Source organism: Leuciscus leuciscus (genome assembly GCF_965113295.1).
Source record: "Leuciscus leuciscus genome assembly, chromosome: 3".
NCBI classification, from domain to species: domain Eukaryota; kingdom Metazoa; phylum Chordata; class Actinopteri; order Cypriniformes; family Leuciscidae; genus Leuciscus; species Leuciscus leuciscus.
In genome coordinates, this window is record NC_138727.1 from 38,228,916 (window position 1) to 38,349,438 (window position 120,523).

General features: G+C 41.0%; 1 protein-coding gene and 2 long non-coding RNA genes across 4 annotated transcripts; 2 read left to right on the top strand and 1 right to left on the bottom strand.

Moving 5' to 3' along the window:
• The first annotated feature begins 13,305 nt into the window (after positions 1-13,305).
• Positions 13,306-14,886, top strand: LOC309495964. The gene is made up of 3 exons (XR_014204910.1): positions 13,306-13,369; positions 14,357-14,377; positions 14,753-14,886. It is a non-coding gene; the product is annotated as an uncharacterized lncRNA (long non-coding RNA).
• A 9,115-nt stretch (positions 14,887-24,001) lies between these two features.
• On the top strand, positions 24,002-90,166 carry LOC309493578 (uncharacterized protein). Of its 2 annotated transcripts, XM_082162709.1 has the most exons (8): positions 24,002-24,098; positions 37,094-37,128; positions 88,198-88,361; positions 88,477-88,598; positions 88,717-88,778; positions 88,899-89,002; positions 89,109-89,272; positions 89,434-90,166. In XM_082162709.1, coding segments are annotated over exons 2-8 (714 nt in total). In that variant the 5' UTR covers positions 24,002-24,098; positions 37,094-37,126; the 3' UTR covers positions 89,530-90,166. The 2 variants fall into 2 exon arrangements, with proteins under 2 accessions (XP_082018835.1, XP_082018834.1); XM_082162708.1 differs by lacking the exons at positions 24,002-24,098; positions 37,094-37,128 and adding an exon at positions 81,966-88,065.
• Positions 90,167-106,778: 16,612 nt separating this feature from the next.
• LOC309494278 lies at positions 106,779-107,702 on the bottom strand. The gene is made up of 2 exons (XR_014204280.1): positions 107,573-107,702; positions 106,779-107,487 (listed from the first exon to the last, which is right to left on the bottom strand). It is a non-coding gene; the product is annotated as an uncharacterized lncRNA (long non-coding RNA).
• Positions 107,703-120,523: the final 12,821 nt, after the last annotated feature.

Genomic DNA, 120,523 nt, shown 5'->3' on the forward strand with positions numbered 1-120,523 from the left:
CTGTGATTTTACCTGGCCTACTACTTCGTGGCTGAGTTGCTGATGTTTCCAATTGCTTCCACTTTGTTATAATACCAATAAAAGTTCATCGTGGAATATTTAGTAGTGAGGAAATTTCACGAAAAAAATTCGGGGGAGGGGGAATTATCAATAAATCAATAAAACGTTCCCAAATGAGCCAAGAAATTATGCTGAATAATTTTTATCATGTGCCATCAAAATGTATGCAGTAGAGGGTTAAAGGGTTAGGTCACCCAGAAATAAAAATTCTGTCATTTACTCACCCTCATGTTGTTCCAAACCTGTACAAGTTTCTTTCTTCTGTTGAACACAAAATAAGATATTTTGAAGAATGTTGGTAACCCGACAGTTGATAGTAGCCTTTGACTTCCATTCTACTATGATTCTACTTAATTTTTGGGTGAACTATTCCTTTAAAGAATAGCAGAGTTCACACCACAGCTAGAACAATAAGGGCACAGAGAAACGACAGGTTTATCATTGAAATCCCTTTCAAACCGATTTTATCCAGCTGATGAACGATAAAAACTTCGACAGCCAATCAGAATCCATTCTGCTGTAACAAGCTCAAGCATTTAAAGCGGCAGATGGCAAAACTGTAGCAGGTGATCGAATAAACAGAACAATGTCGTCCGCTGGAGTGGACGCTATCGATACGGTTCACTCGTACTCTGTCGCTAGACGCATTGGGAAAACTCCTTTTTCTCCAATTTACTGAAGCTTATAGAATCACGCAGTGTAATTGCATGAGTCAAAGGTCGTGCCGTGAAGTTGGACGAACCAATTGATGAACAACATAGCTGCACGAACCTATGATGTGTTAAAGCCTGCCAGAGCCCGCCAGAATGGGTGGGGCTACCCCTCTTTACAATGCGGGAATTCTGCCATAGGAACTCATATTATTTCTTTTTGCACTGCAAAAGCGAGCAATGCGCTGACAGCTCTGCAACTTCGAATAATGTTTCACCCCTGTGACTATAGGGTGTGACTCATAGAGCATATCTCTCTCTGAAGAGCATCTTTTCACCAACGGTTGTTTTACATCCCTGCACCAATAAGTGCATCGGTTGGGGTCGCGCCCACGAAAGCCTCGTTCATCAAAGATGGATGCTCGCGCTGCTCCCGCGTTCCACGGCTCAGCAGCAACCCAGGTGTTCAAGGTAGAGGCTTACGCACTTTCACGAAGTGCATGGACACGGATCTCTCCCCCTGAGACAGAAGGGAGTATGCATCCTCAATTTTCTCGATGACTGGCTCATACTGTCCCAGTTGGAGACCGAGCTGGACGCTCACAGATCCTTGCTCCTATGCCATTTGAAATGCCTGGGACTCAGGATCAACATTACCAGGAGCTCACTGTCACTGGATTTCTTTCCTGGGAGCAGTCCTCGCTTTAGCCCAAAAGCTGGCCACGCTCACACCAGAGCGAGCCTTGATGATTCAACAGCTCTATGCTGGCAGTCTTTCTGGCCCTCAGAACCTTCCTACCAGACCTGAGAGGGCACCACATCTTAGTCCGCTCAGACAACATGGCAGTGGTGGGCTCAGACCGAGGCCTCCATACAAGTTAGCCAGACGCCTCCTCTTATAGGCACAACCTGTGCTCACTGAGAGCAGCAGAAGTGCCAGACAAACAGAATCAGGGGGCAGACATGCTGTTCAGGGGGAACGTCTCCTCAGAAGAGTTGACGCTCCATCCCCAGATAGTTCATATGATCTGGAGGGTTTTCAGCAAGGCAGAGGTCGACCTCTTCGCCTCAGAAGACAGCTCTCACTGCCTAATATAGTTCTCGAAGGACAAGGATGCACTGGCCCACAAATGGCCCAGTCTTCCCCTATACATCTTCCCTCCTGTCGCGCTGCTCCCAAAGGTCATCAGATGGATTTGGGAGGACAGACATGCATTCCTTCTGGTGGCCCCCTTTTTGCAAAACCAGTTATGGTTCCCAGAGTTGACACAACTGCTCTCAACAGCCCCGTGGCCAATTCCCCTGAGGAAGGACCTCATTTTCCAAGCGAAAGGAATGATCTGGCACCCCCAACCAGAGTTGTGGGCCCTTCACCTCTGGCCCCTAGACGGGAGTTTATGGACCTCTCAAAAGTGTGCTATACACTATTTCTGAGGCTAGAGCCCCGTCCACTAGACGCCTCTATGCCCTTAAGTGGTCTGTTTTCTCTGGCTGGTGGACAGCCGGAGTGAAAACCCGACGTCCTGTGACATTTCACTGGTACTGTCTTTCTTTCAAGAGCTGCTGGAAAAGGGTCGCAACCCCTTTCTGAGAGCTTCTTGAGTTTGGGCCTAACAGCTGCAAAGTTGTCCTCAAACCAAGACATGGCTATGTTCATAGGCGCTCTCTACTCAGTTCAGAACACAGGTCCTCACTCTCTCTGCTCTTACCCCCTCTGAGGGCAAGCAGGAGTTGCAATTACTCTTCCCTGTTCAAGCCTACTGAGTATATATTGACCGCTCTGCCCAATTCAGGCAGTCGGAGCAGTGCTACGTGTGCTTCAGAGGCTGCACCAAAGGGCATCCAGTCACGAAGAAAAGACTTTCCCACTGGATAGTGGATGCAATCCACTTCCGGTGGTGCTGCTCTGCTGGCGACCCGGACTTGTGTGCTCGTGTGCTGCTGCTTCTGCTTTTTACTTTACTTGTTTGTTTGTTGTTTTACTCGTCTTTAGAAGAGCACCATGGCGTTATTTGCTCAAGGACTATTACTAGTACTGACTGTATCACAGCTTTTAAGGATGTGCCAAACTTTTCCACACGTGGAGGGCGGGCTACCACTTATCTACTCCAGAGACACGCTGTTGTCTCTTCATTACACAAGAACAACAACATCGCCGCCCGCGGATTTATTCAACCTACCCGAGGCATTTAAAATCCTGCCGTTTCGCAGAAAACTATGGAAGAGAGGTCGACGTAAGGGTACCCGACAGCGTCTCCGCGGGAGAGGCAGCAGACCTCCACTGCCCGGCATGATCCTGAGCAACGTTCGCTCTCTTAAAAACAAAATGGAGGAGCTCCGTATCAACATGAGGGTATGTTTTGAATACCGCGAGGCGGGTTTGCTGGTGTTAACTGAGACCTGGCTCCACGAAGACATCCCCAACTCCTTGATTGAGCTGGAGGGTTTCTCCCTTGTCCATGCAGACAGGGATATAACTTCGGGGAAAAGTCGAGGAGGAGGTATCTGTGTGTTTGTGAGTGACAGCTGGTGCAGGAACTATTCTGTGAGAGAGACGGTGTGCAGCCCTGATATTGAACTGCTGTGCATTTCTCTAAGACCCTTTTACCTCCCGAGGGAATTTGGCAATATTATAATTTGCTTAGCGTATGTGCCACCCAGCGGGAATGCGGCCCGAGCTGCAGCTCGTGTTGCAGACTGTGTTCACCACCAACTGCAACGCACTCCGGAAGCCCCGGTTTTTATTCTTGGAGATTTTAACCACTGTAAATTGGAACTCTGGATTCGAACAATATGTCAAGTGTGGCACCCGAGACAATAGAGTGTTGGACAAATGTTACGGTAATATAAAACATGCATACAGGGCCAGTCCAAAGCCACCTTTGTCAAACTCTGACCATAATACACTCCATCTAATACCTACATATAAGACTGTTTTGAAGAGCAGCAAACCAGTAACCAAGACAGTGACTGTATGGTCTAATGACAGTATTGAGACACTGAAGGGCTCATTTCTCTGTACAGACAGGAACATTTTCCACGGTTTGGGTATTGATGAGGCCACTGACACTATTACGGATTATATTAAATTCTGTGAGGATTGTGTGGCCACCAAGAAGGTTATTACAATCTACCCTAACAATAAGCCATACATCACCAGAGAGTTAAAGGCTTTAAGGAATCGTGATAGGTTGGGGTTGAAATCAGTTCAAAGGGAGCTTAATCAGTCGTTAAGGGATGCAAGAAGGAAACATAGGGATGTTATAGAACAGAATTTTGCCTCTATGGACTATAAAAAACTTTGGGTCTCCATGAAATCTGTTACAAATATGACAACACAAAGAAAGGGCCTTACACCATATGATGAGCAGAATAAAGCAGATGAACTTAATGATTTCTTTCTGAGGTTTGATACACAGGATTACTCTTTGGAATGTAATAATGTTCTACAGTCATTTACAACTGACCCCTGTTCTAGGTTAGTGGTTGATCCCTTCAAAATTCAGTCACTTTTCAGCCATGTATGTAAAAAGAAATCTGCAGGCCCGGATGGCATCTCTGCTTTTCTCCTTAAAACCTTTGCTGCAGAGCTAACCCCTGCATGGTGCCCTGTGTTTCAGAGGTCTGTAGATTCCCATCTGGTCCCTGCCCTCTGGAAAAAATCGACCATTATTCCCATTCCAAAGAAACCCTGTCCTACAGAAAACAATGATTATAGACCGGTGGCTTTAACTTCTGTTGTCATGAAATGTTTTGAAAAATACATGGTATCCATATTGAAATCTGAAGTCAACACTGCACTAGATCCACTCCAGTTTGCTTATTGGCAGGGGAGGAGTACAGACGATGCAATTAATAGCATCACCCACCTAATTCTTAAGCACCTGGAGGATCCCAAGGCCTATGCACACCTTTTGTTTATTGATTTTAGTTCTGCTTTTAATACTTTACGGCCTCATCTGCTCTTACAGAAAATGACTAAGATGAATGTTAATCCTTCTATTATTAAATGGTTTTATTCTTTTTTAACAGATAGAACCCAAAATGTTAGGATTAACGATTCACTTTCTGAATCAAAATGCATCAGTACGGGTGCACCTCAGGGTTGTGTAAGTTCACCGGTTCTGTTCACTCTTTATACTAATGACTGTACTAACAGTCTCCCGGGCAACCTGGTTTTTAAATTCTCTGACGACACTGCCATTCTTAGTCTGCTTCACCAGAACTCAGACCCATCACTGTATTTCTCAGAGGTTAAACAATTTGTTGTGTGGTGTGACAAGAACTATCTCACCATTAACATAAAAAAAACGGAGGAGATGGTGTTTGATCCTCGGTTGGTGGGGGATCATACCCTCTTGTCCATTCATAGGGAGGAGATCAAACAGGTCACTTCATACAGGTATCTGGGTATCCACCTGGATAATCTCTTAAGTTGGAGTGACCATGTAGATTATGTATGTTCCCGTTTACAGCAAAGACTGTATTTTTTACGCAGACTAAGAGTGTTTGGCGTCAGCCAGAACATCATGTTTTTATTTGATCAGGCAGTGATGGAGAGTATTATTAGGTATGGGATGACGGCGTGGTTCGGCAATCTCTCCACACAGTCCAAGTCAAAGTTGCAGCGCCTGGTACAGACTGCTATGAAGGTGATGGGGAGAATTGAAAAGCTCTCCCTTCAGTCCATCTATGAGCAATCTGTACTTAGGCAGGCGCGGAGAGAATTGTTGGACCCGTCCCACATCCTTCAAATGGAATATGAGCTCTTGCCTTCTGGCAGAAGGTACAGAATCCCTAAAACTAAATTGAACCGTTTTAAATACTCCTTCGTACCAGTCTCCATCAAAATCCTAAATCAAAATTTTAAATAGATTTGTACGATTTGTAATAGATAGGCCTGAGAAGTGTGCAATAACTCTGTGTTCTCGTTTTTTTATTATTATAATTTTTTTTTTATAATTTTTATTTATTTATTATTATTTTAGCTGTTATTTGTATTTTTTTATGTGTATTTATTGTCTGTAATTGCAGATGCTTCTATGCACTACGCACTTTTGAGTCCATGACAAATTTCCCCTAGGGGACAATAAAGTATATTCTATTCTATTCTATAATCCATGCAATTCGACTAGATGCAGCCGAATTGACCTGAGCTCCTATGGCAGAATGCCCACATTATATAGAGTGGTAGTCCCGCCCATTCTGGTAGGCTCTGATGGGCTTTCACACCATAGGTTCGCGCAGCCATTGGTTCGTCCAACTCCACGGCACGACCATTGGCTCATGCAGTTACACTGCGTGATTCTATGAGTTTCAGTAAATTGGAGAAAAAGGAGTTTCCCAAATGCGTCTAGCGACACAGTACTCGTTCCCATTATCTCACTGAACTGAGGTTATGTTAGTAACAGAGTACGTTATTGTTATAGTTATCGTTATCATTCTTGGTGTGAATGGGCCTTTAGTCTTATATTTAATACACAATATGACTTCAATCCACTTTATCTTTTGTTAGGTGCTGCTGATAATTTAAGGAGTGCTTCAAACAGGAACTTTTTTAATCTCCTTACTTATGCTACTCGTAAGAGCATTTTTTCTGGTGGATCTCTGATAAACCGCCAACAGTGTCATAAAGTGATGTTTGATTTTCTTTAATTTGATGTTACGATTTCATCTACACATTAAGTATAATTTCAATTGGTTACATATTTCTCATTCTTTAGACAGTTGTTGGAGGAGCAAGATGGTGTTGGAGGTGTTTGATGTTTTGTCAGATGAACCAGTCAGTACCAGTCATGTCAGTCCTCAACAGTACACAAAAGTTAAGGGAGTCTCAATCCTCTAATAGTGCAGTACCAGCCGTCATGCAATTGCTACACATAGTTGATCTCACCCAGTCTGCAAAAACATTTACAGTGAGCTCACAGTCACACACATGACATGGTCTGTCTCTGTATTGTTCTGCCTGTGTAGTTGAAGTAATACCGTCTAATATGTATTGAATGTAAACTGCGGCTGAACCCTAGTATGCTGCTGTTCTTGAATTCATACAAGTTATTTTCTTAGCTTCAACACTAGTCTGTTTTTTTCCCCCTCCGGTCTCGACTTGGTCTCGGTCTTGGTCTCGACTTGGTCTTGGTCTTGACTTGGTCTGTCTTGGTCTTGGTCTTGGTCTTGGTCTTGTCTTGGTCTCGATACCCTCTGGTCTTGGTAGTGTCTTGGTCTCGGTTTAGGCGGTCTTGACTACAAGTCTAGTAGGTAGGTAGATAGACTTTATTAAAGTTTTTCTCGATTGCTTAAACACATTTCTTGAAACTATGCCTCGTATTCTCAAAACAAGTAAACACAAATCCATAACGTATCACCCAATTCCCCTAATTTTCAGGTCAAAATTAAGCTCTACACTCAAAACCATTCACTCTTGCTGAAAAACAGAACTTTGCCCTCAGACATCACACACAAGCCCTCACAAACACACATTTACAACATAGTCCTACAGACTGGTGCAATCAATTTGGTAAGTTTTGTTGCTTGTGGTTTCCCCACTCAAAAACCTTTTCACATGATGAACACAAAAGACACAATAAATAAATACATTGGCACATTTTTATTCATTCATTTTATTCCACCTCAGCATCCCATCTGGGTTAGGGTCAGGCCAGAGAATCTGGTCAGCATCACAGTCTATATTGGCCCTAGCCAGGCAGCGGGGGTGAAATCCTCTTGCATGCCTGTTCCCCGCTGCCATTATTTTGCAAGAAATGTCAAGATGGCGGCGCGTGCACACGCAGCGGCTCAGCTCTCCACGTATTGGCATGTTTTGAGTTGTTTATTGATAGTTTGTTTTTTACTAAGTACCACAAATGCACAGGCATATATTAAGTACAGTCGCCACAAACTTCTCGTCATCAGTTTGATGCCCGGGGGCTGTATTTTCAACCAGGAAGATCCCAGACACAACATACCGTTTGAGCTCGTCAGACCACCGGGGTCTCTGTTGACGCTTCCAGCCGAGAAGCGACAGAGGCGGCGCGGAGAGAGAAAGCAGAAGCGAGGCTGCAGAGCCGGGATACGAGCTAGGCTAGGCAGAGACTCACACAAGCCTCCACTGCCGAGCCTCTTCGTCACAAACGCAAGATCACTTCCCAATAAAATCGAGGAGCTGGAACTTATTACATCTATGCAGAAAACCATCAAGGACTGCTGTGCCATGGTAATTACGGAGACTTGGCTCAACCCAGTGATCCCAACGGAGGCTATTCAGCGGGCCGCGTAGCGCACCGTGCCGACAGGACTGCTGACTCCGGTAAGAAAAGAGGAGGGGGGCTTTGTGTTTACACCAACGATAACTGATGCACAAACACTGTAATAACTGACACTTATTGCTCCCCGGACCTGGAGTATTTAACAATAAAAATTCGCACCTTCTATCTGCCGCGAGAATTTTCAGTTGTTGTGATCACTGCTGTTTACATACCTCCAGATGCTAACACCAAAACAGCGTTGGCCAATCTGCTAACTGCCATTAGCAAACAACAGCGGGCTCATCCAGAAGGAGTCTTTGTCATAGCAGGTGATTTCAACAAAGCCAGTCTAAAAACTGTTCTCCCAAAACTTTATCAGCATGTAAAGTGCCATACAAGAGGAAACAGCACACTTGACCATGTTTATAGCAACATCAAGCATGGATATAAGGCATCACCTCTTCCCCATCTAGGACTGTCCGACCATATCTCACTGCTTCTGACTCCAGCATACAGACCACTTATCAACAGGATTTAACAAACTACTAGAACAATACAAATATGGCCAGAGGGAGCGACTGAGCAGCTGCAGGACTGCTTCAGTCGCACTGACTGGAATGTATTTGAGGATGACAAAATTGACATCTATACATCCTCTGTGCTATTTTATATAAAATGCTGCATCGAAAATGTCACCACCACGAAACGGGTTTTCATGTTTCCTAACAACAAGCCGTGGATGACCAAGAACGTTAAACACCGGTTGAAGGCCCGTAATTCTGCTTTTCAGTCTGGTGACATGCAGCATTACAGCACAGCCAGGAAGAATCTGAAGAAGGGCATCAGGGATGCTAAGGCAGCCTATAGGCAGAGGATTGAGAACCAATTCAGTAACTCTGACCCACGCCGGGCATGGCAGGGGATTCGGCACATCACCGGGCAGAATAACACCAGGAGCCTGTCCAACAGCAGTGCCTCACTGGCAGAGCAGCTTAATCAGTTCTTTAGCCTCTTTGAGGTGGACAAAACTGGGACTACCATCAATCCAGTTCCAGACACAAATTGCCAGACACTCATCTTTCAGCCTGCTGAGGTGATATGCACTTTACGTAAAATCAACACACGGAAAGCACCTGCTCCAGATAGCATTCCAGGGCGCGCCCTCAGAGATTGGGCAGCAGAGTTGGGTGAGGTACTCACAAACATCTTTAACCTTTCTCTGTTGCAGTGCACTGTTCCAACCTGCCTGAAGACGTCCACAATAGTGCCGGTGCCAAAGCAGACTGCTATAACATCCCTCAATGATTATAGGCCCATTGCACTAACACCGGTAATTATGAAATGCATGGAGAGGCTGGTTCTGTATCACATCAAGGCTGCTCTGCCATCCACCATGGACCCCCACCAGTACGAATACAGGGCCAATATGTCGACAGACGATGCCGTTACTACTGCCCTCCACACTGTACTATGCCACCTAGAACATCAAGGGACGTATGCACGGCTGCTATTCATCGACTACAGTTCTGCTTTCAATTCCATCTTACCAAGCAGGCTGTTCTACAAGATGTCTGACCTAGGCATACAGCATAACATCTGCCTATGGATTAAGGACTTCTTAACGAAACGGCCACAGTCAGTGAGGATGGGCCCGCATCATTCCCCCACTCTGATAATCAGTACGGGAGCCACAAGGCTGTGTGCTGAGCCCGTTTCTTTACTCTCTGTATGACTGCATACCATCTTATGACACTAACAGCATTATTAAATTAGCTGATGACACGACTGTGCTGGGGCTGATCACCAAAGGAGAGGAGTATGTCTACAGAGAGGAGGTGCAGAGGCTGACGATGTTGTGCACAGATAATAATCTTACTCTAAACAATAATAAAACAAAATAACTCATCATTGATTTTAGGAAGAAACAGATTGTTCACACGCCATTGTATATCAACGGGGAGATAGTGGAGAGAGTGTCTAGCTTTACATTTTTTGGCACACACATCTCTGATGACCTTTCTTGGACTACAAACACCACAGCGTTAGTCAAGAAGGCACAAAAGTGGCTGTATTTCTTAAGAATGTTTAGGAGAATAAACCTGTCACAACGGCTATTGGTGTCATTCTATCGCTGTTCCGTTGAAAGTGTCCTCACATATGGAATGCTGGTGTGGTATGGAGGAAGCTCGGCAGCAGATAAAAAGGCCTTGGAGAGAGTATTAAAGACCGCACAGAACATCACAAAACAAACACTACCTGCCCTGGATGACATTTTTACCTCTCGTTGTCTGCAGAAAACGCACAGCATTCTGAAGGATCCTTATCACCCAGCCCATCACTTATTTGAACTACAACCATCCGGAAAACGCTACAGGTCTATCAAATCACGCACAACAAGATTCATGAACAGCTTCTATCCTAAAGCTATCACGATATTGAACCATGAAATGAAAGCTTTAGCATTAAGTTCTGCCAGGAAGACTTAATTGTTACGTCACTCTACCTTTTCATCTATCCAATCACATTCCAACACTTGTGGTATAAAAGTTCGGTACTTACTCATGTTTGAGTTCGCAGATGCTGACGCTTCAATTCAGTTCGCAGAAACCGACACCGGCGTTCACTCACTCGCGTTTCGATTCCAATCATATCAGCACAAGTCATATCGTTGATTTGATCTCAGCAACTTTCGCGGGGCGCGAGTGTGACACGTTTGTGTAGGAAACAAGGACGTGGCGGCTTTAAATCTCATGAGAGACGATCTCATCACAGGGTTTTTCAAGTTCAAGTTCCACTTCAAGGCTTTTACGTTGGTAGGCGCTTCCAGCGGCCACTGTTTACATGTCCCCATTTACTATGATTAAACTTTATTCAGGTAAGTATAAACTTGCTCTTCTGCTCCCTTCATCAGCGGTAAAGATCAAATGGTGACTGTGGCGAAGTGGTAGTTTTCTTAAATCTGCCGATGTACAGTAGTCTGCAACGCAACATACTGTAACGCTTTAAAAAGTAGGGCTGGATAGCTCGCTGAATGGTTGTTGCAAGTGTAAACCAATATTAACGTAACTGATATCCACAGCGCAGTGCTAATCTATTTTCAGCGTCGTCGATCCCACGCACTCATGGTAAGTTACAAAATACGAACAACTGGGCTGCTGAATAGATTTAAAAATAAGCTTAAGAGCAACTAAGTTATTAAATCGGCTTATGCCATTCACAGTTCGCGCTCCTCATCTGCTCACTCACCACGTGAGAGTGCCTTCCATCTTAAAGGAGCAGTAAGTTACCTATTCAACTTGTTTTACGCCCTTCTCTGATTTGTTATTGCTTCGGCATTTATTGAGATGTTTTTTCCAAATCTCTTCCCGACCGCCGGGAAAGTTATAAATTTAAAAAGGGTTGTACAAATTTTTAAATGATACATGTAAATATGTCCTTATCATAAAGAAGAAGCTGACCTTTAAGAAAGCAAGTTGGTCATTGGATGTTATGCGTATGCCAGGAGACATGGTTATGAAGGGTAGGACTTATATGGGTATATGTTGCAGGAGTATTTAATACAAAGGAAGTAAATGATACATTTACAGTGCTGATAATTCTCTCCAAACTGTTCTACACTATATATCTATATACATTATTTTTTATTTATTTTTTCATATCAAGATATTTTAATACTTGCATTTAAATTCTTAACTAACATAAATATGGTACAATCACTGTAATACAAAATTTCTTGGCGTCTACTTAATCCACCGATATGTGTCATAGAATTATTTACATTATAGGTATTCGATATTAAATGTACAAAGGCAGACTAAGGATGCTCAGGTTAAAGGTCACAGACTTTGCCAAAACTGCTTAACACAGTAAAACTAACAGTTATAAGTTTAGACCATATAATTCAAACCAATCACAGACAAATCACAGTCAAGAAGACTCGAGTGACATTATATTTACTCATCTGTATGATTAAATGTTCACTTATTTTTCTATTCAAGGGACTCCCTTGGTTGCCATGGCCAGTGATCTCTCGGCTGTGAATAAAACTTCACTCATGAGCAACTCGAGAGTAATGTCAGGCGTGCGCTGCGCAGCTGAGAAATAGATTCTACACTCAAGTCAACAACAGAATATCAAGTGTGATTGAGGTTGTATCTTATACCTGCCGTCACCTTACTTCAGGTAAGTATCGTACTAAGATGTAAAAAAACAACAACAAAAAAAACAAAAAAACCTACGTTTATCTCTCGTCTGTTATCACTGGCCCACTCAGTGCTAATTAAGCGATCCGATCAGCTAGACGAAGGGCGCATATCCGTTCAGATTTTGGACATTTGGAACAGCAAAGGTCAGATGAATTACCGAGCCTGCTCAGGCTTCGTTCTTTCGCGCTTCACAGAAATTATCCTATAGCAGCAGTTTACATCCTTTGGGTTCAAAGTGGTGGCAACATTTATGTTGTATGTGCTAACGAAGCTCAGTTGCATCACTAAGGTCTTCTTGTTAGATGATCATGCTATTTGTCTGAAGTTTAAAATCATTGGTTACCCGTAAGCCAATCATATAACATTTGGTTATGACGTGTGTTATGCGCAGGCTCAGCCGCATCTAATTTCCACCGTAAACCCATACATGGCCCATGTGTCCTATCAAAAGATGGCCTGTGGCCCATGTGTCCTATCAAAAGATGGCCTGTGGCCCATGTGTCCTATCAAAAGATGGCCTGTGGCCCATGTGTCCTATCAAAAGATGGTCTGTGGCCCATGTGTCTTATCAAAAGATGGCCCGTGGCCATGTGCCAGTTCCAAAGATGGCCTGTGGCCCACGTGTCAGTATCAAGAGATGGCATGTGGTCCATGTGTTATATCATAAGATAGCCGTGGTCCCCATATTAAAAATATTAAAAAGATATATATATAAAAAAAAAGAACACAAGTTATAATATATTTTTTCTCTCTCTATGTTCACGAACTCTGATTTACGCTTTTCACCTAATTTCTTTACACTTTTTCTCAAGCACTCTAAGAGTGATTCTGAAGGTTTTGGTGTTACACTAACAATTTCAAAAATTAACAACAATTTCTGCCCCTTCTCATCTATGCTTAAATTTCTTAAAATTCGCCAGAGATTTTCAGAACTTTCCCCTCTATTTATCCTACTTAACGGAGCACCCCTTTCTAAAGCCTGGTTTAGGAATCACCTAGTTTCCGTCCTTTAAAGCTGCAGCCTATCTCCCTCCCAGTATACTGGGCATTCCTTCAGAATCGGGGCAGCCACTACAGCAGCTGATCGTGGCATATCCACTGCAGCCATCAAGATCCTGGGCAGATGGTATTCCTCTGCATTTGAGTCATATATAAGACCTGATCCAAGAATCATCCTCGAAGCTCAGCAAGCTCTCCAATAATGGTCCAGGTAAATTCCTACACAACTACTGGTGGTGGGTTTTATAATGATAATAAAAAATAAAAAATAAATGCTTTTTTATGTGGTCTTTCAGTCTGTGTGGCCCTGCGGCCTTGTCTCTGTGGTCTAACAGACCGTGTGGCCCTGCGGCCTTGTCTCTGTGGTCTAGTAGGCCATATGGCCCTGTGGTCTAGCAGACCCGTGTGGCCCTGCGGCCTTGTCTTTGTGGTCTAGTAGGCCATGCGGCCCTTACCTTGTCTTCGTGGTTTAGCAGGCTGCGTGGCCCCGTGGCCTTGTCTCTGTGGTCTAGCAGACCGTGTGGCCCTGCGGCCTTGTCTCTGTGGTCTTTCAGTCTGTGTGGCCCTGCGGCCTTGTCTCTGTGGTCTTTCAGTCTGTGTGGCCCTGAGGCCTTGTCTCTGTGGTCTAGCAGACCGTGTGGCCCTGCAGCCTTGTCTCTGTGGTCTAAAAGGCCGTGTGGCCCTGCGGCCTTATCTCTGTGGTCTTTCAGTCTTTGTGGCCCTGCGGCCTTGTCTCTGAGGTCTAGCAGACCGTGTGGCCCTGCGGCCTTGTCTCTGTGGTCTAAAAGGCCGTGTGGCCCTGCGGCCTTGTCTCTGTGGTCTAGCAGACTGTGTGGCCCTGCGGCCTTGTCTCTGTGGTCTAGCAGACTGTGTGGCCCTGCGGCCTTGTCTCTGTGGTCTAGCGATCGTGTGGCCCTGCGGCCTTGTCTCTGTGGTCTAGCAGACTGTGTGGCCCTGCGGCCTTGTCTCTGTGGTCTAGCAGATCGTGTGGCCCTGCGGCCTTGTCTATGTTTTTAAAAATAAGTAAATAAACAAATAAATAAATCCATTAGCAGTATTATATGCTCAGCGTATTACACATCTACAGATTATATCTCCAGGTTCTGTTCTAATCATGAAGTGGCCTTTCTTAGCTATCAGCCACGTGGCGTTCCATGTTCACGCTTTTCACGTTAACTCTTGTTCTTCTACTTTCTAGGAACTTCAGGACACAAGACTGGTGGGTATACTTTATTTTCTGTTTTGGGGGTTGGGTAGGCTCCGTCCAGGTGGAAGCATTCTTCCACTTATTCTTTGGGGGTCGGCTGCGCCCCTGCCTTGATCTTCAGGCAGGATATGCAGAGTCCGGACCCTCAGATTGCGAGCTACGGACGGGGCCTACGCCAAAGAACTTTATTGCTGGCTGGGTTGCTAATAAATGGATAATTGTCACAGTATTTATTCTCCCGAGTCTTTCTGGTAGAAATGAAAGCTTTAGCATTAAGTTCTGCCAGGAAGACTTAATTGTTACGTCACTCTACCTTTTCATCTATCCAATCACATTCCAACACTTGTGGAATAAAAGTTCGGTACTTACTCATGTTTGAGTTCGCAGATGCTGACGCTTCAATTCACCACCATCCTCCCCACCTCCTCCAAATTGAATCCTTCCCTCCATCCTCCTCACCACCACCACCAGGATGGTCCCTTCCATACCTCACGGGGGTCGGCTGCGCCCCTGCCTTGATCTTCAGGCAGGATATGCAGAGTCCGGACCCTCAGAGTGCGAGCTACGGACGGGGCCTACACCAAAGAACTTTATTGCTTGCTGGGTTGCTAATAAATGGATAATTGTCACAGTATTTATTCTCCCGAGTCTTTCTGGTAGAACTGAAAATACATCCCCAAACTATCATCATTACAAGACATTCTTGACACACAAGATAACTTATGTGAAGCACTACGAGCACTTTATTTATTTATGAGAAATACGGCCTTGTTTGTAATATGTATTTAACTACTCTTACCTGTATGTTGGAGAGTCTAAAAATGTCGTTGTATGTTGTACAATGACAAATAAAGAAATCTAATCTAATCAACTTAAGTATTTGTCAGGCTTCTTCCATTTCATCGTCTCTGTGTCCTAGAAAAATAGAAGTACTGATTACTGTAACACATCTTACAACACATCACTGTAACTGTAACACACTTAAAACTTTAAGTTTTTACAGAAAGAGTGATTTATTCGACAAATTGGTTTAGGCTATGATAATATGGTACAGAAAATGGGGTTTAGTGTTTTAGCAATTCAGAAAAACTGTAAAGTTCATTGTTGTATTTTACTGTATTTGCACCCTTCCATCTGTACAAATTGGTGTAGTTATGAGATTGTGTTTTTAGTTGTGAGAAAATTGTGCATTCTTTCATGTGTTTGCAATTAAGAAAAACTGTAATAACTGTGTGAAGATCATCCATTGTGAAATGAGTTCAGTCTAGCTGTAAGCAGCTCTATAGAAGACAACAGTGTCATTATTCACTATGATTTAGATCTATAGATGTTAGATGATTTAGAATAGATGTTAATTCTATTCAGATCAGCAACAGTGTCAATGTTGCAAAATACATCAATTATGGAACAAAATCAAATTAGCAAAAGCAGCTCTGCAGATGTCATCCAGCTCAATTCAATTATAGTTTCCTTCTCAACAAGCTACATATGTTTAATTTACTAATCCATTTATTCTGACTACTGTCAAGGATTAGATGAACATGAAATACAATCAATATTCAATTAATCTGTGTAGCTACTGCACCTCTTCTCCAACGTTAGACCACATTCTTACCACAATCTTCTGAAACCAATCAATGCATTTACAGTTTGTCTCGATTGCTTAAACACTACAGGCTTTTGAACTAAAATTTCAAAACCATAATGCCATTTATCAAAAAGCACACCCATTTCACTAAACTATAAACACAATTCCCTGTTTTGACACATGAGTCAGATTTGTTGAACTGTCACTGCAAAACTCTAAACACAAATCCCTTCATTTCTCATTGCCTAGACCATGTTGTCATTTAGAAAGCACTAGCATTCAATATTGTTCACTCAAGTCAGCACAGCATCAGCTAAATTACCACACAATTACCCAAGTGGAAACACTAAGAGTCAAAATTGAACACACACCAATCAGAACCTTAAATGGACAGATAAAATGGCCCAAATCAGTTTATTGAGTTTTGGAACAATTGATCCAGAAAGACATGAAGGAAGAGATTGAGGAGGGATAAGAAAGAGGAGGAGGAAGGGCAAAGGCAAGAAGACAAGCAGTCTCAGATGAAATTCAAGCCACTCTAGTTGCCCATGTCTTACATGGGGGGACACAAGCAACATAACTTACCAGTTTTGGAAATGTTGTTTTGAATTTATTGCACCAGTGTGTTAGACTATGTTGTAGTGTGTGTGATTTTGAGGGCTTGTGTGTCCTGTCTGAGGGCAAAGTTTGGTTTCATGTGCCATCATGTGAATCTGAGGTCAAGAATGTCGAACAATATAATGAGTATGACTCATGATAGAGATGATTATCTGAAAACAGGCTGAATGAAAAGGATTATCAAATAAAGAAGTTTTGTTTCAGGGCAGCATATTCATTGTTCAGGATTGACAGACACTGACATTACAAAAGATGAATAACACATTTCTAGTTTGGCATGCTTTTGTACATCAGCTTTATATGTCATGAGCTCAATGCAGGCTATTTTGCCACAATGTCAACCAGAGTTTTGTTTTGTTGTGTTTGTTGTGGGAATGACTATATGTAGGGAACACTATTAATGTTGAGAATAAACCCTAAAATGGCTTATTTGTGTGCTCTTTTAATGCTATAGTCCTGTACACTATTCTAATATAGCTGTCTATCGACTATTGTGATTGCAGCATCGAAATAGTGGTGAACAAAACTAATTATCTGATTGAAATGAATAATAAATTGACCAAGCAAATTAGGATATTGGGAGCAGAGGAGCATGTCAAGCCGCTTAAGACATGAAATCATCTATGAAACAAGCTAGATCTTCATAATAAGTAAATTGATCTCAATTTGAGCCAATTTATTCATTGCACGGTGTACAAATTACAGAACTTTACTTTTACAACTGGAACGTTCATACATAATTCATCATCAGATAATTAACTATGTAAAAGGTCACACTTTACAATAAGGTTTCATTTGTTAACATTAGTTAATGTATTCACTACATGAACTAACAATGCATACATTTGTTTTAGTATTTATTAATCTTTATTAATGTTAGTTAATAAAAATCCAGCAGTTAATTGTTTGTTCATGTTAGTTCACAGTGCATTAACTAGTGTTAACAAATACAATTTTAGATTTTTAATAATGTACTAGTAAATGTTAAAATTAAGATTAATAAATGCTGTAGAAGTATTGTTAATTTTTAGTTCATGTTAACTAAAGTAGTTAATAATGTTAACTAATTAAACCTTATTGTAAAGTGTTACCATGTAAATCAATAATTTGTCATATTTTCTGGACAACTTGCTGCACTCTCGCTTACTCGCTTTTTCCAAAGTTTTGTTCCAATGCTCATGCTGTAATTATTGATGAATCATTTACAGTAAGTTGTCATGAAATATGCCAAGCATAAGCTACACCTCTTTACTGTAAAAATCTTTGGGAACTTTTGGGATATTGTAAGTACACAACTGCAGGAAATATATCACACTGTGCAAGTGATTTCTGGATATTTTATTACAAAATTCTTACATATTGTACCTTTAAGGGAATAAAATAGTTTAATATGAAAAAAAGGGTGGAGTATCCCTTTAAGAATAACCCACCATGTTTTAAAGATATTCATCTTTTCAAAAAACTCTTTTCAAAACAGCCATAAAATGTATTCACATCAATGAGGTTTGACATAGAACGGCTATGTTATTATTTTTCACTGAATATGCTATAGCCTACCACAATGGGTGTGCCAAGTCAACTAGATGAGGTGTGTCTAATGATTTATGCACTTGCGCAATTATGTTCTTGACATTAAATGAACAATATGAGCAATTTCAAAGCAAAAGGACACTTGATGAATTTCAGAGCAGCTACAGTTATGAAAGAATACTTATTTATGGGCCAAGACAAAAGATCGTTTACAAAAAATGTTTCCATGGCAACCATTGTTTAAGCCCAAATATTGTCACTACACCTCCATCAAACTGCATGCAAAGTTTTCAGAATCAGTCATTTCGTGATTTGATTCATATTTATATTAATGTATCTACAGAACAAACATGTAGTGACAATGGTGTTTTGGTGGAAGTGGCAATTATAAGATCACATTGAATATTTTTTGAAGCGTACATCACCTACACCCCATTCCCCCTGAAAGCAAATGCAACATTAGGCATTCCTATTTACCCGTTGAACTGGTTCTTACACCTTACATTTTGTATTATTACTAATACAACTATTCCACAGACTATTCCACAGTTTTGGTGCTGTCACTGCAAACGCTCCCTCTAAGATTTAGTCTGGTCCTTGCAAATACTATAGAAATACTAATAGTAAGGTTCATCATTGCAATAGACATTAAGAAGTACAGGGACGGTCATGTGAACTTGAATTGCTGACTGATTGTTGGAAATGTGGTGTATTCTGTATTATTCTGTTGGCATGCCAGTCTAATATATAACAAATGTGGATTTACACTTTTGCAGTGTAAATTTGGCATATAGCATTTAATCAAGGATGTGATGGCTTTTTTGTTTTAATGTGATTTTCTGTATTGAGTTTTAATCCTATGTAATGTTATTACTGTATGTACAGCACATTGGTCAACAGCTGTTGTTTTAATAGTGCTTTATAAATAAAGTGACACCGACATTGACATTAATTAAAAGATGTGTCATATTGTGGTCTTAAACCATTGTTTAAAATTTATAGGATACTCTTTTGACTTTGACAAAATCATTATCGGAATAGTCGCAGAATGTGTTGACCTTTTTTAAAGATTATATATGATTATATATTCTCTACAGAAAAGCAATCAACCCAGTCAAACAAGATTAGGAGTGTTATTTTATTATTGGTTGAATAATGAGAATGGTATGCAATATGGCCAGTCCCTTGGCGTAATTTATGGTATTTTTTAAAGAAAAAGGACCTGAAAAATACCTGTTAATGCGATCAATCACTTGTTATGAGATAATTATTTGAAGTTCACATGAAGTTTACTTTTCCACCAAAAACCTTTGCAATTTGAATATTTAATCTTTATAAAAATAGGGAATACTGATGTCAGCTGACAAGAAAATAACGGGTTTTTAAAGGGTTAGTTCACCCAGAAATGAAAGAGTTGACAGTAGCCTTTGACTTCAATAACATATTTCCATACTTTGAAGTCAACTGTTTGGTTACCCATATTCTTCAAAATATCTTTTTCTGTATTCAGTAAAAGAAATAAATTCATACAGGTTCTGAACAACTTGAGGGTGAGCAAATTGTTTTTAGGTGAACTCTCCCTCTAACACTTGATATTTTAAACAATAAAACAGTTTAAAATGATCTTTCTTACCGACTCCTACAGGCTAGAATCACAATGAGTGAGATGTCTTTGGTTACTTTTTTAGTCTATGAGTCTATGTTGTGCAATAAATAACCTTGAATTACCCTCATTACTCATGACATGCTGCTTTTTCTCACTTATTCTCCACTCCCAACCTTGATCCCCTCCTTTGTTATTTTAGACCCATAGTATTCAAGTAACAAGAGAAACCTGCTTCACAACTTCACATTTAAGATTCAGAGCAACCAGTTTTACAAATATTGCTGTTATCCCTTATTATGATTAAAAGGGGAAAATTTATCAAGCTTATTTCTGGCAAACAAGTTCTTAACTTGGTATAGTTTTAAAGCAATTAACATTAAAAACACTTCACTAAATGTGTTGAAATTAATGTACCTGAAATTTGGGTTAGGAATCGTAACACACTAGCAAAAGAGTCTGGATAAGAACCTCTACGCATCCATACATTCCTGTAAGACCTCTGAAGAATGTCGGATTCCTCCAGCATCCCAATCAAGGAAAAGATTTGAGGCATTTGAAATGCAAACTGAATACAGGATAGGATGAATATACAATAGTTAAATACTTAATGCAGATTTATGTCAGCAGGCAACAGCATTAATTAAGTTTTTGTACAAGTCATATACAAATTCATACGAAGTCTCAGCTTTGTAAAATAGTTATATTTTCCCATAAAATTGGGTTGAAAATTTCAGCAAGTCATAGCTCTATTTTAAAGGCCCACTGAAGTGCCTTGAAACGTGCAGTATTATTTAATGTCTTTTGACGTTATTTCCACTGAAACAGAAAGACTCCCATTTTTTAAAGTAGCCAATAGCGTTGTGTTTATATCCCAGTCTAATAGATTCCCCATTAGGTTTAATGTGAATATGTTACTAAAGCCGTACATATTTGACGAATTGGCCAATTCGTATGAATTCATACGAATGACCTACCCCTGACCCCGCCCCTAAACCTACCCATCACGTGGGTTTAGACAAATCGTACAAATTCGTACGAGTGAGGTCGTACGAATTAGTACGAATTAGCCAACTTTTTATCATTCGTACGAATTCGTACGAATTGGTCGTGAGATAGCGTTGCTTATGCTGAGGGTGTGTAGTTTGAAAAGCACCATGGCTCTGGTGTTATCTCTTCTACTCCCTTTAAAAAAAAGAAGAAGTTTATTCAAATGTGCTATTAGTATACTTCTTTTAAACTAAAATAAGAATATACTTTTAGTCTACTTTTTATGTACTTCTCAGAAATATAGCCTACTTATAATTGCACTTAAGTATACTTGACTTATACTAATATATTTGGCCTAGTTGTACTCAATCTTTTGACCGAGATATATAGTGGGGAAAATAATTATTTGTTTAATTATTTTAATTATTTAATTATTTGTTGATCCCCTGCTGATTTTGTAAGTTTGCCCACTTACAAAGAAATGAAGGGTCAATAATTTTTATGGTAGGTTTATTTTAATGAATGGAGACAGAATATCAACCAAAAAATCCAGAAAAAACACATTATATATAGGTTATAAATTGATTTGCATTTCAGTGGTGAAGAAACCCTTGTTGGCAAACACAGAGGTAAGACGTTTCTTGTAGTTGGTCACCAGGTTTGCACACATGTCAGGAGGGATTTTGGTCCATTCCTCTTTACAGATCCTCTCTAAATCCTTAAGGTTTCTTGGCCGTCGCTTTGCAACTAGAAAGTTTCAGCTCTCTCCACAGATTTTCTATAGGATTAAGGTCTGGAGACTGGCTAGGCCACTCCAAGACCTTAATGTGCTTCTTCTCGAGCCACTCTTTTGTTGTCTTGGCGGGATGTTTTGGGTCATTGTCATGCTGGAAGACCCATCCACGACCCATCTTCAGTGTTCTGGCTAAGGGAAGGAGGTTCTCGTACAAAATTTTACGAACATGGCCCCGTCCATCAGCCCCTCAATACAGTGAAGTCGTCCTGTTCCCTTAGCAGAGAGCCCCAGAGCATAATGTTTCCATCTCCTTGCTTGACTGTAGGGATGATGTTCTTGGCACTTATTCATTGCCAAGTGCAAGGGCTCGAAGGGTGCCAAGGACAACCCTTCCAATGTAATGGCTAGATCCCAAGTCGGGACTCTTAACCTGAGCCACGAGCCTCATTCTCAGGGTACCACGAAAGAAACAAGTTACCAGATGGTGTTCCCCCCATGTTGCTTGCTGCTATAAATAAGATGCCACTCCTTAAGTGTTAAGCGTGCTGATGTGAATGTTAATAAATAATAATAATAATAATAATATTAATAATAAATGGTGTTGTATGATTTTGCTATTCATTATAAGACAATGGTACCTCTGGTAACTGCACATGATGATTATATAATTGTCACATTCTCTGCTGTGTGCAAACCCTGTAATCATGATATGGTATTTCAAAGTAGAAAGGTATTCAAGCTTAAAGTTGGTCATTACTCAATCCTTTGTGTCTGCATGCGTCATTAAAGGTGGTGTGGCTTTCGAAGCATTTCTACCTGAATTTCTCAAAAGAAAACTTGAATGACACTATTAAAAAATGACACTAGTCTATTGTCTTTTTAGAGCTGCTGAATTTACATGTGTGTGCATCATTGATCATTATTTTCCTGCTTATCACTGTAAAGCAGCTTTAAATTGTATAAAGTGCTTATTTACACGTTTCCATGAATTCAACGTTTTTTTAAATGTATAATTTACCGAGATCGTAAATCGTGAACAATCGGAATTCATAAGTAGGGGAGACCGGGGACAGTTGCAACAGGGGACGGTTGCAACATGTCATTTTTCTCCAATCAGAAACAAGCTAGAGTGATGACACTCATACTGTACATGCACAGTTAGACCCTCCACCCACCAAGAAGACAGTAGACATATTCAACATCTGCTGATGTATTTATTGAACAAAACTTGTTTTGGAGGTATAAAAGTAATTTTTTTCATGAGATATATTTTTGTCATACTGTCCTGAAATTTTGTATGATTTAATAAAAACGTACATAGTTTGAATTGTTGTTTTGTTGACTACTAAGTGACATGGTTAGCATGTGTCAAAGTCAGTGTGTCTAGCAGGCATATGATGTTCTGTCATGGCTGATAGGGTTGGGGACGGTTGCAACATGTTATAAATTGCATGTTTAATAAAAGTTTGTTGCATTGCAAATTGTTAAATTCTTCCTGTCTGACACTGAAATATGGAGAGATTTAATAGCATCTGTAACTCCTGCACACTGAATCTATGTAGGCCTATGTTCTACACATGAACAAACAAAACTCAATAACTGTTATTTGATAAATATGACTAAATAAATAAATTATAGGCTACAATAATATTATTGAAATAAATAATACTATAATATTATAGTAGGCCTAAAACAGTTAATATTTTCAGAATTCTTTGCTCATTGAGACAAAAAGCTTAAGTTAATTAATGAAATTTAAGGTATTTTTAACATGTTGCAACCGTCCCTGGGTTGTGTTGCAACTGTCCCCTGGGGCGGGGTCAGTTGCAACATCTGACTTCTTCCATTCAAATAAATAATGTGAACGATATGTCATATATAATCATCTTTAAATGGTATGGGTAATTAGCAGACAGATGCAAGTTTAATATATACAAATTTGGTTGGTCTAGTCCAAGTAGTCTCTGAGTAACTGAGAGAAATGCAAAAAGTGTTGCAACTGTCCCCGGTCTCCCCTAGGCCTAACTTAATTCTACTTAAATACTAGATCAAATGATAGCCTACTCTATGAAATTAGATACGATTAAAAGAAAAAAAGTGAAATAGGCCTAGCTGCTACTCACTGCTTAAGAGTGAGGCGCTACTTTCTGCGGATGGAAAAAGAGAATATCAGTTAGGCTATAAGCTAATCAACTTTTAGACAACGTGGACAAATGTTGCCTTTTAAATCTGTCTCTTGGTCGCTGATTTAAACACATGCGACATAACAGCCCCGTAGAACATCAGGCTATAAAGTCTCTTTATTGAAGCTCTAATTTATTTAATTTTGCGCACAAGAGCAGATTTATTCTAAGCTCATGCAGTTAAATGTCACCGACGTTAAATGGAAAATCTGTTATAACCGACTCACTTTCGTTTTTGGCTAAAACATTGTGCTATACCCTTGCTTGTTGACAGGGAGTAGCAGGGAACACCACTGGTCGTGCACGCTTCAGTGATCAGTCACAAATCACCACACCTTACAAACTAATACCATTCTAATACAATCACCTACATTTTTCTTGCCAGTCTGTTAATTTTAAGATTGAAGGACAAATCGCAGAGAGCTCTGCAAGAAGAATTACAGCGTTTTGGTGCGCATGGTTATGAATTTGAACAGCGAGGAAGGGTAGGTTACTAAAAAGCTAAAACTATTTGTAAATTGTAAGATGAAATCTAGACTGCAATCTTTAACGAGATTTTTTGTTTGTTTTTGTTTGTTCGTTGTTCTTAATCTTGTGTTGGATTAAAACGAAGTCATTTCTCTGGACCAGGCATTTCTTTGTCTGGTCCAGCGCATTTAACAATTTAATTTATATATTTAATGTGTCATTGTAATTGGGTGATGTTCGAGACATCATCAAGATTTTTTTTTAATAACATCAAACAAATAAAAACAAACAAACAAACAAACAAACAAACAAACAAACAAACAAACAAACAAACAAACAGGCTAATTAAAAGTGTTTGTCTTTATTCTCCGAATCTTGTTATTCTGCCATTAAGTGAAATACAAAATGCAAAATAACAACTTCAGTCGTTTTGAATTTCATATTTATATAAATGTATTGAGCGAATTGAGTCCTCATTTTTTTGGCAGTTTTTTTTCTTGCTCCGTGTCTTTATATTTTCATATTAATCTGATAAAAATGAAAGTTATTTAAAATCTTCCAGATTCATAAATTGTGCAGTTTTTAAGCTCACTATGGCCAACTGGTAGATGGGGTGGATAGGCTACAGAAGACAAGGACATCAGTTTACATTTTGTGCATGAAATTTTATTTAACCCCTTAACTGTTGACAATTATATTATCGAGTGAAGGGATAATCGAGTGAAGGGGACCAAAATATATTATTGGTCTTGTTTTAAAGAAGACACTCAGCAGATTATTGCATTTCGAAAAATTAAAGTATGAAAAAGTTATGGAAGTTTAAATTTACTGTAAATCAAATGTAGCCTACTGTACCAAAAATATATTTTACACACAATATGTAGCCTATTTTACTAAATATTTTTTACTCTACAATTACTATAAAATCAAAGCCACATAGCCTATCTAACCAAGTTGTGTTCCAAATTTGTTCTTATGGGATTTTTGTTTAAATGCTGTGCCAAAAATAATCAGCGGGTGTCACCCACACTCCATTGATTTTTGTTCGTTTGTTGTTGAAGCATTCTCCTAACAAATTCAACTTTTTTTTTTTTTTTTGTCCAAATATAACTTATATCACAAAATAGTCGCCAAATATGGAACCTTGAAACTCAGACCTTTCTGACCATTTGTGTATTGTCAAGATTAGAAAAGGTTTTGATTATAAAGTAGTTAAAAATACATTTTGTAATATGATACCTGACACCGCCCGGAGGCACCCGGAGGGCGGTGAACTAAACTAAAAACTACCATTTCCTTGGTAAGGCAACTCATAACCAGGTGAACACAGGTGATCAACAAACATGTTATTTTCCATATATATAAAAAAATATATATATAAAAAAAGAGCAAATACATGACAAATTGCCATATGGCTTACCTGCTAATACGATGAGGACACTGAGCAAATGCTAGTGACTTACATTAAGTATTTTTTTAATAATTAAAATAAACAAATAACTTCTAAGAAATTATTCAGGTAACAGAACAGTTGAGATTGACCTTCTCAGTTATAATTTCATAAAATATATAGAAATTAAAATGAAAGGAATTACTTTTGGTCTTCTCGTGGCCTGCATCAGATCCAGATGATGCAACTTCCTGTGTGTGCGCTCAGCTCAATATCGAACAGTGATTAAACTGACTTGGATTTATTGCACACCGTCCATCCAATTAGAATCGAATATTCAGACAGACCATAAAATAGTTTAATGTACAGACAGTAGGGGTGTGATGAGACACTTATCTCACAAGACCAGACATGAGAACGAGACAGACAAGATTTTTGCACAGGTTTTTTAGAGGGGGCTATCTTTGAGGGTAACATGACTGAGTGAAAACCTGGGGACACGACTAAAATATGGAGTCAAACAACAATGCAAAAAAAAAAAAAAAAAGATTTCTGAAAGATTTTAATGATTATATTTCATGATAAAGTGGGACGGTGTCATCAGGTTGATCATGAAGTTCTCCCTCGCCTTCCGAATAATAAACACTGCCATGGTGAGCTGCTCAAGGTCACCCTCACAGTGATCTGTCTGGTTATCCTAAAGTAGTGTACATAAAACAAACAAGCAGGTTTCATTGCCTTTTGCTATCGATCGTAACTACAAAATACACAAATATAACTTTTTCTGAAAAATAAATAAAAATATGCAGACGTTCAACTCACAAGGCACTCCTTGATGAGGTCTTCAGGATTTTCTCTCAGGAAAATAAATAGGGCCTTCAGCACACACTCTTCTCAGGAGAATGTTGATAAAGCAATTGTGATTATTTTTCTTATTTTAAAAAAATCCAAATAATCTGTAATAGGTAATCCGATTTTGCAGATATGTTATAAAGGACAGGAAAAAATTAAAATGTACAAAACTAAAATAATTTGTATTGATGACTGGACAGATTTGCAATCAAGAAATGCATCTGAACCAATCAATGGTTTCATTTATAATTTAGTCTGAAAATAAAACATACATCAACAAATCATAAATTATCTTTATACTCATAATTAATCATTCTTGATTAAAGGGATAGATCACCCAAAAACTTTAATTTGCTGGTAATTTACACACCTTCAGGCCATCCGAGATGTAGGCTAAGTGTCTTGTAATAATGTTTTTAATTCCAGTGGTACTGGTGGATTTCCGCGGGAAATTCGAGCATGTCTTTGCCGCATTACGTCACATCTGTACACATAAAGAAGGAGCCTCGGCTAGTAGGCTATGTTGCGTGTAAGGATGTTGGAGGTGGAGATTTATAGTCTTTTCTCGCAGCACTTGATATAATTAAACCAACCCGATCTCACGGGAAAACGTACAAATTTTACAAAGTGGCTAATTCGTACGAATTCATACGACCTCACTCGTACGAATTAGTACGATTTTTGCAAAATCGTACATATTTTACGAATTGGCCAATTCGTATGAATTCATACGAATGACCTACCCCTGACCCCGCCCCTAAACCTACCCATCACGTGGGTTTAGACAAATCGTACAAATTCGTACGAGTGAGGTCGTACGAATTCGTACGATTTAGCCATATTTTTATCATTCGTACGAATTTGTACGAATTGGTCGTGAGATAGCGTTGAATTAAACGTATCAATTTGATGGCGGATCCAGAAAGGTTCAAACGACAATGTGACAACTGGAGATTCACCCGTTGTAAAACGCGAAAGACTTCGGAGAAAAAAAAAGAGACTGCAACTGGGCCCATGCGAAAACAAGGATAAATATCGGAAGGGCATTAAATGTAGTCACCCAATGCTGATGTTGTTGACATTAACAATTTGAGAACAAAGTATAATTTGCACGGTTTGACGTGATATGATAAGCGATTATTTAATCAGTGCGATTTACTGCAATGCTTTTTTCCCCTTAGTTGGTCAGAACAAAAGTGGATGTTACTTGTTCAGATGACATTTTCCAGAGAAAATTCTTATGTTGGTCATACTTCCAAAAAGCAGAATCTGTAATTGCAAATGACAGTATCCACACCACCAACGCATGATTGACAGCCGCACATTCTCCTCAAAACATTGGATTCATCCGTGCTGTGCCATGCCGAGGCACAACGCACAACGCACAACGCACATAAAGTTGATAATTCCGCGAATAACTGCAATTGCAGATTTCGAACAGAGATGGCGACAAAGAGGAAAAACTGCGGACTGCAGCTTTAAATAATATGATCTGTTAACAATTATAGCAGTTTTTATAGAAATTACTTACCATGAATTGCAAAGTGTCCTCAGTCGTCAAACAACATTAAAAAAGCTTTTGGTCCTAAGGAGAAGAAAAACAATTACAGTACTTATATGTGGCCGAATTTTTTTGCTACAGGTACATTAATTAGTTATGTAAACTGTACTATTATTATCATTCATTTTTTTAAACATTAAAATTTTTCCCTGGACGAAGAAAAACACCTATAGGCAAATGCAGCTAGCGTTAAAGGGATACTCCACTTTTTTTTGGAAATAGGCTCATTTTACAACTCCCCCAGAGTTAAATAGTTGAGTCTTACCATTTTCGAATCCATTCAGCCGATCTCCGGGTCTGGCGGTACCACTTTAAGCATAGCTTAGCATAGATCATTGAATCGGACAGGACCATTAGCATCTCTCTCAAAAAAATGACCAAAGAGTTTCGATATTTTTCCTATTTAAAACTTGACTCTTCTGTAGTTACATCGTGTACTAAGACCGACGGAAAATGAAAAGTTGCGATTTTCTAGGCTGATATGGCTAGGAACTATACTCTCATTCCTGCGTAATAATCAAGAAACTTTGCTGCCGTCCAGCAGGCGTAATGATATGACGCAGCTTTAACTGAAGAACTTTACTGAAGAACAACGTTTCAAAGAACTCTTCGCCAACTGGCTAACGTTAAATAATAATAAAAATATAATAAATAAATAAAAAATCTGTTTAACTGATAGGCTCATTCACTGTTTATTCGCGAGTGTTGTGAAGAAAAAGAATAGCATCCACGCACTGTTGAAGGCTTCAGGCTCATTGTTTGTTGCGGTAATCAAATCAAAACTCTTTCAAAATGCAGCTTTTCCTGAAGTATTGGGAACTTTTATTAACTCCCCACGCTCCAACTTCTCCCTGATGCTCTGCATGGTCAACTGTCACCTAATGCATTGCATGTGTGTTGCGTGACTCGCGTAATCGCATATTGCGTTGCATTATTATAATATTATCAATATAACAATATGTCATAGCCTGCGCTCTGCATGTATATTATGGGCACGATGAAAGGAGAGAAGCTAAATGAGCCCGAGTCCGACCAAGCCCGATCTGTAAAAAAAATAAATAAAAAAAAATGTCCCGACTGCTCCCAATAAGTGACACAATAACACCAACATTTTCCTATTTACATGTTGTGATTTGTATAGTTACAGCGTGTACAAATAACAAGGTCACATGAGACACAGACATTAACCGTATACATACTGAGAACTATATTCTCAGAAGACGAAGCACTGCTACTTGGGCGGAGTGATTTGCTCGCAGCACCTGAGAAGCCCCATGGTGAGGAGCAGAGAGTTCGGTCAGAGTTGGAGTAAATCACTCAGCAGAAGTAGCAGTGCTTCGCCTTCTGAGAATATAGTTCCCAGTATGTATATGGTATATTATTAGTACACGCGGTGACTATACAAATCACAACATGTAAATAGGAAAATGTTGGCGTTATTTTGTCACTTATTGGGAGTAGTATGCTAGCTGGAGCTGTTTACCTTCAGTCTTTGTGCTAAGCTAGGCTAGCGGTGGGTGTGTCAGACAGAGTTACAGCACACACGGAGATAAAAAGGTATGTATGTATATACTCAATAATATAATGCATGAATTCACACAGCCGTTTTGTCCCGCTCCCCGCACACTTCCCGCCCACAGCATTTCAAATATCTTGCGCTGCATACACGGTAAAGGATTTATTTTTAAATTATTTTATACTCATACACCCAAGGTCTAAACTGAATACATTTATGGAAAATAAACGAGTAAATGCAACATCTTGTATAAAATATATTCAGTAATGTAGCTTGGCTAACCTGTAACGTTATAGCCTATCACAAACGGTTGCGCAAATGAAAGAATTTGATTAATTACAGCTCAAATACATAGGCTACTCTTAGTATTCATGTTCACAAACAACATTAATTAACTCTAAAACCAACCCGATCACACTAAATGCGTCTTTATAGCACGCATTGTGTTTATCGTGCAATGTATACGCCAAAATGACTTTTTACGTGCATATGATATGCATGGGTAGGTTTAGGGTAGGTTTAGTAGTGGTAGGGTACGTGCATATGATACGCATGGGTAGGATTAGTCGTGTGGGGTGCGTGTGTATTACACGCAAAAAAGTGCATATCAAATGCACGCGAAAACTGCGTATCATATGCACGTAAAAACTAATTTTTGCGTATTTATTGCACGATAAACACAATGCTTAAAATAGAGACGCATTTTCATGAGATCAGGCTAAAACACAAATTCAAACGTTGCATTATATTAATAGAAGTATATTTATTAAAACTAATTTCCAAGTTCAACCTACCTTTCATCCAAGTCCGGTGGTTGAGCGGGGAGCGATATTTGTTTCCCCAGGATGGTAGGGGAAGACTCATGAATATTCATTAGGGAAGTCATCCCTGATTGGTCTTAACCCCAGTGACGGGTAGGTTTAGGGTGGGGTTAGGGGTAGGTCATCAGACCCCCAATGGCGGGTAGGTTTAGGGGTGGGGTTGGGGTAGGTCATCAGACCAATCAGGGATGACTTCCCTAATGAATATTTATGAGTCTTCCCCTACCATCCTGGGGAAAAAAATATCGCGAGCGGGGAGCCAGAAAGTTCAAGACGCTCGTGTTGTGACGTCAGAGAAATGTCTGACGCGTTGTTCTCAAGTTCCCCCAGTGGGGAAAAATGAAGCTGACCAAAAAACAATATTGATTCAATGTTTGTCTTTTTCAACACTGAAAAGCATTGAAATATAAAAACTGATCCAATATTATTTAGCATTGAATTTTCAACCTCAACCAAAATGATGATTCTGATAGAATTTCAATATTGAATCAATGTCACCTTGCTATCTGGGTGACAGCCCATATATACAGCCATCACACGACCACCTGCTGGCAGACCACAAGCTCAGATTCTTTCATATAGGCTACCATATAGGCTTCATATATCATACCTTCTACATTTAAAATACATTTACAATGTACAAGGACTGCTATACAAAGAGTAGTGTTAAAAACATATCTTATCTAATGCAGAAGAAGCCGCCTCTTTTTCCGAGTTGCGTAGATGTCCACTATCTTCTCCTCTGATAAATTTGCAGTCAAATCGTTCTCTATGTGCAGTAGGGAAATATCTGAGAATCTGTCCTGAGCCATTGCAGATCGGAGCCAGTTTCTTATTCTTCTCATAACTGAGAAACTTCTTTCTGACGTAGCAGAGCCAACAGGCAGTGTGAGTGCAAGTTGCAGCAGATGGTAAAAGTTTGGATATCTATCCTTCCGTACTTCATCTTGAAGTTTTTTAAGGGTGATCGGCGATGCAATTGCACATTTCACAAGATCCATTTCAGCTGTCACAAGCTGAGGGTGAATCGTACTCGCCTCGCATACATGCTTAGTAAAGGACCGATGATGTTCTTGTCACAATTGAATACAAATTATGCCGTTTGCAATAACAAGGTTTTTCCTGCATTGAACTTGTTTTAGCGCCCACCAAAGCGAATTTTTGTCCCACCAAAGTCTTATTTGATCGGTGAGTAATGTAGATGAACTGCTGCGCTTGTGACAGGGCGCATGTTTAACTGAAAGAACGAGCAGAGAGAGAGACCCGGTCGCGCGCGCGCACTCTCTGTCTTCGGAGCCAGGCGAAAGTGTAAACAAGACTTCACCATCTCCAAACTAAGCGCTGTCTTGCTCTCTCTCCCTCGCACATATAAATAAAAATAAATTGACACGGTGTTAAAAGGTCGGAAGACCAAGTTTCATGTGGAGCATTCAGAGATTTTTCTTTTCTTTTCCTGAATTACCGCTGGGTGTGAATTGTGCTAAATAAGTTGCCTTATCTTCTCTGAAAAGCATTCCGGACATTCAGCTGACATAAAACAACACTTTAACACTTTAAAAAACTATCCAGTGATGAAATGTTTTCTGTGTTGACACAAATCTTGGATGTCCATGTCCTAACTGCTGGGATAATCACACAACGCACATGACACGTCCAATTTGCGAACTAATGACTGAAAAAAAAATCTCTGAATGCTCCACATGAAACTTTGGTCTTCCGACCTTTTACCACCGTGTCGATTTATTTTGATTAATATGTGCAAGGGAGAGAGAGCTTAGTTTGGAGACGGTGAAGTCTTGTTTACACTTTCGCCTGGCTCCGAAGACAGAGAGTGCGCGCGCGCGACCGGGTCTCTCTCTCTGCTCGTTCTTTCAGTTAAACATGCGCCCTGTCACAAGCGCAGCAGTTCATCTACATTACTCACCGATCAAATAAGACTTTGGCGGGACAAAAATTCGCTTTGGTGGGCGCTAAAACAAGTTCAATGCAGGAAAAACCTTGTTATTGCAAACGGCATAATTTGTCTCGTTTAGTAAAATAAAGCCAAGCTTTAGATCGCTTCTTCCTCTCCATGATTACCTCCTCTGCTCAAATCAAATAGAAATAGCTAACGTTACGATGTCCGAGGCGTCGTTCAGACAGCATGTTTTTCTCCACGTTTGCAGAGTCAGGAACAACCTGAGTATTCTGCTGCGTCTTTTTCTGCTGCTTCTCATTCAAGTTAGTAACGAAACGCGCTCTGTAGCGCTGTTTGTTCGCTGTCGGCTACGGTAGAAACATGACGTCACAATATGTCGACCTTCATAGAATGGGGGTGCCCGCGGTTATGTAGATATAAATGACTCATTCTAATGTAATAAAAACATAATGGTTCATTAAGTAAGATCTTTATACACCACTGAAAACATAGTTATGGATCTTATATTGCATTTCGGTCAATAGATCCTCAGAAATATTACACATTGCACCTTTAATTTTAATGAATGGTTAAAACAACTGATCTTTCCAACAGTGAACTCAGTAGACGTCTGAATCGGTGTATAACTAATCAGTAACACTTTACAATAAGGTTCTATTTATTACATAAATTACATAAAAAGTATAGTTTGCTTGCTTAAGCTTTAAAATAAATAAAACAACTTGTTTTTTTGAAAAGCATATGACAAAATTTTTACACACAGTGCTATCAATAATCGATAAGAGAATCGTTAATGAATCGGATCGATAAGCAGAATCGTTAGTGGCATTGATATTGATAAAATCTTAGCAATTCCCATCTCTAGTAAAGTCAGTGAATAAAAGACTAACACAATGATGAACAAGTAAAAATAACAATCGCAATAACGTGGTTTTACTGAATAAAAAGTAAATATAATTTAATATAAAATATAATATAAAGAAACCTCATTGCTTGACTTGCTACTCTCTGCTGACTCAGACGACGACATCTTCCGATCCTATGTCGTACCTTCTCCTTCGAGTTTGCAATTTGAGGGATAGGCAGTGAGTGACTGCTGTTTGCAATTCGCAAACCTCACCACTAGATGCCGCTAAAAATTACACACTGCACCTTTAACCACACCGCTGGGCCACTATTGGACAGAACACGGGCTGGGTTGGTTTGACCCAACTGCTGGGTTTTACCATTTAACCCATATTTCTAGGTCATTCATTTGACCCAACCTGTGGGTGGAATTAACCCTCTTGCTGGGTTAAGTCCTACTTATATGCTGGGCTATTTCATGTCTCATTGACTTAATAAAATTAGAAACAAATATTTGTTATGTTACGAATGTAAAATAATTATTGTCTCTGTAATACAATAAAGAGAGGGCACTGTAAATTTGATTTAAATCTCGTTTAATTGTTTTTTTGATTTTTTTAAAATAAATTTCTTTAATAATTTTTTGTATACAATTATTACAATTATACAATGTATAGCCTACTTCTAAGGTAATAAAAACATAACGTTCATTAAGTAAGGTCTTTATACCACCACATAGTTGTGTATTTGATATTGATTGAGCTACCTTTCCTGTAGCTCAACCAGTAGAGTGTTGGCGCTAGCAATGCCAAGGTCATGGGTTCGATTCCCAGGGAAAGCAAGAACAGACAAAATGTAAAATGTCTACCTTGAATGCAATGTAAGTCGCTTTGGATAAAAGTGTCTGCCAAATGCATAAATGTAAATATTGCATTTCTGTCAACAGATCCTTGTAAATATTACACAACGCACCTTTAAAAGTCATTAAGCAACTCATTTGAACTTATATGATTACGAGTTTGTTTATTAAGATGTGTTGTTTATTAAGAACAGCAACAAACATTTAAAATGCGACTAAATATCACATGGGCCTGAAACAATTGTTGTCCTCAAATTTTACAGAGGAGGACTCTTTTCCATTAATTTGATGCAAGGCATGCTGGAGAAACTCTCACGCGGGGAGACATTGCGTGTATTTAACATCAAAAACAAAAAAAGCTTTGAAACAAAGATCAACAGCCTCCAGCAAAGACTCGGTCTCGATGGCGTGGCCTGGAACAATGGCAAAGGTCTGACATGTCCCCCTCATCTCATCCTTGAGGCACAGAATATGCAGCAATGATCCAGTCATCTCATTTTGTGAATATTCAACCATGTTGGTCCCCACCTGTTGATTACACATAATCACGAGTGTTGCAATATAACTAACATGCAAATTAAGCTTTTTTTGTGGAAGTATATATAAAAAAAACATTATTACAAATATTACCAAATATGACCAAATGTGACAAACAAACAAAATGTCTATTTAAATTCAGTATTTGCAAACCGAATTATAGTAGGCCAATAAAAGAGTACTTTAGACTAATATTGTCAACATTTAGGCAATAAAAGTCAAAATATTACTGTGATGTTGATAGTGTCTTTAACATTAAAGGGTTAGTTCACCCAAAAATGAAAATTCTGTCAGTAATTACTCACCCTCATGTTGTTCCAACCCCGTAAGACCTTCGTTCATCTTCCGAACACAAATTAAGATATTTTTGATTAAATCTGAGAGCTGTCTCACTCCTCCATAGGCTTCTAAGATATTATAACTTGCTGGCCCAGAAAATGCATTAAAGACATCGTTAATATAGTCCAAGTGACTACAGTGGCTCAATCTTAAGTTTATAAAGCGACACGAATACTTTTTGTGTGCAAAAAACAACAAAAATAATGACTTTATTCCACTATTTATTTCCTTCTCTCTGGGCCTCGAGTTTTTTCACGTAGTGTAATAGCGCAGCGCAGTGTTGCCAGATTAGAAATGTCGAAGTATCGTACCAAAACCTCAAAATTATCGTTTTTTGAGAAAGATTATCGTACACGAACCAAACACATAAAATATAGCTATTTTCCAAAATTGTATTTTCCAAATAATTTTACAGCCAATTTAAACAAGCTGTGTAATACGCTCACACTAACTGGAGGAAGTCTGGCTACTTAACTTTTTTTTGCCAAAGTGCAAAAGATATGCCGACAGTCCACATTTTGAACTAGACCATAATTAAACTATGATACAGAGAGAAAAAAGTGCACAATTAACACTAGAAAGATTCAAATTCGATCTCTAAGTCGCTGTCATCATCGGATGCCACATCCACTTGTGCTGTGTTGGCAGATGTTGTTGGTTGGGGAATCCTTTTACGGTACAGATGCCGTCATGGAACTGATCTAAACTGAACTGTCTTCTTCGGCAAAACTGTAGTGTAGTGTTGACGTGTGGTCGACACCGTGTAGTGTGTGTGCTTGCGTGCAGGCCGGTGAGCCTGCGAAATGATTCAGGGTCAGAGAGAGAAGCGGTAGGATGTGTGTTTGGACGAACGACTGAAAACTCTGAAATTATCGTACATTATGGGATTTTTTTCATTATTGATCGTACATCGTACAGAGGTCAAAATTTGTCCTCGTACAAATACGATAATTATCGTACATCTGGCAACACTGGCGCAGCGCTTCAGTGTTGTACGTCACACGCATGACACACATGACCAGCGTCGGCCAATAGTGAGCCTACGTGGTGACGTGCAACACAGACGCGCTGCGCTAAAACACTACGTGAAAAAACTTGAGGCCCAGAGATAAGGAAATAAATAGTGGAATAAAGTGTTTTTTTTGCGCACAAAAACTATTCTCGTCGCTTTATAAACTTAAGATTGAGCCACTGTAGTCACTTGGACTATATTAATGATGTCTTTAATGCATTTTCTGGGCCATCAAGTTATAATGTCTTAGAAGCCTATGGGAGTGAGACAGCTCTCAGATTTAATCAAAAATATCTTAATTTGTGTTCGGAAGATGAACGAAGGTCTTACGGGGTTGGAACAACATGAGGGTGAGTAATTACTGACAGAATTTTCATTTTTGGGTGAACTAACCCTTTAAAACTCACAAACCAAATAAGCTGCTCGTTAATCTCCTGACTGGCAGCACCGGCAGCGCTGATGATTGCCACGCTTAGATAATGTTACACAATAAAATGAAAGATGAGATGCATGGTAGGGTATCATGTAAGTCAACATTTTTTCAGTTTTAAATATTGACGATCATTCTTAATAATTTTCTTCTCAAAACTGGCGCCTGTCCATTGACAATAATCCGTTACACTAGGCTACTAACCAGATCACAATGTGACGGCGCGTACTGTGATGTTATTCCTCAGTTAAAATGTTTCTGAACAATCCTGGTTCCGACAGACATTAGAGAAGACACACGCAGGAGGAGACTATGCTGGAACTTAACCCAGTCGCTTCTTCTGACGAGTATTTATACAATATGCCAGCAGACTTTCCACACAACTCACTAGCTACATTAGCCTCGAGACTAATTTCCCGGAGATTTTACATGCGAGCCCTGTGTGGGACTAAAAACATACTGCACTTGTAAGGATTTCATTCAAAACGCTTTACTCACTTTTAAATACACAACATCCACAATGAATACGATAATTACGTGATGAATTTAAACTGCATATTTCAAAAAGTCTGCTGATATAGGCCTGGCTGGTTTAAGGATTTAATGATGTGGCATTTTGCAAAAAAATCTAACCGGCTAGCTGTGGCTATTTAAGGTTTCACAGGTACATCCAAAAAAACAAAAACAACACACACATTACAACCAGTGTGAAGATGGATGGCTGGTTAGTGTTTTTCTGGAAGTCTGGAGATCTCTAGTTGGAAAACCTTGCTTCAAATATCCTATAATGCAAAAACACATACTTTAAAATCGAAACAAATCATTATTCTTTAAGCTCTGCTATATTATGGGTATATAAATTATACAAATATAAAATGAAACATGTCTTAAATCATTGAAACAAAACCTAATTTTATGTTTTTACTTTTAGGTATGATGGCGGAAGGAAAACTGTCCTCACCATATGTGAGTAAATCTATGTTAAATAATACAATGTGTTTAAAATGAAATTTAAGGAAAATATGACAGGCTTAATAATAATATAATAGACAAAATTAACCAAAATAATACAAGAATAACTGATATTTATGTGAACCAAAATTCTATTAATTAAAAAACAGCTAAGAAATAAACAACAATGAAATATGAAATGAAAATAATACGTATTTTGACAGTATATTTGTGGTGGACGGTTTACGGATGTACGAAAGGACTTAAAGAAACTACAGAATCAGTTCTAACGAATTCAGAAGTTTATACCACAACACCAGTTCAAACGACAGAAAATGAGGCTTTTAAAGTCACAGATGTGCATCAAACAACAACAACTAAAGATTTAACCTCAACACTGCTTTCTACAACCACAATGAACCCTCAAACAAAAGTGGAGGAGTCAATGACAGAAGCAAAAACTACAATTCATCTAACAAGCACAACTATGATTGAAACCACATCCACTATTGGTAAAACAGCAACTTTGGCAACCACAAGTAACCCTGCAACATCCTCAACTGTAGAACCAACATCGACAACTGATGTAGGAACCACAACTATGTCTGACACCACAACAAGTGTTGGTGAAAAAACAACAACATGGGCTACGTCGGGCACTCCTCAAATATATTCAACTGTAGCATCAACGTCAACAACTGATCCAGCAACCACAACTATGTCTGACATAACAAAAACTATTGGTGCAACAACAACAAATTTAGCAACCACAAGTAACCCTCCAATATCCTCATCTGTAGGACCAACGTCGTCAACTGATGCAGGAACCACAACTATGTCTGACACCACAATAACTTTTGATGCAACAACAATAACTTTGGTATCCCCAGGTAACCCTCCAATATCATCAACTGTAGCACCAACATCTACAACTGATGCAGGAACCACAACTATGTCTGACACCACAACAACTGTTGGTGAAACAACAACAACAACATTGGCTACGACAAGCACCCCTCAAACATCTTCAACTTTAGCACCAACTTTGACAACCGATGCAGGAACAACAACTATGTCTGACACCACAACAACTATAGGTGCAACAACATCAACTCTGGCAACTACAAGTAACCCTCCAACATCCTCAACTGTAGCACCAACATCAACAACTGTTGCAGCAACAACAACTATGTCTGACACCACAACAACTACTGGTGCTACATCAACAACTTTGGCAACCACAAGTAACCCTCCAATATCCTCAACTGTAGCACCAACGTTGACAACTGATGCAGGAACCACAACTATGTCTGACAGCACAACAACTGTTGGTGACAAAACAACAACAACATTGGCATCCACAAGTAACCCTCCAATATCCTCAACTGTAGCACCGACGTCGACAACTGGTGCAGGAACCACAACTATATCTGACACCACAACAACTGTTGGTGACAAAACAACAATAACTTTGGCATCCACAAGTAACCCTCCAATATCCTCAACTGTAGCACCGACGTCGACAACTGGTGCAGGAACCACAACTATATCTGACACCACAACAACTGTTGGTGCAACAACAATAACTTTGGCATCCAAAATTTACCCTCCAATATCCTCAACTGTGGCACCAACATCGACAACTGATGTAGGAACCACAACTATGTCTGACACCACAACAACTGTTGGTGAAACAACAACAACATTGGCTACGACAAGCACCCCTCAAACATCTTCAACTTTAGCACCAACTTTGACAACCGATGCAGGAACCACAACTATGTCTGACACCACAACAACTATTGGTGCAACAATATCAACTCTGGCAACTACAAGTAACCCTAAAATATCCTCAACTGTAGCACCAACGTTGACAACTGATGCAGGAACCACAACTATGTCTGACACCACAACAACTGTTGGTGAAAATGCAACAACAACATTGGCTACAACAAGCATCCCTCAAACATCTTCATCTGTAGCATCAACGTCGACAACTGATGCAGCAACCACAACTATGTCTGAAATCACAACAACTATTGGTGCAACAACAACAACAACTTTGGTATCCACAACTGTAGCACCAACGTCGACAACGGATGCAGGAACCACAACTATGTCTGACACCACAACAACTGTTGGTGAAACAACAACAACAACATTGGCTACGACAAGCACCCCTCAAACATCTTCAACTTTAGCACCAACTTTGACAACCGATGCAGGAACCACAACTATGTCTGACACCACAACAACTATTGGTGCAACAACAACAACTTTGGCAACCACAAGTAACCCTCCAATATCCTCAACTGTAGCACCAAAGTTGACAACTGATGCAGGAACCACAACTATGTCTGACACCACAACAACTGTTGGTGAAAATGCAACAACAACATTGGCTACAACAAGCATCCCTCAAACATCTTCATCAGTAGCATCAACGTCGACAACTGATGCAGCAACCACAACTATGTCTGAAATCACAACAACTATTGGTGCAACAACAACAACAACAACTTTGGCATCCACAACTGTAGCACCAAGGTCGACAACTGATGCAGGAACCACAACTATGTCTGACACCACAACAACTGTTGGTGCAACAACAACAACTTTGGCATCCACAAGTAACCCTCCAATATCCCCAACTGTAGCACCAACATCTACAACTGATGCAGGAACCACAACTATGTCAGACACCAAAACAACTGTTGGTGAAAATGCAACAACAACATTGGCTACAACAAGCATCCCTCAAACATCTTCATCTGTAGCATCAACGTCGACAACTGATGCAGCAACCAAAACTATGTCTGAAATCACAACAACTATTGGTGCAACAACAACAACAACAACAACTTTGGCATCCACAACTGTAGCACCAACGTCGACAACTGATGCAGGAACCACAACTATGTCTGACACCACAACAACTGTTGGTGAAACAACAACAACAACAACATTGGCTACGACAAGCACCCCTCAAACATCTTCAACTTTAGCACCAACTTTGACAACCAATGCAGGAACCACAACTATGTCTGACACCACAACAACTATTGGTGAAAATGCAACAACAACATTGGCTACAACAAGCATCCCTCAAACATCTTCATCTGTAGCATCAACGTCGACAACTGACGCAGCAACCACAACTATGTCTGAAATCACAACAACTATTGGTGCAACAACAAAAACAACAACTTTGGCATCCACAACTGTAGCACCAACGTCGACAACTGATGCAGGAACCACAACTATATCTGAACCCACAACAACTGTTGCTGATTTAACAACAAAAACATTGGCTACAACAAGCATCCCTCAAACTTCTTCATCTCTAGCACCGACGTCGACAACTGATGCAAGAACCACAACTATATCTGACACCACAACAACTGTTGGTCCAACAACAATAACTTTGGCATCAACAAGTAACCCTCCAATATCCTCAACTGTGGCACCAACATCGATATCTGATGTAGGAACATCAACTATGTCTGACACCAAAACAACTGTTGGTGAAAATGCAACAACAACATTGGCTACAACAAGCATCCCTCAAACATCTTCATCTGTAGCATCAACGTCGAAAACTGATGCAGCAACCACAACTATGTCTGAAATCACGACAACTATTGGTGCAACAAAAACAACAACTTTGGCATCCACAACTGTAGCATCAACGTCGACAACTGATGCAGGAACCACAACTATGTCTGACACCACAACAACTGTTGGTGAAACAACAACAACAACATTGGCTACGACAAGCACCCCTCAAACATCTTCAACTTTAGCACCAACTTTGACAACTGATGCAGGAACCACAACTATGTCTGACACCACAAAAACTATTGGTGCAACAACAACAACTTTGGCAACCACAAGTAACCCTCCAATATCCTCAACTGTAGCACCAACGTTGACAACTGATGCAGGAACCACAATTATGTCTGACACCACAACAACTGTTGGTGAAAATGCAACAACAACATTTGCTACAACAAGCATCCCTCAAACATCTTCATCTGTAGCATCAACGTCGACAAATGATGCAGCAACCACAACTATGTCTGAAATCACAACAACTATTGGTGCAACAACAACAACAACAACTTTGGCATCCACAACTGTAGCACCAACGTCGACAACTGATGCAGGAACCACAACAATGTCTGACACCACAACAACTGTTGGTGAATTAACAACAACAACATTGGCTACAACAAGCATCCCTCAAACATCTTCATCTGTAGCATCAACGTCGACAACTGATGCAGCAACCACAACTATGTCTGAAATCACAACAACTATTGGTGCAACAACAACAACAACTTTGGCATCCACAACTCTAGCACCAACGTCGACAACTGATGCAGGAACCACAACTATGTCTGACACCACAACAACTGTTGGTGAAACAACAACAACAACATTGGCTACGACAAGCACCCCTCAAACATCTTCAACTTTAGCACCAACTTTGACAACCGATGCAGGAACCACAACTATGTCTGACACCACAACAACTATTGGTGCAACAACAACAACTTTGGCATCCACAACTGTAGCACCAACGTCGACAACTGATGCAGGAACAACAACTATGTCTGACACCACAACAACTGTTGGTGAATTAACAACAACAACATTGGCTACAACAAGCATCCCTCAAACATCTTCATCTGTAGCATCAACGTCGACAACTGATGCAGCAACCACAACTATGTCTGAAATCACAACAACTATTGGTGCAACAACAACAACAACTTTGGCATCCACAACTCTAGCACCAACGTCGACAACTGATGCAGGAACCACAACTATGTCTGACACCACAACAACTGTTGGTGCAACAACAACAACTCTGGCAACCACAAGTAACCCTCCAATATCCTCAACTGTAGCACCGACGTCGACAACTGATGCAGGAACCACAACTATATCTGACACCACAACAACTGTTGGTGCAACAACAATAACTTTGGCATCCACAAGTAACCCTCCAATATCCTCAACTGTGGCACCAACATCGATAGCTGATGTAGGAACCACAACTATGTCTGACACCACAACAACTGTTGGTGAAAATGCAACAACAACATTGGCTACAACAAGCATCCCTCAAACATCTTCATCTGTAGCATCAACGTCGACAACTGATGCAGCAACCACAACTATGTCTGAAATCACAACAACTATTGGTGTAACAACAACAACTTTGGCATCCACAACTGTAGCACCAACGTCGACATCTGATGCAGGAACCACAACTATGTCTGACACCACAACAACTATTGGTGCAACAACAACAACAACAACTTTGGCATCCACAACTGTAGCATCAACGTCGACAACTGATGCAGGAACCACAACTATGTCTGACAACACAACAACTGTTGGTGAATTAACAACAACAACATTGGCTACAACAAGCATCCCTCAAACATCTTCATCTGTAGCATCAACGTCGACAACTGATGCAGCAACCACAACTATATCTGACAACACAACAACTATTAGTGCAACAACAACAACTTTGGCAACCACAAGTAACCCTCCAATATCCTCAACTGTAGCACCGATGTCGACAACTGATGCAGGAACCACAACTATATCTGATACCACAACAACTGTTGGTGCAACAACAATAACTTTGGCATCCACAAGCAACCCTCCAATATCCTCAACTGTGGCACCAACATCGATATCTGATGTAGGAACCACAACTATGTCTGACACCACAACAACTGTTGGTGCAACAACAACAACAACAACAACTTTGCCATCCACAACTGTAGCACCAACGTCGACAACTGATGCAGGAACCACAACTATGTCTGACACCACAACAACTGTTGGTGAATTAACAACAACAACATTGGCTACAACAAGCATCCCTCAAACATCTTCATCTGTAGCATCAACGTCGACAACTGATGCAGCAACCACAACTATGTCTGAAATCAAAACAACTATTGGTGCAACAACAACAACAACAACTTTGGCATCCACAACTGTAGCACCAACGTCGACAACTGATGCAGGAACCACAACTATGTCTGACACCACAACAACTGTTGGTGAATTAACAACAACAACATTGGCTACAACAAGCATCCCTCAAACATCTTCATCTGTAGCATCAACGTCGACAACTGATGCAGCAACAACAACTATGTCTGAAATCACAACAACTATTGGTGCAACAACAACAACAACTTTGGCATCCACAACTCTAGCACCAACGTCGACAACTGATGCAGGAACCACAACTATGTCTGACACCACAACAACTGTTGGTGCAACAACAACAACTCTGGCAACCACAAGTAACCCTCCAATATCCTCAACTGTAGCACCGACGTCGACAACTGATGCAGGAACCACAACTATATCTGACACCACAACAACTGTTGGTGAAACAACAACAACAACAATAACAATGGCTACGACAAGCACCCCTCAAACATCTTCAACTTTAGCACCAACTTTGACAACTGATGCAGGAACAACAACTATGTCTGACACCACAACAACTGTTGGTGAATTAACAACAAAATTGGCTAAAACAAACATCCCTCAAACATCTTCATCTGTAGCATCAACGTCGACAACTGATGCAGCAACCACAACTATGTCTGAAATCACAACAACTATTGGTGCAACAACAACAACTTTGGCAACCACAAGTAACCCTCCAATATCCTCAACTGTAGCACCGACGTCGACAACCGATGCAGGAACCACAACTATATCTGACACCACAACAACTGTTGGTGCAACAACAATAACTTTGGCATCCACAAGTAACCCTCCAATATCCTCAACTGTGGCACCAACATCGATACCTGATGTAGGAACCACAACTATGTCTGACACCACAACAACTGTTGGTGAAACTGCAACAACAACATTGGCTACAACAAGCATCCCTCAAACATCTTCATCTCTATCATCAACGTCGACAACTGATGCAGCAACCACAACTATGTCTGAAATCACAACAACTATTGGTGCAACAACAACAACAACTTTGGCATCCACAACTGTAGCACCAACGTCGACAACTGATGCAGGAACCACAACTATGTCTGACACCACAACAACTGTTGGTGCAACAACAACAACTTTGGCATCCACAAATAACCCTCTAATATCCTCATCTGTAGGACCAACGTCGTCAACTGATGCAGGAACTACAACTATATCTGACACCACAACAACTGTTGGTGCAACAACAATAACTTTGGCATCCACAAGTAACCCTCCAATATCCTCAACTGTGGCACCAACATCGATAGCTGATGTAGGAACCACAACTATGTCTGACACCACAACAACTGTTGGTGAAAATGCAACAAAAACATTGGCTACAACAAGCATCCCTCAAACATCTTCATCTGTAGCATCAACGTCGACAACTGATGCAGCAACCACAACTATGTCTGAAATCACAACAACTATTGGTGTAACAACAACAACTTTGGCATCCACAACTGTAGCACCAACGTCGACATCTGATGCAGGAACCACAACTATGTCTGACACCACAACAACTATTGGTGCAACAACAACAACAACAACTTTGGCATCCACAACTGTAGCACCAACGTCGACAACTGATGCAGGAACCACAACTATGTCTGACAACACAACAACTGTTGGTGAATTAACAACAAAAACATTGGCTACAACAAGCATCCCTCAAACATCTTCATCTGTAGCATCAACGTCGACAACTGATGCAGCAACCACAACTATATCTGATACCACAACAACTGTTGGTGCAACAACAAAAACTTTGACAACCACAAGTAACCCTCCAATATCCTCAACTGTAGCACCGATGTCGACAACTGATGCAGGAACCACAACTATATCTGATACCACAACAACTGTTGGTGCAACAACAATAACTTTGGCATCCACAAGCAACCCTCCAATATCCTCAACTGTGGCACCAACATCGATATCTGATGTAGGAACCACAACTATGTCTGACACCACAACAACTGTTGGTGCAACAACAACAACAACTTTGCCATCCACAACTGTAGCACCAACGTCGACAACTGATGCAGGAACCACAACTATGTCTGACACCACAACAACTGTTGGTGAATTAACAACAACAACATTGGCTACAACAAGCATCCCTCAAACATCTTCATCTGTAGCATCAACGTCGACAACTGATGCAGCAACCACAACTATGTCTGAAATCACAACAACTATTGGTGCAACAACAACAACAACAACTTTGGCATCCACAACTGTAGCACCAACGTCGACAACTGATGCCGGAACCACAACTATGTCTGACACCACAACAACTGTTGGTGAATTAACAACAACAACATTGGCTACAACAAGCATCCCTCAAACATCTTCATCTGTAGCATCAACGTCGACAACTGATGCAGCAACCACAACTATGTCTGAAATCACAACAACTATTGGTGCAACAACAACAACAACAACTTTGGCATCCACAACTGTAGCACCAACGTCGACAACTGATGCAGGAACCACAACTATGTCTGACACCACAACAACTGTTGGTGAAACAACAACAACAACATTGGCTACGACAAGCACCCCTCAAACATCTTCAACTTTAGCACCAACTTTGACAACCGATGCAGGAACCACAACTATGTCTGACACCACAACAACTATTGGTGCAACAACAACAACTTTGGCATCCACAACTGTAGCACCAACGTCGACAACTGATGCAGGAACAACAACTATGTCTGACACCACAACAACTGTTGGTGAATTAACAACAACATTGGCTAAAACAAACATCCCTCAAACATCTTCATCTGTAACATCAACGTCGACAACTGATGCAGCAACCACAACTATGTCTGAAATCACAACAACTATTGGTGCAACAACAACAACAACAACTTTGGCATCCACAACTGTAGCACCAACGTCGACAACTGATGCAGGAACCACAACTATGTCTGACACCACAACAACTGTTGGTGAAACAACAACTGTTGGTGAAACAACAACAACAACAACAACAATGGCTACGAAAAGCACCCCTCAAACATCTTCAACTTTAGCACCAACTTTGACAACTGATGCAGGAACAACAACTATGTCTGACACCACAACAACTGTTGGTGAATTAACAACAACATTGGCTAAAACAAACATCCCTCAAACATCTTCATCTGTAGCATCAACGTCGACAACTGATGCAGCAACCACAACTATGTCTGAAATCACAACAACTATTGGTGCAACAACAACAACTTTGGCAACCACAAGTAACCCTCCAATATCCTCAACTGTAGCACCGACGTCGACAACCGATGCAGGAACCACAACTATATCTGACACCACAACAACTGTTGGTGCAACAACAATAACTTTGGCATCCACAAGTAACCCTCCAATATCCCCAACTGTGGCACCAACATCGATACCTGATGTAGGAACCACAACTATGTCTGACACCACAACAACTGTTGGTGAAACTGCAACAACAACATTGGCTACAACAAGCATCCCTCAAACATCTTCATCTCTAGCATCAACGTCGACAACTGATGCAGCAACCACAACTATGTCTGAAATCACAACAACTATTGGTGCAACAACAACAACAACTTTGGCATCCACAACTGTAGCACCAACGTCGACAACTGATGCAGGAACCACAACTATGTCTGACACCACAACAACTGTTGGTGCAACAACAACAACTTTGGCATCCACAAATAACCCTCTAATATCCTCATCTGTAGGACCAACGTCGTCAACTGATGCAGGAACTACAACTATATCTGACACCACAACAACTGTTGGTGCAACAACAATAACTTTGGCATCCACAAGTAACCCTCCAATATCCTCAACTGTGGCACCAACATCGATAGCTGATGTAGGAACCACAACTATGTCTGACACCACAACAACTGTTGGTGAAAATGCAACAACAACATTGGCTACAACAAGCATCCCTCAAACATCTTCATCTGTAGCATCAACGTCGACAACTGATGCAGCAACCACAACTATGTCTGAAATCACAACAACTATTGGTGTAACAACAACAACTTTGGCATCCACAACTGTAGCACCAACGTCGACATCTGATGCAGGAACCACAACTATGTCTGACACCACAACAACTATTGGTGCAACAACAACAACAACAACTTTGGCATCCACAACTGTAGCACCAACGTCGACAACTGATGCAGGAACCACAACTATGTCTGACAACACAACAACTGTTGGTGAATTAACAACAAAAACATTGGCTACAACAAGCATCCCTCAAACATCTTCATCTGTAGCATCAACGTCGACAACTGATGCAGCAACCACAACTATATCTGATACCACAACAACTGTTGGTGCAACAACAAAAACTTTGGCAACCACAAGTAACCCTCAAATATCCTCAACTGTAGCACCAACATCGATATCTGATGTAGGAACCACAACTATGTCTGACACCACAACAACTGTTGGTGCAACAACAACAACAACTTTGCCATCCACAACTGTAGCACCAACGTCGACAACTGATGCAGGAACCACAACTATGTCTGACACCACAACAACTGTTGGTGAATTAACAACAACAACATTGGCTACAACAAGCATCCCTCAAACATCTTCATCTGTAGCATCAACGTCGACAACTGATGCAGCAACCACAACTATGTCTGAAATCACAACAACTATTGGTGCAACAACAACAACAACAACTTTGGCATCCACAACTGTAGCACCAACGTCGACAACTGATGCAGGAACCACAACTATGTCTGACACCACAACAACTGTTGGTGAAACAACAACAACAACATTGGCTACGACAAGCACCCCTCAAACATCTTCAACTTTAGCACCAACTTTGACAACCGATGCAGGAACCACAACTATGTCTGACACCACAACAACTATTGGTGCAACAACAACAACTTTGGCATCCACAACTGTAGCACCAACGTCGACAACTGATGCAGGAACAACAACTATGTCTGACACCACAACAACTGTTGGTGAATTAACAACAACATTGGCTAAAACAAACATCCCTCAAACATCTTCATCTGTAACATCAACGTCGACAACTGACTCAGCAACCACAACTATATCTGACATCACAACAACTATTAGTGCAACAACAACAACTTTGGCAACCACAAGTAACCCTCCAATATCCTCAACTGTAGCACCGACGTCGACAACTGATGCAGGAACTACAACTATATCTGACACCACAACAACTGTTGGTGCAACAACAATAACTTTGGCATCCACAAGTAACCCTCCAATATCCTCAACTGTGGCACCAACATCGATATCTGATGTAGGAACCACAACTATGTCTGACACCACAACAACTGTTGGTGAATTAACAACAACAACATCGGCTACAACAAGCATCCCTCAAACATCTTCATCTGTAGCATCAACGTCGACAACTGATGCAGCAACCACAACTATGTCTGAAATCACAACAACTATTGGTGCAACAACAACAACTTTGGCATCCACAACTGTAGCACCAACGTCGACATCTGATGCAGGAACCACAACTATGTCTGACAACACAACAACTATTAGTGCAACAACAACAACTTTGGCAACCACAAGTAACCCTCCAATATCCTCAACTGTAGCACCGATGTCGACAACTGATGCAGGAACCACAACTATATCTGATACCACAACAACTGTTGGTGCAACAACAATAACTTTGGCATCCACAAGCAACCCTCCAATATCCTCAACTGTGGCACCAACATCGATATCTGATGTAGGAACCACAACTATGTCTGACACCACAACAACTGTTGGTGCAACAACAACAACAACTTTGCCATCCACAACTGTAGCACCAACGTCGACAACTGATGCAGGAACCACAACTATGTCTGACACCGCAACAACTGTTGGTGAATTAACAACAACAACATTGGCTACAACAAGCATCCCTCAAACATCTTCATCTGTAGCATCAACGTCGACAACTGATGCAGCAACCACAACTATGTCTGAAATCACAACAACTATTGGTGCAACAACAACAACAACAACTTTGGCATCCACAACTTTAGCACCAACGTCGACAACTGATGCAGGAACCACAACTATGTCTGACACCACAACAACTGTTGGTGAATTAACAACAACAACATTGGCTACAACAAGCATCCCTCAAACATCTTCATCTGTAGCATCAACGTCGACAACTGATGCAGCAACCACAACTATGTCTGAAATCACAACAACTATTGGTGCAACAACAACAACAACAACTTTGGCATCCACAACTGTAGCACCAACGTCGACAACTGATGCAGGAACCACAACTATGTCTGACACCACAACAACTGTTGGTGAATTAACAACAACAACATTGGCTACAACAAGCATCCCTCAAACATCTTCATCTGTAGCATCAACGTCGACAACTGATGCAGCAACCACAACTATGTCTGAAATCACAACAACTATTGGTGCAACAACAACAACAACAACTTTGGCATCCACAACTGTAGCACCAACGTCGACAACTGATGCAGGAACCACAACTATGTCTGACACCACAACAACTGTTGGTGAAACAACAACAACAACAACATTGGCTACGACAAGCACCCCTCAAACATCTTCAACTTTAGCACCAACTTTGACAACCGATGCAGGAACCACAACTATGTCTGACACCACAAAAACTATTGGTGCAACAACAACAACTTTGGCATCCACAACTGTAGCACCAACGTCGACAACTGATGCAGGAACAACAACTATGTCTGACACCACAACAACTGTTGGTGAATTAACAACAACATTGGCTAAAACAAACATCCCTCAAACATCTTCATCTGTAACATCAACGTCGACAACTGACTCAGCAACCACAACTATATCTGACATCACAACAACTATTAGTGCAACAACAACAACTTTGGCAACCACAAGTAACCCTCCAATATCCTCAACTGTAGCACCGACGTCGACAACTGATGCAGGAACTACAACTATATCTGACACCACAACAACTGTTGGTGCAACAACAATAACTTTGGCATCCACAAGTAACCCTCCAATATCCTCAACTGTGGCACCAACATCGATAGCTGATGTAGGAACCACAACTATGTCTGACACCACAACAACTGTTGGTGCAACAACAACAACAACAACTTTGCCATCCACAACTGTAGCACCAAAGTCGACAACTGATGCAGGAACCACAACTATGTCTGACACCACAACAACTGTTGGTGAATTAACAACAACAACATTGGCTACAACAAGCATCCCTCAAACATCTTCATCTGTAGCATCAACGTCGACAACTGATGCAGCAACCACAACTATGTCTGAAATCACAACAACTATTGGTGCAACAACAACAACAACAACAACAACAACTTTGGCATCCACAACTTTAGCACCAACATCGACAACTGATGCAGGAACCACAACTATGTCTGAAATCACAACAACTATTGGTGCAACAACAACAACAACTTTGGCATCCACAACTCTAGCACCAACGTCGACAACTGATGCAGGAACCACAACTATGTCTGACACCACAACAACTGTTGGTGCAACAACAACAACTCTGGCAACCACAAGTAACCCTCCAATATCCTCAACTGTAGCACCGACGTCGACAACTGATGCAGGAACTACAACTATATCTGACACCACAACAACTGTTGGTGCAACAACAATAACTTTGGCATCCACAAGTAACCCTCCAATATCCTCAACTGTGGCACCAACATCGATATCTGATGTAGGAACCACAACTATGTCTGACACCACAACAACTGTTGGTGAATTAACAACAACAACATCGGCTACAACAAGCATCCCTCAAACATCTTCATCTGTAGCATCAACGTCGACAACTGATGCAGCAACCACAACTATGTCTGAAATCACAACAACTATTGGTGCAACAACAACAACTTTGGCATCCACAACTGTAGCACCAACGTCGACATCTGATGCAGGAACCACAACTATGTCTGAAAACACAACAACTGTTGGTGAATTAACAACAACAACATTGGCTACAACAAGCATCCCTCAAACAACTTCATCTGTAGCATCAACGTCGACAACTGATGCAGCAACCACAACTATATCTGACAACACAACAACTATTAGTGCAACAACAACAACTTTGGCAACCACAAGTAACCCTCCAATATCCTCAACTGTAGCACCGATGTCGACAACTGATGCAGGAACCACAACTATATCTGATACCACAACAACTGTTGGTGCAACAACAATAACTTTGGCATCCACAAGCAACCCTCCAATATCCTCAACTGTGGCACCAACATCGATATCTGATGTAGGAACCACAACTATGTCTGACACCACAACAACTGTTGGTGCAACAACAACAACAACTTTGCCATCCACAACTGTAGCACCAACGTCGACAACTGATGCAGGAACCACAACTATGTCTGACACCGCAACAACTGTTGGTGAATTAACAACAACAACATTGGCTACAACAAGCATCCCTCAAACATCTTCATCTGTAGCATCAACGTCGACAACTGATGCAGCAACCACAACTATGTCTGAAATCACAACAACTATTGGTGCAACAACAACAACAACAACTTTGGCATCCACAACTTTAGCACCAACGTCGACAACTGATGCAGGAACCACAACTATGTCTGACACCACAACAACTGTTGGTGAATTAACAACAACAACATTGGCTACAACAAGCATCCCTCAAACATCTTCATCTGTAGCATCAACGTCGACAACTGATGCAGCAACCACAACTATGTCTGAAATCACAACAACTATTGGTGCAACAACAACAACAACAACTTTGGCATCCACAACTGTAGCACCAACGTCGACAACTGATGCAGGAACCACAACTATGTCTGACACCACAACAACTGTTGGTGAATTAACAACAACAACATTGGCTACAACAAGCATCCCTCAAACATCTTCATCTGTAGCATCAACGTCGACAACTGATGCAGCAACCACAACTATGTCTGAAATCACAACAACTATTGGTGCAACAACAACAACAACAACTTTGGCATCCACAACTGTAGCATCAACGTCGACAACTGATGCAGGAACCACAACTATGTCTGACACCACAACAACTGTTGGTGAAACAACAACAACAACAACATTGGCTACGACAAGCACCCCTCAAACATCTTCAACTTTAGCACCAACTTTGACAACCGATGCAGGAACCACAACTATGTCTGACACCACAAAAACTATTGGTGCAACAACAACAACTTTGGCATCCACAACTGTAGCACCAACGTCGACAACAGATGCAGGAACAACAACTATGTCTGACACCACAACAACTGTTGGTGTATTAACAACAACATTGGCTAAAACAAACATCCCTCAAACATCTTCATCTGTAACATCAACGTCGACAACTGACTCAGCAACCACAACTATATCTGACATCACAACAACTATTAGTGCAACAACAACAACTTTGGCAACCACAAGTAACCCTCCAATATCCTCAACTGTAGCACCGACGTCGACAACTGATGCAGGAACTACAACTATATCTGACGCCACAACAACTGTTGGTGCAACAACAATAACTTTGGCATCCACAAGTAACCCTCCAATATCCTCAACTGTGGCACCAACATCGATAGCTGATGTAGGAACCACAACTATGTCTGACACCACAACAACTGTTGGTGCAACAACAACAACAACTTTGCCATCCACAACTGTAGCACCAAAGTCGACAACTGATGCAGGAACCACAACTATGTCTGACACCACAACAACTGTTGGTGAATTAACAACAACAACATTGGCTACAACAAGCATCCCTCAAAGATCTTCATCTGTAGCATCAACGTCGACAACTGATGCAGCAACCACAACTATGTCTGAAATCACAACAACTATTGGTGCAACAACAACAACAACAACAACAACTTTGGCATCCACAACTTTAGCACCAACATCGACAACTGATGCAGGAACCACAACTATGTCTGACACCACAACAACTGTTGGTGAATTAACAACAACAACATTGGCTACAACAAGCATCCCTCAAACATCTTCATCTGTAGCATCAACGTCGACAAATGATGCAGCAACCACAACTATGTCTGAAATCACAACAACTATTGGTGCAACAACAACAACAACTTTGGCATCCACAACTGTAGCACCAACGTCGACAACTGATGCAGGAACCACAACAATGTCTGACACCACAACAACTGTTGGTGAATTAACAACAACAAAATTGGCTACAACAAGCATCCCTCAAACATCTTCATCTGTAGCATCAACGTCGACAACTGATGCAGCAACCACAACTATGTCTGAAATCACAACAACTATTGGTGCAACAACAACAACAACTTTGGCATCCACAACTCTAGCACCAACGTCGACAACTGATGCAGGAACCACAACTATGTCTGACACCACAACAACTGTTGGTGAAACAACAACAACAACATTGGCTACGACAAGCACCCCTCAAACATCTTCAACTTTAGCACCAACTTTGACAACCGATGCAGGAACCACAACTATGTCTGACACCACAACAACTATTGGTGCAACAACAACAACTTTGGCATCCACAACTGTAGCACCAACGTCGACAACTGATGCAGGAACAACAACTATGTCTGACACCACAACAACTGTTGGTGAATTAACAACAACAACATTGGCTACAACAAGCATCCCTCAAACATCTTCATCTGTAGCATCAACGTCGACAACTGATGCAGCAACCACAACTATGTCTGAAATCACAACAACTATTGGTGCAACAACAACAACAACTTTGGCATCCACAACTCTAGCACCAACGTCGACAACTGATGCAGGAACCACAACTATGTCTGACACCACAACAACTGTTGGTGCAACAACAACAACTCTGGCAACCACAAGTAACCCTCCAATATCCTCAACTGTAGCACCGACGTCGACAACTGATGCAGCAACCACAACTATGTCTGAAATCACAACAACTATTGGTGCAACAACAACAACAACAACTTTGGCATCCACAACTGTAGCACCAACGTCGACAACTGATGCAGGAACCACAACTATGTCTGACACCACAACAACTGTTGGTGAAACAACAACAACAACATTGGCTACGACAAGCACCCCTCAAACATCTTCAACTTTAGCACCAACTTTGACAACCGATGCAGGAACCACAACTATGTCTGACACCACAAAAACTATTGGTGCAACAACAACAACTTTGGCATCCACAACTGTAGCACCAACGTCGACAACTGATGCAGGAACAACAACTATGTCTGACACCACAACAACTGTTGGTGAATTAACAACAACATTGGCTAAAACAAACATCCCTCAAACATCTTCATCTGTAACATCAACGTCGACAACTGACTCAGCAACCACAACTATATCTGACATCACAACAACTATTAGTGCAACAACAACAACTTTGGCAACCACAAGTAACCCTCCAATATCCTCAACTGTAGCACCGACGTCGACAACTGATGCAGGAACTACAACTATATCTGACGCCACAACAACTGTTGGTGCAACAACAATAACTTTGGCATCCACAAGTAACCCTCCAATATCCTCAACTGTGGCACCAACATCGATAGCTGATGTAGGAACCACAACTATGTCTGACACCACAACAACTGTTGGTGCAACAACAACAACAACTTTGCCATCCACAACTGTAGCACCAAAGTCGACAACTGATGCAGGAACCACAACTATGTCTGACACCACAACAACTGTTGGTGAATTAACAACAACAACATTGGCTACAACAAGCATCCCTCAAACATCTTCATCTGTAGCATCAACGTCGACAACTGATGCAGCAACCACAACTATGTCTGAAATCACAACAACTATTGGTGCAACAACAACAACAACAACAACAACTTTGGCATCCACAACTTTAGCACCAACATCGACAACTGATGCAGGAACCACAACTATGTCTGACACCACAACAACTGTTGGTGAATTAACAACAACAACATTGGCTACAACAAGCATCCCTCAAACATCTTCATCTGTAGCATCAACGTCGACAAATGATGCAGCAACCACAACTATGTCTGAAATCACAACAACTATTGGTGCAACAACAACAACAACTTTGGCATCCACAACTGTAGCACCAACGTCGACAACTGATGCAGGAACCACAACAATGTCTGACACCACAACAACTGTTGGTGAATTAACAACAACAAAATTGGCTACAACAAGCATCCCTCAAACATCTTCATCTGTAGCATCAACGTCGACAACTGATGCAGCAACCACAACTATGTCTGAAATCACAACAACTATTGGTGCAACAACAACAACAACTTTGGCATCCACAACTCTAGCACCAACGTCGACAACTGATGCAGGAACCACAACTATGTCTGACACCACAACAACTGTTGGTGAAACAACAACAACAACATTGGCTACGACAAGCACCCCTCAAACATCTTCAACTTTAGCACCAACTTTGACAACCGATGCAGGAACCACAACTATGTCTGACACCACAACAACTATTGGTGCAACAACAACAACTTTGGCATCCACAACTGTAGCACCAACGTCGACAACTGATGCAGGAACAACAACTATGTCTGACACCACAACAACTGTTGGTGAATTAACAACAACAACATTGGCTACAACAAGCATCCCTCAAACATCTTCATCTGTAGCATCAACGTCGACAACTGATGCAGCAACCACAACTATGTCTGAAATCACAACAACTATTGGTGCAACAACAACAACAACTTTGGCATCCACAACTCTAGCACCAACGTCGACAACTGATGCAGGAACCACAACTATGTCTGACACCACAACAACTGTTGGTGCAACAACAACAACTCTGGCAACCACAAGTAACCCTCCAATATCCTCAACTGTAGCACCGACGTCGACAACTGATGCAGGAACCACAACTATATCTGACACCACAACAACTGTTGGTGCAACAACAATAACTTTGGCATCCACAAGTAACCCTCCAATATCCTCAACTGTGGCACCAACATCGATAGCTGATGTAGGAACCACAACTATGTCTGACACCACAACAACTGTTGGTGAAAATGCAACAACAACATTGGCTACAACAAGCATCCCTCAAACATCTTCATCTGTAGCATCAACGTCGACAACTGATGCAGCAACCAAAACTATGTCTGAAATCACAACAACTATTGGTGTAACAACAACAACTTTGGCATCCACAACTGTAGCACCAACGTCGACATCTGATGCAGGAACCACAACTATGTCTGACACCACAACAACTATTGGTGCAACAACAACAACAACAACTTTGGCATCCACAACTGTAGCACCAACGTCGACAACTGATGCAGGAACCACAACTATGTCTGACAACACAACAACTGTTGGTGAATTAACAACAACAACATTGGCTACAACAAGCATCCCTCAAACATCTTCATCTGTAGCATCAACGTCGACAACTGATGCAGCAACCACAACTATATCTGACAACACAACAACTATTAGTGCAACAACAACAACTTTGGCAACCACAAGTAACCCTCCAATATCCTCAACTGTAGCACCGATGTCGACAACTGATGCAGGAACCACAACTATATCTGATACCACAACAACTGTTGGTGCAACAACAATAACTTTGGCATCCACAAGCAACCCTCCAATATCCTCAACTGTGGCACCAACATCGATATCTGATGTAGGAACCACAACTATGTCTGACACCACAACAACTGTTGGTGCAACAACAACAACAACAACAACAACTTTGCCATCCACAACTGTAGCACCAACGTCGACAACTGATGCAGGAACCACAACTATGTCTGACACCACAACAACTGTTGGTGAATTAACAACAACAACATTGGCTACAACAAGCATCCCTCAAACATCTTCATCTGTAGCATCAACGTCGACAACTGATGCAGCAACCACAACTATGTCTGAAATCACAACAACTATTGGTGCAACAACAACAACAACAACTTTGGCATCCACAACTTTAGCACCAACGTCGACAACTGATGCAGGAACCACAACTATGTCTGACACCACAACAACTGTTGGTGAATTAACAACAACAACATTGGCTACAACAAGCATCCCTCAAACATCTTCATCTGTAGCATCAACGTCGACAACTGATGCAGCAACCACAACTATGTCTGAAATCAAAACAACTATTGGTGCAACAACAACAACAACAACTTTGGCATCCACAACTGTAGCACCAACGTCGACAACTGATGCAGGAACCACAACTATGTCTGACACCACAACAACTGTTGGTGAATTAACAACAACAACATTGGCTACAACAAGCATCCCTCAAACATCTTCATCTGTAGCATCAACGTCGACAACTGATGCAGCAACAACAACTATGTCTGAAATCACAACAACTATTGGTGCAACAACAACAACAACTTTGGCATCCACAACTCTAGCACCAACGTCGACAACTGATGCAGGAACCACAACTATGTTTGACACCACAACAACTGTTGGTGCAACAACAACAACTCTGGCAACCACAAGTAACCCTCCAATATCCTCAACTGTAGCACCGACGTCGACAACTGATGCAGGAACCACAACTATATCTGACACCACAACAACTGTTGGTGCAACAACAATAACTTTGGCATCCACAAGTAACCCTCCAATATCCTCAACTGTGGCACCAACATCGATATCTGATGTAGGAACCACAACTATGTCTGACACCACAACAACTGTTGGTGAATTAACAACAACAACATCGGCTACAACAAGCATCCCTCAAACATCTTCATCTGTAGCATCAACGTCGACAACTGATGCAGCAACCACAACTATGTCTGAAATCACAACAACTATTGGTGCAACAACAACAACAACAACAACTTTGGCATCCACAACTGTACCACCAACGTTGACAACTGATGCAGGAACCACAACTATGTCTGACACCACAACAACTGTTGGTGAAACAACAACAACAACATTGGCTATGACAAGCACCCCTCAAACATCTTCAACTTTAGCACCAACTTTGACAACCGATGCAGGAACCACAACTATGTCTGACACCACAACAACTATTGGTGCAACAACAACAACTTTGGCAACCACAAGTAACCCTCCAATATCCTCAACTGTCGCACCAACATCAACAACTGTTGCAGCAACAACAACTATGTCTGACACCACAACAACTGTTGGTGCAACAACAAAAACTTTGGCATCCACAAGTAACCCTCTAATATCCTCATCTGTAGGACCAACGTCGTCAACTGATGCAGGAACTACAACTATGTCTGACACCACAACAACTGTTAGTGCAACAAAAACAACTTTGGCATCCACAAGCAACCTTCCAATATCCTCAACTGTAGCACCAACATCTACAACTGATGCAGGAACCACAACTATGTCTGACACCACAACAACTGTTGTTGAAAATGCATCAACAACATTGGCTACAACAAGCATCCCTCAAACATCTTCATCTGTATCATCAACATCGACAACTGATGCAGCAACCACAACTATGTCTGAAATCACAACAACTATTGGTGCAACAACAACAACAACAACTTTGGCATCCACAACTGTAGCACCAACGTCGACAACTGATGCAGGAACCACAACTATGTCTGACACCACAACAACTGTTGGTGCAACAACAACAACTTTGGCATCCACAAGTAACCCTCCAATATCCTCAACTGTAGCACCAACATCTACAACTGATGCAGGAACCACAACTATGTCTGACACCACAACAACTGTTGGTGAAACAACAACAACAACATTGGCTACGACAAGCACCACTCAAACATCTTCAACTTTAGCACCAACTTTGACAACCGATGCAGAAACCACAACTATGTCTGACACCACAACAACTATTGGTGCAACAATATCAACTCTGGCAACTACAAGCAACCCTCCAACATCCTCAACTGTAGCACCAACATCAACAACTGTTGCAGCAACAACAACTATGTCTGACACCACAACAACTACTGGTGCTACATCAACAACTTTGGCAACCACAAGTAACTCTCCAATATCCTCAACTGTAGCACCAACGTTGACAACTGATGCAGGAACCACAACTATGTCTGACACCACAACAGCTGTTGGTGAAAATGCAACAACAACATTGGCTACAACAAGCATCCCTCAAACATCTTCATCTGTAGCATCAACTTCGACAACTGATGCAGCAACCACAACTATGTCTGAAATCACAACAACTATTGGTGCAACAACAACAACAACAACTTTGGCATCCACAACTGTAGCACCAACGTCGACAACTGATGCAGGAACCACAACTATGTCTGACACCACAACAACTGTTGGTGAATTAACAACAACATTGGCTAAAACAAACATCCCTCAAACATCTTCATCTGTAGCATCAACGTCGAAAACTGATGCAGCAACCACAACTATGTCTGAAATCACAACAACTATTGGTGCAACAACAACAACTTTGGCAACCACAAGTAACCCTCCAATATCCTCAACTGTAGCACCGACGTCGACAACCGATGCAGGAACCACAACTATATCTGACACCACAACAACTGTTGGTGCAACAACAATAACTTTGGCATCCACAAGTAACCCTCCAATATCCTCAACTGTGGCACCAACATCGATACCTGATGTAGGAACCACAACTATGTCTGACACCACAACAACTGTTGGTGAAACTGCAACAACAACATTGGCTACAACAAGCATCCCTCAAACATCTTCATCTCTAGCATCAACGTCGACAACTGATGCAGCAACCACAACTATGTCTGAAATCACAACAACTATTGGTGCAACAACAACAACAACTTTGGCATCCACAACTGTAGCACCAACGTCGACAACTGATGCAGGAACCACAACTATGTCTGACACCACAACAACTGTTGGTGAATTAACAACAACAACATTGGCTACAACAAACATCCCTCAAACATCTTCATCTGTAGCATCAACGTCGACAACTGATGCAGCAACCACAACTATGTCTGAAATCACAACAACTATTGGTGCAACAACAACAACAACAACTTTGGCATCCACAACTGTAGCACCAACGTCGACAACTGATGCAGGAACCACAACTATGTCTGACACCACAACAACTGTTGGTGCAACAACAACAACTTTGGCATCCACAAATAACCCTCTAATATCCTCATCTGTAGGACCAACGTCGTCAACTGATGCAGGAACTACAATTATATCTGACACCACAACAACTGTTGGTGCAACAACAATAACTTTGGCATCCACAAGTAACCCTACAATATCCTCAACTGTGGCACCAACATCGATATCTGATGTAGGAACCACAACTATGTCTGACACCACAACAACTGTTGGTGAAACTGCAACAACAACATTGGCTACAACAAACATCCCTCAAACATCTTCATCTCTAGCATCAACGTCGACAAATGATGCAGCAACCACAACTATGTCTGAAATCACAACAACTATTGGTGCAACAACAACAACAACAACTTTGGCATCCACAACTGTAGCACCAACGTTGACAACTGATGCAGGAACCACAACTATGTCTGACACCACAACAACTGTTGGTGAAACAACAACAACAACATTGGCTATGACAAGCACCCCTCAAACATCTTCAACTTTAGCACCAACTTTGACAACCGATGCAGGAACCACAACTATGTCTGACACCACAACAACTATTGGTGCAACAACAACAACTTTGGCAACCACAAGTAACCCTCCAATATCCTCAACTGTCGCACCAACATCAACAACTGTTGCAGCAACAACAACTATGTCTGACACCACAACAACTGTTGGTGCAACAACAAAAACTTTGGCATCCACAAGTAACCCTCTAATATCCTCATCTGTAGGACCAACGTCGTCAACTGATGCAGGAACTACAACTATGTCTGACACCACAACAACTGTTAGTGCAACAAAAACAACTTTGGCATCCACAAGCAACCTTCCAATATCCTCAACTGTAGCACCAACATCTACAACTGATGCAGGAACCACAACTATGTCTGACACCACAACAACTGTTGGTGAAAATGCATCAACAACATTGGCTACAACAAGCATCCCTCAAACATCTTCATCTGTATCATCAACATCGACAACTGATGCAGCAACCACAACTATGTCTGAAATCACAACAACTATTGGTGCAACAACAACAACAACAACTTTGGCATCCACAACTGTAGCACCAACGTCGACAACTGATGCAGGAACCACAACTATGTCTGACACCACAACAACTGTTGGTGCAACAACAACAACTTTGGCATCCACAAGTAACCCTCCAATATCCTCAACTGTAGCACCAACATCTACAACTGATGCAGGAACCACAACTATGTCTGACACCACAACAACTGTTGGTGAAACAACAACAACAACATTGGCTACGACAAGCACCACTCAAACATCTTCAACTTTAGCACCAACTTTGACAACCGATGCAGAAACCACAACTATGTCTGACACCACAACAACTATTGGTGCAACAATATCAACTCTGGCAACTACAAGCAACCCTCCAACATCCTCAACTGTAGCACCAACATCAACAACTGTTGCAGCAACAACAACTATGTCTGACACCACAACAACTACTGGTGCTACATCAACAACTTTGGCAACCACAAGTAACTCTCCAATATCCTCAACTGTAGCACCAACGTTGACAACTGATGCAGGAACCACAACTATGTCTGACACCACAACAGCTGTTGGTGAAAATGCAACAACAACATTGGCTACAACAAGCATCCCTCAAACATCTTCATCTGTAGCATCAACTTCGACAACTGATGCAGCAACCACAACTATGTCTGAAATCACAACAACTATTGGTGCAACAACAACAACAACAACTTTGGCATCCACAACTGTAGCACCAACGTCGACAACTGATGCAGGAACCACAACTATGTCTGACACCACAACAACTGTTGGTGAATTAACAACAACATTGGCTAAAACAAACATCCCTCAAACATCTTCATCTGTAGCATCAACGTCGAAAACTGATGCAGCAACCACAACTATGTCTGAAATCACAACAACTATTGGTGCAACAACAACAACTTTGGCAACCACAAGTAACCCTCCAATATCCTCAACTGTAGCACCGACGTCGACAACCGATGCAGGAACCACAACTATATCTGACACCACAACAACTGTTGGTGCAACAACAATAACTTTGGCATCCACAAGTAACCCTCCAATATCCTCAACTGTGGCACCAACATCGATACCTGATGTAGGAACCACAACTATGTCTGACACCACAACAACTGTTGGTGAAACTGCAACAACAACATTGGCTACAACAAGCATCCCTCAAACATCTTCATCTCTAGCATCAACGTCGACAACTGATGCAGCAACCACAACTATGTCTGAAATCACAACAACTATTGGTGCAACAACAACAACAACTTTGGCATCCACAACTGTAGCACCAACGTCGACAACTGATGCAGGAACCACAACTATGTCTGACACCACAACAACTGTTGGTGAATTAACAACAACAACATTGGCTACAACAAACATCCCTCAAACATCTTCATCTGTAGCATCAACGTCGACAACTGATGCAGCAACCACAACTATGTCTGAAATCACAACAACTATTGGTGCAACAACAACAACAACAACTTTGGCATCCACAACTGTAGCACCAACGTCGACAACTGATGCAGGAACCACAACTATGTCTGACACCACAACAACTGTTGGTGCAACAACAACAACTTTGGCATCCACAAATAACCCTCTAATATCCTCATCTGTAGGACCAACGTCGTCAACTGATGCAGGAACTACAATTATATCTGACACCACAACAACTGTTGGTGCAACAACAATAACTTTGGCATCCACAAGTAACCCTACAATATCCTCAACTGTGGCACCAACATCGATATCTGATGTAGGAACCACAACTATGTCTGACACCACAACAACTGTTGGTGAAACTGCAACAACAACATTGGCTACAACAAACATCCCTCAAACATCTTCATCTCTAGCATCAACGTCGACAAATGATGCAGCAACCACAACTATGTCTGAAATCACAACAACTATTGGTGCAACAACAACAACAACAACTTTGGCATCCACAACTGTAGCACCAACGTTGACAACTGATGCAGGAACCACAACTATGTCTGACACCACAACAACTGTTGGTGAATTAACAACAACAACATTGGCTACAACAAGCATCCCTCAAACATCTTTATCTGTAGCATCAACGTCGACAACTGATGCAGCAACCACAACTATGTCTGAAATCACAACAACTATTGGTGCAAAAACAACAACAACAACTTTGGCATCCACAACTGTAGCACCAACGTCGACAACTCATGCAGGAACCACAACTATGTCTGACACCACAACAACTGTTGGTGCAACAACAACAACTTTGGCATCCACAAGTAACCCTCTAATATCCTCATCTGTAGAACCAACGTCGTCAACTGATGCAGGAACTACACTTATGTCTGACACCACAACAACTGTTGGTGCAACAACAACAACTTTGGCATCCACAAGTAACCCTCCAATATCCTCAACTGTAGCACCAACATCTACAACTAATGCAGGAACCACAACTATGTCTGACACCACAACAACTATTGGTGCAACAATATCAACTCTGGCAACTACAAGCAACCCTCCAACATCCTCAACTGTAGCACCAACATCAACAACTGTTGCAGCATCAACAACTATGTCTGACACCACAACAACTACTGGTGCTACATCAACAACTTTGGCAACCACAAGTAACTCTCCAATATCCTCAACTGTAGCACAAACGTTGAAAACTGATGCAGGAACCACAACTATGTCTGACACCACAACAACTGTTGGTGAAAATGCAACAACAACATTGGCTACAACAAGCATCCCTCAAACATCTTCATCTGTAGCATCAACGTCGACAACTGATGCAGCAACCACAACTATGTCTGAAATCACAACAACTATTGGTGCAACAACAACAACAACAACTTTGGCATCCACAACTGTAGCACCAACGTCGACAACTGATGCAGGAACCAGAACTATGTCTGACACCACAACAACTGTTGGTGAAACAACAACAACAACAACATTGGCTACGACAAGCACCCCTCAAACATCTTCAACTTTAGCACCAACTTTGACAACCGATGCAGGAACCACAACTATGTCTGACACCACAACAACTATTGGTGCAACAACAACAACTTTGGCATCCACAACTGTAGCACCAACGTCGACAACTGATGCAGGAACAACAACTATGTCTGACACCACAACAACTGTTGGTGAATTAACAACAACATTGGCTAAAACAAACATCCCTCAAACATCTTCATCTGTAGCATCAACGTCGACAACTGATGCAGCAACTACAACTATGTCTGAAATCACAACAACTATTGGTGCAAAAACAACAACTTTGGCATCCACAACTGTAGCACCAACGTCGACAACTGATGCAGGAACCACAACTATGTCTGACACCACAACAACTATTGGTGCAACAACAACAACAACAACTTTGGCATCCACAACTGTAGCACCAACGTCGACAACTGATGCAGGAACCACAACTATGTCTGACACCACAACAACTGTTGGTGCAACAACAACAACTTTGGCATCCACAAGTAACCCTCTAATATCCTCATCTGTAGGACCAACGTCGTCAACTCATGCAGGAACTACAACTATGTCTGACACCACAACAACTGTTGGTGCAACAAAAACAACTTTGGCATCCACAAGTAACCTTCCAATATCCTCAACTGTAGCACCAACATCTACAACTGATGCAGGAACCACAACTATGTCTGACACCACAACAACTGTTGGTGAAAATGCAACAACAACATTGGCTACAACAAGCATCCCTCAAACATCTTCATCTGTAGCATCAACATCGACAACTGATGCAGCAACCACAACTATGTCTGAAATCACAACAACTATTGGTGCAACAACAACAACAACAACAACTTTGGCATCCACAACTGTAGCACCAACGTCGACAACTGATGCAGGAACCAGAACTATGTCTGACACCACAACAACTCTTGGTGCAACAACAACAACTTTGGCATCCACAAGTAACCCTCTAATATCCTCATCTGTAGAACCAACGTCGTCAACTGATGCAGGAACTACACTTATGTCTGACACCACAACAACTGTTGGTGCAACAACAACAACTTTGGCATCCACAAGTAACCCTCCAATATCCTCAACTGTAGCACCAACATCTACAACTGATGCAGGAACCACAACTATGTCTGACACCACAACAACTGTTGGTGAAACAACAACAACAACATTGGCTACGACAAGCACCCCTCAAACATCTTCAACTTTAGCACCAACTTTGACAACCGATGCAGAAACCACAACTATGTCTGACACCACAACAACTATTGGTGCAACAATATCAACTCTGGCAACTACAAGCAACCCTCCAACATCCTCAACTGTAGCACCAACATCAACAACTGTTGCAGCAACAACAACTATGTCTGACACCACAACAACTACTGGTGCTACATCAACAACTTTGGCAACCACAAGTAACTCTCCAATATCCTCAACTGTAGCACCAACGTTGACAACTGATGCAGGAACCACAACTATGTCTGACAGCACAACAACTGTTGGTGAAAATGCAACAACAACATTGGCTACAACAAGCATCCCTCAAACATCTTCATCTGTAGCATCAACGTCGACAACTGATGCAGCAACCACAACTATGTCTGAAATCACAACAACTATTGGTGCAACAACAACAACAACAACTTTGGCATCCACAACTGTAGCACCAACGGCGACAACCGATGCAGGAACCACAACTATGTCTGACACCACAACAACTATTGGTGCAACAACAACAACTTTGGCATCCACAACTGTAGCACCAACGTCGACAACTGATGCAGGAACCACAACTATGTCTGACACCACAACAACTGTTGGTGAATTAACAACAACATTGGCTAAAACAAACATCCCTCAAACATCTTCATCTGTAGCATCAACGTCGACAACTGATGCAGCAACCACAACTATGTCTGAAATCACAACAACTATCCGTGCAACAACAACAACTTTGGCATCCACAACTGTAGCACCAACGTCGACAACTGATGCAGGAACCACAACTATGTCTGACACCACAACAACTATTGGTGCAACAACAACAACAACAACTTTGGCATCCACAACTATAGCACCAACGTCGACAACTGATGCAGGAACCACAACTATGTCTGACACCACAACAATTGTTGGTGAAACTGCAACAACAACATTGGGTACAACAAGCATCCCTCAAACATCTTCATCTCTAGCATCAACGTCGACAACTGATGCAGCAACCACAACTATGTCTGAAATCACAACAACTATTGGTGCAACAACAACAACAACTTTGGCATCCACAACTGTAGCACCAACGTCGACAACTGATGCAGGAAACACAACTATGTCTGACACCACAACAACTGTTGGTGAATTAACAACAACAACATTGGCTACAACAAGCATCCCTCAAACATCTTCATCTGTAGCATCAACGTCGACAACTGATGCAGCAACCACAACTATGTCTGAAATCACAACAACTATTGGTGCAACAACAACAACAACAACTTTGGCATCCACAACTGTAGCACCAACGTCGACAACTGATGCAGGAACCACAACTATGTCTGACACCACAACAACTGTTGGTAAATTAACAACAACAACATTGGCTACAACAAGCATCCCTCAAACATCTTCATCTGTAGCATCAACGTCGACAACTGATGCAGCAACCACAACTATATCTGACAACACAACAACTATTAGTTCAACAACAACAACTTTGGCAACCACAAGTAACCCTCCAATATCCTCAACTGTAGCACCGACGTCGACAACTGATGCAGGAACCACAACTATATCTGACACCACAACAACTGTTGGTGCAACAACAATAACTTTGGCATCCACAAGTAACCCTCCAATATCCTCAACTGTGGCACCAACATCAATATCTGATGTAGGAACCACAACTATGTCTGACACCACAACAACTGTTGGTGAAACTGCAACAACAACATTGGCTACAACAAGCATCCCTCAAACATCTTCATCTCTAGCATCAACGTCGACAACTGATGCAGCAACCACAACTATGTCTGAAATCACAACAACTATTGGTGCAACAACAACAACAACAACTTTGGCATCCACAACTGTAGCACCAACGTCGACAACTGATGCAGGAACCACAACTATGTCTGACACCACAACAACTGTTGGTGCAACAACAACAAATTTGGCATCCACAAGTAACCCTCCAATATCCTCAACTGTAGCACCAACATCTACAACTGATGCAGGAACCACAACTATGTCTGACACCACAACAACTGTTGGTGAAAATGCAACAACAACACTGGCTATAACAAGCATCCCTCATACATCTTCATCTGTAGCATCAACATCGACAACTGATGCAGCAACCACAACTATGTCTGAAATCACAACATCTATTGGTGCAACAACAACAACAACAACTTTGGCATCCACAACTGTAGCACCAACGTCGACAACTGATGCAGGAACCACAACTATGTCTGACACCACAACAACTGTTGGTGCAACAACAACAACTTTGGCATCCACAAGTAACCCTCCAATATCCTCAACTGTAGCACCAACATATACAACTAATGCAGGAACCACAACTATGTCTGACACCACAACAACTATTGGTGCAACAATATCAACTCTGGCAACTACAAGCAACCCTCCAACATCCTCAACTGTAGCACCAACATCAACAACTGTTTTAGCAACAACAACTATGTCTGACACCACAACAACTACTGGTGCTACATCAACAACTTTGGCAACCAAAAGTAACTCTCCAATATCCTCAACTGTAGCACCAACGTTGACAACTGATGCAGGAACCACAACTATGTCTGACAGCACAACAACTGTTGGTGAAAATGCAACAACAACATTGGCTACAACAAGCATCCCTCAAACATCTTCATCTGTAGCATCAACGTCGACAACTGATGCAGCAACCACAACTATGTCTGAAATCACAACAACTATTGGTGCAACAACAACAACAACAACTTTGGCATCCACAACTGTAGCACCAACGTCGACAACCGATGCAGGAACCACAACTATGTCTGAAATCACAACAACTATTGGTGCAACAACAACAACTTTGGCATCCACAACTGTAGCACCAACGTCGACAACTGATGCAGGAACCACAACTATGTCTGACACCACAACAACTATTGGTGCAACAACAACAACTTTGGCATCCACAACTGTAGCACCAACGTCGACAACTGATGCAGCAACCACAACTATGTCTGAAATCACAACAACTATTGGTGCAACAACAACAACTTTGGCATCCACAACTGTAGCACCAACGTCGACAACTGATGCAGGAACCACAACTATGTCTGACACCACAACAACTATTGGTGCAACAACAACAACAACAACTTTGGCATCCACAACTGTAGCACCAACGTCGACAACTGATGCAGGAACCACAACTATGTCTGACACCACAACAACTGTTGGTGAATTAACAACAACAACATTGGCTACAACAAGCATCCCTCAAACATCTTCATCTGTAGCATCAACGTCGACAACTGATGCAGCAAGCACAACTATATCTGACAACACAACAACTTTTAGTGCAACAACAACAACTTTGGCAACCACAAATAACCCTCCAATATCCTCAACTGTAGCATCAACGTCGACAACTGATGCAGCAACCACAACTATGTCTGACACCACAACAACTATTGGTGCAACAACAACAACAACAACTTTGGCATCCACAACTGTAGCACCAACGTCGACAACTGATGCAAGAACCACAACTATGTCTGACACCACAACAACTATTGGTGCAACAACAACAACAACAACTTTGGCATCCACAACTGTAGCACCAACGTCGACAACTGATGCAGGAACCACAACTATGTCTGACACCACAACAACTGTTGGTGCAACAACAACAACTTTGGCATCCACAAGTAACCCTCCAATATCCTCAACTGTAGCACCAACATATACAACTAATGCAGGAACCACAACTATGTCTGACACCACAACAACTATTGGTGCAACAATATCAACTCTGGCAACTACAAGCAACCCTCCAACATCCTCAATTGTAGCACCAACATCAACAACTGTTGCAGCAACAACAACTATGTCTGACACCACAACAACTACTGGTGCTACATCAACAACTTTGGCAACCACAAGTAACTCTCCAATATCCTCAACTGTAGCACCAACGTTGACAACTGATGCAGGAACCACAACTATGTCTGACAGCACAACAACTGTTGGTGAAAATGCAACAACAACATTGGCTACAACAAGCATCCCTCAAACATCTTCATCTGTAGCATCAACGTCGACAACTGATGCAGCAACCACAACTATGTCTGAAATCACAACAACTATTGGTGCAACAACAACAACAACAACTTTGGCATCCACAACTGTAGCACCAACGTTGACAACCGATGCAGGAACCACAACTATGTCTGACACCACAACAACTATTGGTGCAACAACAACAACTTTGGCATCCACAACTGTAGCACCAACGTCGACAACTGATGCAGCAACCACAACTATGTCTGAAATCACAACAACTATTGGTGCAACAACAACAACTTTGGCATCCACAACTGTAGCACCAACGTCGACAACTGATGCAGGAACCACAACTATGTCTGACACCACAACAACTATTGGTGCAACAACAACAACAACAACTTTGGCATCCACAACTGTAGCACCAACGTCGACAACTGATGCAGGAACCACAACTATGTCTGACACCACAACAACTATTGGTGCAACAACAACAACAACAACTTTGGCATACACAACTATAGCACCAACGTCGACAACTGATGCAGGAACCACAACTATGTCTGACACCACAACAATTGTTGGTGAAACTGCAACAACAACATTGGGTACAACAAGCATCCCTCAAACATCTTCATCTCTAGCATCAACGTCGACAACTGATGCAGCAACCACAACTATGTCTGAAATCACAACAACTATTGGTGCAACAACAACAACAACTTTGGCATCCACAACTGTAGCACCAACGTCGACAACTGATGCAGGAAACACAACTATGTCTGACACCACAACAACTGTTGGTGAATTAACAACAACAACATTGGCTACAACAAGCATCCCTCAAACATCTTCATCTGTAGCATCAACGTCGACAACTGATGCAGCAACCACAACTATGTCTGAAATCACAACAACTATTGGTGCAACAACAACAACAACAACTTTGGCATCCACAACTGTAGCACCAACGTCGACAACTGATGCAGGAACCACAACTATGTCTGACACCACAACAACTGTTGGTAAATTAACAACAACAACATTGGCTACAACAAGCATCCCTCAAACATCTTCATCTGTAGCATCAACGTCGACAACTGATGCAGCAACCACAACTATATCTGACAACACAACAACTATTAGTTCAACAACAACAACTTTGGCAACCACAAGTAACCCTCCAATATCCTCAACTGTAGCACCGACGTCGACAACTGATGCAGGAACCACAACTATATCTGACACCACAACAACTGTTGGTGCAACAACAATAACTTTGGCATCCACAAGTAACCCTCCAATATCCTCAACTGTGGCACCAACATCAATATCTGATGTAGGAACCACAACTATGTCTGACACCACAACAACTGTTGGTGAAACTGCAACAACAACATTGGCTACAACAAGCATCCCTCAAACATCTTCATCTCTAGCATCAACGTCGACAACTGATGCAGCAACCACAACTATGTCTGAAATCACAACAACTATTGGTGCAACAACAACAACAACAACTTTGGCATCCACAACTGTAGCACCAACGTCGACAACTGATGCAGGAACCACAACTATGTCTGACACCACAACAACTGTTGGTGCAACAACAACAAATTTGGCATCCACAAGTAACCCTCCAATATCCTCAACTGTAGCACCAACATCTACAACTGATGCAGGAACCACAACTATGTCTGACACCACAACAACTGTTGGTGAAAATGCAACAACAACACTGGCTATAACAAGCATCCCTCATACATCTTCATCTGTAGCATCAACATCGACAACTGATGCAGCAACCACAACTATGTCTGAAATCACAACATCTATTGGTGCAACAACAACAACAACAACTTTGGCATCCACAACTGTAGCACCAACGTCGACAACTGATGCAGGAACCACAACTATGTCTGACACCACAACAACTGTTGGTGCAACAACAACAACTTTGGCATCCACAAGTAACCCTCCAATATCCTCAACTGTAGCACCAACATATACAACTAATGCAGGAACCACAACTATGTCTGACACCACAACAACTATTGGTGCAACAATATCAACTCTGGCAACTACAAGCAACCCTCCAACATCCTCAACTGTAGCACCAACATCAACAACTGTTTTAGCAACAACAACTATGTCTGACACCACAACAACTACTGGTGCTACATCAACAACTTTGGCAACCAAAAGTAACTCTCCAATATCCTCAACTGTAGCACCAACGTTGACAACTGATGCAGGAACCACAACTATGTCTGACAGCACAACAACTGTTGGTGAAAATGCAACAACAACATTGGCTACAACAAGCATCCCTCAAACATCTTCATCTGTAGCATCAACGTCGACAACTGATGCAGCAACCACAACTATGTCTGAAATCACAACAACTATTGGTGCAACAACAACAACAACAACTTTGGCATCCACAACTGTAGCACCAACGTCGACAACCGATGCAGGAACCACAACTATGTCTGAAATCACAACAACTATTGGTGCAACAACAACAACATTGGCATCCACAACTGTAGCACCAACGTCGACAACTGATGCAGGAACCACAACTATGTCTGACACCACAACAACTATTGGTGCAACAACAACAACTTTGGCATCCACAACTGTAGCACCAACGTCGACAACTGATGCAGCAACCACAACTATGTCTGAAATCACAACAACTATTGGTGCAACAACAACAACTTTGGCATCCACAACTGTAGCACCAACGTCGACAACTGATGCAGGAACCACAACTATGTCTGACACCACAACAACTATTGGTGCAACAACAACAACAACAACTTTGGCATCCACAACTGTAGCACCAACGTCGACAACTGATGCAGGAACCACAACTATGTCTGACACCACAACAACTGTTGGTGAATTAACAACAACAACATTGGCTACAACAAGCATCCCTCAAACATCTTCATCTGTAGCATCAACGTCGACAACTGATGCAGCAAGCACAACTATATCTGACAACACAACAACTTTTAGTGCAACAACAACAACTTTGGCAACCACAAATAACCCTCCAATATCCTCAACTGTAGCATCAACGTCGACAACTGATGCAGCAACCACAACTATGTCTGACACCACAACAACTATTGGTGCAACAACAACAACAACAACTTTGGCATCCACAACTGTAGCACCAACGTCGACAACTGATGCAAGAACCACAACTATGTCTGACACCACAACAACTATTGGTGCAACAACAACAACAACAACTTTGGCATCCACAACTGTAGCACCAACGTCGACAACTGATGCAGGAACCACAACTATGTCTGACACCACAACAACTGTTGGTGCAACAACAACAACTTTGGCATCCACAAGTAACCCTCCAATATCCTCAACTGTAGCACCAACATATACAACTAATGCAGGAACCACAACTATGTCTGACACCACAACAACTATTGGTGCAACAATATCAACTCTGGCAACTACAAGCAACCCTCCAACATCCTCAATTGTAGCACCAACATCAACAACTGTTGCAGCAACAACAACTATGTCTGACACCACAACAACTACTGGTGCTACATCAACAACTTTGGCAACCACAAGTAACTCTCCAATATCCTCAACTGTAGCACCAACGTTGACAACTGATGCAGGAACCACAACTATGTCTGACAGCACAACAACTGTTGGTGAAAATGCAACAACAACATTGGCTACAACAAGCATCCCTCAAACATCTTCATCTGTAGCATCAACGTCGACAACTGATGCAGCAACCACAACTATGTCTGAAATCACAACAACTATTGGTGCAACAACAACAACAACAACTTTGGCATCCACAACTGTAGCACCAACGTTGACAACCGATGCAGGAACCACAACTATGTCTGACACCACAACAACTATTGGTGCAACAACAACAACTTTGGCATCCACAACTGTAGCACCAACGTCGACAACTGATGCAGCAACCACAACTATGTCTGAAATCACAACAACTATTGGTGCAACAACAACAACTTTGGCATCCACAACTGTAGCACCAACGTCGACAACTGATGCAGGAACCACAACTATGTCTGACACCACAACAACTATTGGTGCAACAACAACAACAACAAATTTGGCATCCACAACTGTAGCACCAACTTCGACAACTGATGCAGGAACAACAACTATGTCTGACACCACAACAACTGTTGGTGAAACTGCAACAACAACATTGGCTACAACAAGCATCCCTCAAACATCTTCATCTCTAGCATCAACGTCGACAACTGATGCAGCAACCACAACTATGTCTGAAATCACAACAACTATTGGTGCAACAACAACAACAACTTTGGCATCCACAACTGTAGCACCAACGTCGACAACTGATGCAGGAACCACAACTATGTCTGACACCACAACAACTGTTGGTAAATTAACAACAACAACATTGGCTACAACAAGCATCCCTCAAACATCTTCATCTGTAGCATCAACGTCGACAACTGATGCAGCAACCACAACTATATCTGACAACACAACAACTATTAGTTCAACAACAACAACTTTGGCAACCACAAGTAACCCTCCAATATCCTCAACTGTAGCACCGACGTCGACAACTGATGCAGGAACCACAACTATATCTGACACCACAACAACTGTTGGTGCAACAACAATAACTTTGGCATCCACAAGTAACCCTCCAATATCCTCACCTGTGGCACCGACATCGATATCTGATGTAGGAACCACAACTATGTCTGACACCACAACAACTGTTGGTGAAACTGCAACAACAACATTGGCTACAACAAGCATCCCTCAAACATCTTCACCTCTAGCATCAACGTCGACAACTGATGCAGCAACCACAACTATGTCTGAAATCACAACAACTATTGGTGCAACAACAACAACAACAACAACTTTGGCATCCACAACTGTAGCACCAACGTTGACAACTGATGCAGGAACCACAACTATGTCTGACACCACAACAACTATTGGTGCAACAACAACAACTTTGGCATCCACAACTGTAGCACCAACGTCGACAACTGATGCAGGAACAACAACTATGTCTGACACCACAACAACTGTTGGTGAATTAACAACAACAACATTGGCTACAACAAGCATCCCTCAAACATCTTCATCTGTAGCATCAACGTCGACAACTGATGCAGCAACCACAACTATGTCTGAAATCACAACAACTATTGGTGCAACAACAACAACAACAACAACAACTTTGGCATCCACAACTGTAGCACCAACGTCGACAACTGATGCAGGAACCACAACTATGTCTGACACCACAACAACTGTTGGTGCAACAACAACAACTTTGGCATCCACAAGTAACCCTCTAATATCCTCATCTGTAGGACCAACGTCGTCAACTGATGCAACTCTGGCAACTATGTCTGACACCACAACAACTGTTGGTGAAACAACAACAACAATAGTGGCTACGACAAGCACCCCTCAAACATCTTCAACTTTAGCACCAACTTTGACAACCGATGCAGGAACCACAACTATGTCTGACACCACAACAACTATTGGTGAAACAATATCAACTCTGGCAACTACAAGTAACCCTCCAACATCCTCAACTGTAGCACCAACATCAACAACTGTTGCAGCAACAACAACTATGTCTGACACCACAACAACTACTGGTGCTACATCAACAACTTTGGCAACCACAAGTAACCCTCCAATATCCTCAACTGTAGCACCAACGTTGAAAACTGATGCAGGAACCACAACTATGTCTGAGACCACAACAACTGATGGTGAAAATGCAACAACAACATTGGCTACAACAAGCATCCCTCAAACATCTTCATCTGTAGCATCAACGTCGACAACTGATGCAGCAACAACAACTATGTCTGACACCACAACAACTGTTGGTGAAACAACAACAACAATATTGGCTACGACAAGCACCCCTCAAACATCTTCAACTTTAGCACCAACTTTGACAACCGATGCAGGAACCACAACTATGTCTGACACCACAACAACTATTGGTGAAACAATATCAACTCTGGCAACTACAAGTAACCCTCCAACATCCTCAACTGTAGCACCAACATCAACAACTGTTGCAGCAACAACAACTATGTCTGACACCACAACAACTACTGGTGCTACATCAACAACTTTGGCAACCACAAGTAACCCTCCAATATCCTCAACTGTAGCACCAATGTTGACAACTGATGCAGGAACCCAAACTATGTCTGAGACCACAACAACTGATGGTGAAAATGCAACAACAACATTGGCTACAACAAGCATCCCTCAAACATCTTCATCTGTAGCATCAACGTCGACAACTGATGCAGCAACAACAACTATGTCTGAAATCACAACAACTATTGGTGCAACAACAACAACTTTGGCATCCACAACTGTAGCACCAACATCGACAACTGATGCAGGAACAACAACTATGTCTGACACCACAACAACTGTTGGTGAATTAACAACAACAACATTGGCTACAACAAGCATCCCTCAAACATCTTCATCTGTAGCATCAACGTCGACAACTGATGCAGCAACCACAACTATGTCTGAAATCACAACAACTATTGGTGCAACAACAACAACAACAACAACAACTTTGGCATCCACAACTGTAGCACCAACGTCGACAACTGATGCAGGAACCACAACTATGTCTGACACCACAACAACTGTTGGTGCAACAACAACAACTTTGGCATCCACAAGTAACCCTCTAATATCCTCATCTGTAGGACCAACGTCGTCAACTGATGCAACTCTGGCAACTATGTCTGACACCACAACAACTGTTGGTGAAACAACAACAACAATAGTGGCTACGACAAGCACCCCTCAAACATCTTCAACTTTAGCACCAACTTTGACAACCGATGCAGGAACCACAACTATGTCTGACACCACAACAACTATTGGTGAAACAATATCAACTCTGGCAACTACAAGTAACCCTCCAACATCCTCAACTGTAGCACCAACATCAACAACTGTTGCAGCAACAACAACTATGTCTGACACCACAACAACTACTGGTGCTACATCAACAACTTTGGCAACCACAAGTAACCCTCCAATATCCTCAACTGTAGCACCAACGTTGAAAACTGATGCAGGAACCACAACTATGTCTGAGACCACAACAACTGATGGTGAAAATGCAACAACAACATTGGCTACAACAAGCATCCCTCAAACATCTTCATCTGTAGCATCAACGTCGACAACTGATGCAGCAACAACAACTATGTCTGACACCACAACAACTGTTGGTGAAACAACAACAACAATATTGGCTACGACAAGCACCCCTCAAACATCTTCAACTTTAGCACCAACTTTGACAACCGATGCAGGAACCACAACTATGTCTGACACCACAACAACTATTGGTGAAACAATATCAACTCTGGCAACTACAAGTAACCCTCCAACATCCTCAACTGTAGCACCAACATCAACAACTGTTGCAGCAACAACAACTATGTCTGACACCACAACAACTACTGGTGCTACATCAACAACTTTGGCAACCACAAGTAACCCTCCAATATCCTCAACTGTAGCACCAATGTTGACAACTGATGCAGGAACCCAAACTATGTCTGAGACCACAACAACTGATGGTGAAAATGCAACAACAACATTGGCTACAACAAGCATCCCTCAAACATCTTCATCTGTAGCATCAACGTCGACAACTGATGCAGCAACAACAACTATGTCTGAAATCACAACAACTATTGGTGCAACAACAACAACTTTGGCATCCACAACTGTAGCACCAACGTCGACAACTGATGCAGGAACCACAACTATGTCTGACACCACAACAACTGTTGGTGCAACAACAACAACTTTGGCATCCACAACTGTAGCACCAACGTCGACAACTGATGCAGGAACCACAACTATGTCTGACACCACAACAACTGTTGGTGAATTAACAACAACATTGGCTAAAACAAACATCCCTCAAACATCTTCATCTGTAGCATCAACGTCGACAACTGATGCAGCAACCACAACTATATCTGACTTCACAACAACTATTAGTGCAACAAAAACAACTTTTGCAACCACAAGTAACCCTCCAATATCTTCAACTGTAGCACCGACGTCGAAAACTGATGCAGGAACCACAACTATATCTGACACCACAACAACTGTTGGTGCAACAACAATAACTTTGGCATCCACAAGTAACCCTCCAATATCCTCAATTGTGGCACCAACATCGACAACTGATGTAGGAACCACAACTATGTCTGACACCACAACAACTGTTGGTGAATTAACAACAACATTGGCTAAAACAAACATCCCTCAAACATCTTCATCTGTAGCATCAACGTCGACAACTGATGCAGCAACCACAACTATATCTGACTTCACAACAACTATTAGTGCAACAAAAACAACTTTTGCAACCACAAGTAACCCTCCAATATCTTCAACTGTAGCACCGACGTCGACAACTGATGCAGGAACCACAACTATATCTGACACCACAACAACTGTTGGTGCAACAACAATAACTTTGGCATCCACAAGTAACCCTCCAATATCCTCAATTGTGGCACCAACATCGACAACTGATGTAGGAACCACAACTATGTCTGACACCACAACAACTGTTGGTGCAACAACAACAACTTTGGCATCCACAAGTTACCCTCCAACATCCTCAACTGTAGCACCAACATCTACAACTGATGCAGCAACCACAATTATGTCTGACACCACAACAACTGTTGGTGCAACAACAACAACTTTGGAATCCACAAGTAACCCTCTAATATCCTCATCTGTAGGACCAACGTCGTCAACTGATGCAGGAACTACAACTATGTCTGACACCACAACAACTGTTGGTGCAACAACAACAACTTTGGCATCCACAGGTAACCCTCCAATATCCTCAACTGTAGCACCAACATCTAGAACTGATGCAGGAACCACAACTATGTCTGACACCACAACAACTGTTGGTGAAAATGCAACAACAACATTGGCTACAACAAGCATCCCTCAAACATCTTCATCTGTGGCATCAACATCGACAACTGATGCAGCAACCACGACTAAGTCTGAAATCACAACAACTATTGGTGCAACAACAACAACTTTGGCATCCACAACTGTAGCACCAACGTCGACAACTGATGCAGGAACCAGAACTATGTCTGACACCACAACAACTGTTGGTGCAACAACAACAACTTTGGAATCCACAAGTAACCCTCTAATATCCTCATCTGTAGGACCAACGTCGTCAACTGATGCAGGAACTACAACTATGTCTGACACCACAACAACTGTTGGTGCAACAACAACAACTTTGGCATCCACAAGTAACCCTCCAATATCCTCAACTGTAGCACCAACATCTACAACTAATGCAAGAACCACAACTATGTCTGACACCACAACAACTATTGGTGCAACAATATCAACTCTGGCAACTACAAGCAACCCTCCAACATCCTCAACTGTAGCACCAACATCAACAACTGTTGCAGCAACAACAACTATGTCTGACACCACAACAACTACTGGTGCTACATCAACAACTTTGGCAACCACAAGTAACTCTCCAATATCCTCAACTGTAGCACTGACGTCGACAACTGATGCAGGAACCACAACTATATCTGACACCACATCAACTGTTGGTGCAACAACAATAACTTTGGCATCCACAAGTAACCCTCCAATATCCTCAACTGTGGCACCAACATCGATATCTGATGTAGGAACCAAAACTATGTCTGACACCACAACAACTGTTGGTGAAACTGCAACAACAACATTGGCTACAACAAGCATCCCTCAAACATCTTCATCTGTAGCATCAACGTCGACAACTGATGCAGCAACCACAACTATGTATGAAATCACAACAACTATTGGTGCAACAACAACAACAACTTTGGCATCCACAACTGTAGCACCAACGTCGACAACTGATGCAGGAACCACAACTATGTATGACACCATAACAACTGTTGGTGAATTAACAACAACAACATTGGCTACAACAAGCATCCCTCAAACATCTTCATCTGTAGCATCAACGTCGACAACTGATGCAGCAACCACAACTATGTCTGAAATCACAACAACTATTGGTGCAACAACAACAACAACAACTTTGGCATCCACAACTGTAGCACCAACGTCGACAACTGATGCAGGAACCACAACTATGTCTGACACCACAACAACTGTTGGTGAATTAACAACAACAACATTGGCTACTACAAGCATCCCTCAAACATCTTCATCTGTAGCATCAACGTCGACAACTGATGCAGCAACCACAACTATATCTGACAACACAACAACTATTAGTGCAACAACAACAACTTTGGCAACCACGAGTAACCCTCCAATATCCTCAACTGTAGCACCGACGTCGACAACTGATGCAGGAACCACAACTATATCTGACACCACAACAACTGTTGGTGCAACAACAATATCTTTGGCATCCACAAGTAACCCTCCAATATCCTCAACTGTGGCACCAACATCGATATCTGATGTAGGAACCACAACTATGTCTGACACCACAACAACTGTTGGTGAATTAACAACAACAACATTGGCTACAACAAGCATCCCTCAAACATCTTCATCCGTAGCATTAACGTCGACAACTGATGCACCAACCACAACTATGTCTGAAATCACAACAACTATTGGTGCAACAACAACAACAACAACTTTGGCATCCACAACTGTAGCACCAACGTCGACAACTGATGCAGGAACCACAACTATGTCTGACACCACAACAACTGTTGGTGCAACAACAACAACTTTGGAATCCACAAGTAACCCTCTAATATCCTCATCTGTAGGACCAACGTCGTCAACTGATGCAGGAACTACAACTATGTCTGACACCACAACAACTGTCGGTGCAACAACAACAACTTTGGCAACCACAAGTAACTCTCCAATATCCTCAACTGTAGCATCAACGTCGACAACTGATGCAGCAACCACAACTATGTCTGAAATCACAACAACTATTGGTGCAACAACAACAACAACAACTTTGGCTTCCACAACTGTAGCACCAACGTCGACAACTGATGCAGGAACCACAACTATGTCTGACACCACAACAACTGTTGGTGAAACAACAACAACAACATTGGCTACGACAAGCACCCCTCAAACATCTTCAACTTTAGCACCAACTTTGACAACCGATGCAGGAACCACAACTATGTATGACACCACAACAACTATTGGTGCAACAACAAAAACTTTGGCAACAACAAGTAACCCTCCAATATCCTCAACTCTAGCACCAACGTTGACAACTGATGCAGGAACCACAACTATGTCTGACACCACAACAACTGTTGGTGAAAATGCAACAACAACATTGGCTACAACAAGCATCCCTCAAACATCTTCATCTGTAGCATCAACGTCGACAACTGATGCAGCAACCACAACTATGTCTGAAATCACAACAACTACTGGTGCAACAACAACAACAACAACAACTTTGGCATCCACAACTGTAGCACCAACGTCGACAACTGATGCAGGAACCACAACTATGTCTGACACCACAACAATTGTTGGTGAATTAACAACAACAACATTGGCTACAACAAGCATCCCTCAAACATCTTCATCTGTAGCATCAACGTCGACAACTGATGCAGCAACCACAACTATGTCTGAAATCACAACAACTATTGGTGCAACAACAACAACAACAACTTTGGCATCCACAACTGTAGCACCAACGTCGACAACTGATGCAGGAACCACAACTATGTCTGACACCACAACAACTGTTGGTGAATTAACAACAACAACATTGGCTACAACAAGCATCCCTCAAACATCTTCATCTGTAGCATCAACGTCGACAACTGATGCAGCAACCACAACTATATCTGACAACACAACAACTATTAGTGCAACAACAACAACTTTGGCAACCACAAGTAACCCTCCAATATCCTCAACTGTAGCACCGACGTCGAGAACTGATGCAGGAACCACAACTATATCTGACACCACAACAACTGTTGGTGCAACAACAATAACTTTGGCATCCACAAGTAACCCTCCAATATCCTCAACTGTGGCACCAACATCGATATCTGATGTAGGAACCACAACTATGTCTGACACCACAACAACTGTTGGTGAATTAACAACAACAACATTGGCTACAACAAGCATCCCTCAAATATCTTCATCTGTAGCATTAACGTCGACAACTGATGCAGCAACCACAACTATGTCTGAAATCACAACAACTATTGGTGCAACAACAACAACAACAACAACTTTGGCATCCACAACTGTAGCACCAACGTCGACAACTGATGCAGGAACCACAACTATGTCTGACACCACAACAACTGTTGGTGCAACAACAATAACTTTGGAATCCACAAGTAACCCTCTAATATCCTCATCTGTAGGACCAACGTCGTCAACTGATGCAGGAACTACAACTATGTCTGACACCACAACAACTGTCGGTGCAACAACAACAACTTTGGCAACCACAAGTAACTCTCCAATATCCTCAACTGTAGCATCAACGTCGACAACTGATGCATTAACCACAACTATGTCTGAAATCACAACAACTATTGGTGCAACAACAACAACTTTGGCATCCACAACTGTAGCACCAACGTCGACAACTGATGCAGGAACCACAACTATGTCTGACACCACAACAACTGTTGGTGAATTAACAACAACATTGGCTACAACAAGCATCCCTCAAACATCTTCATCTGTAACATCAACATCAACAACTGATGCAGCAACCACAACTATATCTGACATCACAACAACTCTTAGTGCAACAAAAACAACTTTGCCAACCACAAGTAACCCTCCAATATCCTCAACTGTAGCACCAACATCGATATCTGATGTAGGAACCACAACTATGTCTGACACTAAAACAACTGTTGGTGAAAATGCAACAACAACATTGGCTACAACAAGCATCCCTCAAACATCTTCATCTGTTGCATCAACGTCGACAACTGATGCAGCAACCACAACTATATCTGACACCACAACAACTGTTGGTGCAACATCAACTCTGGCAACCACAAGTATCCCTGAATCATCCTCAATTGTACAACCAACGTCGACAACTGATGTAGGAACCACAAATATGTCTGACACCACAAAAACTGTTGGTGCAACAACAATAACTTTGGCATCCACAAGTAACCCTCCAATATCCTCAACTCTAGCACCGACGTCGACAACTGATGCAGGAACCACAACTATATCTGACACCACAACAACTGTTGGTACAACAACAATAACTTTGGCATCCACAAGTAACCCTCCAATATCTTCAACTGTGGCACCAACATCGATATCTGATGTAGGAACCACAACTATGTCTGACACTAAAACAACTGTTGGTGAAAATGCAACAACAACATTGGCTACAACAAGCATCCCTCAAACATCTTCATCTGTAGCATCAACGTCGACAACTGATGCAGCAACCACAACTATGTCTGAAATCACAACAACTATTGGTGCAACAACAAAAACAACAACTTTGGCATCCACAACTGTAGCACCAACGTCGTCAACTGATGCAGGAACTACAACTATGTCTGACACCACAACAACTGTTGGTGCAACAACAATTTTGGCATCCACAAGTAACCCTCCAATATCCTCAACTGTAGCAGCAACATCTACAACTGATGCAGGAACCACAACTATGTCTGACACCACAACAACTGTTGGTGAAACAACAACAACAACATTGGCTACGACAAGCACCCCTCAAACATCTTCAACTTTAGCACCAACTTTGACAACCGATGCAGGAACCTCAACTATGTCTGACACCACAACAACTATTGGTGCAACAATATCAACTCTGGCAACTACAAGTAACCCTCCAACATCCTCAACTTTAGCACCAACATCAACAACTGTTGCAGCAACAACAACTATGTCTGACACCACAACCACTACTGGTGCTACATCAACAACATTGGCAACCACAAGTAACCCTCTATTATCCTCAACAGTAGCACCAACGTTGACAACTGATGCAGGAACCACAACTATGTCTGACACCACAACAACTGTTGGTGAAAATGCAACAACAACATTGGCAACAACAAGTATCCCTCAAACATCTTCATCTGTAGCATCAACGTCGACAACTGATGCAGGAACCACAACTATATCTGACACCACAACAACTATTGGTGCAACAACAATAACTTTGGCATCCACAAGTAACCCTCCAATATCCTCAACTGTGGACCCAACATCGATATCTGATGTAGGAACCACAACTATGTCTGACACCACAACAACTGTTGGTGCAACAACATCAACTTTGGCATCCACAAGTAACCCTCCAATATCCTCAACTGTAGCATCAATGTCGACAACTGATGCAGGAACCACAACAATGTCTGATACCACAACAACTATTGGTGCAACACCAGCAACATTGGGTACGATAAGCACCCCTCAAACAACTTCAACTTTAGAGCCAACTTTGAAAAATGATGCAGGAACCACAACTATGTCTTACACCACAACAACTGTTGGTGCAACAACAACAACAACAACAACAACTTTGGCATCCACAAGTAACCCTCCAACATCCTCAACTGCAGCATCAACGTTGACAACTGATGCAGGAACCACAACTATGTCTGACACTACAACAGCTATTGGTGCAACATCAACTCTGGCAACCACAAGTATCCCTGAATCATCCTCAATTGTACAACCAACGTCGGCAACTGATGTAGGAACCACAAATATGTCTGACACCACAACAACTGTTGGTGAAACAACAACAACAACCACAACTTTGGCATTAACAAGCACCCCTCAAACATCTTCAACTTTAGCTCCAACTTCGACAACTGATGAAGGAACCACAACTATGTCTTACACCACAACAACTGTTGGTGAAACAACAACAACTTTGTCAACCACAAGTAACCCTCCAATATCCTCAACTGTAGCACCAACGTTGACAACTGATACAGGAACCACAACTATGTCTGACACCACAACAACTGTTGGTGAAAAAACAACAACAAAATTGGCTACAACAAGCATCCCTCAAACATCTTCATCTGTGGCATCAACGTCGACAACTGATGCAGCAACCACAACTATGGCATCCACAACTGTAGCACCAATATCCACAACTGATGCAGGAACTATAAGTGTGTCTGACACCACAACAACTGTTGGTGCAACATCAACTTTGGCAACCACATGTAACCCTGCAACATCCTCAATTGTAGAACCAACGTTGTCAACTAATGCAGAAACTACAACTATGTCTGACAACACAACAACTGTTGGTGCAAAAACAACAATAACTTTGGCATCCACAAGTAACCCTGCAATATCCTTAACTTTAGCACCAACGTCGACAACTGATGAAGGAACCACAACTATGTCTGACACCACAACAACTGTTAGTGAAAAAACAACAACAACACTTGCTGGAACAAGCACCCCTCAAACATCTTCAATTTTAGCACCAACTTTGACAACAGATGCAGGAACCACAACTATGTCTGACACCACAAAAACTATTGGTGCAACAACATCAACTCTGGCAACTACAAGTAACCCTCCAACATCCTCAACTGTAGCACCAACATCAACAACTGATGCAACAACAACAACTATGTCTGACACCACAACAACTATTCGTGCAGCAACATCAACAACTTTGGCATCCACAACCACCCCTCAAACATATTCAACTGTAGCACCAATTTCACCAACTGATGTAGGAACCACAACTATGTCTGACACCACAACAACTGTTGGTGAAAAAACAACAACAACATTGGCTACAACAAGCATCCCTCAAACATCTTCATCTGTAGCATCAACGTCAACAACTGATGCAGCAACCACAACTATGTCTGACATCACAACAAATAGTGGTGCAACAACAACAACAACTTTGGCATCAACAAGTAACCCTCCAACATCCTCAACTGTAGCACCAACGTCGACAATTCATGCAGGAACCACAACTATATCTGACACCACAACAACTGTTGGTACAACAACAACAATAACTTTGGAATCCACAAGTAACCCTCCAATATCCTCAACTGTAGCACCAATGTCAACAACTGATGCAAGAACCACAACGATGTCTGACACCACAACAACTGTTGGTGAAAAAACAACAACAACATTGGCTACAACAAGCATCACTCAAACATCTTCATCTTTAGCATCAATGTCAACAACTGATGCAAGAACCACAACTATGTCTGACACCACAACAACTGTTGGTGAAACAACAACAACAACAAATTTGGCATCCACAAGTAACCCTCCAACATCCTCAAATGTAGCACCAACGTTGACAACTGATGCAGGAACCACAACTATGTCTGACACCACAACAGCTATTGGTGCAACATCAACTCTGGCAACCACAAATAAACCTGCAACATCCTCAATTGTAGAACCAACGTCGACAACTGTTGCAGGAACAACTTTGTCTGACACCACAACAACTGTGGGTGAAACAACAACAACTGTGGGTGCAACATCAATAACACTGTATACAACAAGCACCCCTCATACATCTTCATCTGTAGCAACAACTTCGAGAACTGATCCAGGAACCACAACTATGTCTGACACCACAACAACTGTTGGTGCAACAAAAACAACATTGGCTACAACAGGCACCGTTCAAATATATTCAACTGTAGCATCAACATTGACAACTGATGCAGCAATTACAACTATGTCTTATATGAAATTAAATTCATCTGTATCACCAACTTTGACAACCGATGCAGGAACCACAACTATGTCTGACACCACAACAACTGTTAGTGCAAGAACAACAACATTGGCTACCACAAGTACCCCTCAAACATCTTTAACTTCAGCACCAACTTCAACAACTGATGCAGCAATTACAACTATGTCTGATACCACAACAACTATTGATGCAACAACAACATTGGCAACCACAAGTAACCAACCAACATCCTCAACTGTAGCACCAACATTGACAACTGATGTAGTGACCAGAACCATGTCTGACACCACAACCACTTTTCATGCAACAACAATAACTTTGGCAACCACAAACACCTCTCAAACATCTTCAACTGTAGCACCAACTTTGACAATGGACACAGCAACCACAACTATATCTGACACCACAACTGTTGGTGCAAGAACAAACACAACTTTGGCTATCACAAGCATTCCTTTCTTAACAAACACAACTTTGGCTATCACAACTATTCCTTTCTCAACTGAATCATCAATGTCTAAATCTGATGCAGCAATCACCACTATTTCTGATATGACAACAACCCTTGATGCAACAACATCAAATATTTTACGCACTACCACCCCTCTAACATCACAAACTATAGCATCAACTTTGACAACTGATGTAGCAACCACAATTATGTCTGACACCACAATATCAATATCAAAAACTATGGCTATCACTATCACCCATCCTACGTCCTCAAAAATAGAACCAACATTGGCAACTACAACTACACCTGAAACTACAACTATTAGTGTAATGACAACAAATCTGGCTACCACAAGTACCCTTCCAACATCCTCACCTGAATCACCAATGTCAGTTACGGATTCAGCGACCATAACTATGTCTAACACCACAACAACTATTGGTCCAACAACAACTTTGGCTAGCATTACCAGCTCTCCTGTATTGGTAGTTGAGGGGTCAACGACAGCAGTAACCACTACAATTCAACCAACAGCTATAACTGAAACCACAACCACTACTCTTGCAACAACAACTATGTATGAAGGTAAAAGCACAACTATAGCTCCCACAGCTCCCACTACAAAATTGGTGAAGGACTCAACAACAGAACCAAACACTACAATTTATCCAACGACCTCAACTATGGCCGAAACAAGAACAACAACTATTAGTGAAAAAACAACAACAACAACAACATTGGCTCCCACAAACACAATGACCCATCCAACATTCTCGACTAACACAGCAACCACTATAACTGATGCAACAATCTCACCTGTGCCTGAAACAAAACAAATAACAACTACAGCCATGTCTACATCATCAGCAACTGCCAATGTTACATCAGTAAAGCCAATCACTCCAACCGCCATATCAGAAACTAAACCATCAAATGTCACTCAGGCAGCAATAACCCGATTCAACACAACTTCAACTTTAACAGTGACAGACAAAACATCTCTGAAACCTGTAGAAACACCAAATGTGTAAGGGAAATTAATACATTTTGTGTGTGTGTGTGTGTGTGTGTGTGTGTGTGTGTGTGTGTGTGTAAAAGGTAACTATTTTATTCATTCTCTTACTCACCCACCATTGTTCTTATTTACCTTCTTTTTCAGGATTGGGAGGGTGATTATTTACATTCGACTCATATTTATCACACTGGGCCCTATACCAACTGAGGGTAAAATAATAAAGTTAGTTAACTCTCTCCTGGACTCACGTCTCAGAATCAAACGAGATCTAAGTACCCCTGAGAGCTTTGTGAATGTTACTTATACAAGTGAGTTTTCTTTCTTTTTTTCTTCAGTCGCCAGTAAACAAATTTCCATATTACAGTAAAAAGATGTGTGCATACAGTATCAGCTCATTTGTATTATATGATTTTTCTTTTTAAGAAATTTCTAATACCTCATATGCCCTGAATTTTGGATTTCAAATCAACAATGTTTCCATGTCAGAGAAACTTGAACTCAGGGACAGCACATATAAGTTAATCCAGGACTCTATAAATAAACTGGTGAGTTTGATTTGTATTTAAACTACGCTTATTTTTAGTCAGCTTTGATTTCAACATCTACCATCAACTTTAACTATTAACACACCAATTAATTTGTTTTCCTTGCTGACCTGATTAGCTGAACCAGATCCTAACTGACCCCACAGCCTCTCCATTTGTGTTCAAAGGCGCCAATTTCACGTAAGATTTAGACTAAGAAATCTGCTTTGAACTTGGTTTGATCGGATGTAAAATTAGAAGCACACAGTGATCTTTTTAAAGTGTTTACTAATGTCAATGTACATTTTAATTTCTCCCCAGGGGTAATTCCACCACTATTGAGGCTAATGTACAGTATGTTTTCTCAGAAAGTGACATCAAGACACCCAGTGCCTTTCTCAACGCACTTCTTGTGGTTAATAGTGGTATGTGCTTCTGCATATAAATGTTAATATTAATATTTTCATAATTCTTTGAGCTGGAAGTTTTTTTTTGTCTTATTTAAATTATTTTACACATTCTCATCTACAGAGACTATTACCACAACTACACCTGCTGCAACAAGAACCACCTTTTTCCCCACAGTGCTGAGCACTACAATCATAAACAACAGCACTAGTGTAGCATGGATTGTAGCCATAATAGTCCCGTGTGCTATTGCCATCATACTTGTACCTTGCTGGATTCTCCTTTGTGTAAGTATCATAAAGGTTTAACGAACAATATGCATATTATAATTGACATGATTAGTGATAACATGAATATGATATGCAATTGATTTAATAAATTACCTGAAACCTATAAAAGTTTCTATATGGCCAATTCTAGTCTAACAAGGCTCTCTCTCTGTCTTTAGTGTTTGCTCTGTGGATGCTGTACAGCATTAAGACGACGTTGGCACAGAAGACAGTCATACAATGTACAATACACCACTCGAAACAGCCTTCTCTAGAGCACTAGAAAATCGTTTCAACAAGAGAAATACATCAGGAAATATTACTAACACGAATTATTCATATTACTAATCCAAATTGTGACAATGGTACTTTAAGTTCAGATTTATCTTTCTATAATGAATATGAAATCTTAGAGATTTTATAATCACAACATACTATTTATTATTTTCTTGTGCCTGTATTGCTGGACAGACAGGATCCCAAATTGTGATGAATGTAATTTATTTTCAGAATTTTAAAAATATATATTTAATGTTACAATATTTACATTTTACAATAATAATATTTGTTTCCCAACTTATTTATTTGATATTACACATTTAATTTAAGGGGCAATATGGATAATGTTAAACCTATTCACTTTTTATGCACTTCATCTTCGTGTAACTCAAAGAAAAATCATACACCATGTACACAACGAAAAGCAATGAAAGTGCTTTTCAAATTACTTCTGTTCTAATCTGACGAGATGATTTGTATTTCAGTAAAGCATTGCACAAACGCTAAAGACACAAACAGCGGATTTCACCTTTTAAATCACAACCGCTTTCATAAATGTATGACCAAATGACTACTGATGATCTAACAGTGTAAACACCATGCATACTATATCTAAATAAAAACCTTATAATACACAAATCACATTTATTTTGAATGCTTTAAGTAACTTTTCCAACAATACTGAACAGAAGTTAAAACTTGTTTTGTGCAGTTTAAAAATACTGGTTTTGTTATAAACCATCACAAAGTTTCTTTAAGATTAAGAAATATTACTTACCAGATCATTAGAATCATGTCGAGCCAAAGAACCCGAAGCAAGTTTGCCTGTTGTGTTGTGTGACATCACAGAAATGTCATCTATACTACTGGTTCTCAACGGGGGTGTTCAGAGAACAACGGGGGGGGGGGGGGGGGGGGGGGGGGGGGGGCATTTACTAAATGCATTTTAAGCATTTAGTAATTTATTACTAAGCATTTAGTAAGCATTTAGCTAAATTACTAAGCATTTAGTAATTTATTTGTAGGCCTAATAAACACTTTAAGTGGGCTATTTAAAAAGTGTTAGGACTATTATGTTAAATTATGTTGTAAAACATATGCACAGAGTGTGATGTCATATTGTGGGTGCGCGTGAAAGAATACGTAAGCAGCGCTCAAAACAAACAAACAAGCAAACAAAAAAAACATTCGTCCGCAGCCGCTCTACTCCTGAGTCCTGAGTGCAAGTCCTAGTGATGGGGATGAGACCGCCTGTGCCAAGACCGAGTCTTTGAAGGGTCGAGACCGAGTCGAGACCAGTCCGTTGGTTTTCAAATACAGTCGAGTCTGAGTCAAGACCGAGTCTTTGAGGAAGCAAGTCCGAGTCGAGACCGAGTCTTTAGGAGTCGAGACCAAGACCATAAAAACATGTCAGTTTTCATATTCATGATTTAATATCACCCCAGTTAATAATCAACAGTTAGGCCTACAGACTAAGCTAGATTGGGAATTGTGTAGAGGAGCAGTCTTAACGTCTTAATATGGACTATGCTTTTACTATCATTAAAAAAATCCCTACCACATGCATCTTCTTCTGCCTATATGATGATGGCAGACTCGTTGCTTATCTTGCCACCGCTCTGTGATCACACCAGGCATCAACTGAAGTGAAGTCACTGACTACTGACACTCACTGGCAGCAGAGCCATAGAGATAAATAAACATCTCTGACGGCAGTATCTTTGCATTGCACCATGGGATGTCATTTTCAAATAATGCCCGTCAACATTGCAATTTATTAGGGGTTCAAGCATGAAATGCTGAAACCCTATTGTAATTGTAAGGATTCGTAAAACGCATCGTGCAGGACAAACCGTAAGGCCTAGAGACGTGAAACCTGGCCAGATGGTAGGCCTCAATTTGGGGACAACCTATCAGAGTATGACCCCAATTGGCCCATAGGTGGCGCTACAGCAACCAAAAGTACTAAATCGCTCATAACTCTTAGACCGTTTGTCCCAGGATCAAGTGTCTTATATCGTTGGAATCCTTGGCTCAAGGCGGACAAAATGGCTATCTCCGATTTGCTCGCCGGCTCCAATTTCGAGTAAATTGCATTTTTTTGAAAAACCTATTTTTGCAAACTTCTCCTTGGTTTTTCGACCAATTGGAACCAAACCACTGCAAGAATATTCTCTGGAGTCAGACAATCAATAATCATCCAAAAAATTCAAAATTTCAATTAACGGTCGATAAGGGGAACCAAAATCTTTGATGGCACCAGGGCCACTTTTACTAAAACGGTTATAAATTGTGAACGGAAAGAGATTTTTTTGCTAAACTTGGGACACGTCTTCCTGAGCTCAATCTGAGATCACTTGCAAAAAATAGCAACAATTGGCCAGTAGGTGGCACTATAAAACGGTTATAACTTGTGAACGGAAAGAGATATTTTCACAAAACTTGGGACACATGTTCATGAGCTCAATCTGAGTTGACTTGAAAAAAATCGTGACAATTGGCCACTTGGTGGCGCTATAACAGTGAAAAAAATCTGGAAAATAGCTATAAGCGCACCCAACCGTTAGTCTATTGAAAAGTGGCACGCAGTGTCTTTGTCCAGGGTGCCATGATAGTCTATGAGAACATTGGTGTATCTCAAAAAACTCAGTATACGTCATTGGCACAAAGCCTTGAAGGAGCCTTAAAAGTTTCAAGGAAGCCCGTGTTTTTTTCACAGGAGTGACCTCCTAAGAATCCTTGCCGAGTCCAACAATACCAAACATGCCAGGTTTCGCCTTATGGTTTTTGTAAGTGTCATTTAGAGCTTTAAAAAATTGTGGTTATCTTCAAAGCCGTTAGTCTGATCTAGACAACAACAAAAAAACAAAGGAAATTTGAAAACATAGGTAAATAGCTAAACAATAACGCCAAAATGTTACAATTATGATAGGAACTGACAAAAAAAATTATTAAATCCAATCAATTTCACCCATGGATCATTTTGATGCTCTCACATGTTTGAAACGAACAATGATAGATTGTAATGAAATTTGTTTTGAATTGGGACTGGCGAATCCCCGTCCATACTGTCAATGACCGGTCGCAAAGACCCGCCCACTTTAGTTACTGTTGCTATGTCTGACAAGCGACGCCACTCTCACACCACACCAAGTTCTCACGCAGTGAAAAATACATTGCGGATCAGAAAAAAGACAGCGGTGACAGACAAGTACTTTTGATATGAAACAAATAGATCGCTGTAGACTCGAGGCTCAGTTAAAGCTGCTTGTGAACCGATCATCTCTTCCTTCTAGTTAATTTAAAGCATTAAAATAAACATGAATGAACATAAAAGGAATGTTGTTTTAAAGTGCTAAGACGTCAGTACACTTTGTTTTTCAAATTTAAATCCTCCTATGTTAATCTACTAACTCTCCTGACTGCTTTGTTGGACAAAATGGCGGATTATGATTAGTCAGATCGCCTGTCAATCAAACTCCCTGCGAAGGGTCAATTGAGAATGCCTGTGCGCACAATGCTGATCTAATCGACAACTTTGCAGTTGCACATAGGAAAGCCCGGAAAATCCTGCTATAATGTAAGAGAGCATCTTTTTCATGTATTTGGACTTAGGCCTAACAATGTTTTATAGTGCGCTGTCCCCATTGTTTTTTTTGTTGTTTTTTTGTTTTGTTTTTGGTGAGCGTAGGCTAGAGCCCGAAGCCGCCGCCAGGCGCCGCCATTTGCGCCGCCATTTGCGCCGCCATTTACGCCATTTAGAATTTCAGCTGTCGCCAGCCAATAATTTCGTAAGCCAAATTGAGCCGCCATCTGATAAAGTTTGGCTGAGCCGGCTAGAATTATTTGCATCAAATAACAATTCTATCCAATAGAGACATACACACACGAAATATATAGCAGCTAAACAATACACGAGATCTATTTTCCCACTGGATTCATAACAGCACAGTCCAATTAAAATTGCTCGTTTTCCGTACAGAAGAAGCGATGCATTTTTTTCTCGCACTGAGGTGAAATGGCGGAAAGAGGCAAGCAAGGTAATTTTGATCTCACTTCTCACATATTTTCCTAATTCCTACTTACTTTTTTTTTTTACTTTTTAAACCCAGACTTTTGTTAAATCTTCAGGGCATGGTTGCACAAACACCTGAATCAAAGATTGATGTTATGAACCAAATATTCTGGAACGGAGAGATTTATAGCACTGAACGTGATATTACTGCAGTAAAAAAACCCACCGTTTCCACATTGCTAATTCACGTCGCATGCTTCAGTGTACATTGAAGTGAAATGTGAAATGTGTGTTTTTTACTGGTCAATTTTGAGATTTTTGGATATTTGTCTTCAATAACATGTTTTCTTTCAGACTTGTGGTGAAAAAAAGTCCGAAATACACATTTAGGTCTTTATTTTACTACACTTTGTCTGTTCGCGTCTGTAAGTTAGATTTCTCCTAAATTCAACAAAAGTTTGCGTTCTTCATCAACATACTTCTCCGCGATCTCTGCCGTCGCTATTTGAAAATGTTTAGTAGCATACAGACTACAAAATAAATATGTACATACGTTGTGAAAGTAAAATCTGGTGTTTTCTTTATTACATTGTATTGCATTTTGTAGAAATATAGTGTAAGCCATGCATTGCTTGGAAATATTGAGATCTAGTAAATCAGTATAACATAGACATCTGTAGACATGAAGTGGCAGCTTCAGCCATTTACAGCTATGAAAAGTTTGGCGGCTGCAGCAGCCATTTAGGTTTTGGCTGAGCCGGCTAGCCAGCCAATAACTTCATCAGCCAGCCATTATTCTCAAAACAAATGGCTTCGGGCTCTAGCGTAGGCTACTCCTGATTTTGTTAGTCATCTCATCTCTTATATGCTGTGTATGATCATATCCTGCCCTATTCATGGTAGCCAACTCGCGGACATTGCGTCATCAATGTCATCAATTGCGTCATCAAGGAGCCCGCCTTGATAATCCTACTTAAGGTGGATTCGTTACGCCACTGAATATTATTATCTAAACTCCTTATTAAAATTAAATATTTACAACAAATCTGACACATATATATGGGCACACTTTGAGTACTACTAATAAAAGTGGTGGAGATCAGGCAAGACTATAAGAAGACTAGGCAAAAGGTGCTATAACTGTAAAAATGCTTTAAAACCATATATTTCCTATGGTAAACTGCCTGTATTGGCTGTAAATTGACTTTTTCATCTATGATGGCAGTTGTTAAATGCTTGCTAAATAAAACTTAATGTCTTTTGATGCTTGTGTGCTTAAAGGCCTTAAAGGCCTTAACTGCTTGAACCCCGATAAATGCTGCTTGCAGCTTTAATTATTATTGTTGTTATGTGTTGTGTGGTTTTTTTATATGAACATAAAAAAATGCGTTGGACTCGGGTCTGAAATTACGAGTCCTTCTCCACCCACTGTGGTCCAAGACCGAGTCAAGACCAAGTCTTTGAAGGAACAAGTCCGAGACGAGTCTGAGAAAGCAGAAACCGGACTCGAGTAGGCTACTACATCACTAGCAAGTCCACCGTGTTCGTAGGTAGGCACTAGGCAAGTTTTTTTTGTGTTAATTTCTATTGCATTATGATTGAAAGCAGTATCAATAATGTCAAAAAATATGATGAGCAGTCAAGTTCTGGTGTGTATATGCTGTTTAAATGAGTGCTCTCCAGGGTTCGAAATGACTTAGGACTCTTGGGGGGTCCCCTCAAATTTAATTATTAAATTATTAAAAACGTATTTTGCTACACTATACTGTAGGCAAAATTATATGGACCAATGTTGAAGGTGGGATAATGGTCTTGGGATGTTTTTTTCATGGTTTGGGCTAGGCCCAGTATTGTAGTGGTGTCTGGAAAAGTGGCTATAATCTAACAGGTAAACCTCTAACTCTGGAGCAACAAAGTTACAAGTTCTTTTTCCTCTTTTTCTCTCCATGATGCAGGATTCTAAATTAAGAAAAATAATATTAGCTTCCTAGATTTTGCAGCTTACTAGCTTCCTAGCTTACCAAGCTCTCAAGCTCTTACCAAGATCTTTCGTAATCACTGACTGAACAAGTAGGTTGTTATGCTAGCTTTGAATAACTACTCTAGCTGCTAGGTCTGCTATGGAAGCTTGTTTCTGCCACAGAATAAAACATTTTAAAAGATAATTGTGACTTTTTATCTCACAATTGCGAGTTTACATCTCGCAATTCTGACTTTATAAACTGCAATTGCGACTTTATATCTGAGATAAAAAGTCAGAATTGTGAGATGTTAACTCGCAATTGTGTGAGAAAAAAAAAAGTCAGAATTGTGAGATTAAAAAGTCGCATTTTTCACTCTGTGGCGGAAACAAGCTTCCATATATTAAATATTAAATTACCGACCATAGAAAATGAATGGGAAATTGACAAAAACACAAAAATTCTCTACAAATCGGCCATGATGCAAAAAAAAAGTGCTCAGCAATGAAGGGGTGAAACTCTAAAACATCAAGAGTGAAAAACATTACATAATTATATATATATATATATATATATATATATACATACTGTACATATATATATAAACACTGTAAAAAATTTCTAACCCTCCCAAATCAAACATTTCAAGTGACCGATAACATCAAAATTTTTCAATTGGCCCAAGTGAAATTCTTGTTTCAATAGTCTGTTAACATTGGCTCAATGAGAAATAATACGTCAGACTAATTGAAAAATTTAGATGTTATCGGTCACTTGAAATTTTTGACTTGGGGATGTAATTTTTTTTTTACAGTGTATATATGTAATATAATATAATAATTATTACAATTATTAAAATAATAATTAATATAATGTTGAAAAAATATTAATAATAATATAAATAATAATAAGCTTTGATAAAGCATTATTTTTTTTATTTTTTTTGAATTGTAATGTTACATGCAACAAAATGCTTTCTCTGTATTCAGGTTTGATTGTAATACATATATTTTCCTTTGTAATTCTTTATTAGGAGCATGTTTTTGACCCTAACTTCAATGATGAAAAGAAAATTTACGCTGGTTCTTCAATTACAATGGGGGCTCTTCTTCTTCTCTTGGCATTCATGCTGAAGCATGGCCTGTCAAAAGCAGCGACCAAAGACCTCCTGGAGCTCCTATACTTTGTGGTGCCTGGATGTGTACCAAAGTCAGTTTGGTTTTTAAATAAACACTTTCTAGATTACAAAAACAAGACAGAACTTCATTTTTACTGTCCTAGCTGTTCAAACTACCTTGGTGTTGAATCTGGTAATAAGTGTGGTGAATGCCAGCAGAGCTTCAACAAAAAAGGTCTACGTGAGAAGGCATACTATTTCCTTGTCATGCCACTTAAGGTTCAGCTAAGAAATACCCTGGCCCATGTACATTCAAAGCTACATAAACATTTCACAAGAGATGCATGTGTTTCTGATGTCAACACTGGAACGGAATACAGACGCGAGACACAGGGAGTACACACTGACAGTATTACCCTAACCTTCAACTGTGATGGCTCCCCTGTGTTCAATTCATCGAAGACTTCAATTTGGCCCATTCTGTGTACTATTAATGAACTTCCATTTGTGGATCGATGTAAAAATGTCCTATTGCATTCGTTATGGTTCGGCAAAGGAAAACGCCTCGGTTACGACTGTAACCTCGGTTCCCTGAAGAGGGAACGAGCGTTGCGTCGAGATTGACGCTATGAACGCATTGCGTGATTGCATCATGAAGCACTTGTAAAATCAGTCCAATGGCGTATAGGCGGGTGACGTCATGGCAGGAAGCTATAAAGCGCACCCAGACCAAACATTGTCAACTTCTGATAGGTCGAAGCAAGTCGATCACAGGCACGCCGGAAGTATGGCAAGGTGACGCAACGCTCGTTCCCTCTTCAGGGAACCGAGGTTACAGTCGTAACCGAGGCGTTCCCTTTCAAGGGAACTCGCGTTGCGTCGAGATTGACGCTATGGGAACGTCTATACCAACTATACTATACCATAGTGACCAGTGCCTGTCTTGTGTGAAATCAGGCGAGCACAACAAAGACAGAATAACCTGGGACCCAGGAGTGAAGCCCAAAAATAGGTTTTAAACCCGATGAGTGTGTGCGATAAAGGAACCGCCCGCCGCATCTAGCACCTCTTGTAGGGATACCCCTAATACAAGGCTACAAAGCCGCCATACTGCTCCTGCTTCAACGCACCATGGAGGAAACCGGTTTGTTTCCTGTGCAGGGAGCTCTAGAGAGATCGTGGCCTCAACAACCTCAGTTGAGAGACCCGAGTCTATGAGTTGGGCCCCCTCAGGGGCCAAACCCATACTCCCATAACTCTGTTCTCCAGAACTCCCGGAAGTAGAACAATCAGGGAAACCATGTACAGATGCTGAACTGCCACGTCTGCAAGTCCATATGAGCTCCACCACCTCGGGGTGGAGTCTCCCTCCCCTGGGCCTCAGCCCCTGCCTCGACAGGATGTCTGCTTCCTGAATCTGGTGCCCAGGGATGAAGAGCCTGAGCCATCATCACCAGGTGATTAAGTGCCAGGTGAGATGGTGACCCGTCCACGGGCACCAAGCGACCATCCATGATCGCACCCCAGCCCGTGAGGGAAGCATCCGTCGTAAGCGTTAAGCGACGACAATGAGCTCCCAGCACAGGATCCTGGGGACAAGAACCAAGGCTTCTTCCACATAACTAGGGCACGTAAGCATTGCCGCGTGACCCTGATCATGTGAAAGGGGTTGCCCCTCGGGGAAACTCTTTGGTCCTGAGCCACCACTGCAGGGGTCTCATGTACAACAGGCCAAAAGGTATCACGTTGGACACTGCTGCCATCAGACCCCACAGTCTCTGAAACTGTTTCACAGTGAGTGACTGGCCTAGCTTTATTCTTTTCACAGCTGACAGGATGTACTCTATGCGTGCAGGTGAGAGGTATGCCTGCATCAACATTAAGTCCCAACCACGCCTAGAAAAAGTGGTCCTCTGTAGTGGAGAAAGCACACTATTTTTGGCGTTTAGCCGTAACCGCAACTCTTTCCTGTGTGCGAGATCGACATCTCGATGCCGAACTGCCAACTGATGACACTGATCGTGAAAGTTTGGGGTGATAGTGCTAGGCCGAACGAAGAACTCGATATTGGTATGCTTTGCCCCCAAAAGCAAACCTCAGGAACTTCCTGTGATATGGAAGGATGGAAATGTGGAAGTATGCGTCCTTGAGATCTATCGTGACAAACCAGTCCTCGGATCTGATCTGTGGCATGATTTGTCTCAGTGTTAACATTTTGAACTTTAGCTGAATGACTGACTCGTTCAGAACACTCAGATCCAAAATGGGACGCAACCCCCCATCCTTCTTTGGAACGATGAAATACCAACTGTAAAAACTGGTGTCCCTGCTGGAGGGAGGTACATGTTCTATGGCCCCTTTCTCCAAAAGGGTTTTCACTTCTTGTTCCATTACCAGAACCTGCTTGGGGCCCACCACGGTGGATATGACCCCCATAAACCTGGGCGGGCGAGACCCGATGATAACCCTTTTCTATGGTCTGCAGGACCCAACAAGAAATATTTGGCAGCATCTTCCACGCTGTCAAAAATTCTAGCAGAGGTACCAGCCTCTCGAGACCGGCTTCTGGATTGAGTTGTTGTTGAACAGTCAGTCCGTCGTCCTGTAACGCGAACCGGCAGGGAACGACTGAACTGACTGCTCTGGGACCCTCCTCGGAGGGGGCAAGCATCCCAGGACCACTACGTTTCCGGGTGGACCCTGAGATATGTGCTCACCGGAGACCACTGCGCCCCGAAACACACAAGGTGGCGGGGTTAGCATAATGGTCCCCTGAGGGCACCGAAGGGCAGCGGGCACCGTATAATGAGGTGTTAACCACTTTACTTCAGGGGAGACTGCCCTCGTTGGCCTGACCCCTCAGGCGTCAGGACATTTTCCCCACAGCCTTCTTCGAAATAATGATGGTCCTCAGATCTGTCTTACTCCTTAAAGGCTGTGGTTGAGAGTGCCAGCCCGAACCCCAGTCCTTTAGTGGGGTCTCAGGAGCAGATGCTCTGCTACTGTTGAGATATGTTTGGCAGAAGTTCCCACGCTGTCAACAAATCTACTAAGAGAACCAGTCTCTCAAGACTGGTGTAGGTGTTATTCGAGCGACCAATTCGGTGCCCTGTATGGCGAACCGGCAGGGAACGATCGAACTGACTGCTCTGGAACCCTCCTTGGAGGGGGCGGGCATCCCAGGACCACTACGTTTCCGGGTGGACCCTGAGATATGTGCTCGCTGGAGACCGCTGCGCCCCGAAACACACAAGGTGGCGGGGTTAGCATAATTGTCTCCTGAGGGCACCGAAGGGCAGCGGGCACCGTATAACGAGGTGTTAACCGCTTCCCTTCAGAGGAGATTGCCCTCATTGGCCTGACCCCTCGAGCATCAGGACCTTTTCTCCACAGCCTTCTTGGAAATAATAACGGTCCTCAGATCCGCCTTACCCCTTGAAGGCTGCAGTTGAGAGTGCCAACCCAACCCCAGTCTTTTATTGGGGGATCAGGAGCAAACACTCTGTTTCTGTTGAGATATGTTTGGCAGAAGTTCCCACACTGCCAAAAAATCTACTAAGAGAACCAGGCTCTCCAGACTGTTCTAGGTGTTACTCAAGCGACCAATTCGGTGCCCTGTGCGGCGAATCGGCAGGGAACAACCGAACTGACTGCTCTGAGACCCTCATCAGAGGGGGCGAACATCCCAGTGCCGCTACGTTTCCGGGCAGACACGGAGATGTAGGCTTGTCAGAGACCGTTGCGCCCCGACGCACACGAGGTGGCGGGGTTGGCAGAACGGCCCCCCAAAGACATCGAAGGGAAATGGGCTCCGTATAGTGAGGTGTTAACCACTTCCCACCGGAAATGAAGAGAACCAGCCTCTCAAGACTGGTCTCTGGTATTACTCAAGCGACCAATTCGTTGCCCTGAAGCGGCGCACCGGCAGGGAACAGCCAAAATGATTGCTCTGAGACCCTCCTCGGAGGGGGCAAGAATCCCAGCGCCGCTACGTTTCCGGGCGGACAGTGCGATAAAGGCTCGTCTGAGACTAGAATTCACTGGAGACCGCTGCGCCCCGAAGCACACGAGATGATGGGGTTGGCAGAACGGCCCCTGAGAGCACCGAAGGGAGATGGGCACCGTATAATGAGGTGTTATTAATTTCCCCCCAGGAATTTCACCATTTATTTCCTCAGAATTAAATGCAGCCAAAGATCAACCAGACAAGTCAACACGGTCTGGATGAAAGGCTGAATAGTATATTAATACCGAAATCGAACTCCTCAGAGATCAGATAAGTACATATTTAATTTTCTCAAAAATTAAATACAGCCAAATGTCAACCAGACAAGTATAAACGGTCTGGATGAAAGGCTGAATACTATATTAATATAGACATAACTCCTCAGAGATCAGATGAGTACATTTTAATTCTCTCAAAAATTAAATGCAGCCAATATCAACCAGACAAGTAAACACGGTCTGGATGAAAGGCTGAATACTACATTAATATAGACATCTAACTCCTCAGAGATCAGATAAGTACATATTTAATTTTCTCAAAAATTAAATGCAGCCAAATGTCAAGTAGAAACAGTCTAGGTGAAAGGCTGAATTTAGTGTATTAATACAGACATCAACTCAGATGAGCATTTAACATTTAATTTAATCACAATTAAATGCAGACAGAAATAGCTCAGATATAGAACTTGGTCTGGATGAAAAATGGAATATATTATTTTCATACATCATCTTTCAAAGCCAGACAAATATTTAATTTCTCAGAATTAAATTCATATTATATTCTCAAACAAAAAGAACCACAATAATAGTCTACTAACACATAATTAGATTGCAAACAATCATAATAGAGAAAGAGAGAAAAGGAAATTCCCGTCTGCTCAGTTCCCTGTGTGTATAAATATATCAGACCTATTAATCTACACGTTGCCTCGGCAAACGCGCGATCTGAGCCACTAGATTCTTATTGCAGAGATGCAGACTCATAATCTACGCGCTGCCTCGGCAAACGCGCGATCTGAGCCATTAGATTCTTATTGCAGCCCCGTAATCTACGCGCTACCTCAGCACACACGAGATCCGAGATCGAGTCACAGAATCTTTATTGCAGACCCGTAGCCTAATCTACGCGCTGCCTCGGCAAACGCGAGATCCAAGCCAAAGAATCTTTCTCGACTTTCTTCCCTCGAGAAGAAAGCCAACAGGAGCAGAGCTAAAACTCTCGAAGTGCATATGTTACACGTCAGGAATTATGAATGAACACTGTCAGCCCCATTTTACTAGAGCTGACCGTGCGTGCTCTACTCCCAAACAAACAACACATAAATCGCGTGTATCCCCACTCGTAATGAAGCGAGGGCGGGGAGGAACACACGATCCAAAATGCTGTTTGCTCGCCATTATATTCCTGTCTATATATATAATATGCTTGAGGACAAACAACAATAAATAGACAGAGACAGATTTCACAGAGTGCGCTTGCTGAAGACACAGAAGCTGACAATGTTTGGTCTTGGTGCGCTTTATAGCTTCCTGCCATGACGTCACCCGCCTATACGCCATTGGACTGATTTTACAAGTGCTTCATGATGCAATCACGCAATGCGTTCCCATAGGGTCAATCTCGACGCAACGCGAGTTCCCTTGAAAGGGAACCCCAGGTTAAAAGTTTCTTCACCCCATTCATCCGTGAACTTCAAAAACTAGGGGACACAGGATTCTGTTGGAAAGATGAAACTGGGACAGAACATCACACCAAAGTATAACAGCCAAAATATGTATTTGTGATGCAGTTGCAAGGGCTATGGTGCAGAACTTTAAACAGTTCAATGGAGAATTTGGATGTGGTTTTTGCTACCATAAAGGGGAGATGGTACAAAAAGGCAGAGGCTTTACTAGAGTTTATCCTGTACAGATAGTTGGTTGCGACCTGAGACATATGGCTGAAACAGTACAACTTGCTGTGTTACTGTTAGTGATGGAAAATGGTAATGCCCAATCTCAAAGGGGTGTTAAAGGTCCAAGTCCACTAACTGTTGCCATCATTTGACATTATCAAGGGGTTTATTCCAGATTACATGCATTGTTTTTGTCTTGGTGTAGTCCGTCAATTTGTCAATCTTTGGTTTGACCCTCATTATGCCAACAAGGACTTCCACTTGACTTCTCGCCAGTTGAATGACCTAGACAAAGGTTTGTGTAAAATTCAGCCACCAAATGAAATGAGAAGAAATCCTAGGTGCTTAAGTGAGAGAGTATATTGGAAAGCTTCTGAGTGGAGGGCATTTGCTCTCCTCTATTCTCCTGTAATACTAAGGAATGTTTTACCAGGGCTATACTACAAACACTGGATGCTTCTTGCATGTGCACTTCACATCCTTCTCGCCCAGTTTGCCACACATGATGAGCTCAATTGTGCAGAGTTATGTCTAGGTCAGTTTGTAGCAAAAGTGCCAGCTCTTTATGGTCTCGAGCATTGTTCATATAACTGCCATTTGTTGACGCATCTTACCCAGAGTGCCAGGGACTGGGGTCTTCTATGGACCAATTCAGCATTTGTTTTTGAAGACATGAATGGCAAACTCTTGCAGCTGTATTCTGGCACACAGTCAGTTTCATCACAGATCTTTAAGAATTTCTTTTCATATCAGAAGGTTGTAAGGAAAGGAAATGCTGTACTTCAGGATTCAAGCAGAGAAATCCAAGATTTTTTCTCTTCCATGACAAGTGGCAACATTGTTACGAGGTCTTCATGTTACATAAGAGAACATTTAGTGACTTTGGGGTGTGGCTCTCACAGACTGTTAACTACCAAAGAAATTGTTGCACTGCAAAACAGTTCTACGCTCACAGAGTACCAACATGAGAACAGTTCAACTGTATATAAGCGTTGCGTGTATAATGGTATAGTCACCACCAGAGATTACAGTGTCAATTTCAAAAGAAACAATTCTGTAATAGAAACCGCTAATTGCTTTGGTATGGTAGAATCCTTGGTTGTTGTACCAAAACCCTGCAACTGTGAAAGAGTGCCTAACTGCTCTTGTAGAGAACTTCTTATTTTCTATAAGCAACTAAAACGGGAACACAGACAACTATCTATGATGCAGATATCAATACAAACATTGCAAAATTTCTTGTGAAAGTAAGGATCTCAAGTGTGCAATGACGTGAGGACATAGTAGTTAAGTCTATTGCAATTGAACATGAGGGTCAGTTATATGTGATGAAAATGCCTGTGTTTGAGCAGAGTTAAAATAATTTTGACTGAAGAAAAACATTGAGTGCGTTGAAATCCGTTACCATTAAGAAAAAACATTGAGTACGTTGCAGTTTATTTCTCTTCTTTAAAATTGTCCATTCAGGCAGGAGATAACAAAACAAACAGATCCACTTCACCACAGCCTCCTTTTGAACCCATTCTAACTTATATCGGCTTCCCAATTCACCCTAAGACGTGAGTAAATGAACAGTTCTCAACATTGAGCTTAAAACCAAATTGTTTCTCAGTTTTTTCCTTATACAGGTGAGCATATAGCGCCCTCTAATGGCTTGTAGTGTGTCTCTACACCATATAATCTCTGGGTAAATTAAACCAATGAAAATTGATAAGCAGGACTTCTTTATTGCAATATTTTTTATTTATTTATTTTAATTTTATTTTTTTACATATGATTGTTGTATTCATTTATTTTACACTGTAATCCTAATGAATTTGTGCATGCAAGTTTGGGGTTTGGGTGTTTCTGTATGGATGCTGCATAAAATATTGCTAAATAAAAGCCTAAACACCACATTGTAGTGCTGTATGAACTAAGTTGTCTCATTCAAAAACATTGAGAACATATTTATGTCATATGATAATATCAAGTGTAATTCTTTGAGGACTTTCTTTAGCAAACATGTGTTGAGAAAGAAATACAATATTTGACTAGAAGTGAAACTAACTAAAACTACTAAAAGTTGCAAAATACTAACCTAAAGCTATATGGCCTTCTTTCAAAATTTTACATAAGCTCACAGGCTTTGTTAGTAAAACAGTAGTTAAAGTATCAAAAGTAAAACTACTTGTAAACCTACTTGTTAAGTCGGACAATGGGTAGGAGGACAATGGGTCATGCTAGATGTTGCTTGAGCCGTCAACAATCAGTTACTAGTACTTGTGTGGGTACAGTGTTTTTGTTTTTCAAAATACTGAAGTGTGGTTTGTTTTATATTATTTATTTATTTATTTGCTCAAGCTGTACCATGGTAATACTGGGTATACTATAGTTATGTCTGCAGTACCGTGCAAAGTACCATGGTAATATTTGAGGTACTATGGTTATATCTGAGGTATGTACCATGGTAATATCGGTATGGCAGAATGTACCATGGTTATATCTGAGGTACTAGGGTATGTACCATGGTAAATCTGAGGTACCATACTACTACAGTATAGTACTTCAGATATTATCATGGTACCATGATAATATCTGAAGTACTATAAAGTATGTACCAGGGTTATATCTGAGGTACTATGGTATTTGTACCATGGTAAGTATCATGGTACCATGGTAAATCTGAAGTACCATACTATGTAGGCCTACCATAGTAACATCTACAGTACCATGCAATGTACCATGGTACCATGATAATATCTGAAGTACTAGCCTATATAGTATGTACCATGGTTAACATTCTAAAATCTTCCAGTTTAATGCGACATGTAGCCTAAGCTATGCGTTACTTTTGCATCGACTCTATTATATTTCCAGACAAGCGCTCAAGCACTGACTAGAATCCAGCGCTGACACGAATCAGCATTCACGTGCTCAAAAACTGTGTTTTTCACGCAGCGGAGGAATGGAAAGTTGACAAGCCATTATTAAAAAGTATTGACTTAAGAATATTTCAAATATTTTCAATAAATCATGTTCCCATTCACTCCGGCGACGAATTTTAAAATTAATTAAACTAAATTATATTTATAAGGTCAACTTTAACATTTTTAGGCATTAACTAATTCCAATCCCTAATGCCAAAATGTTTTCTTTATTTACCAAGTAATTTACTGGTCAGACATTATTGTTAACTCGCAAGACAGTAAGGAGAAAATGACAATTTGATGGATAATTTAAAAATATTCTGCAATCACATTTTGGTATTCATTCCGCCATCACATCTGAGCGCGAAACGCTGCTTGGGTAGTTTCAAGATATAAAAATAATGAATAATACAATAATAATTTAATTGTTCATATAGGCTATGTTTATTCTTGTTAGAATATATATATTTTTTTTTTACTGATTATGAACACAAATTAATCATGACAAACCAAATTAATTGTAATTGTATTAATTATACCATTGATGAAAACAAGCTGATACCAATTTTAGGCCTACAATTCTAACATAATTTTTCATGAAAAATCATGGTTGTAGGCCTATTTATTTATTTTTCCAAAAGTAAGGTTAATGTAAGCAGCTTCTTGCAATACTCTCCTAAATGCGTAATAAAACCTAAGTGCAAACATGACGGCTTTAATGACCGTCCTTTATTTTTCAGTGCATTTGTTTTACAATATATGGCTATTACGGTCATGGGATTAATATTATAACTATTATTATGTAGTAGTGTAATGTAGACAGTCACAACTAAGAGGTTTGAATTTTTCTTTGTTTAAATTGCACAGTGAATATGGGATGGAGCTTTTAATTTAGAACTCTCAAAGTGCACCAGATTGATGAATTTAACATTAAAATGCACACAATTTTTTTACGGGGAAGCATGCCCCCCGAATCCCCCTTGAAGGCCCAAGGTCCACCCACCACAGATTTACCAAAAATCCTGTGAGAAACAATGGTATTGCTATGCCAATGCAGTTTATAGCTTGTTTTTTGGATTAATCACTGTGGGGTATGTTCAATTGTATTAATAAATGAAAATTTGTTGGTGCTTGTTGTATTTGAGTGGGGGCGGATGGGGGGGGGGCATTCAGGGACCTGGATATTAGATAGGGGGTGCTGGCCCAAAAAAGGTTGAGAACCATTGATCTACATTAAGGCAGAAAAATATTTTTCTTCTATGTAATGTATAAATGCCACCTACACTTTCTTAGCATTTCCCTTTTCCTTTAAATACACAAACAAAGCTGAAGAAGACACATAGTGTATTGTTAAAATCAGTTTATTGGCTACATATTTTTTCTATCAAAACATTATGAGCTGTACACTGTTCAGTATGTGCAGAGACTGAAGGAGTGCATTTCTCTAGGAGGTCTACCTGGAGAAAACCATCTGTCAGTATTCCCATTCATCTCAGAGGCAGTTGCTCAGGTGTTCTTATTCTTGATAACGCTTTCTGAGCCAATCCCCTGAGCTGAACATGCCATTTTACTGATTACTCCAGAGGTGCAGAAGAATAACATCATGGCAATGCTGACTGGCAGATTGCACCACAATGTTTCAGGATGAGGGGTAAAAAAAATTCCCCACTATATTTATATTTTATTTTTTACTTTTTAAATTTTGAAGTACAGCCTTTTACATTCTTATGCATTCATTCAAATTCCATACAACAACAAGAACACTGCATTTACACTACAAAGATAAAAAAAAACAAAAAAAAACAAAACAAACAACAACAATCAGAACAAGAATGCTCCTCCTGTTTTAGCAAATGGTAATCATTCAAAATTGACTATTATAATCGTAATGAACGCAAAATAAACCAAAAATATGTTGAAGAATGTATCAATTCTACAAGGTCGGAACCTGCATTGTCCACAATGATTAGTCATCCACTTCTTCATCTGTTAAATCGAGAAGTTAATTTACTTACAAAAGATCTTGCACAGTCCAACAGCAACTATCCTGAGCTGGAGACAGGGACAAATACATATAATTAGGTCAGAAAAAGTCCATACACTATAATATAAATATAATTAAATATTTGGTTATTACTCAGGAGAATTTTCCCCTCTCATCATGGATGTCTGTTGTGATGCTCCACACCAGGATGGCAATGAAGATGTTACCTGCACAGACATGCAACACAAGAAGAAAAAGAAACCACAGATGAGCAGAATTCATGCATAGACTTCTGTTGATCCTCAACAATGGAAAAAGAAAGAAAATTAAATTGTGTCATCATTTACACATCTTCATGTCATTCCAAGCCTGTAGCACTTCCTTCTGTGGAACACAAAAGAAAATTGTAAAATATTTCTAAAAATATCAGTTCCTTTCCGAGGGAACTCGCACTGCCTCGATGACGACACTATGGGGAACGCCTCTTAGCGTGACGAGTCTGAAGCATGAATGAAACTAATCCAATCCGGTTAAGACGAACGAAAAATATTCATGTTGACTCAATTAAAAAAAATGTGGTAAACCAATTTTTTATTTTTTATTACATTGATTACATTTAATGAAATGAAGCTGGAATCAATTCTATGAAGGATTGTGTCGTATATGCTCATTTTAATTAATGAAATTGAACAAAGAGCAAAAATCTTTTTTTTTTTGTGTATAGATGAATATCAGATGATATACTCACTGACGTCACTCACTTCTAAAACTTGTCTGCCGCCATCTTGAGTATTCACGTCAGTCGCAAAGGAACTTGTTAGCTATGCCTTCAATATGTTGTGCGATGGGGTGCAACAACAAAAAAGGAGACCCCAAAATATCCTTTTACAGGCTACCTCTGGACGAAAAAAGACACCGTAATTTGCGGGTGGGACGGGTGGGACATGTCCCCACCACTTTTGAAACATCTCAGCGGCATTAATGTACCAATACAAATAAACAAAACATCTCCAGTTAACTAGCAGAGCATTCATTTCGTTCGTTTGTTAAATAAGAGGCGATCTAGCACTGAAATGTGTTGTTTCTGAAATCAAGTGATCAAAGTGCTCGTTGCCGCTGTGATCAGTGGCGCGGATACTGTGTTTGTTTGTGGCTCGCGCACAGTCTTCACTCGGACGTGCGCTTCAATGTGGAAAGACTCTCTATTCGTTCCGGTGAAATTACGAAACAAACGTGTCCCTGCCTGATATACAACCACTGATAAACATAATCGGTTTTGATGAAAAAAAAAAAACCTATATGTGCGGATTAGAACCCAGAACCTCTGACACGCTTGGCAAAAGTTCTTTCCCTGGACCATTTAAATACACGCTTAAAATAGTCGGATCAACATATAATATCATTGAATGCCAGGATTGGTAGTTCGGTAGCAGCGGACAGAGGCTGGAAGTACGCATCAGGTATCACGTAGGGATCACACCCTAACGATATTATTTTTTGAAAGTAGCATTTCTTTTCATGGCAGTCGAGGTGCGAAATGTTGTCTTTCTGTCATTTACAGTCATTACCGTATCCGTACGAAACTGTAAATAGTAGCAAGCTAGCTAGTTAATGCTTGTCAGTACCATAGACAGTACTCGGTAGGTACTCAAGATGACGGCAGTCAACTGGAAAAAGAGCGGATGAAGTAAGAGCTCACGTGACTGATATTCATGTTTTGGCGTTGTGTGATGACGTAGCGTGTGAAGGCATACACAGAAGCTACAAAGGGACGCCGGCACACAACAGTGTTAGCTTTCGCTCTTCAGCAAGCACTCTCTGTTGTGTGAAGTTGTCTATTTGGTGTTGTCTGTGATATATAATATTGTGAAATGGCAAGTGAACAGTTCAGGAAGTGTGTGCATTCCTGCCCTCGTTTTATCACGGGTAGGGACACATGTGTAGCGCTTACTCTCTGGCTATTAACTAGTAGATTAATAAATAACTCGTTATATGCCAATCGGGATTCAGAACTTCCGGTCAATGGTATTTCTCGATAAGGATTTAGATTATCAGCCATAATGTCTAAACCATCCGAGGTAGACTTACCACGAGCTATGAGGTTGTGAAACGAAGGTTTTTGCTCCTGTAAAAGCTATACGTTCGTATGAAATCAACCTTGTTTTAAGAAAAACATGTTTTATCCGCAATCTTATAAAAAAAAAAAACTACACTACCCACAATCCTAACGTAGCAGCAACGTCTGCTGATTGGTCCAACTCGCTGTTACCATAGAAACGTTTACCTTACTGGCGAACGGCCCGCCGCTGTTGTTGTAGTGTACCGGGTTGCTCTGCGTCAGGACGTAGACAGCCATACCTCAGCTTTCACGCTTTTCCACTTGAGAGTTTTCATTTACCATTCGAACCACATCGTCATATGTGACTTCAGGCAGGTTGCGGAGAGATTTGGTCCAGTGGTATCTATCGGACTCCGCCATTGTAAAAAGCTAACCGGAAGAGCCGAATCCCTACTAAAAGACGTACTTCCAGTCTTCAATTTTTCCGTGACATAGGCCTATAGAGGTTAAGTATACTCACTTCTTGTACTTGTACACACTTGTGCCTTTGGTAAGCAATCAGTATCAATGATTGTTACAAACCCTTTCTTTAAAAGTGGCTACGTAAGGGTTTCACAACATAAAGAAGGACACGTGAAACACGAGTACGCTGCGTTGACGTTTATTGTACTCACAAACATGTAAAAACTCACGAAACACGTATCACAGATAAAGAAACATAATAAACTTCAAAATAATATGAAGGTAACAAATATTAATAAGACGAACAGCAAAGTAATTTAACAAAAGAAAAAGAAAAAGAAAAGCTTGTTTGCTGGTTCTCCTCTCTCCTGCCATGCTCCGCTTCAGCGTCCTTATTATAGTGAATCAGAAACGACTCCAACGAGACGCAGGTGTATAATGATACACAGGTGCGGACCTAATAACAAACTCAGACACAGGAAAAAAAAGAACAGTCATGACGTCATCACAAGGAGAGGAAAACACGAGACACAAACCGTAACACTCCCCCACTTAAAGAAAGAACCAGTCTTCTTTTTTAGACAGGTTCTTGATGAAGCGAACAGTAAAAGCAACCAAGAACAGTCACAATACTACAACTTACACACCTACATATAAAATTAAATTATACATTTACCTAGCCCCGAGAAAGGGCATCTGCCACGATGTTGTCAGTTCCTTTCTTGTGGTGGATCTCAAGATTATAACATTGAGCCATTAGCGCCCAGCGCATCAAACGTTGGTTATGATTGTACATTTTATTTAAAAAACCCAACGGATTATGGTCCGTGTAGACGATGACGGGAGTAGAGCTGTATCCAACGTACACATCGAAGTGCTGCAAAGCAAGCAACATAGCTAGAGTCTCTTTTTCAATAGTAGAATAATTAAACTGGTGACGGTTGAATTTAGCTGAGAAATAAGATACTGGATGGGATATTCCATCAGCACCACTCTGAAGTAGGACAGCTCCAACTCCGGTCGCGCTGGCGTCTACCTCAAGCTTGAACGGACGAGCCAGGTCAGGAGCAGACAACACCGGAGCACTGCAAAGGAGAGACTTTGCACACAAAAAGGCACTTTGACATACATCAGTCCAATTAAAAACAACTTTAGAGCTGCACATCTTCGTTAAGGGAGCGACCACAGTCGAGAAATTTTTACAAAAACACCTGTAATAGCCAGCCATGCCTAAAAATCGTCGCAACTCTCTCCTCGTAGTGGGCACAGGGTATGCAAGAATAGCGGTGACTTTTGCGTCAACCGGACGTACTTGACCGTTTCCAACCTGTTTCCCCAAGTATGTAACGGAGGCTTTCGCAAAATCGCATTTAGTCAAATTTAAAGTTAAAGAGGAGGCTGTTAATCGGCTAAAAACATCGTGCAAGGTAGAGATGTGCTCATTCCACGTAGAAGAATAAATAACGACATCATCAAGATAAATATTACAGTTTGGAACGTCACTCAACACTGTAGACATTAACCTTTGAAAGGTAGCAGGCGCGTTCCGAAGGCCGAAGGCCGAACGCCATACGCGTATATTGAAAGAAAGAATCGGGAGTCACAAATGCGGAGATCTCAGAAGCACGTTCAGTCAATGGCACCTGCCAATAGCCTTTTAAAAGATCTAATTTCGTAATGTACCGAGCAGTACCAAGGTTGTCAATACAATCCTCTATTCGAGGCAACGGAAACGCATCCGGCACAGTAACAGAATTCACCTTGCGAAAATCGGTACAGAAACGGAATGAACCGTCCGCTTTAGGTACTAAAATGCACGGTGAACTCCACGGGCTATTACTCTTTTTGGCGAAACCATTTGTAACCAGATAGTTCACTTCACATTTCATGATCTCCCGTTTACCTACTGGAGAACGATACGCATGCTGTTTTATGGGAAGTGCGTTACCCACCTCAATATCGTGTTGGATGACAGAGGTACCAGACGGAACATCACTAAACAAGTTAGGATAATCTTCTATTAAGTCAATCACATCCTGACGCTGGTCGCTAGATAAATAAGACAAATGAGATGGTAAAACTCTTAAAATCTCTGAATTCTTTAGAGGACCACCACTAAACATCTCTGTTGATATTTTCAACCCATCATCTACATCTTCAGCACCCATGGTACTGGACAGCAAAGATACTCGTTTCACATTTGACACCGGCTGTACCTCACTCTGAGACAAGTCAGTCACCTCATCAGTCTTCACAGTTCATGCTACATATTGTTTCAGCATATTTACATGACACAAACGTGTCTTCCGTCGTCGTTCTGGGGAGTGGACTATATAATCAGTGTCACTCAGCTTGCTCTTAATTACATAAGGACCTGCAAATCGCGCAGCTAAAGCAGAACCAGGCAAAGGAAGCTTTTCTCCAGGCGTAAAATTACGCACAACCGCGATCTTGTCAAAATGACACTTCATTTTCTTCTGTAAATGAGAAAGAGCTTCTTTCGCGACAGCACAAGCATTTCGCAATCGTTCACGGGTACGAGAAACAAAATCAAGCACATTATGTTTCTCAGTCACACCAGTAGAGAAAAATTCATCTTTCAGTACTTTTAAAGGACCCCGTACATTATGTCCAAAGACCAATTCCGACGGACTAAAACCAAGTGACTCTTGTCGCGCTTCACGCAGTGCAAATAAAACCAAAGGGACTCCCTCATCCCACTCATTCCCTGCCTCCAGGCAATATTTTCGCAAACTGGACTTCAGCGTCTGGTGCCACCTCTCAAGTGCCCCCTGCGATTCAGGATGGTAGGCACTGGATGTGACATGTGACACGCTCAAACCTTTCAACACATTTCTGAATATTTTTGACAAGAAATTAGTTCCTTGGTCTGTTTGAACAGTTCTCGGCAATCCGAATGTTGTGAAAAATTTTATTAGAGCTTTAGTGACGCTTTTGGCAGTTATATTCCGTAACGGAATTGCTTCTGGAAACCGCGTGACGGTACACATGATTGTTAAAATATACTGAGAACCAGATTTAGTTCGCGGCAGCGGCCCCACGCAATCTACCAAGACGCGTTCAAACGGTTCACCTACAGCCGGAATAGGGCGAAGTGGAGCAGGTGGCACAATCTGATTGGGCTTTCCTACTACTTGACATACATGACACGTCTTACAATATCGAGACACATCAGCTTTCAACCCAGGCCAAAAGAAATGCTGGAGCACCCGATGGTAAGTTTTATTTATACCAAGGTGCCCAGCCCAAGGATGATCATGTGCCAAGCTTAAAATATGCTGTCGAAATTTCGAGGGTACCACAATCTGATGGACCACGTTCCAATCATCCGAATTTTCATCATTCGATAATCGAGCATTCCAACTACGCATTAACACAGTGTTGTTCCAATAGAACTGATGGTTATACGAAGGTGACTTTTTAGTGTCAGCACTTAAACGACATTTCTCTAACGTATGATCACTTTTCTGAGCTGCAGTAAGAACATCGCACGAAATAGGCAAAAATATGTCAGGACTGGGACAAACAGATTTTTGGATCGAATTAACATCCACATGCTCCATCACAGCATTTTTCTCAAAAATCTCTGCAAAGATAGACTCACCTAAATTCACTTCATTCTCCTTACCGAGACTTTTCGCCTGAGCGCGTGTCGTAACTGCACTAGAAGCAAAAACATTTGGGAAATGTTGTGCGAGCGCATCTGGTTGCTGATCAGTAACTGGGATTTTGGTAACATGCACAACTGGCATCACTTTTCCTCCAGCAAGATCATTTCCCATGATAAAATCAATACCTTTCACAGGTAGGGAAGAACGAGCCGCTACATTAAAACATCCAGAAACTAATTCAGATGTCACCCAGGCGCGATGAAGAGGGACAGTGATAAAACCCATTTCTACACCCTGCACGATAGTGCTAGTATCACATTCGGAGCTTGCACAAAAAGGCAAAGTGTCAGACAGTATAAAAGACTGAGATCCTCCCGTATCACGTAAGATCTTCACAGCTTTCTGATCCTCAACACAACCAGTCAATGATACATAACCGTCAAACACGAAAGGCTGAAAACACTCATCAGGAGCTACTGAAATCATGGTCTGTGGAGACACAATTTTTACTAAAACTGAACCACGAGGTTGAGCTGAAAAATCCTGACGGTCATGCTTTCGTTTTAAAATTCGACACTCAGCAATAATATGTCCAACCTTGTGACAATAGCCACACTCTTTACGCATTTTCGGGCTAGATGGACTAGGCCTGACTTTAAAGTCAGAAGAATTAACTTCATTCTCTCTTTGTGAAGTGTATCCTAAATCACTTGCACGCTTTACAAACACAGGTTTATGAATGAGTGCATACTCGTCCGCTAAAACAGCTGCTTGCTGCACAGTAGTAACCTTTTGTTCGTTTAAATATAAAGCAGTACGCTCAGGAACACAATTCTTAAACTCTTCAATGAGCAAAAGTTCACACAAAGATTGATAATCCGCGACTTTACACGCCTTTATCCATCGATCAAAAAGTATACCCTTCTCACGGGCAAATTCGACATATGTCTGAGAAGCAGATTTTTTCGTTGAGCGAAAACGTTGTCGGTAATGTTCAGGTACTAACTCATAGGCACGGAGAATCGCATTTTTTACTGTCTCATATTGAACACTTTCCTCTAACGGAAGAGATGCACAAACTTCTTGCGCTTTCCCTGTTAACTTACATTGTAACATTAATGACCAGACCTCTGTTGGCCACTTCAAAGCAGATGCTATTCTTTCAAATGCCTGAAAGTAAGCTTCAACCTCTTTCTCCCGAAAAGGTGGAACAATTACAATATTTTTCGCTACATTAAACGAAGTCGAATGATCAAGAGAATCCGTTAACACAGGTAAAGAGTTAACTATAGGTATCGCAGGAATATTTGGCACTAATGCAACAGCTTCAACCTCAGAACTAGGTCTATCTTTAAAAGCAAATTTTTTAGATCTTTTTGGATCATCTCGACCAGACTCTAACTCTAACTGGCGCATTTTAATTTTCATCTCCACATCAATACGGTGCAATTCCAGCTGATGCTGCAACTAATCCTTCCGTGCTTGAGCTCTGTCTTGCGTCTCAAGCTGTAAACGAGCTAAACGTACTTTTAAACGCAAACCTCCCTGATGTACAGGTGATTCTTCAGTAGAGAGGGAAAAAGGTTCAAACTTAGGCAAAGAAAGAGGTGGTAGTCCTACCTTCACCCCACCACCGGCACCCGGCGTAACTGGATTGCCAGCGAGAGAACGCAGTGAGGTAGAAGAATGCAGTGGGACTTGTTCCTCATCCACAACAGCTGCAACTGATTCTGCTGATTCAGGAACATCCTCCAATAAAGACAACACCCCATCATTAATTAAACCAGTTAACAAACAAGCTTTCAAGTCTTTCTTAAGCAATGTTTTAGAAACAGGTATTTCAAAGTGTCGAGCAATAAGGAACAAATCGTCCTTTCTACATGTTTCCAACACTGCAATGCTAGGTTGACTTACAAACTCATTTAAATCAAACGTCGCCATAATAAATTGATGAGCAAAGAACAAACATAATAAATTAGCAGGCTACGAACGACTCCGGACCTAAACCTACCTAACCGAGACCTAACTAAGACCTCTCAAGTCTTCAGAGGGTACCAGTTAAGAGGCAAGCCTCTCCCCCGGAATACCTCCAAAAACAACAAACTAAAATAATAAAGAAAACAATAAATAGTAAACCGTAGTGAGAACCGGCGCTAAGCACGGCCCCCCTGATTTACTCTACCTACCCGGAGATCGCCCAGCACCACTAACCTTTATCTGCTCATTAAACAAAATTAACATAATCCAATATCCCGGACGAGCCCCCAATTTATGTTACGAACCCTTTCTTTAAAAGTGGCTACGTAAGGGTTTCACAGCATAAAGAAGGACACGTGAAACACGAGTACGCTGCGTTGACGTTTATTGTACTCACAAACATGTAAAAACTCACGAAACACGTATCACAGATAAAGAAACATAATAAACTTCAAAATAATATGAAGGTAACAAATATTAATAAGACGAACAGCAAAGTAATTTAACAAAAGAAAAAGAAAGCTTGTTTGCTGGTTCTCCTCTCTCCTGCCATGCTCCGCTTCAGCGTCCTTATTATAGTGAATCAGAAACGACTCCAACGAGACGCAGGTGTATAATGATACACAGGTGCGGACCTAATAACAAACTCAGACACAGGAAAAAAAAGAACAGTCATGACGTCATCACAAGGAGAGGAAAACACGAGACACAAACCGTAACAATGATCAAAACCCCAAATAAACAATACAGAACCCAAATGAACAACAAAGTTTTTTTCAATTGAATATAATCAAAATGTTCAGTCTTTCTGAAAAGAGTTCTTTGAAAAGTCCGTAGAAAAAGTTAATTGTCCTTTATCTGTTGATGATGAAAAAGGGTCTCCATCCGAGAAAAGAACAAAAGATGAGGAAAGTTATTCTTTTTCCTACCATTCACAGTTCAAATCAGTGCTAAGACTTTCCTCAACTGAAAGATCCAAGAACAGACTCAAGGGAGGCTTGCCAGTCCAAACCCTCCTCAGAACCACTGGAAGGCCGGAACAAATCCAGAATACAGGCACCAACACATCGTTACATCAGACAGAGGACATCAATCGAATAAAAAATAAAAAAATAAAAAAATAAAAACCTGACCTTGAGCAACCTGACCTTGTGAAAGGTCACAAAAATATCATATCTTCATTGTAACAACATACAATAAACATTTTTAACGATGCGACCCCATAGGTTTCAATGGAGAAAAGTGAAGTCAATTAGAAGCTCTCACTTCCTGATGGTCGAGCGTACTGCGCAGACTCAAACTGAGCTTGATGACGTAGATGTGACGTGAGCAACCCGTCTGTCTTCTTGTAGCTGTGCCAAGAGAAATCTGAATCATTCCCTTCCGAAACTTGCAGAGATGGAGAGTGTGAGTAGGAGCCATCTAGCTGTCCTAGCTGTACATGAGCTAGAAGCAGGAGCAACTTTTGCTAAGTATTCTGATGAATTACTTTGTCATTTTGCCTCCACGTCCCCCCGATTGCGCGCAAGCTTCTCCTCCTGTCCATACGGTAATCTCTCTACAGTGCGACAGAGAGTCGCGTGGTTATGACGCAATCGTTAGCCTATTTTTACAAAAACTGCTTCTACGGGGCCATAACGTCAGATACAAGATAATGGAGCCTTTTATACATTTTCGTGTTTCTTTAGAAAAAAATAATGGACAAATGGAGTCTTTAAACACCTCAGATGTAAAGTTATTCGCTGTCAAAGTGACGCCAAAATGAATGGGAGTCAATGGAATGCTAACAGCAGGTGATGGTCCGCTAATCAATGGCGGCGCCCGGGGAAGCTTCAATATTTTATGAACCCTGCCCCCCTGCATCAAGCCCGCCGGCCTCAGCATCAGGAAGTATCACGTGATATCAGGTCTCGCGAATGAACGAATTGGCACTGCACACGTACACGTAGAAAGAGGTAATGTTAGATAGTTCTTCACACTTTCGTCATGGCTGAACCGGTAAAAAAGAAGCAGAAAGCTAGGAAAGCTTTGTTGGAGGACCAAAGAAAGAGGAAACGGCAGACTGACCGAGCAAGGAGTCAGACTCGACTCGAGTAAATATCGTTCTTATTAATGGACTAGTAGACATCTTCAGAGGTTATCTGTGCTTGTTAGATGTCTGACGCTTTATAACGCGTTGTGTCAGGAGGAGAAATAGGGATAGCTCAAGTTATCACAGAGGCCAGACAGACTCACGGAGGCAATTGGCATCTCACAACTTGCACTTTATTCCCCAGTCGAACTCGTGTAACTGTCTGTCACCCGTTCTACTGTCCACAGCTTTACTTGATAAACAAAAGTAGGATAAGAGCATCAAACTGAAAAAACCCGCATACAGTACATGTGTTCGAGGTGCACATACAATACAGACTGCCGACAGTTCAACAGGGCATGCGCAGCTCTTAAAGGGGCCACACCATATTTCCACTCATTACAGCTTCCATCCTACTGAACAGGTACCAGCATAGAGGGCGGAAGGGATCAGGCCGCGAGTGGTATTTACGACAGTAATGTTAAATACAAGTACTCCTTGACAAAAACGGAAAGCTGCATAGTGTGCCTTTAAATATATTAATAATATTGATTTGAATTAGGTAATATTTGTGGTTCTTGAAACAGAGCAGTTTAATTCTCCATTCTCAGATATTTTGATAGAAATTTCACAAATATATTAAGTGTGTTATAAATAAATAATTGGTTAGTCAAATACTAAATTCCTTTAGTGAATTTTTTTATATAACAAAATTTTAGCTAAAATTAACTGTTACATTTTTAGTCAATTATTTTGGTATGTTTGTGCTATAAAAATAATAGCTGACTTGACCGGACTTGAAACTGCCACTGAATTACACAAACAAATACACAAAATGATGGATTTAAAGTCATCACAGAGGACTGTAAAGATATTTCACTGGAACTTAGTCTTCACATCTTCTTTCTGTTTCTATTTTGTTTTGGTTCTTTACGTAGGCCTATTCATGTTCAGTGTCATTTGTCTTTTATAATGTATTCAGCTAATAACTATTGTTACAGCACTGTCATTTTAGCTACAATTTTGCTACAATACCTAATTGAAAACATGCGGTTGAGTTTTTTTTTTATAATTATTTTTTTTTTAAACCCTAATAGAGACTACAAGATCAGACAGATAGAGGGATATATACAGTACATCCCATATATATATATATATATATATATATATATATATATATATATATATATATATATATATATATATATATATATATATATATGTATATATGTATATATATATATATATATATATATGTATATATATATATATATATATATATATATGTATATCTGGTACTGTTTAGAACAATTTTTCTTAAGGGTGCAGTCCTTTTCTTTTTATGTAGGTACGTTTCATTATCAGATGACCTGTTTTAAAATGTGGCAACCAAGCTTATGTTGATATGGCGATTTACTGTTGATTCGTATATCCTAGCAACTTTAACCACAGTCTCACTCCAGTATTTGTATGCATTAAACTGCTACCATGAAAGCTGGTCAAACTGGTTTAGTTTATTCTGCATAAATGTTTTTTTTTTTTTTTACTGTCTTTCAAAAAACACATATCTTCCATGGAAGGGCACTGACGTCTTTGCTTCAGGCATGTTTTTTTTTTTTTTTTTTTTTTTTAGCCAATCACTAATTATAGTTTTATTCATAATGTAAGTAATATAGTACATAATATTATATTACTTATATTAAATTATAAATGAACAATAATAATTAAACAAATTTCATATTGATAGCTGTATAATCTAATAAAAGGAGTGAACCTGCAACTATTGCTAAATCTTTGCACTTGGCCCATCCCAAGTGAGATATTTGTACTCAGGGCAGTCTACACCCTCTTCAGAGGTAAGCAATGTTTTGAATGAAGTTTGACATCATAGGAAAAGAATAGTTGCATGTCCACAAACAGTGAATAAGCAAATATAGTAGCCTAAGTGAATGAATCTGTGTAGCATGTAAATGGTCAACAATTTGACTAAATGGTTTACATTTGTAAGTTTAGATGATTATTTTTTATGTTTAGACTACACATTTTCTTATGGTTGTGTGTGTGTGTGTGTGTGTGTGTGTGTGTGTGTGTGTGTGTGTGTGTGTGTGTGTGTGTGTGTGTGTGTGTGTGTGTGTGTGTGTGTGTGTGTGTGTGTGTTTTAATATTATAGCTAGGCTGGAATTATATGTGACTCTGAGCAACTTTGGCATTTAGGTGCTATAATTAATTAAGCAGGATATAATAAACATGAGCAGATACCAAAATACAACAGCGGGTCTATAATTCTATATTGCACATTTTCAGAACAAAAAAAGTTCTGAAATACGGCTGATTCACTGGCTTTTACTGGCATATTAAATTGCACATGACATTGATCAACGGGACTATATAATTACAAAATGTCTTGTAAATTATGCTCACACTCTCAGAAAAAAAGGTACAAAAGCTGTCACTGTGGCGGTACCTTTTCAAAAGGTACACTTTTGTACCTAAAGAGTACATATTAGTCCCTCAAAGGACCTTAAAAGTGTACCTTTTGAAAAGGTACCACCACAGCGACAGCTTTTGTACCTTTTTTTCTGAGAGTGCCAGTTAATAATAATAATAATAATAATTCGTTACATTTATATAGCGCTTTTCTAGGTAGGCTACTCAAAGCGCTTTACATGGAAGGGGGAATCTTCCACCACCAATAGTCTTATCAGCTGGCTTTATTTTACAAGCCGTTCAATAGAAGGCAGGTTATAAGACGCTGTAAACTTTACAGCACGTGAACAAGCAGTGTGAACAGTTAGCCTAAGATGGTTGATTCAGAAGTGATTAAAATGACAGAAAAGCAATTATTAGTTAAATCTTTAATAGCGCTTGCTTGCTAGGTTAAGTCAATTGATACACTGTTGTAT

What these genes read in the sequence shown, in the direction of transcription:
- LOC309493578 (XM_082162708.1), top strand. Translation starts at nt 82,046, where the DNA reads ATGTCTGAAATCACAACAACTATTGGTGCAACAACAACAACAACAACA. An exon ending in TGTGAATGTTACTTATACAA is followed by an intron (nt 88,362 to 88,476) that starts GTGAGTTTTCTT and finishes TTTCTTTTTAAG; the next exon opens with AAATTTCTAATACCTCATAT. An exon ending in CTTGCTGGATTCTCCTTTGT is followed by an intron (nt 89,273 to 89,433) that starts GTAAGTATCATA and finishes CTCTGTCTTTAG; the next exon opens with TGTTTGCTCTGTGGATGCTG.